Source organism: Lacerta agilis, chromosome 2 (assembly GCF_009819535.1).
Source record: "Lacerta agilis isolate rLacAgi1 chromosome 2, rLacAgi1.pri, whole genome shotgun sequence".
Classification (NCBI taxonomy): domain Eukaryota; kingdom Metazoa; phylum Chordata; class Lepidosauria; order Squamata; family Lacertidae; genus Lacerta; species Lacerta agilis.
This window is the reverse complement of record NC_046313.1, coordinates 21,370,519-21,481,353: the sequence shown is the minus strand read 5'-3', so window position 1 is coordinate 21,481,353 and position 110,835 is coordinate 21,370,519. Positions and strand designations below refer to the sequence as shown.

Genomic DNA, 110,835 nt, shown 5'->3' with positions numbered 1-110,835 from the left:
ATTTTAATTTTTACCTAAATACCTGCTCAGATGTTTTGGGCTCATGCACATGAAAAAGAATGAGGAAAGCTATTATTATCTTCCCTGACTCCCACATAAGTAGCTTTGTGAGACTATTTGTACACTCCTTCTCTTACTTCTCCTAAAATATTCTTCAATGTCTTTCTGTTGTTTCTCCATGTATTATCCATAGCCAAAGACTGCTGATTGGAGGTCTCAGAACTGCTGAGCCGCCACCACCAAGGAGTCATGCCTGTTGCAGCTTTCAGTTGTGACAACTGCTACAGTCATCTGTGGCTAAAGTCGCCTCTTAGTCCCATCTTTCTAGCAAGGAGAGAGCCGCCACTGGTCACTCACCATGCAAGTACCAAATCACTTGCACTTAACTATCCAAGTCTAGCCAATGTTGTGCCCTCCAGATGTTGGTCAACTCCCATCATCCCTGACCATTGACTATACCCATTGTCACATAATTGATGGCCACATAATTGGCTACCCCTGATCTAGGGAGAAAGAAAGAATTAGGCTGAGGCAGAACCAATTTCTTCCTTCAACTCAGCTCCTGGTCTCCATCTCTCAGCACATGCTACTTCTTGGCATCTTCCTCTTTCCATGGAAGTACACAATACACACTCTCCAAAATGATGAAATGTACATATTTCGTATACTTAAGCAGTGCATACCAAGTCCTGTAATTAAGCATGTATCCATTTTCATGGGAGATTCTGGTTGCAATCACTTGAAAGACCTGGAGTAACCTTATGTATCTTGAGATGCCATTTACAAGCTCTGCAACGTTAGAAAGGCAAAAGAAGAATGGAGATTCTGTTGGTCTTCTCTGAAACCACCATGGAAAAATGCTGTTCTAAAGAGAATATGTTAATATACATAGATTAAATGTGTAAAGTGGATGTGTGAATATAAATATATGGTTAGCAAGTATAGATTAAGTATGTAAGTATGTAAAGTAAAGGTGAAAATAAAATCAGAAATGGTTGTAAGAGATGAAGATTTTTAGAAATGCAATGAAACAAATTAAAAATTAAGGAAGTCGAGCCGTGGTGGAGGGAGGTCACGGGGTGGGCAAGGTGTCTTGTTTTAGTTTGTATATGTCGCATATGTGTCTCTGTGTGTATTTGTGGTATCTGTATGTCTTTGTCCATGTATTTTTTCCCTCAATAAAACAAACAAACAAACAAAACAAAATGATGAAATTGTCACAAATGCTTCCTTGAATTTCCTGGGCACACATGCAGGATTCTCTGTTTATACTTTCTGTTAAGGAACATGGGGCTAGAAACCAATATATTTTCATAAATGTCGATACACAGGCTTCTAACCACTTCATCCCAGGAATTAAGGCTTCCTAAAGCAGGGGTCAGCAACCTTTTTCAGCCGTGGGCCAGTCCACCATCCCTCAGACCATGTGGTGGGCCGGACTATATTTTGAAAAAAAATATGAATGAGTTCCTATGCCCCACAAATAACCCAGAGATGCATTTTAAATAAAAGCACACATTCTACTCATGTAAAAACACCAGGCAGGCCCCACAAATAACCCAGAGATGCATTTTAAATAAAAGCACACATTCTCCTCGTGTAAAAATACGCTGATTCCCGGACCGTCTGTGGGCCAGATTTAGAAGGCGATTGGGCTGGATCCGGCCCATGGGCCTTAGGTTGCCTACCCCTATCCTAAAGGAACCCTATCAGTCACAATAAACTGAATCAGAGCACGCACCCTGCTGAAACAAATCAAAAGGCAAGTTTTGCAGGAGTAAAATTAGGATAACTTCTCAGCAGCCCATGATCATAAGCTTACAGTGATATCCCTGCACTCTGCAATTTGGGGGTGAAAGGAAAAGGAAAAAAAAAAACGCCACCCATACCTTCCACCTAGCAAAGGTTGGAAATCAAATCCGTGCATATGGCTGAGCCAAATAGCACTCCTAAGTCCTAAATTATCCAAGGCAGCTTCCATAATCTTTATGAAGGGAAATATTAAGTCTTCAAAGAAAGAAGGAATTTAAACAATCTCTGGTTCAAAGAAAATTGCCACATGCCGACAAACATTAAGAATGATAATATTTTCCTAAAACCCCTTTAAATCATTCTGCGGCTTCTCTGCATTTCCTTTCCCATTGCCTCTTATTGAATGCACACCCAGTAGGTGGAGGGAGCAGCAAGGCAACGGCAAATGAGGGGGGGACGGGGACTGCTCTATTTTCCTTTAGCACTTTTAGAGAGTGCGTATGTTACGGCTTCGACCCCATTTCCCAATGTACACTTTTCCCCCATCTGAGTGCTATTCACTCATTAGTGATTACACTAGAATCTGAAGAGAAAAGCAAGAAATCGCCTTTCTGGTCAATTACTCCTGCCTCCCCTGACATGATATTTGACTTTAAAGGGCGGCGGGGAAATCTTCTTGTCACTTCATGACTCTTCACACATTATAAGTAAAAGTTTAGAGGGAGCAACTTGACCTTTCTGCAGGGATGGAGGAAGAGGGTGAGGTGGGGGCGGATCAGCTGTAGGGTGGCTGAGAGGGAGGAGGCAGGCAGACTCCTTGGAGGCCCTGCAGAGCGCCCTGCCCCGGCTGGCCCCGCCCTCATGGGCAGCTGGCTCCGCCCCTGGGTGCAGGGCACATGCGCCGCCCCAGGCTCCCAATTGGCTTGCTCTGCCGCTGCCCATACAGGCTATGTGGATGTGACCCATACCCTCCAAGTGTCCCGATTTTCAAGGGGCAGTCCTGGAATTATGAAAGCCATCCCGGCTTCTGATTTGATCCCGTAATGTCCCTATTTCCCTCACCAGTGCTGCCACCATTGAGCTCAGGGAGGAAGATGAGCCAGCGCTTGTCTCGGGCAATGGCGGTGGTGGCTCCAAGGCTGCTTCTGCTGGCCTTCTCCCTTGGGCACCTCATATTGGCTTCTGGAGAGCAAGTGAGGAGGAAGAGGAGGAGGAGAGGCTGCAGCTGTTGAGGCCCACCCAGCTCCATGTAACTTTTCCTCCATGAATTTGTCTTATCCTTTCTTAAAGTCATCCAGCTAGGTGGCCATCATTATATATTCCACGAAGATTAAGCAAAAAACCAACATTAGAGGTTGCAGGCCACTGATTGGGGTATTCCCTTGTCCATCTCTGCAGAGGTTGCCAATGGGAACTGGAAAGGCCTTCTGCCCTAACTTCCTAGACGTTGCCAGCGAATGTGCTGAGGCAAAACGGAGACTTAGAATCAAGTTGATTGTGAGGGGACGGAAAATGGAGGCAATATGATGCTATGTGGAAACACAAACTGGGAACTATATTATATCACCCTTAGTTGAGGCGAGTTATGCCCCATACCCAGTGCTTTTTTCTAAAAAAAATATGTTTAGGGGTACTCTCATTTTCGTACTCATATTGAAATACTACCCCTCAGTGAGGCCAAACTTAGATTCACAAAATGTTAAGGGGTATGTGTACCCCTGCGTGCCCTCAGAAAAAAGCACTGCCCATATCCCATTCTCTGTTTGCGCACCAAATAGCACCCGAAGTTCCTGGGCTACTAACACACTCCTCTCAAATGCAGGGGTTCTGGCTGGTAATCGCTTTAAGGCAGTGCATAGCAATGGTCCTGTTTGGGGACATTTGACAGGAAACCCCTGAAGCCTGATTACACCTTCTCTTCAAGCTTTTCTACCGTGTTGAAGCTTCTGTTTGACAAAGAAGAAGAAGAAGAGTTTGGATTTGATATCCCGCTTTTCACTACCCGAAGGAGTCTCAAAGCGGCTAACATTCTCCTTTCCCTTCTTCCCCCACAACAAACACTCTGTGAGGTGAGTGGGGCTGAGAGACTTCAAAGAAATGTGACTAGCCCAAGGTCACCCAGCAGCTGCATGTGGAGGAGCGGAGACACGAACCCGGTTCCCCAGATTATGAGTCTACCGCTCTTAACCACTACACCACACTGGCTGAAGCAGACCGTTTGCTTCCAAACTGATGATATCTCCTTCACAACATCTCCTTTAGATTTTAGCACATCCTATAAGGATGTGCTGGTCAGTGAGAAGAAGGAGGAGTCCCCCATCCATTCACAATGCCTTTGCCCCTTTGAATTTGGCTGGCAACATCCTCTCCTCTTTTTGCTGAGTAGGCAAGAGCTACACGCTGAAAGGCATACAGTTATAAAAACCACGGCAGCGTTTCGTTGTACACCGTTCAGGCACGATCCTGCTAAAAGAAGCTTCCCAATCCATCAGAGGAATTCTCCCAGCCGCAGCTGCAGACGCTTTCAAAGACAGAAAGCCCAGCTCCAGCCGTCCATCTGCACCCAATTTCGCAGTCCGAAAAAGGGGGCTCAGCTACCTTAGTGAGAGAATATACGGCATTAAAGTGATGAAGAACAGAAGTGGTTCAGCAAAGATCAAAAAACCTACGTCGCTCTACCCTGACCCTTTTAAACATGGAGCATATTAAAGCAACCACATCAAAACAATGCAGAGATGATTAAGTTCAAGGTTAATGACAGAACAGTTTCGTTCTGAACTTTGTCCTTTTATTTATTTTTGTTTGTTTAAGGGGCAGCAGGGATTTATGGAAGAAAAAAGGCAAACACCTGCCCTTAATAAACACAGGCATTATACACTCTTGCCTCCCCGACACCCCACCTTCAAACCCGGGCCCACCACAATTTGTGGGTTGATATCATGGCTATCTTAAAATAACATTGATTTGCTGGTCATGGCAAAGGGGACGAGGACAAGAACTGGGAGATTGCTCTCACAGGGAAACAGAGGCGCAGTGCGGCTGTTCCAGAGCTTATTTCGTGATGTGTATTGACTAAACAGCAGCCAATATGATGATAGAGCGGGTGAGCATAAGCAATCTCTGGGGGTGAGGAAACCTCAACTTCCTGCCACCTTCATATGCTGACCCCTTTCAGGCATTCATAGGACTGTGGAAGAGGCACAGGAGCCCATGGATCAGCTCCAACTTTGCTCACTCCATCCCCACCGTCCCATAATGCCTTGCTTTTTCCAGGCAGAGGTTCGCACTTAAAAGCTCTGTCCGAGAATGTGTTAGGTTTTTTTGTTTGCCCCAGAACTACCCCCGCAAAACCCACTCTTTAGTGCTCTATCAGAGCAAATGTCAATTGCCGTGCACTACACTTTAAATAAAGCCAGGGCTTTTGTTTTCAGCCACAACTCACCAGAAGTCCGTTATGGCACCTCTCAGATGGGCACCATTGCCATTATAAGGGAACAAGGGTACATGTTCATGGTACATTCCAGCCCCTATTTTTCTGGAAAAAATAGTACTGAATAAAGCTGTTTCTGTTTGAGTTTTTCTGAAGATTCTGCTTCTGAGAAAGGCAGCCCTGCTGTGCAGCATCACACAGACTGTCTAATTCAACGTTTGCCAACCTGGCACCCTCAGAATGTCCGTGCTGCCTAATTATTATTATTATTATTATTATTATTATTATTATTATTATTATTAATAATACCCCGTCCATCTGTCTGGGTTTCCCCAGCCATTCTGGGCGGCTCCCAACAAAATATTAAAAACACGATAAAACATAAAACATTAAAAACTTCCCTAAACAGGGTTGCCTTCAGATGTCCTCTAAAAGTCAGATAGTTGTTTATTTCTTTGACATCTGATGGGAGGGCATTTCACAGGGCAGGCACCACCACTGAGAAGTCCCTCTGCCTGGTTCCCTGTAATCTCACTTCTCGCAGTGAGGGAACCGCCAGAAGGCCCTCGGAGCTGGACCTCAGTGTCCGGGCTGAATGATGGGGGTGGAGACGCTCCTTCAGGTATACAGGCCTGAGGCCATTTAGGAGTTTAAAGGTCAGCACCAACAGTTTGAGGCTTATGGGAGTTGCAGCACAAAACACCTTGAGGGTACCAGGCTCGTGAAAACTGATGTGATTTGTACCCTTTTACATCATTCAGCAGATGTACGCAAATCATATTCTCCCAGATGATATTTTCATAATGATTTCCTTAACTTTGAAATGGCTAAACTGCAATTCAGGCCAATGGAAAGCTAAATCCACAGACAGGAAACCAATAATCTAATATCAACCAATGCTGAGACTTGGATATAGTAACCGAAGAACAGGCTGCCGCTGCAAAGTTTCTCATCGCCTCCCACCTGCTGATAAAAACCATCATCTAGAAGACTGTCATTTCTGACTGTGATAGGCATTTGTGGAATTCCACACTGAAGATTTCTCTGTACTAAAAGCAGCGTAAGCACCGAACATCCAAGTTGCTTTCATCCTGCATTTCTCACTGGAATAGAGCTGAGCTTAGTGAAGTTTTGGCCGGCAAATATAGCACTCATTATCAGCTGTAACGCTGCTGTATGTTCTGTGTAAAGGGAAAGAAGGTTTTCTCAGAATAATGGCATGTACTTATGTTTTGCAACAATCAGTTCCCAGATACAAAAGCCTATTGGGAGGAAGATTCCTGGGATGTCTTGGACACCTGCCTAGAGGCAAAAGTCATGGAGCGGCAACTGAAAACGTTGAAGCAATTGTTGACATTCTCAACTGAGATTGCGCAATGGATAATGAACTTCGTGCCTGTGCATGAATGAAGGGTTCTGGAAGGTGCAGGCTAATGTACAATGAAGGATAAGAACAACTCAAACCAATAAGTACAAAATACATTTTAGTGAGCTGCATCAAGCTGAATTCCAGTGATGATTGAAGCAGAAAAGTTGTTCTTAGGGCGAACAGAACAACATTGTTCGACTTCTGTTTTCTATTCATGAAGGAGCTACCACTTCCAAGAAAACCATCTACGGTGGCAGCTGACCCAGGTTAGCAAGGCAACAACTAAGTACAGTGAGAATTGTGCTCCATATGGACACAGTCATTTGGACACATACCCACTGTAACCACCATATGCCAACTAATCTCAAGCCACCTATCAAACTATATATGGTTGACATCTACCTGTCTTGAGAGGCAATGGAGTGTGCCTCCAGGGGTGAAGTCAAACTGCTGCATTAGCAACACCAAAGTGTCCTCTCTGGGGCACAAGCCCGGGCAGTGTGTATGGAGGTCCTGGGATGCCCAGACGTCAAGACCCCCTTCTCAGCTTCGCTAATGTCCCAAAGGAAAGCAGAGCAATAGATTTGGCACCAGCTTGACTGCAGGAGTTGTCAGAATGAGGCATACTAGGTACCACCCAACTGTCTTAAGGACTCCACTCTGGATTTCTGTAGGGTTCACTCCTTAGCCTTTTCTTCTCCTGAAGGTATCCTGCAAGACAGCCCAATCTTCCCCTTACTTCCAGTTACATCGTATGCAGGGGTGGAGCAAGGAGGGGGCATTGGGGGCGGAGCACCCTGTGTTCCATCCTGGAGGGGGGGTGACACTCGGCGCCACCCCCCGCGACTCCCAATCCGCCACCCGGCACCCCTTCTGTGAGGCAGCTACTCGCGCGTCAACTTGTAAGGCTGCAGCGCGTGAGCAGCAGCACAGATGGGTGGGGCTGCCAGGCACAAGCAGCCGCCACTCGGTCGGGCTGAGGCATCCCATCCATGAGGCGGCTGCTCACACAACAATTCACAAGGCTGCCGGGCGCAAGCAGCCACACGGAAGGGCTTCCGCAGCCCGTCCATGCAGCAGCTGCTCGCGCCCGGCATCCCGGACGGACTGCGCTCTGTAGCGCACATGCGCTACATCATGACGCTATGAAACAGCACTGCGCCCCCCTGGGGGTGCCCCCGCGTTTGCCACTCTGGGCGGCAAAGCAACTCCGTACACTACTGATCATGTGCAGAAGCTGCCGTCTTGACCGTTGGACCCACTAATTGGTCTCGACCGCCTAATCCACCGGAGCCTCTCTTCACATGCAAGGGAAGTCTCTAACTCACCGAGGGCTTGAGACCCATCAGCTCCCCGTCGCCTGGTTTAGCTGACCAGTCAAAGCCATTCCTGGGGTGTGGCTGCTGTCATATGCTGACAGCTCGTAGGAGCCACAGGTGAGAGCTGAGTACAGGACAAACTACCCCAGAAGGAGCACAATGCAACCCCGCAACAGAGGTACTGATGCAGGCTAATAAACTGTTCTTTTGTTAAGAGCGGTGGAGTGGGTGGGGTGGGGGGCATAACTGGGCGTTCCACTTCATTTTTAAAGCTAGACACTCAAGAATCCCTTGCTCACCCAATGGCACTCAATTCTTGCCCCCAATTCTTGCCTTGTTCTTGGTTGCCATTTTGGCCTTTGTGAATTTCTGAAGAAAGTGTTCCAAAGGTGGGGAGCCCATTGGGCTGGATTCAACACCTGTGCTTACAGAAGCCAGTGCAGCCGGGCCCGCTGGTGCAATGCAGCTTCCCCTCCCCCTTTCCTTCGCCTGTGTCCTCTCCCGATTCGCAATTTAGGGGGGGGCAGTCAGGAGAACCCCCCCAAGCAATATGCAGCAGGGAGGGGAGGAGAGATTGTTCCATCGGTCAAGCCGAAAGGATTGCACTGATGGAATGTTCACAACAGCACCACATTAAATTCCCTCCGAGAACGGTTCTTTACCTGCTCTCACGATTCAGACTTGGCAGTGTGTAGAGGTCACAGCCAAGGTGCTGCTCTCTGATATGCCACAAAGGAGGCAACAGAGAAAGCAGGAGGTGGAGAGTTGCTGGTTTTGCAAAGCCACAAAAGGGGATTTTTTTTTTTTAGCATTTGCGGTAATAAAGCCAAATAGTTTTGGAGTCGTTTCATTTTATTTATGACAGTTACGAATTGCTGCTTCCCATAAACTATCTCAAAGCAACTTCACAGTGAAAACGTCAACAGTGAAAACAATGAAGAACAATGCTCTATAGAAGAACAGTTCCATATATACAGGCAATTGAAAACAATTTCATATATTAAAACAATTACAAATCCAATATAGATGCATATCAGGATAAAGATAAAGAACTTGCTGAGATAATAAGAGAAAGTATTCAGGGTGAACTTTATAGATCATTATATACTGATTATTGCAAGGCTTTTATATGCTTAAGCTTAGAATAATACCTGTAAAACAAATAAACTAGATATAATTAGGAAAATATGGGAGCAGTTAAACCTGATGAACAACTATGTTAAATAATAGAAAAACTATCAAAAGGAACTAGATAAATGGAGTTTATGTAAAGAGAAAATTAAGAATATCTATCAGAGTGGATTATTTACTGCACAGAACTGTTTCAGAAATTTTAATATAGTAGAGTTCTGTAAGTATGAGTAACAATAACTTTCTAATTTAATAGCTTCATATACATTTGTTTTTCTAACAAAATAGTATTGTAAGGCTATCTTGTTTTATTTTCATATTTTTTTGCAACAAAGTAAATTTTTAAAAAATTAATGGTAGGAGGCAATGTTGATTAGATCAGGCCTAGAACACTGTAGGAAACTAGTTCATACAACGGATGTAAATGATGTAAAAATTTCCCCAGCATCTGACCCGTATCAGGAAGCTTCATTCTGGAAGGGCAGCCCCATGTAGAATGCATTGTGATAGGAAAGTCTCAGGATGGCAGTGACTGGATAGCTGGATTTGTGAATTTCCCAAGGTGTTGGGGGGCAGTCCTAACCTACATTGTGGGGGTGTTATAAGGATAAAAACAGTGGCCTGAGCTCATTGGGAGGAAGAATAGGAAGAATGGAGTACAAATGTAACACCAAAATGGAAGCACCTCATAGATCAGGCATGGCCAAACTTGGCCCTCCAGCTGTTTTGGGACTACAACTTCCATCATCCCTAGCAGGTGCAGTGGTCAGGGATGGTGGGAACTGTAGTCCCAAAACAGCTGGAGGGCCAAGTTTGTCCACGCCTGTCATAGATGAAAGGCTAAATGAGTCAAGGACTAGTGTGACTACACTTTCTGTAAATCTCAGGGCCTTAATTATCTCAGTCTCGTATCTGAATTAAGTTTCAATTATCTTGGAGTCAAGTCTGCAGTTCTGGCATCTGAACAGAAGCAGGTCTTTAGTATACGGATAATGACATGTCACCCAATATTTTTGCACCCAGTGGCCTCCCGTTGAGCAAGAATTGGGTTATGATGGAACTCTGTAAAACCCCATAGGGAAATTCCTAAGAAAAATATCAGCAATCATAATCAGTGCTCTCTGGGGGCCTTTTTTTTTTGCCAAGATCAAAGTGAATTTCTGTTGTATAGTACTATAAACACCTTTCCGGTTCTTTCACCATGGCAACAGCACCTTGTGTACAATAGGAAGGGAGCAGCCTTTGACACACTTGCCTAGCGTGATGGTGTAATTGTAAGCAGGTAACAAGCAGTAGCTGTTTGCTGAACTTGGAACTTGGAAAATAAATAAATCTCCCAGAAATTATTAGTTCCCAGGGCTCTACTCACATGATGCGTTTTCAGTAGATCACTTCCCATTCCAGCACCTATCCAGCCTTCATGATTTGCATGGTGAGATCCTGTCATCATGCTTGCATAGTCCAGGACAGAACTATGTGAGGTTATCCCTCACATCTGATTTAAAAGGGACACATTTCTCCAGAAGCAAATGACACTTCCATAGCAACTGAGTGCCAGTTTTGCATTTGTACAATTGCGCAAAAACACATCCAAAACCTTGTTCTCTATTTTTTCTTAATTAAGTGGCAGTGGCAGGGAATGTAAAGTCAGGGCAGATGATTGTTATGGGAGCCTGATTTTAGCAAAAATAAACATCTAGTGCAATACTAGAAAAGGGAAATAGGGCAATGTAACGTGCGTGCTATCCCATTAGAAATGCATTGGGCAAAATCAAACGGGACCCATAACTACTTGCACCAATTATGAGATGTGTCTTAGCCGCAATACAGTCATGCCCAAACACACAGTTGTTGGTTTTTTTAAAAAAACGATGGGTTCTGATCTACAGCAAGGTCATGTTCCAAGCAACAGTAACACTTGGGGGGGGGGGTGGAATCCAATAAATGAAAATGACAACATCATAGAGATGCTAGAGAAAGAATTGAATCCACATAAAGAAATAGAAAAAGAAGGTGCATGTGTTGTTGTTGTTGTTGTTGCTGCTGCTGCTGCTGCTGCTGCTGCTGCTGCTGCTGCTGCTGTTGTTAATTTATACCCCACCCATCTGGCTGGGTTTCCCCCAGCCACTCTGGGTGGCTCCCAACAAAATATTAAAAATACAATAAATCATCAAACATTAAAAAAACTTCCCTAAACAGGACTGCCTTCAGATATCTTCTAAAAGTCAGGTAGTTGTTTATTTCCTTGCCATCTGATGGGAGGGCGTTCCACAGGGCGGGCGCCACTACCAAGAAGGCCCTCTGCCTGGTTTCCCTGTAACTTCGCTTCTTGCAGTGAGGGAACCAGCAGATGGCCCTCGGAGCTGGACCTCAGTGGGATGGCATGATGCACGTTGAGGTTAAAAGCAAGTACCAGAATGGAATAGCATGAAAACTAATGCCTCTAGATCAGTGATGGGAACCTGTTGTTGGACCTCAACTCGCATCAGCTCCAGCCAGCATGACCGATGGTTGGGGTGAGGGGTGTTGTAGCCTAAACCACACCTGGAGGACCACATAGCTTCCCCATCCTGGTCCTCAACAGAAGCTGGTGTTTTTGGACACATTGTTTAAATATTATAAGGTGATAATGAGACTATGTTGCAGTAAAATAGGATTCTCCCAGCCCTTACTTCTCTATTGGAAATGACAGTGGTGCATGGGGGGTCAGTCCCACATAGATGAAATAGATTATGGTTACCAGATGTCCCCGTTTCCTGGGGACAGTTCCCGGATTTACAAATCTGTCCCCAGATTTCATTTAATGTCCCCGGATTTATATTTTAAGTGTTGTAGATTTATTAGTAGGGAATGAATGTTGTGTGATTGGTTCAACCGCACAAGACAAATCATATGGGGACTCCCGGCGAGGCAAAATGGTAGGCGCCTTGGCAGTGAGCAGCTCCTGAAGCCAGCCAGAGCCAACTGCGCTACCAGGCTGGCTCTGAGCTGCTGAGACTGCAGCTGCCACTGCCACTGCCAAGGGGGAACCAGGGACGCCCAGCTCATCAACAGGGGGAACCGCTGAACCCCCATGACCCAAATCAAGCTGGGAACAAGACCGCCCAGCCACCTGGCTGACTGCTCAGCGGCACTCCGGGGCCAGGAAAACCCCAGAGCCAAAGCAGGGAGAAGGAGGAGAGGAGAGGGAAGAGAAAGAAAGAAGGAGGAGGAAAGAAGAGGGGAGCCCTGATCTTGCCACACCACTGCCGCCGCCACCACTAAGGAGGAGAGGTAGGAGAGCACCGGGAGGGCAAGGTGGCCGAGCCCAGGCCCAACCTGAGCCTATCCACGGCAGCTAGCGCTCCAGAGGAAGGCTGGAGGTCCGTTCTTAACCTGAGGTACCACTTTAGCTAATGGGGCCTCCCGCAGCTGCCGCACCGCCACCGCACAATTTCTGTTCTCATCCTGAAGTAAAGTTCTTAACCCATGGTACTACTTCCGGGTTAACGGAGTCTGTAATCTGAAGTGTTTGTAACCCGAGGTGTTTGTAACCCGAGGTACCACTGTACACACTTTATTTCCTGGCTTTTACTGTGGAGCTGCGCTACAGGCTAAGATGACACAGAGGGAGCATTTCAGAGGTAGTTAGCAATATCTGAAGCCTGGCAGGAATGCCAGATTGCAATTCTGTCATCAAGGGAGGGGGGGAGTAGGCTGTCCTTTGGCTCCACTGCCTTTTCTTGCCAAAGATGAAGGAGGGAAGTTTAATCATCCAATCTCCATCGTGATTCCTGTAGGTCACACACGGAGACAAAGTCAGACGCTATAGTATGTAACAACCTTATCTCTTCCGCAATAAAAGAGCAAAGCACAGGCAGTTCTGTGTTTGTGTACGTGTGTAATGCCATTTTGGAGCCGGGGGGGGGGGGGGAAACAACTCACCAGCGAAGGGTGGTATTCTCCACACAGCAGCATTGGTAAACAGGATGCAATCAGATAAAGAAATTACAGTAAAAAATATTACCTCATCTCCAAAGCTTAGAAATGCCTCCCCCTTTTGCGCTCTCTCTCTCTCTCTCTCTCTCTCTCTCTCTCTCTCTCTCTCTTTTAATCTTTGAGAAAGATAATGAAAGAGGAAGCTTGAAACCACATTTCCATTGATGTTCGAATACACAACTGCTGGATTTAAGAACTGGAGAAGATCAAAGAGAATGGTTTTCATCCCGATAAAATTATACCAGTTCTAGTACAGGGTGACGGGCTCATTTATGAACTCTGTGAGGCAAATAGTTTCCCCACACCCACCCAACTGTCTCACTTTCCTTTTGCTGAAAATTTGGGGGGGGGGGGGAGAGGCAGGGGAAAATGCCTGGAATTCCAAAGGATTAACGAGGATTTCTAAAAGTGTTATAATAGATAAGTAGTAATAGCATGTCGTAGGACACCCATCCTGCAGAAGCTGGTCATACTTAGAATTAGTAGGCCAACTAAGTTTTTACTCAGAGTAGACTCATTGAAGTTATTGTGCACAATTGGGTTTCTTTCAAGAAAATGAGCATAAAATTTCACTGCCAGTCATGGCTCCTATAAATAATAATTAGTAACCTGGGGCATGATCCGAAGGTTCACGGTGTAGCATCCTTGACAGCCCCTCTCCCTGTTGAGCTTGCTGTGATTTGAGATCTCTTGAGGAAGCCTTCCTTGCCAACGGCTCTTCCCAGTGGCACCTCACTTCCCCTAGGAGCTTGGGTGGCATTCAGCATTAAGACACCAGCTGATGGCCTCTCTTTTCTGTCGGGCTTTTTCTGTCATCCCAGTTTCTGATCCCGGAACGTCCCACTTCTCCTTAGGACATCCCTATTTTCATTGGAGAAATTTGGAGGATATGGAATTATGTGACCCCCCCCCCCCAAGTCAAGGAGATGAGTAACTATACAACCCTTAGAACACACCTGAAGGCAACCCTGTATAGAGATGGTTTTTAATGTTTAATGTTTTGTTAGTTTTTTTATATATATGTTGGAAGCCACTCAGAGTGGCAGGGGCAACCAGTCCGATGGTGGGGTATAAAAATTATTATTATTATTATTATTATTATTATTATTATTATTATTTAGGGCATCCCTATTTTCATTGGAGAAATGTTGGAGGATATGCGATGTTGTGGGGAACAATGGTTGTCCCATACTTTCCAGTGCATTTCCTCCTCTCCCTATCTAAAAAAAAGTCTGGTTTTAAGGGGAGGTGGGTTCGTTCTGCAAGAGCACCAAATCGACTGGTATGCGATTGGATTCCTGTGACGCGGATAATTTGCATGCCACGCCTTTATATATAGAAGCGCCCAGAATGTCACCCTGCTTTAACTTTCCCCTAGCAGGAGCCTAGTCACACCTAATGAAGTAGAAGCAATAAAGTACCACAACTATGATGGGATGCCATTTTCAGCGGTTGTCATCGTACTATGGACAAAAGGAATGTAGCAAAGCTGGGTGTAAGACTTTTACTTTGATCACACAGTAAGAAGAGAGGAGAAGCCTAATTACATCCATTCCAGGATGTCACATTTTTATGTCTTTTTATTATTGGGTTGAGGCATAGCTGTGTGAAAACAGCATGCACAATCTTTTTAATATATATAAACAGAACCTTCTGGTGATTATTAGCAGCTTACTTTCTTCGTACTCCTTCTCGGTGTTCCAGAGTGGAGGAGAAATGATTTATCTAATACTAACATCACGCCATGTTCCTCCAGCCACATTCTGCCTTACAACTCTCTTGATTTGTTGTTAGAACTTTAAACAGAATTCCCCCCCTCCCCTTCCAGCTTCACTCATGCCAAGTGGAATATGCCTCAAAGGGCACAGGATTGGTTGAGCTACTAACCCAAATTATTTTAGTTAGAGTTTCCTTTCTTGGCAAAATGCCCTGCATGGTGTCATCTAGACTTGACTGTGCATTAGGAACAATGTTGTCCTGGTCTCTTACAAACTGTACTGTCTCTGAGTCAATTGCACCAGTTTAAAAGAATGATTATCAAAGTCGCATGGCAATACACTTACCCGCTGAATGCAGATGCCATCATTATTAATTGGTAGCAGGGATGCTGTGGACAAATCATCTGAGGGTTTGTTGTAGGAATGGGTGGAAACTGGCTACAGATGTTTTCCTGTGCCCTAGAACAGTTTGTCATGGAACAGACAAGATGGGTGGCAAACCTAGACTTGATCTTAGGTGGAGCCCAGGACATGGTGTGATATGTAATTATTGTTGAACCAAATTGAGAGCAGTAACCATAGTGCTACTGAATTAAATATCCATGTAAATGACCAGTTTCCAAGAAAATCCAGCATGGTCACATTTCACTTCAGAAGAGGAAATTTCTCCCTCTCCCCCCCCCCCCCAAAATGGATTGGTAAGAAGGAAGTTGAAAGGCACAGCCAAGAGGGGCTGATCACTCCAAAATGCTTGAGATTTGTTGAAAAACATCGTCTCGGAAACTCAACAAGATTGTATGCCACAGATCAGAAAAGATACTACCAGGTCCAAAAAGATGCCGTTGTGATTAATCAGCAGAGTCAAGGAAGCTATTAGTGGCAAGAAGGCTTCCTTTAAAAAATAAAAGTCTTGACCAAATGAGGAGGACAAAAAGGAACACAAACTTTGTAAAAGAAATGCAAGCAGACAGCAAGGAACGCTAAAAATAATAATTTGAGGAACACATTGCTGAAACCATAAAGGTGGACAACAACAAAAATATCTGAATACATCAGTAGCAGGAAACCCACTAGAGAGGCAGGTGGACCATTGGATGACAGCAGAGTCATAGATGGGCTACAGGAGGGTGAGGAGATTGCAGAGAAGCTGAACAAATTATTTGCATCTGTCTTCACAGAAGAAGATATAGAGCAGATCCCGGTGCCTGAAGTAATTTCTGCCGGCTAGATGTCTGAGGAACTGAGGCAAACAGAGGTGATGAGAGATGATGTTCTAGGCCCAATAGACAAAATAAAAGCTGACAGATCGCCCAATATTGGCATCCACCTGATAGTTCACAAAGAACTCAGATGTGAATTTGCTGATCTTCTAACAAAAAAAATGCCACTTGTCCCTCCAATAACTGAGGCCACAATCTTTTTACACCACCAGCCAGTTTACATTTTGTAGACCTCATGGACTTTGTCCCTGCTTCCAATTCTTTTTTCCCCTCAGCAAAGGCACTACAGTGGTACCTCTGGTTACGAACTTAATTAGTTCCGGAGGTCCGTTCTTAAGCTGAAACCGTTCTTATCCTGAGGCGTGCTTTTGCAAAGTTGGGGCAAAGTTCGCAACCAGGAGCAGCTACTTCCGGGTTAGCAGAGCTCGTAACCTGGAGCATTCGTAACCAGAAGCGTTCATAACCAGAGGTATCACTGTAGTCCTAACAAGACACCCCAGTGTGCATCTGAGGGTAACACGTAAGAATCCAAATATTCCTCTGGTCACACCAAGCTAAAAGGGCATTTGAAAATATCTGTGACATACTGCACAAGGGTTCGTGGTCCCTTTGTTCCAAGCACAGGTGGTAAAGTAGGGCTTCTTTATTCTCTCTCCGCTGCCCTTCCCCTGCCAATTGTGGGTGCTTTCAGTCAGTGGTATTTCTCCTGGAACAAAGCCCGCCCAACCGAAGACTTCAGAAAGAAGTTTCCTTGGGAGCAAGGAAGAAGAAAAATTGTGCTGCTTTATTGTCAACTGTGCTTCTAGCTGTGTCTGGGGGACACTTCCCTAAGATCTCGAGCCTTCATTAGGGTTTGCTGCCTTGAGAAAAAGAGCAAGAACTAGGCTTCATCTTACAATGATTAATGGAGCTCTAGGAGACAGTCATACTCAGCTCTGAAGGATTCATTACCCACAATGGAAGGAACATCAAAGTGACATTCCTGAGACAGGCTTGAGAGTCTCCACACACACACACACACACACACACACACAAAAAAAAAAACCTTGCACATTTTTAGAGTTAGCCTTTCCTGGTCCAAGAACTTCAGAAGGACTAGCTGCCCTAGAAAGAGAAAGAGGGCAGATGAAATGTATACATTACCGGTACTATATCAGAGCACAGGGTTCTGTGTTTCATTTTCCCTCTGTCCTTTCGTCTGATGAGGATCAGGGTTCTGGATTAGTAGTGGGGGAAGGATGGTTGATCCTGTAATATTGTTGGGGTTGGCAGTTGGCAGAGGCAACTCAATGTGCACTGAGCATGTGCACAATGCTGCTGACTGTCGTGGACAAAACTGGAAGGAGGAATACTATGGATTTTTCTGGGGGGGGGGGGGGATGTCATGGTTGGTTGGCTGGCTGAAGAGGAATCCCAAAGAGGATTTGCAAGTCCAAATTGCATATATAAACAGCAAGAGAGTCAGATCACTTATATAAGGTTTCAAAGGGGGAAACTAACTTTCCCATAGGTAGGCAATGTTCAGAAAGCCACCATCCTTTTCAGCTACTGACTTGCTGGCTTAAATGTCAGAGCAAACACCATAGTCTTAAACTCACAATAATACTTATGGAGCAGCTGAAGTTTCTAATTTGAAAGCAAGTGTGTTTTAACTTCATAGAGTATTTATTGATGACTTCCAAAAATATGGCTTGGAAGAAGGTAGACGATATATATACCATTTCATAAATACTGTTAAAATCATTTGTGATCATCTGTAGCATTTAATAACCAGCAAAGTGTTAACAACCATCCTCATTGATTTGGATTAATTTCCAAGTAGCCTATCTTAATGCATATTTACTTGGAAGTAAGTGTTTCATATTGAAATGCAAACCAAACCAAATTTCGCCCCCATTCAAAGAAATGAGATACAGAAATTAATAAGCTACATGCGTCAATGTGTGGTTCATTAACACACCTCTTTATGATAGCTTTTCAGATGAAATGAGACCGAAAGAGAATCTCCAATGCATTCCATAACAACCCACAAAGTATGCTTTGCTGTGAGAAGAAGCAACAACTAATGCTATTCATTGTTTGTCACAAAGCATTGTTTTAGCTTCCCACACACTTGCTCCTTATTAATAGTGTTTCAGAACATTGATTTGAGAGGAATCGAACAAGCCCATCTGCTCCACAGCCGCCCTGCGCTTCAACGTGGTTTCCAAGCAGACTCCACTGAAATGAATGAGAATAGCAGGATGTGGTAGACTGAACTCCAGCATTTTCCTCTTCTGATGGAAGGGAGCAGCTTCATTGGAAACTTGAGGCAAAAAATGGAAAATGGTGTAAGCAAAAATGGTGCATTCAATGTAGCACTAAGTCACTCATTCCCTCAGGGCTAGGATTCATGCTTGTGGGGGGGGGGGGAACTTTCCCACTTCTCCTCTCCTTGCACTCCTCCCTCAAATCTGTTCTTTCTCCAACCTTCCAGAGCAGATTTTGGAAGGGCTCAGGGCACACTCAGGGGGGAGGACAGAGGATTTGTCCCATTGCACATGTGTAAGCATTAGATGCCTCCCTATATCTAGGTAAAGGACCCCTGGACAGTTAAGTCCAGTCAAAGGCGAGTATGGGGTGTGGTGCTCATCTCCGCTTTCAGGCTGAGGTAGCCAGCGTTTGTCCACAGACAGCTTTCTGGGTCATGTGGCCAGCATGACTAAACCAATTCTGGCACAACAGGACACCGTGACAAGTGCCAGAGTGCATAGCAACACCGTTTACCTTCCCGCCACAGCAGTACCTATTTATCTACTTGCACTGGTGTACTTTTGAACTGCTAGGTTGGCAGAAGCTGGGACAGAGCAACGGGAGCTCACCCTGTTGCACGGATTCGAACCACCGACCTTCCGATCAGCAGGCCCAAGAGGCTCAACGGACGTGCCATCTGTGTCTTCCCTGTATCTAGGCATTGGTATTCATTGGTATCAGCCAGGAAGTGAATAGGAGCTCAAATAAGCCCAGAGAAGTGATGCCAGTTCCTTCTTCAAATAAGCCCAGAGTTCCTTCTTCAAATAAGCCCAGAGAAGTGATGCCAGTTCCCAGGCGATCAGCAGTAAGGTCCAGCTCAGGGCACTGTAGAAGCTGCATGGCTGAAACTGACAGTTTGGTAATGTTTGAATTGGAGGATCACATGAGTGGGGCTAATGCAAAATGTCATTCTCTGTGGGGGCAGGTAACCTTGATGCGGAAAGGAGCCAGATTATCCATCTCTCCTACACAGTTATTCCATGCAGATGGTACTGAAGAACCATGAAACTGGTAGGCCATGAAGAAGCCACTCCTGCACTGAAGCAGTAATGAAAGGGTTGGGTCTTGTATCTGGGACTGGGAACTTGTGGCCCCTCCATAAGTTGTTGGACATCAACTCCATCAGCCCTGGCCATCATGGCCAAGAGCCAAGGGTGATGGGAGTCATCATCCAACAACATCTGAAGGACCACAGATTCCCCAACTATGCCTTAGACAATAGTTGGACTATGGGGAATGTGGTGCAGGAAGGATGTCATGTTGCAAGAAGATGATAGGGAAAGTTGTAAAAATGTCAGGTTGCCCTGATTCTAACAGGATATAAATACTGAACAAGCCATAAAAACAAAGACATGCAGTAGATAAGAAGCACTGGGCAATACTTGCTTAAAGAATGGTTTTATTAAATCACAGCGAGTCATTCAAACAGCACATTCCTCAAGAGCAGAAAAGGGAAGCTGGTGTTCTACAGGCTGGATCTGACAAACAAAGTTATTTGATCTGGTACATGTAGGCATCACTCTACCAATATTTTAATCAAGAGGTGTTAAAAATGATTGTCCATAGTTTCACTCATAAGAAAGGGGTGGTGGCTTCAAAACTTGTCTGTGGAAGAGGGAGTTTCCCACATTTTGAAGTTATATTACCATTAGGTATGGTTGACTTTACTGAAGACAATAACCAAGTCTCCAAACTGCGTTGCAAAACACGCCTCTCGCATCCAGACCCATCATCTGGAGAATAGGGAAGACAGAAAGTCAGTTATCTTTTCTCTCCATTAGAATACTTAAAAGTAAAAATAATCAGACTATTTGAAATTGAAATGCTCACCGAGGTCACTTGGATGATGTTGTGGTGCATTCTAGCAACTCAACTGGCGACGAGACTGAGTGATAGGCGTGGCTTCCACAAACTAACCAACCGCATCGCAGGTAGCTCAGTTCTGGAACAGGACAGGTGGGTGTCCTGCCTCCCACCCCCACCCCCAAAATAAATCCTGGCTATGTCCATGGCCTTCTGCATGAAAAGCCGATTCTCTACCACTAAGCTATGGCCTTTCCCAATGTTTCGGATTCCTTCTTAAAACGAAAACAATACGACACTTTTCAGAACAGCAACAAGACAGTAAGAAAGTAGAATATTATTGTCTGGTAGGTAGAGGCGCTACATACATAAAACATTGCTCTGGCCAAACATGTTGCATCCATTGCCACGAATTCAACAGTTATGTACACTCTCTGGGCTGGATTCAGCTAAATAGTTGTGCTAGCAGGAACTTACGCATTGAGTCCCACTAGGGCAGCAGAGCTTTCTTTCCTCCCCACATGCTCCCCAAAATTGGCTGTTGTTCAGGAGAACTCCCAGAACAACACACAGGGCAGGAGAGGATCTCATTCTGTCTAGTATGTAGAAATGCTTGCACTAAAAGTGTGACACAGTATTATTCTCGCTGTGCCTTTTACCCAGTAACTAGGAGTACTTCTAACTGCTTTGAACACTGTGAAGGCAAACTAGATTTGACACTAAACACATAGTTAGGCAGCTATCAATTTTTTATTTTTAAAAAAGCATGTGTATGCTGATTTTCATTGGGACTGTGGAGAGGGGAAGATTAACCCCTTCCTCTCCTGCTGAGGTGCCAACAACCCCTCTCTGCTGCTATTAACCCTGGGGTGGGAATTTCCCCTTGGTGCCAGTAAGGCCATCTTCTTCTAGGATAGCTGAAGTATTTGTGGGGTGTGGGTGTGGGTGTGACTTCACTGGGACCACAGGTAAACCTCCATGTGAGGGGTAACATATCTGTTATTATTTTTAGCTTTCCAAAAAAACAACTACTGATAAGCTTCCAAACGACACATTCAGCATCACGTCAAGTTTGACCCTTAGAAGGCAGGGAAGTTTTACATCACTTGCAAGCTGGGCTGCACAATTGATTATTAAGGCGTCATGTCCTTCTCAGGAAGTATGTCATGGTCATTTCATTTTATTGGAGGGAAGAAGCAGGGTGGCTGAAAAGAAACAGGGGACCAATAGTGGAAAGGAAATGAAAATCTGCTGCAAGACAAAAACCGCGGTGCCTCCATCTCTCGCCCCATTCCATGCCTGACCACCTCTATATCAAACACATTCCAGCCATGCTTGTTTGATGCTGCGAAGGAGGCCAGCTTAATAATTAATTGCAGGAAGGCTTTGCAGAGATTAACCACCGGGACGCTTGAAGTACAATAGGGGCTCCAAAAGCAGGGCAACGTCTTAATGCCTTCATAGAAGCCATCTCCAAAATGGGTCTCTGCACTGCATAAAACAGCGCCATGCCCTCCAAAAGACATTACAGCCCTTCCTATTGACTGGTGGGCTTCTCCAAGGTCAGTTGCTGCGGTCTTCATATGATCACCTAGGTAAGTTTTAATGAGGCAGTTAACATAAATGCATTCATAAACCACGTGTGAAATACTTGGAGAAAGTTCCACATAATTTTTTTAGTAATTTACATGGCACTTTCCCGAAGCACTTCATGTGTGATTTATGAATGTATTAGCTGCCTCATTAAAGGTTATCTAGGTGACACACAGATTAAAAAACAATACACACGGGGCATTTTCTCCATCTCCTCCCTCCACACCATCCCTAAATCTACTCTGAAAGGTTTGGGGGAACCCCCCCAGAACAGATATAGGGCTCCGCTGCACAAAGAGGTGTCCTTGCATTGATGTATAGATCATGTTGCTTACAACCCACTGGAATAGCAAAATCTTAGACAACCCAACATAAGAACAGGCAAATCATTTCACCCAGAGAAAGAGCTAAACACTGCCACAAGACTAAAAAGCAAAACCACTCAGCCTCGTATCATCCTCCCCACATCCCTGTAGGTCAGTATCATGATCCAGCTATTGCAGATTGGGAGGTGGGTTATGTGTTTTAGTTTGCTTAAAGTCACACAGTAAGTTAATGGCTGAAGCAAAAGCTGAACCACAGACTTTGAGCCCACAGTGCATGCTCTTCTCTACCAATCTGCTATATATATGTGGGTTGTTGTTTTTTTTGCAGAGGAGGCCTCTGGTTGAGTAGGTTGTCTTTACCGTTGAGCCTGACGGACAGTGACAATTGTCCCCAACAAAAATAATTACACTAGCTGATTAACAAGGTAGTGTTGGTGGTAACACAAAAAAACCTGGCACTGTTACGCAAAGCAAGCACGTCTAGCGTGATAAAAAACAAACAAACATAATCTCAATTTCAGACAGAATTTAATTGCCTGGTAGATTGTAACTCAACAGTTTTAACACTGGCATTTCCAATAGATTTCATCGCTTAAATCTAACCCTCCAATGGCTTTACAACTGGTTCGAGCAAAAGGTAGGAAGACTAATAGGCAGGTGCTGATGTGGTTGAGCTCCACATCGGACTTAACCCCAGTCTTCCCTCATCATTACAAATGCCACTGGAATCCAGGATTGCGAGGCTTCCAGAAGTGGGTTTAGAGGTCTCCTTCTTTTCCTAGACCCACTTGGACCAGAATCTGTGCTTACAAGAGTTCAATGAAAACCTGGAATGGATGTTTGTGAAGGCCTGCCCAGGCCTACCTAGAGGCTTCTACCTCAAAAAGTCACCAGGAACAGCTGTATGTGGGTACCTCAGTAGGTTGGTAACCATAGGCACAGGAGCAGCATCTGTAGCCTTGAAACAACCCTGTACCAATGGGATTGGATCTTGTCAAACACCTCTCTACCATCTGGATTACTCCAAGGAAGGCAATCTGTAGCCTGCCACAGAAATTCAGGTGTTTTGACAGACACAATGATAAAACCTTCAGCATACACCAGGTCCTATTCCAACTTGTAAATTAACTTGGACTCTGGTTTTTCCCCAAAAGTCTGCTTGGTTTTTGGAACATCAAGACAATATTGTCATATTAATTCTCAGGCTGAGCATTTGGGTTCTGCTCATTGTCAATTCATGATGATGCAGAGTTTTGTTTACATGTCTCCTAAACAGGGCCGTCTTACCCACAGGTGCTAGGGGTGTGGGGCATCCAGGCACCGGGCTCTCAGGGGCACCAGGCTGAGAGTCCAGGGCCTGAGAGTTGAGTCTGGAGAGGAGCCCACCCATTGGTTGGAGCGCCACGGCAAACTCTTCTGCTGCGGGCGGCTCTGCGCCGCAAGTTCGGGGGCAACCGAGCCAGCGAGACGCTGAGGCGGCCGGCCGGCTCCACCCTCCTGTGCGCCTGGGACTGGGCAACCTGGAGGGGGCGCCGGGCGGATCTTTGCACCCTGGCGCGGCATATGCTTAAGATAGCCCTGCTCCTAAACTTTGGTGCTTACAAGATGGCAACCCTAACCATAACGAGGGTTTGTATCCCAGAGATTCTGGTTTCTCCCTCTGAGGTTTCCTTTTCTCGTGTTCCTCTAAGTGAGCCACCCATCACCCTGGCTCTTCCTCTGGCACAGTCAGTGCCGGATTTACGTATAAGCTAAACAAGCTACAGCTTAGGGTCCCACTCTCTTGGGGCCCCAAAAAAATATTAAAGGGAAAAAAACTGGATGTACATCTCCAAAATATACGATAAAAAAACAAATAAAATAAAACCTACATACAGCAACAGTGTTTTGTGTTGTGTAGGCTCCTATGATGTAAGCAATGGGCCCCGCCTGCTAGCCAGCTCCCTAAAACATCACATATAAAGGGCCCCATTACCTTCAATAGCTTAGAGCCTCATCAAACCTAAATCCGGCCCTGGGCACAGTCAAATTGCAGATGAGCCCCTTGGCTCAGATTCCTGGTCAAACAGCTCAAAATAATGTGGAGTCGAGGTACAAAGCAAGAGGGATGATTAGGTCAACCATTAAAAAGGGCCATTTGCTGTTATGAAGTGCCATGCCATTTGGTCCTCCTGAAAAGAGAAGGCAAGAGAGAGAGAGAGAGAGAGAGAGAGAGAGAGAGAGAGAGAGAGCGCACTGTTGTACAAAAAGAAAATAACAGATCTGGGATGGGAGTCCAAAGCCAGGGAAGCCTCAGAATGAAAAGAGGAAATAAAGTTTCAGAAAAGCTACACATTGAAGCAATTTTGAGAAAGGCATTTAGAAGCAAAAACTCAACAGTTAGCTTAAAATCAAAATCTGATGTTGTGTTGGGGGAGGGGGAGAGTTTCAGCTTTAAACCCTGCATTTTCAAGTGAGGGTCAGCGCTAGATTTAAGGAGGGCCAGAAGCTTTTGAAAGTCAAACTCCAGACCCCCAAAGAGGGAAAACAGCATGAATTAGGACTAGAACAGTAGGCAGCGAGATGAGTTGGGGCATGAGCGCTACAAGCGAAACTATGTCAGCTCTGCGTCGATTAAAATAGTTTCTGGGAACTCCTTGGCCTTACTTAGAAAGTGGGTTTTGTTTCACTAAAATCCCAAATTGCTCCAAAATGAAGGCTGGGAGTTCTAACAATCTGGTATCAAGTTGCAAGCAAGTTACTATCATGCATGTGGCAAAAAAACACCCCTTTCATCTTCTGGGAAGCAAAAGAGCCGAGGCTGACTCCTCTCACTATAACATCAGACGGCATTAAGCAGAGTGAACACTGCCAAAGTAAATATGCCAATATTTATCTATATACAAACACAATAGACAACTCCCCCTTCCCTCCACTCCCAAAGACAGAAAATTAGTTGTTTGTCTTTCTCTCTACATTTCCCCCCCCCCGCTGATCTTCCCAGTCTCTTCAAATATCACAAAAAGCACAGAGAAGAGAAATGTCATCTGTCTCCCAAATGACTATGGCTGATAGATATAAATGGCAGTAGGCTTGTGGGGAAAGGGACTGGTCTTCTCTTGTAACTCCTTGGGCGAGCTGGCTTTACTCACAGAAATTTTGTAGTCAGTATGAGGACAAGTCCAACTACAGAACATTATGCCTGAGTGCCAAACTAAATCATGGCAGTTGTTATTTCCTTAACAACATATACTGTACCAGCGCACGACGCGGAAGTAAAACCCATTGAATCCAATAAGTAGCATGTTGACTTAGCTTGAGTAAGGAAGGGTTCGAAATTCACTTCGGCTGGTGCTACAAACAGGGTGGCTGCACATGCTTCAGTTTTCATGCATAAACTCCACAGATCTAGCATGTTCACTGCAACATGTGAAGCAGGTGTATGCCTCAAATTTGCCGTGTGGACAAGTTTCAAGAGCCCTGGGCCAGTTGTGGTGTACATGGCTGCAAGGGGCTTGGATCTAGAGTCCACATAGGCAGAAATCCATTCAGGGGAGGAGTTTGGTCTTTAAAATTTCAGCACCGTGAAAGGCCCAGTCCGGGAAGGGGATGTGCTCACGCTGTTGGAGTCTGAACGCGAGGCCCGGCGGTTGCGCTGAGCTGTAGCCAAGTTGGGTCAAAACTATCCCGTGTGATGTGTTTGTACAAGCCTGGTCGAAGAGTGATGAGCTATCCTCAATCCTTCCAATAAACTTCCTTTGCCCTCCACCACTTAAAAAAAAAAAAAATCAGCAGTGCCCTGTGAGAAGCCAAAATTCGGTGCCCCTGCCTCTCGCGCCTCCCGTTATGCTCAATTCACTACGCCATAGTTGAGACACCCTGTGGCACCTCCTAGGCTTGGTGCCCAGAGAGGAGGAACTGGTCACACTGCCCTAAATCTGCCTCTGATTGGCTGCCAGGGCATTTCTTCAGGAGTGTGGGGGGGGGGCATTGTTTGCCAGTTCCTCCTTCCCACTGCAGCCCCTGAAAAGCTGCTCTGGAGGGTTTGGCGCAGCATAGGTGACAATGTGAGTAGCTGCAGTGGGGAGAAGGATCAGCAAAAATGAATGCCCTCTCCCTTTCTATCAGAGTCCAGCCCAGTCAGATTTGCAGAGAGCACCATCAGGGACCCTTCGGAGCAGTGCCGGATTTACGTATAAGCTAAACAAGCTATAGCTTAGGACTCCACTCTCTTGGGGGCCTCCCCAAAAAAGTAAAGGGGGGGAACTGGATGTACATTTCCAAAATATAAGATAAAAAACAAATAAAATAAAACCTACATACAACAACAGTGTTTGGTGTTTTGTAGGCTCCTATGATGTAAGTAATGGGCCCCGCCTGCTAGTCTGCTCCCTAAAATATCACAGGTTTGCTCATTTCTATATATAGGGTGCCTACATTCTGCATTGACTGGTTATTTTGTTATGTGCAAATGGCTTTAGATACCTATTAGGTCCATAAATTAAAAAGTAAAGTACCCCTGACAGTTAAGTCCAGTCGTGGATGACTCTGGGGTTGCGGTGCTCATCTTGCTGTAATGGCCGAGGGAGCCGGCGTTTGTCCACAGACAGTTTTTCTGGGTCATGTGGCCAGCATGACTAAGCCGCTTCTGGTGAAACCAGAGCAGCACACGGAAACACCGCTTACCTTCCCACCGGAGCGGTACCTACGTTTACGTTCCCACTGGAGCGGTACCTATTTATCTACTTGCACTTTGATGTGCTTTCGAACTGCTAGGTTGGCAGGAGCTGGGACTGAGCAACAAGAGCTTACCCTGTCATGGGGATTCGAACCGTCGACCTTCCAATCGGCAAGCCCTAAGCTCAGTGGTTTAGACCACAGCACCACCCACGTCCCCTAGGTCCATAAATTACCATATAGCATATATTCAACACACAAAAACAGCGACAATTTGTTGTTGACAAAGGACAGGTGGACATATAAAGGGCCCCATTACCTTCAGTAGCTTAGGGCCTCATCAAACCAAAATCTGGCCCTGCTTAAGAGCCTCGTGTCACAGCTAAGCCATCCAAGTTACACCTTGACTAGCCTCCTGCACCATAGCTGAACCCCTTTCTCAACCACACTCACCTTCTTTATCCCTGATCCCCCACGAGGTTGCACGGAGCTTAGCGAGACATCCAGAGCCAATAGCTGAGAGCACACCGCCAAGCAGCCTGAGGGCTTCACTACAGGGGTCTTTTAGGGTGGAAGGAGAAGTCAGACAACGACTGGATGTGCACCAGAGACTATTACTGAGATTGTGTCTGGGACAGTGTTTGCTAGGAAAACCCAGAGATATCTTTCCCCTTCTCTTGTGCCCCTGGTTTAGACACAAAATCTAAGGTTTGCCAAGGGAAAATCGTGGCACTGCAGGGTAATGGTTTCCCTGCAGTGCCCTCTATGATTTCTGGACAAATATTATGAGGAAACTCATTGCCTTCAAGCCACCTGATATAGCAAGCGGATGCAACCACCTATATGCAAATCTGCTCACCTGCATTGCCATTTCAAGCAACAAGCTGCAGCATAGCTGCCGTCAAGTAAATTTACCCACAGGTAAGCACCTGGCAAGCAGCATGACTACTCATAATTCTCCCCCACCCCAAGATTTATGACTCCTCCTCCACTCCTTGCACACCAACATGGAAAACATACAAAGAGAAGGACAAGAAGAAATGAAGAAGACAATTGGTAACGTTCTAAGCAAACCCAAGTGTCACAAGCAACACAAACTGCACAAAGGGGACGCAGGGCGTATTTTTACGAAAACGTTTGTGCTAACAGCCAATGAATCCCCACTGAACAAATCTACTGAACCCAAAGTTATAATCAGTTTCTGTTATTCGTTTCAAACCACAATGACTTTCAATTACAAAGAATACCCCTCAGTTGAAATCCATGTACAAGCAACAGCAGATAATCAGGGTTTGGCCGCAGATAATCTACATTCTATAGAGACTGTGTTTTATAGGTATTGTTCTGAAACGCTTCATCTCCTTGGTTTAAAAAAAAAATTTTTTTTTACGAGTGGAAGGCAGTAATTGAAACATGTGCTGATTTAACATACTTTAGATCAGAACTGAAGGTGGGCTTTTTCCCCCTTGCTGCAGAAATTATTTGGCCTTGAACCATACAGACCTTGCTAGCTATTCTGCAATTGAAAAGATTCTTTTGTCAGTACTTTTTAAAATAATTACTATAAAGCACTTCAAGTAGAATTCTGATTGTCGTCTATTCCTGATTTCATGCTTTCACCATGTTTTTGTTCAAGGATGAATCTTTTATGAAATGTCTGTTTTAGGTTACGCCCTCATGAACCTTATTATTTTGCCAAAAGATGGGGGGGGGAGAGAGAGAAACCCATTGTGGGCAGAAAGTTATTCTTTAAGCTTTCTCATTAGTCCAACTAAATTCATCAGAGTAACGGAGCTATTCATGGAAAAAGAGGTGTCAATTTTCATTATAACTCCAAGGCCATCAATAGATCGAGTTTCAATGCACATGATCTTCTGCTAGAAGTATCTGTAATATATAGGGGGGGGAATCTAAGCAAGTAAGCCCTTGTTTACTTGTATGACTTTGTTCACAGCTGTTTGTGTCCAATAGCCTTCACTGTGCTGTAGATGGACTGGAGACAAAGCCATTTACATCAGGGGTAACAAACATGGAAGCTCACCAGATGTTTCTGGACTACAACTCCCATCATCCTTGGCCAATGGCCATGCTGGTTGAGGCTGATGGGAGTAGGAGTCCAATAACATCAGGACGGCCACAGGTTCCCAGTGCTGGAATAAATCAAAATCTCGGTTGGGGAGGGCCTCATGTGCGTGCTCTAGTGGCATAACATTGAACTAAGGAAGCTTGATTGTAATTTTCTTTCAGAGTGTAGAGTGGCTGGAAAAATCCAGCCAGATGTGCGGGGTATAAATTAATAATAATAATAATAATAATAATAATAATCCTTCCCAAGGAAAACCCACTCCTTAGCTCTAAATCAGAACAAATAGCTATCCATGGAAAACCCAAATTGCCATTCACTCCGATTGAGCACTAAAGAGAGGTTTTCCTTTGGGGGAAGCAGTGAGACAAAGGGAAGTGTGGATGTACACCCACCAGAAGTTCGGCAATAAGGCTGCCTGTCTAATCTCAGTTGGAAATGCCACCAGCTTGGGGCCACTGCACTCAATGCATGGTTTCTAGTAGTTGCGAGACATGGATCTGAACCATGGGGAATCACCAACAGGGAATCTCACAAAAAATCTCAGTGACTGGATCAGGATAAATGGGATCTGGTGCTCCTTAAGATATCCTGCTCGTGTTGTTATTTCTAGGTTCTTAAACCTCCCATAGGAATCTTAGACATAAAAATCACAGTTGGTAGGCTCCTAGGATAAGATTACTAGATGTCCCCGGATTTACACATCAGGCCCCATACAAAATCCATTGAAGTTGAAAAGTGTCCCTGGATTCATGGAAAAAAAATCTGGTAACCTTATCCTAGGACCCTTCTAATGCTGGGTTGTACCACTTTAGTTTGCGGGTGGAAAAACATATGTTTCAGTGTTCAGAGATATATATTACATATCTATATTTCCCTGCACATATTTGACTAAGAGCACATCAGGGAGATGGTTCTAGGCTAGGCTTGTCATGGGTACATATTAGTTTTGTATGCTGTAGAGAGCATCTATTTATTTATTTATTAAATTTATACCCTGCCTTTTCTCCAGGGAGCTCAAACTGGCATGTGTGGTTTTTCCTCTCCCCATTTATTTATTTATTTTATAAGCATTTTATTAGATTTTCCAATAATAAAAGTAGAAATAGAAAAAACAGCATTGCTCAGTATACATTACAATACACATTATACATAGAAAAGAAAAGAAAAAAGAAAAAGGAAAAGGGAAAAAAAGAAAAATATCTCATCTATATCTAATCTTATTTTATATCCTATAAAGGACCTCCTCCACCCTTTCTTCAGCGTTCCATTCTAATATACTGTAGTAACTTTGTAACTATTACCTTACATTCACCTTAAATCTTCCTAATCTAGCAATATTAACATCTCCTCATAAGCTTATCATAATAAACATAATTTCGAAGCTCATTACCATTACTAATCAATGACCATTATATCAAAACAAGTCATCTTTATCTTATCTCTATAAGCTTAATTCCATAATCTATCTTCTTACTTTAATACAAAATCTTAATTTCTTCTTTACTATTTTACTCTAACAATCCACTGCTATAGCCTCTTATAATGTCTGATTTCACTTAAATATCTAACTTTTCACGTTGTTTCAAATAGTCTTTAAATTTCTTCCAATCCTCTTGCACCTTCTCCTCCCTCTGGTCACGGAGCTTCGCGGTCAGTTCAGCAAGTTCCATAAAGTCTATCAGTTTCATTTGCCAGTCTTCAACTGTAGGTAGCTCTTCACCTTTCCACATTTTTGCAATCAGAATTCTAGCTGCTGTTGTGGCATACATAAAGAAAACTTTATCTTTCCTGGGTATCTCATGGTTGGTTATGCCCAAAAGAAAGGCCTCTGGTTTCTTAGAAAAGGTGTACTTAAACACTCTTTTAAGCTCATTATAAATTTTCTCCCAGAAGTCCTTTACTCTCGGGCACGTCCACCACATGTGATAGAAGGTACCTTCTACTTTCTTACATTTCCAACATTCATTACTCATACCATGATACATTTTAGCAAGTTTTACTGGAGTTAAATACCATCTATATATCATTTCCTCTCCCCATTTAATCCACACAACAAGCCTGAGAGGTAGGTTAGGCTGAGAGGCAATGACTGACCCAAGGTCACCCAATGAGCTTCATGGCCAAGTGAAGATTTTAACTCTGTTCTCCCAGGTTCTAGTCCAACAATTTCACCACACTACATATTCTCAGGTTGTCTCTAAGCAGGCTGCAATAATCCCTGAGTTCTGTTATTACCATTGTACACAAATAGCTCCCCTTTCACAATATCCCAGTGGCACACTTAATTAACCCCATAAATAAGGAAATGGAAGCACAGGCTCCGAGGAAGAGCGCGCGCACACACACACACACACACCACCATCACTACCTCCTGCATTGTACAGTGTGATGTACAACTCACAAAAGTCAACTCACACACAAGCATATTTTAATCTACTGAAACAAAACAGTGTTGACTATGTATGGTGATTTACCTTCTCATATTTTGTTCAAGAAAACAAAACCTTCAATCCTACATTGTTCATAAAACTGAAAATTCCTTAGAACTGTCTCCCGAAAAAGTGTAAGATGGGTCAAGGATTTTTAAAGAGCTTTTAACAGCTTGGTTCCATGCTCTGCTACGCAGCGTGATGAATGCCCATGACAGGACTATTAGAAAACAGTTCACTCCCTTTTTCAAAGGCATTCATAGATTTCAGAGGGAAGACAGAAGCCCAAGACATTTTGGTGCCTGAGATGGAAAATCCAAGTAGGAGCATCCCATATACTCTATTGATATACCTGCCAACATTTCTCCATTGAAAATAGGGACGTCCTATTACATAATAATAATAATAATAATAATAATAATAATAATAATAATAATAATTTATACCCCATCCATCTGACTGGGCTGCCCCCAACTACTCTGGGTGGTTTCCAACATACATAAAAACATCATAAAACATTAAATATTCCAAAAAAAAAACCACTTCCCTATACATGGCTGACTTCAGATGTCTTCTAAAGGTTGTATAGTTACTTATCTCCTTGGCTTGAGGGTCGCATAACTCCATACCCTCCAGCATTTCTCCAATGAAAATAGGGACGTCCTAAGGAAAAGCGGGGCATTCTGGGATCAAATCAGAAACCGGGATGGCTTTTGCAAATCCAGGACTGTCCCTGGAAAATAGAGACACTTGGAGGGTCTGTAATTAACAGGGGACACAGTGCACCTAAAAGATCTCCTAGGAATGGCACTTTCAAAAAAGCAGCTTGCACAACTCCCATTTACTTCAATGGTGTTTGTATAAGATTATCTAGTAGCTTCTGCCCCCTGCGTCAGAACTGGTCTTTCTGCAGAAGCAGCTTACTAAATATGGTGGAGTTGCTATGCTATCTTCCCAGCATATGGGCCGCTGTTAATTACCAGGAGGGGGAAAGGGATAGGCTAAGTGGTAGGAGATCAGCACAGTGTAAACTAATACAAATGCAAGCCTCCAACATCTCGAGTCCCCAAATTGGGGTGCACATTTTCCTGTCCGTGCTCCCATGCGAGTCACTTGACTTGCACAAAATCCCAGACCCCAAAAGAAACACTGGGGGGGGAGGCATGCTCGCATGGCACCCCCCCAAATGTGTGTTTTGGGTTGCCACGCGAAAAGCATTTCTCGGCGTGAAGTGGCACGGGATCGTGGCACCAAAAACGGCTGCCAAGCTCTCGTGCGAGAAAACGGGATGTTCCTTTTCTCGTGACACTTGCGTGGTATGCAAATGGTCCTGCTGGGGCGTTTGCATTGCGCAGACCTCCCCACCGTCTTGGTGCTCTCCTCCCAGTAAGCAACAATGACCCACCTGCTGGGTAGTTGGTGCAGCGGCTCTGCCTCACCCAGCAAGCTACTTCTACCTCTCAGTATCCCAAACCCATCACCTCAGCTGGCCAAAGCACCCTTGCCTTGGTGAGGTAAAGTTGCCTTCAGGCCCTAACAAGATGGCTCCCATTTGCTAGACAAAAACTGGGCACATACAGAGGCCTTCTCTTCATGTCTAATGTCGCAAGGGCCTATGTGAAGGATTCACATCAACCAGATGGGGGAAGGGGAAACTTTTATGAAAAGAAGAATAAAAAAGCAGCATCTGCCTGGCTTCCTAAGGTCATTTCAGAATCTGTTTGATCTCACCATGGTATTTATTATCACTGGCTATTTGTTAAGGGTTTGTGGTGTCCTCACGGAGAGGCAAAGCAGCTTAAAAGGCAGCAAAGCTTCCTTGAAGAAAGCCTTGGAGGGGTGGGGAGGGGAGGGAGCAGAGGCTGTTGTGAAGGCAACCTCCATTGACAGCCATTTACCCAGAGTCATAAACCTGGAGAGTTTCAGGCCACACCAAACAGTGCGTCAGAAGGTCAAAACAAAATAAAAAATTCCTTCCAGTAGCACCTTATGAGACCAACTAAGTTTGTTCTTAGTATGAGCTTTTGTGTGCATGCACACTTCTTAAGATACACTGAAACAGAAGTCACCAGATCCTCTGTTTCAGTGTATCTGAAGAAGTGTGCATGCACACGAAAGCTCATACCAAGAACAAACTTAGTTGGTCTCTAAGGTGCTACTGGAAAGAATTTTTTATTTTGTTTTGACTATGGCAGACCAACACGGCTACCCACCTGTAACTGCGTCAGAAGGTGTTACTCTGGGTAATCCACTTGCAGAGGTGTGGCCAGCAAATTCTTGATTCTTGTCAGTCCTAAGTCACATTCACACTGTATATCAAAAGCACTATGGCATATTTCAGCGCCCTTGGCTACCCCCAAAGAATTCTGGCAGTTGTAGTTTGTTAAAGGTGGTTAGAATTGTTAGGAGAACCCCTATCCTCACAGAGCTACAGTTTCCAGAGTTCCTTGAGTAGAAAGATTGACTAAGAATTCCCCACAGGTTCCCCATCCCTCCTCTAGAAGTGCCTTTCTTATGAGATTTGCAAGTTTGTTGCTCACACATGCATGTTTCTCATCCGCTGACTGTGATGTCAAGTCATACATATGTGTGAATGCCAAAGATCAGTTAGCAGAAGTTTCATATCATCTGAGGCCAACTCTCACACACAGAGGGACCGATTTGCACTCAAAATTGAGGGGGCCCATTGCGTGTGGCGTCATGCGCATGTTGCAACAGATATTGGCAGGCCCCGAACACACTTTGGCCCCATAGAGTTGACTTTCCTGTACACACAATACTTTTCAGTTAAGGCAGCTTACACATTTAGCTGAGGAATGACCCAAGTATTGATTAACCTTCTTGCCAGAGGTTTGTGAAGTAGTCCTGAGCTTGGGTAGGAATTATTCAGAGTGAGACTTTCAAGAGTGTCAGTGTCCTTGGGGAAACTGAGGAAGAGCTTCCTGTGTTTGTTGCGGAATATTGAGGAGGTAAACCTCCATAATGAAAAGTGCTACCAAAATGTTCTACATCTACCTAATAACCTACATTTATAGGAATTAGCTCATGTAATGTGCTTTTCCCAATGCATTTTCGTATTAGTGTCTATTTGCGTTTTTTGTTTCCTGTCCTATACAGTATGAGCAAGGACTTGTGAGAGCTTCACAACTGGAGAGGGCCAGACCCGACAGGGTGATAAATAATCATAAACATTGTTTGAAGTTTTGGAATTTATCTGAACTGAAGTCAAGGCACACATGGCTAAAATAATTCATTCAAAACAAATAAAAAATACCAAGACGGGGGGGGGGGGAGTAGCAGCTGGGAAGAAGAGCATGATTTTAAGAGGTTTCGAAATAGTAAGATAGCTCCTCGCTTTGTTTGCGTGTCCCCATCATTTTGAGGCAAGCAATTTTTTTTTTTTTTTTAAAGAAATGCAGTAGCCTCTGAATGGTTTTTGCTGAAATGTTTCGTTGTTGGGTGATGGTGGTAGATTCAGGAGGGCACCATGAGGAGAATAAGAATGATTGCTGACTAAGCATGGCAAATGACTTGAACAAACCACTATGGCCCAGCACAGATACAATGATATTGGCAGTTGGGGGAGCCATATGATATCTCCTCACACTTCCTCTCGCACATCCATCTTTGGTGTTGATATCATGGCTTGTTTAAACCACAATTTTCTGGTTTCATATCCTGGTTAGTAAGCATGTATTAAACGACAAACAAACCACGCTATCGGTGTCAGAGGCAGGGAGGATGGGGCAATGAGGGAGCAGGCCTCATTTTTTAGTCAATAAACTATGGTTTATCAGTCCATCAGCATTATGACCGAACTGCCCCTAAATACTCAGCACGCTATGAAAAACTCTGCTTCGTAAAACGCCTGAGAACCATTTTTAGATGATCCCTTAACATACTAATTAATAAAAAGTGTCAGATCTGACTTTTCTCATGTTTATGCCAATATAAAGTCAGATTCGGTTGGAATTTTTCACTTTTCCTCCAGAATAGCACTCTTGTCACCTTTATTATTAGAGGTTTTTAATGTGAAACTTGGCTGGGAACCCAACCCTCTCATTAAAAAGAGGAAAAGGAAAAGAAAGCGAACTGCACAGGCACAACTGCATATTTTGCATTCTCTCTTTCCACCCCACCCCCCATTCTTTTTAATATGCTGCACATTTTTTATGTGAATACTGGTTATTATTAATGTTCCACCCAGTACTGTGGAAACATAAAGCAATTGCAGATTGGTGCTTGATAGCTTTACAACAGCACCTCACATTAGATTCCTCAGAAGTGAGGCTGCAGTTGTGGAAGGGGCAAGAAGAACAGTAGCCCAGTGGCAGAGTCAGGTCCCAGGTTCGATTTCCATCATCTCCAGGAAGGGATAAGGAAGACTATTCCAGCATGAAACCCTGGAAAGTCACTGCCATTGCAGATAATTCGAAGCCAGGTGGGCCAATAGTCTGATTCCGTAGAAGGCAGATTAACACATTCCCTTTTGTTTAATTAAAGATTTTCTTGATTTACAAAAGTGTGCGCAATGTCTCTCTCTTTTTCTCCCATGTAACATTTTTACAAATCAGTTTTGGTTGTTGAGACATTAGGGAGAGAAGGGGGAAAGAAGTGGGTGGGATGGGGGAATGGGTGAGGTGGGGTGAAGATGTTTCTATTTTCCTTAATATATGTAGGGTTTGGTGTCAGCATTGTTTGTGTAGGTTCTCTGTTGTTTGCTTGTGCTTCTTTGGCGGTGAGAGAGGTCGGGATTGGCGTAGGGTGTGATTGTTCATTTGTGGTTGGCTGTGGTGATCTTTGATAACCTGAAACTGACACAGGGACATTCCCTTTTTAAACGAACGATTGTGACTAGATACATCACAAATGTTAGTTCAAAAAATACAGGCTACCCCCCCTTTGGGGGGTCATATTTTCACATTTTTTTCCATTGATTTTTCAGGTGTTTATCCTGGCTGTCAAATAACCCCTCAAGGTGGTTAACAACAGATTGTTACACTATAGAGTGATTTTAAAAAATAATAATCATTTATTAAGCTTATTTGTCACTTTTTTCTTTTTCAAAATATGACTCAAAGCATCTTACAAAAATAAATAATGTGTGTGTTAAAACAAAGGAACAAAAAGACCCCCCCCCCAAAAAAAATTAAAACTTTAATGCAAACATACTATTTGAAAAGTAAATTTTCTGCTGAAAGGAAAAGAAGCGTTGAGGCCTTTTTATTAAAGGAAGGTAAGAGGCGTGGTGGCAAGGCGGGGGTAGCCTAAACTCTTTCCCAACTCCCTCCCTCTGTGTGATGCATGCAAAATTGCAGAATGGAACGAGTAAGTGTAGCAGTTCAAAGCAGTTTTTTAATTGATGCTGATCCAGGAATCCCTTACTCACTCATTAGCACAAGTGAAATTAATGTGCCTGCTAGCATGAGTAAGCCCTACCCATATTCGCCAAAGGTTGCAAGATCAAGCCCCAGGGCCGCTAAATGACTAGGGTTAATCAAAACAAGTAGGTTTGTTTTAATTAAGTTTGCAAGGATCCAGCCTTACTGGCACAACGTTACCTTTTTTCCGGGTACCGAAATAGCAGGACAGTGTCAACAGACTGGATATGATTCAGGGAATGGAAATAAAAACGATGAAAGGTATGGGCTGATTTATGAGGAAAGATTAAAAAGAAAAAGAGCTGCGTGTATTTAGTTTGGCTAAGTGACATATGATGGTGGATGGTGGATATGAACCGAATGTGGAATCCGAAGGGTGTAAACTCCAAAGGAGAGGAATTATACACCATGGTTCAAAGAGGATGAAAGAAACAGGAACATGACGAAATGACAAAGGACTTTTGTGACTAGTACATAAGCAGGCAAAAAGAAGAAGAAGAAGAGGGGGGAAAGGCTGATGTTTGCTTCCATTTGTGTGTAGAAAACACACAACATAGAGTACCTCACGGAAACATTACAAACAAGGCAAAGGAGGGCAGGCGTTGGGGGCTGCAATGATAAGAAATAAATAAAAACAGGTTTTGAAGTTTTGTATTGAGCGATTAAACAAATTACAGGAAGCGGGGCGGGAGGAAGAGTTGTCGACATATACAAATAATCTCTCTGCAGCAAAAAAAAAAAAAAAGGCTTGGAGAACAAAAAACTGCTGAGCAAGAAAGAAAGTTTGTTAGCAGGGCTGCTGTGAAAGTGGTTCAGTACATATGGGCACACCTGTAGGGCCCCAGTTCCTCAGTGCCTTCATCCCTCATGGTCCCTACCAACTCTTTGATTCTATGATCTAAAGGAAGGGCCATCACTCAAGTGGTAGAGAATCTGCTTTGATGCAGAAGACCCCGGGTTCAATGTCTGCCATCTCCAGGCAGGTCTCTTAACATCCCGAAACCCTGGAAGCCTGCAGCCGGTCTGTGTAGACAGTACAGAGCTGGATCAGCCAGTGGTCTAGCTCAGTATAAGGCAGCTTCCTATGTCCCTATGCTTAGCGTTGGTGAGCCCAGTTAAGCAGGAGTCAAAATGCCACCGATAGCAGGTTGTTTTCCTCTCTGTTCCTTGAAGAGTCATTTCTGAAAGGAAGGGAGTATTAATAAGAGAATAATGCCACGATACGAGGCACTCTACTTTCACAAAACAAAAACCATATGTTGATTTAACATGAGAAGTATGTAAATACAAAGTCTGTGCTGATATAGAGCACATGTTGTTAGTCATGAAGCAACTATTTAAAATTCCACAGCTAGATCATTAATTTCACAGGATCCTTTATAGAAGACAACAGAGGGTGAATAACAAGTATGGGATTGGAAAGAGAAAGAAATAGTGTTTTTGGTGCGTTTTTATGGACAGTCCTTTGTGATCCCGGCCTTTTGAGTCAGCCTGACTTTGCCTCTGCACCAATTAAAGGACAGGTCCTATTGCTTTGAAGTCAGGAAGTTGCCCCCAAAACCTCCTCTCTGCAGCTAAACAATCCTGTACCCTTGGAGCAAGTCCCTTTGACGTCACCGGCTGTTTTTCAGTTAAACAAAAACTGTGCAGCTTTCAGGAGACAGAAGCACACGGCCACATACGCTGTGTAGTTTGGCCTTCGCTTGTATGCCATTTTGCATGAGTCCGGGTCAATAATTTAAAAAGATGTTGATGTGGCAAATTACGAATAGATGGAAATCTCACAGAACGTCGTTGGGGTAGGTTTGGCACAGGAAGTCTATATAACTTTCTTCGGGCAATTACTCAAATTCGTGAAGTTTTAAGGGTGTTGAGGGGCCGGGTGGGCACACAAACCCTACTGCCACCCTCTCTGGACCTGCCTCTTCCTCTCAGACATTGAGCCTGAAGTTCTGAAGATGGCTTCCATACTTGTTCAACCGAGGACTCTATTGGGATCCCAATTCCTGATCACACGATGGCTTCTAAGTGTGTTCAGTTGAATGCACATGGAAGCCCCCATCAGTCCCCAACATGTGAAGGCCTGAGAGGAGCCAGCATGCCTAGGGAAAGTGGGGGCAAGCTTTCCTCAGTCCCTTCATCCAATGCCAGTTCCGTTTTTGAAATGGAAGAGAGAAGAGAACAGTAGTCCAGAAATGAGGATGGGTGCGAGCAACTCCCTCGGTAGAAAGAGATGCTACTCTTTTTACTGGCCCTGCTCCTCTGTCTTGAACAGTAGCCAGGCACGGAAACATTAAGTAAACGAAGTGACTTCCAGCCATATTTTAGATGTTTTGCCAGGAATCTTAGTTGAATGTCAAATGGCTGGTTGTATGGAGCGTGACAGACAAGGCACCTAGAAATTAGTAAACTGCTCTCGGAGATTATTGTAGCAGAGCATGGTATAAATCCTAAAGAACAAGTAACAATACTCTCACCAACTGATGTGGAAACGTGAAGAACTTGATTTAAGATTGAAATAATAAGAAACTGATAAAAACAGAAATTGAGAGATAATCACAACCCACAGCTTGTATTCTTCTGGCCCCCATGATTATTTTTCATTTTGTATGGCTGCTATTTTTAGAATACTCCACTTCGAAGAGCACAATATATAGCTGTGGGGAGAGAGACATTGGTTGAGTTTTCAGATTAGGAGAGGGGCTGATGACAACAGTGATATGTCTAAAAACAGTTCCTATAGAGCCTACTGCAGCACCAAATCCAGCTATGGTAACCAGATCTTGCCGCATAATAATAGTAGTAGTAGTAGTAGTAGTAGTAGTAGTAGTAGTAGTAGTAATAATAATAATAATAATAATACCGCACCCATTTGGCTGGGAATCTGACTTGTCAAACAGCCATCCTTTCATGGGAGATACACCCACCCACACCCACCCACTTGTACAAAAACGTTCAGCATTCATGCAAATTTATTGTAATCACTTTGTATTCAACCTATGCCATTCAACCGCTACTTACATTTTCCTAAAGCTGCTTCATTAATACTAATGACAGAAATTTTTGTTTCTTCAGGAATTTACACCTTGTAGTGGGGACTCCACATCGCAGTTGCTGCACTCCAACCTAGATGCATTACCTAGCTTTGCCTTCGCAGTACAACCCATATCTACAAAGGGGAATTATTCAAACAATTAATACAACCAGAGGTCCCAAACCACGTAACTTTGCCTCAGTTGGAGAGATGGCCCCTCCCTGAATCGTAACCTGAATTAGACACCATTGACACAATAAATGAGGATGGGGGGGGGGTCTTGAGTGGTGTTTCTGTGCCACCGTGGGCAGCCATATGAGAAGATGGAGGATAGTGGCTGACCCAGGCAGCAGATGCTGGAAGATGAGGAAGAGGTGATGAGGTGTTGAAGAGAGTTACGTGTGCCACACCGCCAACCCTGTGGCCCTTAAGTTGCCCTAATGACCTTGGGTGATGAGAACATGGTCCTGTTGCCCCGTGTGGAAGGAAGATTCACTGATCATCTTGGGCAGCTTCTTTACATGGAACAGTTGTCCAGGAGGGGACCATATTGTCCTCCTCCTCCTCCTCCTCCTCCTCCTCCTCCTCCTCCGGCAACCACATATATCAGACGGGCCTTGGCTTTACCCCTTCCTATGGTTCCCATTTCACATCCTTCTGCCCTTACTGCTGATTCCAGGGTACCCCCTTCTCGCTTGCCCTTGGTACTGTCAGAGTTATATATTTTGTAAGTTCTCAATTTGGGGGACGCCCACCTTTTGCAAGGAGATGCAAATTCATGGAATGCATGCAGAGGGCCTTCTCAGTAGTGGCGCCCGCCCTGTGGAACGCCCTCCTATCAGATGTCAAGGAAATAAACAACTATCTGACTTTCAGAAGACATCTGAAGGCAACCCTGTATCAGAAAAATTTTAACATCTAATTTCTAACAATTTTTAATGTGCTGTAAGCTGCCCAGAGTGGCTACGGAAACCCAAGCAGATGGGCAGGGTGTTTGTTGTTGTTGTTGTTCAGTTGTTCAGCCGTGTCCGACTCTTCGTGACCTCATGGACCAGAGCACGCCAGGCACGCCTATCCTTCACTGCCTCTCGTAGTTTGGCCAAACTCATGTTAGTAGCTTCGAGAACACTGTCCAACCATCTCATCCTCTGTCGTCCCCTTCTCCTCGTGCCCTCCATCTTTCCCAACAATGGGCAGGGTATAAATAATAAAATTGTTATTGTGATTCTGATTGTTATTGTGATTCTGATTGTTATTGTGATTTATTTGTCCATCTCTCTCCCCCCCCCCCACTTTTCTGTATTAGGCACAAGATTCCTCATCATTGATCAGGTCTGGTTTTAGCATATTCCTTAGCGAAAGGGGGGAAAGTGACATTCAAACCATCCTGGATTTTTTTCTTCCAAGTTGTCTGACAAATGCTAACATTTTCATGCACTGAGCATGCTCAGATACCAAGTAGAATTTGCAAAATCCAGGTGTATGCGCCCAAATTGTGCATGCACTCACACACACAAGGCAGACAGTCTGTTGAAGATGTCGCCAACAAGGTCATTCTGTCCTCTAAGCTCATCAAGTAGAATGTATTCAGAATTTTAAACAGAGTATCTCCTCACAAGGGATAGGCTCTTTCCACAGTAACGATCAACAAAAAGCAGAAAGCCTAAACTTTAATAACTCTGAATGGGAAGCAACTCAAATCACATCCAGAACAGGGAAGGGGAGGAGGGAATCTCCGAGTCTATTAAAACATCATTTTCTCCTCTTGATTGATATTTAAAGGGATCAGAAGCAAGAATTCAAGGCAGCATCTAGAATCAGCCAGCCTGCTAGCTTAATATTTTAGAGCACCTGTGTTTCTCATCAAATGTGCGACCAAAAAGGACTGGTTAAAGGGGCTTTGATCTGACTTTAAATACCTCCAAACATCAGTAGCTGGAGGCATTTTAATCTGATTTTACTGGAGCTGGGCTGGCGTTAAGAGAAACAGAATGTAAAATTAAGTTCACATTTTCCCATCAATCCTTGAAGTTTCTAATGCACCCCTGACCCCAGAGGTAGGGGTGGCAAAGAGGGATATCCTCAGGTGGTTCACACATGGGTGACAGTGAGAATACAGCATCTTGGGAACACACAGCTGTCCACTGGCTTATTGGGTGCAGTAAGAGCTTTTTAAAGTTAATGTGCACATGCTGTCTTTCATGTTGTATCCCACCCCCTTGCACTTAATTGCTTTATAAAGCAATTACCCAGAAAATTAGCCTTTCAAATATATACTAGCAATTCTTTCGGTAATGGAATTCAAAAACACCGGAACGTTCACACATGCGATAACACTGATACCAGATGTACTGGTTTCGTCTAGTAAAAATTGTGAGTGTTCCTTGATTCTGAGATGGGCAAACTGTAGCAACCTACATATTAAGGTTGTTGACATCCGTATGCCTCGAGAGACAATGGAGTGTGCCTCCAGGGGGGGAGTCAAACTTGCTGCATTAGCAGTCCCAAAGTGAGCTCCCCGGGTCACTAGGGCTGGGTGATATTTGGCCTTCAACAATGCGATATGTCACCAGCTAAACAGTGCGATATACGGATATATCACGATGTCTGAAATAAGGATGGAACTATGTAGAGGCATTGGCTGGTTTCACGGTTTCCCCCGCATTGTGATTTTTGCATAGCGCATACTCTCTCTCTCTCTCTCTCTCTCTCTCTCTCTCACACACACACACACACACACACACACCATGATTGCCAGGTCAAAAATTATGAAACCGATATCATGATATGGATTCTGCATATGGTATACATGATTATCATCTTCCAAAGCAGTTACTCTACTCCGAACTTAAAAATGGTAAGCGTAATGCTGGTGGTCAACAAAAGAGGTTCAAAGACTCCCTCAAGGCAAATCTTTAAAAAAAGTAGTATAAACACTGACAACTGGGAAACACTAGCCTGCGAGCGCTCCAACTGGAGAACAGCCTTTACCAAAGGTGTCATGGGTTTTGAGGATGCTTAAACTCAGGACGAGAGGGAGAAACGTGCTAAGAAGAAGGCACTCTTGGCAAACCTTCACCGTGATCGACTCCCGCCACAAACCTAGGTCCCCACTGTGGAAGGACGTGTGAATCCAGAACTGGCCTCCACAGTCACTTACGGACTCACTTTTAAAACCTTGTTTATTGAAGACAATTTTACTCAGCTAAGACTGATCACCAAAAAAGAAGAAGACAACTCTCTGGGAGAAAGGAAGTTATGATGGGGGGAAGCAATGAGTTCCCTTGGGTGTCTTGCAAAAGCGGGTACAAGAAATAAGACGAATAGAGTGAGGAGGGGGAAAGTTGCCAAACACGGCTGAAGAGTCTTCTTTTTTAAAGCCTCAGATTTGTCAAAGGAAAGAGGAGAGGGAGGGGATATCCAGTGCTACCAGAGGGATTTTCATTTTCTTACACTGAGCGGTGTGTGCGAAAACTGTATGTGAGGTTCCTAAGTGCCCCTTTGGGAAGTGGGTCCCTAACCTGAATGGGCAGTGATGCATTTCATTTAGGGTTGGGACTGGTGAGTCTCCACTGCTTGGGGGCTCGAGGAGACAACCTGGTCTTCCAAAGGACAGTGTGGGTCATTCCATTGGAACTGGGTAGGAAGGAATACTTTGAAATGCTCCAGAGGTCCCATGCCTGCTGGGGGTAAGGAGGACATCTTTTGCCCATGCCAACGAGAGGAAATCTCGTGCAAGCTTGCAACCGATTTGTGACCGCTCTTGCACCAACTCACCTTCTTAGACCAAATGGGGACATTAAGAATCAGGGTTCTCAAAATAACAGGGGCTCTAGGGGGAGGGGAGGGGGAGACGTGCTCTCTTGGCAACATGCAAAGAAAGCTAGCTCCGTTGCAGCCATTCAGACATCTTCAACATGAGATCTTGAAGAGGATTGCTGAGATTTTTTATGCTGACTTAAAAAAAAAAAAATGGGGACAGTGCAGACCCTCCAATTGTCCCTATTTTCCAGGGACAGTCCTGGTTTTACAGAAGCCATCCCAGTTTCTGATTTGATCCCGGAATGTCCTGCTTTGCCTTAGGACGTCCCTATTTTCATCGGAGAAGTAATAAAGACTATTCATTCATTCATCCATCGGAGAAATGTTGGAGGGTGTGGACTTACCCAACCCCCAAGCCACCTGAAGGCAGCTCTGTATAGGGAAGTTTTTAACATGTTTAATGTTTTAATGTTTCAGGTTGTATTATATTTTTATATGTGTTGGAAGCAACCCAGATGGGTGGGGTATAAATAGTAAAATTACTACTACTACTGAATATAGGACATTCCTATTTTCCTCAGATAAATGTTGGAGGGTACGAAAGTGTCTCATCTCTGTTTCACATCCTAAAAAAAAAAAAAGGTTTTACCCTGCCTTTCCTTTGGATTTCCTCTGCTTTTGAACATGATAAAAAGAGACAAGAGAATAAGATAAAGTCCATAGATAGGAATCAATCAAGTCTGGAAATGTTGCAGCAGAGGAAGGCCTTCGCTTTTTCTCTTGTCTTTCGGGATCCTGTGAAAGGCAAGGAAACTGTTTTTAATATACAAGAGTTCAAACAGTGAAGCTCCGTAGCCAACAGTCACGCCATAAACTCTAAACTTTACATGAAAACTCTCTGATCTCTTTGAACTCTCCACCCCCCCCCACCCCCAACCCACTCCATTTGGCAGAGAATTCCAGTGTTTAGACTTTTTTTGTGGGGAGATTTTCAGGCAGGATCATAAGGAGGGTTTAATATATTTTTAAAACACTCTCCTGCCTTCAAAAACCACTAATGCCCACTCAGAAACATCAAGGCGTTACTTTGAAGTGCCTTCTGGCTATAACCCTCTTACACTCTTTGCTTGCTAGGTAATCAAATAATTTAATGTAGACCTGGTAGTATAATATTGGACAGTTGTGAGGTTTTTTTATTTAAAAAAAATTAATTAATTAACAAAAAAAGTCGTTGATTGCAAATATGCAAAGCAATCGCTGTCCCTAAAAAATACATGACAAGTCACTTGGCTTCCTTTTGGGAATCTGTCACACGCAGCGAAAGTCTCTCTGTTGTTCCTTGCTTGCTCCCAGCAAATGCCTGATATATTAACACCCAGGTAGTAAACAAAGCTCTGTTCACCCCATCCCACGGCACAGGGCTAGCCCGAGACATTTCGTTCACTGAGGCAAGTCAAGATGGGTATCCACTCCTCTTCGATGTACAAAAGCTGACCAGACTGGCAACAGAGGCCACGTCCACCCCGTAGAATTGAAGCACTCTTTAAACAGTCATGGCTTTCTACCAAAGAATCCTGGGAGTCGTTGTTTGTTAAGGGTGGTAAGAGCTGTTAGGGTGACCCCTATTTCCCCCCCAGAGCTGGAATTCCCAGAGTGGTTTAATAGTCAATCCTTCTTTCCAAGGAACTGTGGGAATGGTAGCTCTGTGTGGGGGAATAGGGGCCTCCTAACAAACTCTCAGCACTCTTAACAAACTACAGTTCCCAGCATTCTTCTGGGGAAACCATGAGTATTAAAGTGGCTTAGAGTTCTTTCAATGTACGATGCAGACGTGGCCTTAGCGTGCTATGCAGGCACTGGGACTACATTTTGGTACCATGGAAACACTGTCCTGCCACACACACAACATTTAAGAAATGGGAGTCATGAGCCCCCAAAATGTGTGGAATATAACTCACCAGTCTCATGGCAACTTAAAAACTAAGGGTTTCTCCAGTCACTACTTTGCAGGAGGGATTCAAGCACGTGCCAGTTAAAATGGATTAAAGGGCTTTGTCACCCTACTGCAACGTATTCACTTTTTAAAAAATGGTCTGTTTGCTGTTTAGAAAGTGATCAGGAAATGCACTGATAATTGCAGGATGAACAAATTAGAATGGATGCTGAATTAAGACTGGATATAATCTAACTTCCTCATCAGCTTGGTGCAAACAAATAATCATGAATGCTCAATGAAGAAGTCATCTGCAGGGGCCCCAAGCCTACAATCCTAACCCCCCCCCTTACCTGGGCACAATTCCCTTTCCATTCACCACGACTTACTTCTGCATAGACATGTTTAGGATTGTACTGTTACAGGTGTGCTGTGGCATAAGCCCTTGTGCAGCAGAGTCCAGTTTGTAAGGTGCATGCAGCGGGCTCTCTGGTCCGCAGAAGCTTGTGCCACAATGAATCTGCCGGCTTCAAGTTGTTACAAAGTTCTCTGTTGTCTTTGCTCCCAAAGACTAAGAGAACTACCCCTTCTGGAATTTGTCTCATAAATCACCTGCCCGCCATCTGTATAGGGTTGGTTCCCTATGCATGTCACTCTCCACGGACCAAGCAGGCAAACCAACGAACCCACAAAGATTCTCCACAGGTAAAGATGACCCTGATGTTGCTGGGAGAATGAACGTGACACACGGTTAAGCCTGCAAAGTGTCTGCTGGTGCGATTTGAAGGAACACAAGTGCAGAAGTATGAAATGAAAGTGTTCCGACCAGGACCGGATTTAGGTCTGATGAGGCCCTAAGCTACTGAAGGTAATGGGGCCCTTTATATGTCCACCTGTCCTTTGTCAACAACAAATTGTCACTGTTTTTTGTGTTGAATATATGCTATATGGTAATTTATGGACCTAACAGTTATCTAAAGCCATTTGCTTTGAGCAAACCAGTGATATTTTAGGGAGCAAGCTAGCAGGCACAAACACAACACAACACCAAACACTGTTGCTGTATGTAGGTTTTATTTTATTTGTTTTTTATCTTATATTTTGGAAATGTACATCCAGGGTTTTTTTCCTTTAATTTTTTTTTGGGGGGGGGCCAAGAGAGTGGGACCCTAAGCTATAGCTTGTTAAATCCGGCACTGGTTCTGACTGCAGATGAGATGGCTACTGTACCCTTTGCCTGTGCATTGTGAGCAAATGTGCGTCTCAAAGAGTGAGCTGTAGAATTCAGAAGCATCCGAAGCTCCTGCAGAGCCCAAGACAAATGTAGGAAGCTAGAAATCCCAAAGGGTCTTTTGTGTGTGTGTGTGTGTGTGTAAAACTGTCAAATTTTATCAACTCAAAGCACTGAACTACAGAATGTAAAAGTTAATGGTACGTGCTGCCTAAAAATATATACAGAGGATAAAGAGAAAAGGGGGGGTTGTCTGAGGAGGCCAGTGGAAATTATTCCAAACTATTAAGGCTAGGGAAAACCAATGTTTCATGGAAGGATTTCACCCTGGAACATTTTTGTGGATCCCAGAGAGCAGCCCCTCCAAGTTTCCCTATTCTCCGGGGACAGCCCTAGATTTACAAGAAGCCACCCTGCTTTCTGATTTGATCCCAGATTGTCCCTCTTTTCCTTAGGATGTCCCTATTTTCATCGGAGAAATGTTGGATGGTATGGAATTATGCAACCCCCAAGCCAGGTTATTATACAACCTTTAGAAGACATCCGAAGGCAGCTCTGTATAGGAAAGGTTGTTTTTTTTAAAAAAAAATGTTTAATGTTTTCTTATGTTTTTATATATGTTGGAAACTGCTCAGAGTAGCTGGGGCAACCCAGTCAGATGGGTGCGGTATAAATAATAAAATCGTTGTTGTTGTTGTTGTTGAATAGAACGTCCCTATTTTCATCAGAGAAATGTTGGAGAGCCAGTGTGGTGTAGTGGTTAAGAGTGGTAGACTCCTAATCTGGGGAACCGGGTTCGTGTCTCCGCTCCTCCACATGCAGCTGCTGGGTGACCTTGGGCTAGTCACACTTCTTTGAAGTCTCTCAGCCCCACTCACCTCACAGAGTGTTTGTTGTGGGGGAGGAAGGGAAAGGAGAGTGTTAGCCACTTTGAGACTCCTTCGGGTATTGATAAAGCGGGATATCAAATCCAAACTCTTCTTCTTCTTCTTCTTGGAGGGTATGAGTCAAATAGGTATTCTAGCCTGGGCTTCATATGCAGGCAAAAAGCAACCGTTCAAACCATTCATTGTGAAATGAAAGCAAGAATACATATGCTCCCCAGCTAATTAAATTAAAGTTTGCTATAAATTGGTTGAAATCCAAAAGCCACAGCAGGGCAACACCTTTATTAGGACCAGCCAAAATGTTGCAACGTTAGTTAGTCCTATTAAAAGTATGACTGCACTGTGGCTTTTGGGTTTTTTTCCAGCAGATCAAGACGACGACCTGCTATTTTTGGTAACGTTTACCCTTGAAAGTGCATTGGTATTCCTATCCCATCCCACCTCGGGAAAGAAACATTTGCAGCACAACTCTGCACACGTCTGCTCAAAATTAAGTCCCGTTGAGATAAATAGCGATTGCTCCCAAGGTGGTGGGGAGGCTATAGGATTGCAGCAGCCCAGCAGTTAACCCCTCATCAACACCACTGGGGATTGGAGGAGGCACTGGAGATTTCCCTCTGCCAAATTGTGCCAGGTGGCTCTGCCACCATGGAGAACCCTGGGGCTGCCGAAGAGGGCAAGATGACCTGAGAGTCTCTATGCAGTTCTGTACCTGGACCATGCCTGTACTTTTCCATTCAGCCCCAAATACCCTGTGGCTTCAGTTCCTTTGATCTGGGAAACCACTCCTCTCAGGAAGCAGGCCCTTTGAAGGTTCATTCTCCGAGAACCTTAGGTCACATTGGCCGGAGTTGCCATATGTGTCCTCTTTTCCCAGGACACATCCAAAAGTAGAAGCCGATAAATGTGTCCTCTTTTTTTTCCCTCTCTCTCTTGAAAATATGGCAACCCTACGAAGCATTCTTATACCACTTTAACTGGCATGGCTCCCCCCTCTGTTTTCTGTGCCTCTTTGCTGCCTTCTGTTCTCATGAGGGAACAAAAATGGAGGAGGCCTCAAAGACATACAGAACGCCATTCGTTGTTCAATACATTTCAAATATTAAAAGCCCTTCCTCTGATTCAGTGCTTAAGAAGGCAAAGCAAAGCGATCCTCCGCACCTCGGCACGTTTACTCTCAGTAAATGCGAGACTACCTGAACATGCTGGCACTTTTCCATACCCACAATGTGGTCAATACAAAATGAAATGAAATGCTTAAGGCGTATTTTGGAAAATAATAATAATAATAATAATAATAATAATAATAATAATACTCTATTATTTATATGCCACCCATCTGGCAGGGTTACCCCAGCCACTGTGGGCGGCTTCCAACAAATTTAAACACAATAAGTCAACATTAAAAACTTTCCTAGACACAGCTGCCTTCAGATGTCTTCTAAAAGTCAGATAGTTGTTTATTTCCTTGACATCTGATGGGAGGCCGTTCCACAGGGAACTGCCTGGTCCCCTGTAACCTCACATCTCGCGATGAGGGAACCGCCAGAAGGCCCTCGGAGCTGGATATCAGTGTCCGGGCTAAATGATGGGGGTGGAGACGCTCCTTTAAAAAGTACAAACTCCTTTTAAAACTTACTTTTCTGTAAGTGACCTATGTTTGCCAGTAGCAAGATATTCCACACATATTTAAATGGGTGAATATGACAGGCGCAAAATTTTGTGGGTCATCCATCCTTTTGGCGTGGCAGGGTCCGTACTCAAGAAACAAATTGCAACAAGGTAGAAGCTTGGTTTTTAAAAAGAAAATCTGTGCACACATTCTATGAATGGTCTCTTATTAAAAGTGCTGGGGTTGGGGACTTCAGCCAGTATTTGTCAATATGAAGACTGATGAAATCGGTCGACTTCTAGACAAAGTTTCCATTGGTATGCCTTCTTTCTTTCCGGGTGCTTTATTTTCTTTGCTGTCATATTTTCTCACTGATGCAAGTGTGAGAGTTAGAACTTTTTTTGATTGTTTGTTTAATGAAAGCTCAAGTTCTCAGCGTTCTAACAGTGCTTGAAAGAACAGCTCGAAATTGCTTCAGGAACCACTTTCAGGAACCCCTGAATCATTCTGGTCAGGTCAATCTGCATCCGAGTGCAGGATCAGAGTGCAGGATCAGGACCGGCACTTCTGAAATAGTCAAGGTGGTGCCATTCTTTGAAAGCGACATATTAAGGTGATATTTAATGATCACCACATCCGACTTACAATCAAAACAGGAGTTTTTTTCCACTTCTCATTCATTTTTAAAGGACTATTCAAACACCCTTTTATCTCCACTAAACAGCCTGCCATGTATTTGAAGACATTTTATTTTTTTGTTTCTACAGACATCCAGGGGGGCAAAAAGAGAGGAAAGAAGAAGAAAAGAAGAAGAAGAAGAGAGAGAGGCGAGTATTTTCAGAATAGTGATATATAAAGATGCAAAAAGCAAATGACTTCAAACTGACTCAGACACATTCATCTTCCCAAGAAGAATTAGACTCAGTGTGATTCATTTTAATAGCAGAAGAAGAAATAATACTACCGTGCAGTCTAAGTTCCTAACCTTTGATGGTAGAATAGGGAGGAAAAAAATAACTTTCTTCCCCCATGTTGCTGAAGTCTGCCTACCCATCTGTTATGTCCAGCTCATCAATTAAGGTGAACCCGTGAACTTGAGAAGGTGTTTAATAAAGACAGCAATCCATTTAAATGTGTGGAACCGCCTGCAGCTTTATTTTAACTGAGAATTCAGTTCTTAGCCCTGTGTACTCGGCGTGAAGTTTTTCTCATGTTAGAAATGAAGTCTCCTCTCACATGCAAAATAATTCCAGATGCACTGTTACTACCTGGGCAAAAGCAGAAGAGGGAGAGGGCAGAGGAAGGACTAGATGCCGTTTTTGGATGGCACAAAGGAAAGAAAGCACACGTTTCTAACAAGGGGTGTAAAAAGGGTGCTGCAATGGTTGGCAAGTCACAGATAAGAGAGGTCTTAGGTGTCAGGTAGCAAGAAGATGGGCACTATAGTGAAGCAGAGGTTTTCACCAGGTATAAATCACCATCTGAAGAGATGTGACTGGTCACAAAATTAAATTCCTGAATCATAAGATGAGAAGGATGCAGAAACTGAATACAAGGTGTGTTGTGTGTGTTTTAATATCCAAGTCTTTTCACAGAATGCAGAAACAATGGCTGGGAGCATTTGGAAGCCTAGTGATCTAATACTGTATGCTGCTGGGACAAGCCCTATTGAACGGAATAGGATATAGGTACTCTCTAGACCGGTGTTTCCCAAACTCGGGTCTCCGGCTGTTTTTGGACTACAACTCCCACCATCCCTAGCTATCAGGATCTGTGGTCAAGGATGATGGGAATTGTAATCCAAAAGCTGCTGAAGACCCAAGTTTGTGAAAAACTGCCTAGGACCATGTCTGGAAGTAACCAAAAACCCTCTACAGTAAGACGATCTGTGGCTCTCTGGATTTTACCATTAATGCACATTGTGAGAACGTCAGAAGCTCCTCTTAACTTCAGAAGTCACACTGTTCAGTGGGGACTGTAAGGTAAGTGTTGTTTAGCTTCTTACTGAAGTGGGACACCAGGTCTATATACCTTTTTGACAAGGCCACTTTTGTGTTAATGAGCATTAATGGGGCTGAGTGACTCAAGAGAGCCACCATTTTTCTTCCAGCACTGCCTCAAACCTTGCCCTGAAGACCTCTTATATGATGTGATACACGTTGATTTAATCTATGCCTAGGGTCTAGTAGTTATTTCTGCTCTGACAGTTACCCACACGGACTTTACAAGGCTTAATTTGCTGTGACTCAAGTCTGCCAAAAAATTGCATGTTTCGTCCTAGTCCCTCTGCTTTCAGATACATAGGAGGTGATTGTAGATAGTTACGTTAGCTACTATTAGTAAGATAATATCAAAACATTTAAACTGAGAGGAAACAGAACCCTGCATATGCTCAAAGACACTCTCTTCTTTGCCCGAAAGCAATACGAGCCATGTTTTCCTGGCATCCAGGGTATCAAGGCTAAATTAAGGTTCACTGTAAAACCGCTTGAGATTTCAACTTTCATTACTTCAACTTTTCAAACTTAAAATGTTTTAAATTCCCAAAATTGCCTGGATTCCTGTGGTCTGAGATTCAGTGATCTTAGGACAGCTGTCTAAAGATGATAACTTACTTAAGATTTCTTCACTCCCAGTTAATTAAACCACCACTCAATTCAACCCCTTGCATTTTCCTTTTAGTCTCCCTTCCCTCCCCCTTCCCACGCAACAAAGTTCTTAAAATGAAACTCCTAGGAATGTATTTCTTTGGATTCAGGATGGTTTGGGTGGTTGAAACTTGCTCTAATAAGCCCCCCCCCCACAAAAGACCCTTAGATTAAAAGATTAAAAAACCAGAACAAAAAAAGGGGGGAAGATTATATTAATTTGAAAAATATAAAAATTTTAATAAAGGCTACATCTCTTAATTACAATAATTATTGTACCAAGTAATTTTTTTCTTTAAATGAAACTCTTTATAATGCATAATTTACAGTATAAGTAGAACAAATGTCATGGCAAAAGTCATAAAGTACAAGGACTTGTAGTAAAAAGGCATAAAATATATTATACATAAACCCCTTTACACAAAGAAGGGAAGAGTTTGGACCCTGAACACAGGGCGTAACATGGCATATTAACACCATGTAGGCACAGGTACTGTACTGATTGAAGTGTTTTTCTTAAAAACACACACTAGAGATAGTGTATTAATAGCGTTTTCGCATCACATTCTTTCCTACAGTATATACAGACGTATTGTACAAAAGAAATGTAACATTGGCATACAATGTACCAATTAAAAACAAAACACAATACAAATAAAATGTGTTTTTCGGGTGGGAAGGTGGGGCTTTTTTAAAATTGCCACAATACACACAATCAAAATTAGAGAATGTGTTTGATAGTTTGAACGACGACACACCCAAAGCGAGAGACTCTGTTGCCCTTATGTAGCTCAGTGGAATCTTTTATTATGGGGAGCCGTAATTTCATCATCTAGAAAGTTGGAAGCAAGCCACACAGGATTGAACAGGGCACCAGATCATAGCTTCCATTTGCTGTAATGGGATGGGATGGGGCGCCATACGTTTTGACGGTTTGGCCTATTAAATATAGTTTACCATACAGAAAAGTACCACTACCAAAAATGTGACTACATTTTTTTCAAATAAATAAATAAAAAAGCATCACTGATTTTGTTGAAAAACATTCTATTCAGGGTTTCCGAAACTTAGGTCTCCAGCTGTTTTTGGACTACAACTCCCATCATCCCTAGCTAGCAGGAGCTGTGGTCAGGGATGATGGGAACTGTAGTCCAAAAACAGCTGGAGACTGTTTTGTGTATGATCTGGCTAAACTGGTGTTTATGTGAACTGGATGGTTTCATGTACCGCTTTTCATAAAACTGGACTATATGAACCATTTGGGTCTGCATTAACTTCATAATTCTGCACTTGGGGACTTGCTATAGGATGCTTTGCTGAAGACACTGGAAGCAATGCAATGCATTGCATACTGCAATGCTACAAAAATACAGGCAACTGTATATTCTTACCACAGAAACTGACTGACAAGACCCATATATTGTTATTATCCCCTGTAGCTGTTATATTTATCCCATGAGAACACTGCTAGGTCTGGTGCAGAGCCAACATTCTCAATGGTTAGGGGATCACGAACACCTATGGGCTTGTGTATTCATTCTTCGTCCTCTCCTGCAGTGAATATTCCCCAAGCTCACCAAGGTGCAGCATTCCTTTGGACCATCATTAATGGTAGACATGGTGGGCTTCAAACCAAACTTTGCAACCATGATTGGAAGCAGGCTTGAGCAAACTTTGCTAAACATAACCACAGCTAGCATTACCAACAGGGCAGATATAACCCTGCACTGTGGTTACGTGGGTGGCGCTGTGGTCTAAACCACTGAGCCTCTTGGGCTTGCCGATCAGAAGGTCGGCGGTTCAAATCCCCGCAACGGGATGAGCTCCCGTTGCTCTGCCCCAGCTTCTGCCAACCTAGAAGTTCGAAAGCATACCAGCGCAAGTAGATAAATAGGTACCACTGCGGCGGGAAGGTAAACAGCATTTCTGTGCGCTCTGGTTTCCGTCAGTGTTTCACTGCGCCAGAAGCAGTTTAGTCATGCTGGCCACATGACTCGGAAAGCTGTCTGCAGATGAGCGCCACACCCCATAGTTGCCTTTGACTGGAGACTTCACCGTCCAGGGGTCCTTTACCTTTACCGTGGTTATACCCAAAAGAGGATTCATGGGGAAAGGGAGCAGGATGAAGAATGTAACAATCTATGGGGTGATTCTGATCTCCTAACCACTGATAGGCAACAGAGTATTGTACATCTGAACCAGACCTAACAAACAGAGCAGCATTGATTCAAAATCTACCAATTTTTAGAAGAGTAAATGTGTAAGACAATGTTCCCTCTTCCTCCCCTTTTCCTCCAAGAAAAAAACACCTGGAGGAATCATGCTGGACAGAACATGATTCCAGCTTGTTTTCTAAGGTGGCAGAAATGAATTCAATTTTCTTTTCTTCTTAATAAAAGACACAATTCTAATGATTTAGATAGTGGAAACCAAGTAAATAATAAAATATAAAACCACCCCTTTTTTCCATATCACATCTTCTCTTCTCTCCATTGTTTAAAGCAGCATGTCCATAAACTGGACTTAAGGGAAAAAACCAGACTGTTCAATAAATATCAATAAGGATTACTGTAAGGTAAGCTATACACAGTTTCTCTTAGTCCATAAGGTTTAGGATCCCCAGGAAGCCATATATTATATATGGAAGTCTTTCAAAACGTGGTCTGCATCTTCAATAACCCAGAGTGGTCATGTTTTCAATAAATAGTTCGGGGTTGTTAACATCCTTGCACCCAGCTCAACAGACACCTTTAAAAAAAAAAAAATGTAAGGCTGATTTGGCAAAGTCTTCATAGACCTTGGTTTGTCTGTGTTGCTTTTTCTTCATTGGTTCCAACCTTCCTTCAAAAGCTTTGTTTGGTGGTTTTGTCCAAAAGCCAGCGTCTTTTAGCTTATGTCTCCTTAAAACAGACTCACACAGACAATGCCAGCCAGTCAATCTATCAGTCAATCCTCTCCACTTTCCCAAGGACTCTTCCTTCGTACATTGGCAGAACAGTGTCGTCGTTCCAGATTTCTTCAAAAACTGCACCGCAGTCAAACTCTTTGCTTGCCTTCTTGAAGTAATACCTGGAATCAAAAAGATTGACAGATGCAAAATAAATGAAGAGCATTTTGGAATTGCTGTTTTTGAAAGTGTCTGTAGCAAGCATCCACCCAGCATTCCATATCCAGAATGTCATAGGAGCCCAACACCCCTTGCCCAAACACCAAACTGTTATGTTTCCATGGGTAGCCATGGCAGAATTGGGACAAAGAACACCGAACATAACGTTAGAAAACCCTGCTGGATCAGGCCGATGGCCCATCTAAGTCCAGCATCCTGTTCTCACAGTGGCCAACCAGGTTCCACAAACAGATTGAAAGCAACCTGCTGGATCAAACCAAAGATGAAGTTCAGCAGCCATAATCTGCTGCCTCCCAATTGCTTCCAGCATCCTCTTGCAAGGCAGGAGATCAACAGAACACCCAACTGGCCCGAGCAACTAATATTCAACAGCACACTGCCTCTGAATTTGGCTACCACCATTGATCAACCCTCACTCTGTGAATTCCACACACCCCAGCCCCTTTTATAAAGGCATCTAAGGAAAGTGGCCATTAGCTCATCTTGTGATCAAATTGTGATCCATTTGCCACAGGCTGGCACTACCCAACTGCTTCTTTCCTGACTACATCAATATGATCCTCAACGCACACTTCCCCAAAAGCCTTGGTGCATCTTATAATGTTGTTAACTCTCATGCACCACCTTAAGTTACCCATATGATTCACCCTAAAGGCACACATTACGGTTGCAAAAGAGATGCTACTGAAAAACAGCCTGGGCATGGCAAGTGAACCTTGCCCTGGTTGTCATCTAAGGACACATGGATTTCCATCATCACCGTGTGAAACTCCATAGTCCCATTTCATGCTGCTGACTGTTGCTGAAGTGGTGCATGTCTTGAAATGTGGTGGTGGAGACCCACATGGCAAGTTATGCTACATCTAAGAGAGGAGGATTGTGACAGGCCCCATTGGTATGCAGATTTGGCTTAGCTTGCAGAACGTAACTTTTATCTATGGTTTGGGGGTAGGAAATGGGAGCTTGTGACCCTCCAGATATTGTTGGGGTACAACTGCCATAATCTCTGACTATTGGCTGGGGCTGATGGGAACTGGAGTCTAGTTGCCTGCCTCTGGTTTAGGGACAGGAGGGGAGACACACACACACACACACACAGAGAGAGAGAGAGAGAGAGAGAGAGAGAGAGAGAGAGAGAGAGAGACTTCAGACTGGACCTCAACATTGCAATTGAGCCCAAGCTGTTTTGAGGGAGATGTGCTGACAGAGAAATTATCGCAACTCAGAATTCTGCTTTATGTTCCTGTCATAAGATATACAGATGCTGGACTGGAAGGAGTTTGTGTCTTTACAGAAGTCGCTGGGACTATTTCAAGCAGACTTTTTGAAAAACCCTACTGTCATTCTCTGTGTCAAAGTTTTGCAATAGGCCACTTTAAAATGACACTGCATTACCAGAACCCTTGCTATATTGGTATTATTATTATTATTATTATTATTATTATTATTATTATTATTATTTCAGCAATCCCTCACAGAATGCATTATTTAGTTATATACCTTTGCTTTTAAAAGTTTTATTTATCTGTGGATAAGAAACAGGCTTTGGGATTTCTGCTGTGTTTTATTGTGTTAATTTTATGTACAGAAAACCTGCGAACTTATGTGCATTTCACTTGTGTGCGTGCATTCAGCTTTACGCACTTGGCAGAAATGTTTAAAAAATTAAAAAGGGGGCAGAAAGGGGGTGGGTGTCCCATCCAGGAAAAAAAGACTTTGGAAATCCCACCTGCCATTGTACCCAAAGCGTTTTGACTATACATAATTACGGCTTTAGGTGTGATCCCCAGAACGTAACCCTCTTGTAAATCGTGGGCACAACTTGTGCGTAATGTGATTAAGTGCTCTATAAATCTTTGTGTACAAGCAGATGGGAAAGAGGAGTCAGTGGACTGAAGCCCTGAAATGGGAGGTAAATCTGCTTTACTGGAAGCGCAAGTTCAATTCTGACCACAACGAGGTGATTGCAGCACCATGGTTCTCAAATATCAGGAAATGTCTGGCTTACCCCCTCAGTTTATATCAACACCCACAATCTTGTCTTTTATCATTTGCGAGACCAGCACCACTGATTTTGCTCAACCACATATATTTTGACAAAGCAGTCTCCATGAGAACTGCCCCCCAAACCAAGCTAAGTTTCCATAGCTCAAAGATCTACACGATTTAGACTGGACATATCACATTCTGGACATATAAATGCAACTTAAGAGGAAAGCTCTTGGAAAAACAAAAGGACAAAAAAAGCAAATTGAATGTACCACTTAATATATTTTTTTTTGAAAGAGGATGCACCTTTGGGACAGTTCTTTAAACCACTTACAGATATTGGCAGCAGGAAGGCAAAGTTTCTCCCTGGCCAAGCATCTGATTTAAGGAAATTAAAATCCAAAACAAAACCCATTATTTCCAATTTAGCCATATGACTAAACCTTATAGAGCACCGCTCCTACAATTTTGAGACTAAAGTGGATTTTGAAGAAGAAAGGAAGAGAGAAAAGTTGCACATTGTAAAACTGGGAATATTTCATTTGTTTTTTCTTTTTTCTTTTTTTTAGTAAAAGCTCCAAACTGCTGACACATTCCAAAGAAGAACATCCAAAAACAGAACATCGCTTTTTTTTTTTTTTAAAAAAAAAAAGGACAGAGATTGCTACATCTCTGCTTAGATATTTCCGAGTGGCCCCCTGCGTAATGAGCAATCTTGGCTTAGATTGCAATATTTGACACAGAAAGGTCAAGCAGGAGTGTCTCGCTTTCCCTTTCTTCAGGCTTGGGATCGTTAGATCTCGAAGCCAGTGCTCATGCAGACAAAAAATAAATAAAAAAATAGCGCCCCTTCCCCTCTTGTGTCAAATAGTAAGGACCCCTCTATTATCCTGAATTAGACCGTTCAGCTTCTTGATTAAAGGTTCCTTTTATCCCCCCCCCCTTCCAGCATTCTTCCTTCTCAGGCTGCTTAATTGCATATGCACAAAATGAAGGCCTTCCATTCAGTGGGTTAGCATTTCGGGAGCCTGCTTGTCTACTACCACACACACACACACACACACACACAACCCTCCTTGCACCCAGGCTGATCTCTTGCCCTCTTCCAAGGAACTCTCTCTTGCCATGCAGTCACCAGCAAGGAAATATTCTTATCAGATCAGCCTTAAGGGGAAAACACCAACCAAGCACCACCCAAGTTTTAAAGTAACTAAGTATATTCAAAGGAAAGGCAGCTTAGTCACATTTTTAAAAATAAAATATTTTTTAAAATGTGACTAAGCTGCCTTTCCTTTGAATATACTTGTTGTTGTTGAACGACTGAACAACAACAACAAGTATATTCAAAGGAAAGGCAGCTTAGTCACATTTTAAAAAATATTTTATTTTTTAAAAAGTATCCCCTCAACTATGAATTTCCTCTTATAAAGCAAGTTTCTTTGGCTAGGAATCTACTAGAGCACCCGGTTTTTGCTTTGATATTTAAGACCTCTGAACATACCAACAAGAGACTGGTTTATCTGACAAGAGGTTTTATTTATCTGACTTTGATTAGGGAGGTAACAAGATGGCTCTCTTAATCAAGTTAGAAAAGGAAAACTGTTCAGTCATAGCGCTTTTTTCTTTTTTCTTTTTGGTCACTTTCAGATGAACCCATGGATGTAACAAAATCCATTTACTAGAGGCCAAAATTCTCCCACCGCCCAGCCTTCCTTTTGCTGATCCAAAACCAAAATACAATGAAACTTCCTTCTAGAATCCCTCAAGCTAGCAGGCCAGAGAGGAAAAATGAGGAGTTGGGGGGGGGGGCTTTGAATGAGGCACAAAAGGACTTTCACTCCGTTTTATCTCCTCCTTTCCAAGAGGATAAACAGCTGTAGCAATAACTTCCCCCTTGATCTTAAAACTCTGGCAGCGTTGACAAAATTCTTTGTTTGAACGCCACATTTTTATTTTCTTGAAAGAAAGAAAGAAAAAAGGAGGGGGGAGCTCCACACTCTGACCTTTTCCATAACTACAACCTTATTTCTCACAGAGAAGTGCAAAAGGGGGGGGGTTGGTGGGGGAGAATGCAAACTAATATCTCTCTCCCCCCCCCACACACAACCTCTTAAAACACATCAGGAGGTCCTTATTTGCTTGTGGAGGGGGGTGCTCTCCATTGAAACACTTTTAAAAAAAATGTGGCACGGTTTGCTTTCTTTCTCTCCCCCTCTTCTGCTGCATGTCGTCGTCCCCCCTCCCCGCTTTTTCTACATCTGGCACCCATACAGTCTACAAGGCTTGGAGTTACTGCTCTTTTTCTGAACTACTGCCATGTTACCCAACACTACACACACACACACACACACATATACACAGAGAGAGAGGGACTGTGTGTTTATAAGTGGTAAGGGCATGCCTCTGATATTGTGTGTCTGTGCGTGTGTGTGTGTTGAGAGAGAAACTCCAAAACTATTAAATCACCTCCTAATATTTTTCCTAAAAACAATAAACAAAAGCACATACCCACCCCTGAGTTCACGCCGCCTCAGCTGAAGAGTACCCCAGCAGAAACCCAAGGTACCTATGTTGCAAACTGACTCGTTCAATAAAGAATTTTGAGTGTCAACCATTTATGCATGCCTTTGTGTGTTAAAAATGAAAGGCACAGGCTTCAAAGACATGCTTATTAAGTGTGCCTTGGAACAAAATCAATGCCAGATGTGACCAGAGCAACCAAGCCAATCCTTCCCCTCAGCAATCCCTGCAACTCTGGGCAGTATATATGGCCCTGTTCCTTGAAGGTCACCTGCAGCTTCACTCTTCGTCCTCCCCTCCCTGCAACCCCCCCCCCAAATAATAATAATCAAAGCATGGATCAAAATGATTCCCTGAGGGAGTAACACATTCAGGTAATTAGTTTCACCTTGGATCTGTACAAGATTCCCCTCATCTATCTATCTATCTATCTATCTATCTATCTATCCATCCATCCATCTCCCCTCTGGTCTTTGGCCTGAGCTCCTTTTGTACACATTGCACAAGAAATAAAAACCCCATTGTTATCTGTCACTTTAAAATGCTCTAACCACAGTTACAGCATGATCCTATAGCAGGGGTGGGCAACCTAAGGCCCATGGGCCACAAGCAGCCCATGGGGGTCGTTTATCCGGCACCCGAGCCACCCCCGAACCAAGCCACCCACTCCTTAACACATTTTCTACCCTTAACATATACTTCGAAGCTTCAAAGCACATACATTTCAGTAATCCTTGAGTGTCAGGCAGGCGCGAAATATGGCACCCAGACTTTCTGAGGTGCTTACAAATGGAGAATCTTTAGGTGCAAAATGCGCCTGGTGCCCTGCTAATTTCAAACCCTGGATTGGGGGGGGGGAGAGAAGCCCCGTTTAGCTACCAGCAGCCCTTGAGCCAACATCCACTAACACACTGGGTTTCTGGGCCTATGTTTGCTATGTACAAGAGATGCAGGTCCTATGCTTTCCTCTATGCTCATCGTAAAAATATATTAAGGCAATTTACAAAAAGCCTACACTCAGTTTGGTGGTGGGGAGCGTGGATCCATTCCGTAAAACTAGCACCAGTGGAATAGACATCACAGTGAAAAAAGGGCCTATGTTCATTGAGGTCTACAATCCAGTTTACCACCAAACATGAGAGCTCTGCTTGATCAGCTCAATGTACCATCTAGGCCAGGGGTAGTCAACCTTTTTATACCTGCCGCCCACCAATGCATCTTTCTTGATGTTAAAATTTCCTTACCGCCCACCAGTGCTCGATGGAAGGAGGATTCAGCTTGTGCCATAGAACCCCCTACCGCCCACCTAGAATCCTGAAATGCCCACTAGTGGGCAGTAGGGACCAGGTTGACAACCCCTGATCCAGGCCATCATTCTGCTCTCACGGTAGCCAACCAGATGCCTGTAGGAAGCCCACAAGCAGGGCCTGAGTGAAGCAGCATTCTCTCCACCTGTGATTCCCAATGCTACCAGGAACCCAAAATGCACAATTACTTCTCCTTGGTGTGTTCAGCCACCACTTCATAGAATTGTAGAGTTGGAAGCACTGGCGGAGGAAGAGGAGTGCGGGGGGAGTGTACCACCCCCAGCAACACGATCCTGGAGGGGTGCCATCGTGGCTGCCCCTCCTGCCTGTGGGTGGCGTGCCACGCCCTGGGGACACACGCCAACACCGCCCCGCCTGCTCTCCACCCCCCCGGTGCCGGAGCATGAAGCTCTGCCACTGGTTGGAAGGGACCCTGAGGATCATCTGGTCCAATCCCCTGCCAATGCAAGAATATGCAGCTGTCCCTTATGGGGACTGAACCTGCAACCTTGGCATTATCAGCACCACGCTCAAACCAATTGAGCTATGCATACATTTGCACAACAGCTGTCCATACAGGGAAACCTGTCATTTTCAGGCTGAGGAACCAAGGAAGAAAAGCACTGGCAGCTCAAACCACATGGATGCTGCCTGCCACATGCTGGTTGCCCCTTGGAGAGTTTTAGTTCGCATTCCCATCAGCAAACACACCACTTTGGTAGCATATGTGCTGCCCCGTAGGGATGGACTTTATATGCTGTAATTTCACACATTTATATTCTGCTTTCCATCTGGTATGGGCACCAGATTCAAAGCGATTCAGAGTGATTTCAAAAAAACACAACCCAGAGTGATAACCAACAAATGGCTATAGAAGCCAGATAAAAAACATCAGAGTAAAGCTACAATGTGCTAAAATCCTGGAGGAATAAAAAGAAAAAAGCAGGGCAAAAGGATAAAGACTGAGTTGGTTGCCAGGCAGCCTCCCTAGAACACACATTCCTCAGGCAGTGCAGCATAACAGCAAAAGGGCCTTATCCTGGATTGCTTCCTGCCTCTCGTCTGGTGGCAGAAGGACAGCCTCCAATGAGGACCTTAATACATAGGCAGGGCGTGTCTTCATAACACAGAAAACACATCAAGGCAGGGGTGGCTCTCCAAATGCTGCTGGACTCCACCCCTATTACCCCTGACCATTGGGCTTGCTGGCTGGGGCTGATGGTTGGTGAGGGTCCAACAATGTCTGGAGTGGCACAAGATCCCCTACTCCTGCTTTAAAGCAGTAAGCTTCCCAGAGGAACCAATGGCACGTTGCGAGCTTTTGGCAAAAACTCAGGTGCACCAGGGCAATTGTGTGTGGAGAAGACACAGAGGATCAGGAGGTTAAGAGTAACAAAGGGCAGGGAGGAAAACAATAGTTATGAGGGTAATTATATGGTCCTGCGGTAGAATGAATCCACAGCTTCCAATCTGGGTCATAAGCCCCTTCACTGATGCTCATACAGACATTCATACCTTGGCTAATGTGAGAAGTGGGTATAACGTGAGCATTGGGTTTGCCTGACTAAGGGACATTTGGCAACACAAATTCCAAATGCACATAGAATCATACAATAGAACTATAGAGGTATCCCAAGGGTCATCTAGTCCAATCCCTTGCAATGCAGGAATATCAGCTTAAGGCACATTCACACATTAGGTATTTACACAGAAAGTGGCAACAGAGAAAACGTGAACTGCATGTCCGATTGATCCTATGTACTGTCCAGGAGATGGATATGTATAGCTCAGGATCTGAAATCTTCACTCAATACTACAATATTGATTTCATAGCATCTAGTTTGCAGTACCTTCTGTGAAACCTACACCTCTCCTCACACACTTTGTGCCCGATACCTTCAGCAAATAGTGTAGCAAGTACAATAAATCAAAGTGACTTATTTCTTTTCACAAATAAGGGGTTTATCATTTTAGTCTGTTTCCATGGGCAAGCAGGACTTTGATTTAAGGTTTAGTTGCTTACACAGCCTTGTGCAAAACAAACCCCAGAATCAACTAACCAAAGGAAGAACACACTTCAGACGCTATCACCTCCCTTGCAAATAGAGACACATAGCTGTGATCTTGTAGGAAGCACTTACATGCGCAATAAACATTACTACCCCTCAGCAGCTGATTACTCTGAAGCTGATTATTTACATTTTGCAAACTGCAAAGTGGGAATAATTAGCTACAGAGCAATCGATTGCAGGGAAATCAAATTACTTGTTAAAAACAAAACAAGAAGCACTTCTAAAGCAGCAGCAATAGCCAGGGAATGAACTCAGAATGAATGAATACCTATTACGCAAGACTGTGGCTCATCCACTTGTGAAAGGAAACTGCGCTAGCAACATCGTTATATAGTCTATCCACCCGGTGAGGCCTAGTCTGGTTGCTGGAGCAACCAATCCACCTCTTAACTACTATTGGTTTGGTGGGTAAATACAAAGAGGACAGCAGAAACGCAGACAGACTAGTGAACAAAGTTGCAGCCAACCATCAAAAGGGTGCAGCAAAAGCCTTTCCTTGTGGGAGGATGCTTAGAAATATCTCTTTGGTTATTTTGGCACACGGTCTCTGCAAACACAAGGGAAGAAGAAGAAGAAGAAAGAAACCACAAATATGCTTACCTATAATTTCCCTTCTTGCTCAGCTGCTCTTTAAAGTGCCCAAGTGTCAGGCTCTGGGCCTTTAACATCCTCCTATAGGGAATTTCCTCTCCACAGAAAAAATAAGTGACAACCAACTCACTAGGCTGGGAAGAGTGAGCAACAGGGAGTTTCTTTGGTTCTTTGTGACTGAAACATAAAAGAAGGGAGGAAAGAAATAGACATTGTTTAGAAAGCATTTATGCCATAGTCAGAGAGCACAACTTCATGAGGAGCATATATAGTCAGCTAACCACCTATAGCAACTGGATAGTAAAATAAATGCATAACCTTGATATCTGTTAGTACACCAAACTCTGAAAGGCTCCATGCCCGAATGGGGTTTGCATTTAAACACAGAGCATTTAAGCCAAGGGGCAAGACCAGAATACTTTGTATGGAGTTTTGAACCCGGAAATGCACAAGCTTAACTGCCAACCTGAAACCCATGTAAAAATCTCAAACTAGCCACTGAACATATTTTGTGGCCTAAAGATTTACAGTTGGGGTTGTAGAACCTGTGGCCAATAGTGGATGGCAGCGCGGGGGGGGGGGGGGGGCTGGCACTCGCCTAACCTGCTGTTGCCCATGTAGCCGTTGCATACAGCGATGGAGAGGGAGCAAGGCAGAAGTAAGGTTGGTGTAGTGCAAACGCACCAGTGGAACTAACCTGGTGCTCACACCAGTGCTTTTGCGCCTTGCCAACCCCCCCCCCCCCTCTGTTCCAATATGCAGCAACAACAGAGGCAACCAGAGGTTGCCCCACCCCACCTTCTGATATTGTCTGTCATCCTCCATACACCGATACCCATCTGCTGCAACCATCATGGCCAATGGGCAGGGATAATGAGAAATGTGGTCCAGAAATATCCGGAGGCCCACAGGTGTCTCATCCCTGCTTTATAGGCTCGAGTCAATTTAGTCCACAGGGCAACGCTCCTTGCAGCACGATGTTAGTCTCATTACCACCTCTAATTTGTTGTTAATGTGTTGCATGAGCTTAGGCAGGTCAAGTGTTCCTTTATCAGCCTAAAAGCAACAACAACACTGCTGTCCATTTCCAAACACCAATAGAATGGGGGGAAGTTGAGCACTGGAACTTTAGCCCTCCCCATGTATGCAATGGTTCAGTTCAACTACATGGATGGAGTCTGGCTGAGGTGCTTTCTAGCCACTTCTCAGCCAGGTTCCCTTTGCCATAGACAACTAGAGTGTTTGTTCCTTTGGAGAGCTTAGCTGAATTATTGAGCTCTCAGGACTGTGTAAGACTTCTTAGGAACTAAACTGTATACAGGTGAATTCTGAGAAAAGATAGCCCTTGAGGAAGCTTTCCACTATGGTTCCCAGCACTCTGTAACCTTCTCAGAAGGAGTTGTTGTTGTTGCTATTTAAATTTGGCAGTTTTATCAAGCCCAAGGCAACCCAAAGCAATTTACAACCAAACATGCAGGCAATGAACCCCACATAGATACATTAGAGCCAAAAAGAGAGAGAAATACATTAAAAACATCTTGCCCACTTCTAAAAGGCAACAGATAGTTAAAGACCAAAGGCCTGCCTGTAGAGGAAAAAAAATTTTTTTTGCCTGGCACCTAAAGATATGCAATGGTGCCCTCCGGACATCTTATGAAGGGGGCACAACAACAAGGGGCCAAATCATATGGGGAAAGGTAGTCTTTGATGTATTGTGGATGAAGAATTAAACTCAGTCAGAACCAACTAAGAAACTGCAGTGTTATTCCTCATGGATTGCTGAATGTCTTAATGTAAGTTGCCTGTAAAGCTTCTGTATTTTTCCATGCTGAATTTCTGGACTTTCTTTCAGCAGTGGTTAGATTTTTAAGCCTTCATCTGTGTGTTTTGAACCGCATTTTACCAATTTGTTGCATTTTATCAATGATCTCCTTGTTTTTAATGCAACAGGCTAACATGGTTATCCCTCTGGAAATCAACTAACTTGATTTCCAAGCCTCTACAACCATGTGAAATACAATCTTGTCTATTTTACACCCACAGGCCCCAGAAGAGCCTTTTTGGTGGTGGCTCCACATCTGTGGAATGACCTCCCAACTTTATATTGTTTTAGACAGCAGATAAGAACTCACTCTTTCTGTCAAGCTTTTAGAGGTGGAATGGTTAAGCCGTTTTATGATGCTGTCAATTAAGTTATACATGGGCATTTTTAAAATCTTTTTGCTTATTATTTTTTATATTGTCTTATATTTTGTAAGTTGCCCTGTGATATGTGTGTGTGTGTGTGTGTGTGAAGGATAGTATAGTAATCTCTTACTAAATAAATAAAATAAATCCAAAGCTTCGCATGAGCAGATGTTTCCAATTCACTTCCGTGTCAAGGCAAACACCATACTTTCTTCTACACTGATGTGAATTAGCTGCTTATTACGTGCACCAACACATGCATATTAAAAACTGCTGCGTCCAGGTAAGAGATCTGCATGTTGCACCAGATTCTGTGATGCAGTTACAGTCAAGCAGATTTCTGGAGCCTTGATGTTGTGGAGCCAATGGCAGGAACAGCAGACAGCCAACCTCTCCTCACACCTTGGGACTCCTGAGGAAGAGCAATCCTCTTAAGGAATAACAAAACAACTCAGTTACTCAGCAGAATAGCAACCCGCTTGGAATGCCATGCAGGCAACTTCTGAGGCAACATTGACTTGGCATGTCAAAAGGTCACAAAGTGTTACTCCACAGTAATTTACTCTTCCTAATTTGTTCCAAGTCTTTGTAGAGTGGCTTCAGGAAGAGGGAAAAAAAAGCTACTCGCACAGACAGCTGGTGGACTTAAGGTCAACCAATTAAAAATGAAAGGCTACAGTCAGGTGGCTTAGCCTGGACTTCAAACATTGCTCATTGCTTAAGATGAAGAGCGTAAGAAAGAAAACTTTAATTATTTAGACTGTAGCAGATTTCTCGTTAAAAAGAACTATCCTGTAATTAGACTAATCCAATCTTTGTCCACTTTACAGGAATGCAAGCTTAAAAAATAAATAAATCAGAAGACAAGATTTGAAAAATAATAATAATGTTTTGTTCTTTTTTTCACCCCATCAAAAGAGGAAAGACCAAGCTTTAGTTGTCACGGAAAGATTACATTTTCAAAGCACCACCCCACTGATAAAACACAAGTTTCGAAAGGTAATGAATGATATCCAAAGCTAGATGTTGCATATGGCAACACTCACTCTTCCGCCGCTACGCTTGCATTGCAGAAAGGACTGTTTCCTCCTGGTACAGAAGTCAAGTGGTTGCGATCCCTGGGCTGACTCGAAGCTGAACATCTAAAGGTTGGAAAGCGGGGAGGGGGAGCAGAGAAAGGGAAGAACGATTAAGGGTGTCATAATCCCACCAGTATATCTAATATCCAGGGCAGACAGTTAAAAGTATGCCTGTGTTTTCCAGTGAAAGACAGCAAGGCTCTTTGGCCAAGTAACCGGATTCACTTCCACAAGACGTTTAAGAAAAACAAACAAGGGCAGAGTTCAATATTCCAATTGCTTATGACAAGAACAGGAGATTATAATTTCTAAGGCAATGTTCCGTTTAATGGCTGGGCCTTGTGCGGTTTTGCACCACCAGACCTTCACATCACCTGGAGTGCCATAAACTTCCACTAGGATGAAGACAGCCAAACTAAAATGGCATTAACTTGCAAGGCGATTTACAAATCAAGCTTATTGGTTTTTTGGGGTTTTTTTTTTTACAGCTATTAAAAAGTTTTGTTTCTTCTCCATCTTAAAAAAAAAAAGGTTTTGTGAAACTCAAACTGGACTGGAAAGAGCCTTCCTAATGACAAAGGAGTTAAGGTCGGGGAGGGGGCAAAGAGGTGGCCACTGTGCTTCAGCCCCAAGTCACCCCTCCAAGATGGCTAAATGAACCACATGAACTGGCATCACGTCCATCTTTCATTCTCAGGACTGACCACCAGACACAAGCCTGCAAGAACATAGCCCAATTGGCTTTATTTTCTTGCCACAAACCATCAGCTAGCTGATAAGGATGTGAAAACATTCCACTTCTGAAGATAATGTTTACATGTTTTGCACCTATGTTACAGTAAGGGCAGTAAAGAGGCACCCCAGCACCCAACCTGTAGGAAGCTTACCGTTGTTTTTGTGGCTTGGACACTTCCGCTAGCCTGCGGCAAGCTTCCTCCAGCTGGGCCAGAGTGTTAGGCGGCGTCAGCGGGGGCATGGCGGGATCCTGGACGAACGGGTGGGCGGGTTGTGCGCCACGCGGGTGGCTGCTGCTCCCCCAGAGGTGGTGACGGGCCGGGCGCTCGCCAGGCATGCCCCTGGTGGACTCCGAATTGTAGGCCTTCTTTGTGCTTTGTGTGCTGCAGAGAAAAAGACAGGGGAGAGGGAAGGAACAAGGTTATAAAAGCTGGAAAATATGAGTTTAATAGCAGCTTCTGTTCTGTGCACTCACTCTCCCCCCCCCAAAAAAAAAGAAAGAAAGAAAAGAAAAAGTCTGTCATAACATGAAAAGGGGCTCTTGCCAAAAACATGACATTTTTGTGGTTTTTCTGGTTCCGCAGAACAGCTTTCATATTAAACCGTAGGAGCAAAAGAGCTCCATTTGTTTTTAGTGATTGTAAAAATAGACAGCTGTGTAATAGATAAATATTTACCGGGAGCAAGAGTGTTGCAGACAGCTTATATTTACCTATGGGGTTTGTGCTTAGATTGTCTTTCACTCTCCAGCATCCACTGCCAGACATTCTGAGAGCGGTCCGCCTCCCCTCCAGGTAGCTGGATTCCTGGCGGTATGGAGAGCCCTCCTCCTTCCCCACCTGGCAGGATGATGCCATCTGGTAGCTTACAGTTCCTTTTGGGTAGTGTCCCGGTTCGGCTGAGGCTTCAGTGAGAGAGAAAGGAGAAGAGCACTTAAGATTGCTGCTTGTTTGTCGTTCTGCTAGCTTATGCCAGAGACACACAGCACCACAGCTCTCCTCCTCTCCCCCGTAATCCCCAGCTCTTTGCGATTTCATAAACTACAAACAGCTACCCATCGTTTACAGAGCATGGTGTGAGTCACAGCACTATAGCCAAGTTTTGGATACCTGCCCTCCCCATGCTCAACCACCAGAGGAAACTTACCCAAACGGCTCTAGCTGAGCCATAGGGAGGTCCACCCCCTTGGAGTGCCCCTTGCACTTTGAGTAGCAATAATAGTCACTGCCCCCGGCGGCACATAAACACTGGACTCGCTGGGCAGCTTCCGCTTCTATCTGCTCTTTTGTCTTGGGAATGGTGTGGTGGTGGATGTAGTGGTGGTGAACGTGGTTGGTGGTCTGCTTTGTGATAAATCCTTTGCCGACGAGGGCGCAGGCTGTGGGGATCGAGGCTGTGCCCGGCGCAAGAAGCAACTTGCCCCCAGGGAGGCGGTCCGGAGAGCGTGCGCGAGGGCTGTGCCGGCCCATGCCAGGCGACTGGCACCCCGGGGTCTTCAGCACTCGGGAGAGGTGGTCGTCTAGGATTGCCTGAGGGTCATCCTCGTAGCTGCCGGAGGGCAAGAGAGCAAGGGGGTGCTGCGGGTGCTGATTGGCCCCAACCTCTCGGCCAGGCTGTGCGCCCACAGGTACGTCAGATCCCTCCTTCTCTTCATCCTTCAAGGGCAAAACACGGAGGGCAATCAATCAATCAATCAATCCATCTGCAGGGCTGAATAAGGGCTGTTGATAAACTGCTCCAGACATTATGCATTTCTGCATTAACAGCCTGAAGAGGACAGACCTACAAGGGGGGGTAGGGTGGGGGGAGTCGGGTCTGTTATTGTCTTTTAAATACCAAGAGGCACATAGTGAAAAAAAAACGGGAAGGCAGAGGGGGAGGGGGAATCATTCGCATTTTGGGGTTTTAAAGGCATGAGAGAATCGACAGCTTGCCCCTAAGTATAGAAGAGGAACGAAGCCCCCGTGGTCTTGCCATCTCTTAACATCCCACTTCGAACCCCCCGCCTCTGATAACCCCTCCTTCCTTCCCTCCCTCCCTCCCTCTCTCCACCCTCCTAGCCAAGGGAGGCTGCCGCCCAGCAGGCGTCCGCCCCTGAAAGGGTTAATCCACCTACCTCTGTGATTTGCTGCAGCCTCTCTTCCAAGCAGTCCATGGTCTCTTGCTCCCGCTTGAGCTTCTCCAGCCGAGAGATGAGCTCGGCTGCGAAGGTGGCCGGTTCCACGGGGGTCATTTCCTTAGGAAGGCGGTGGGTTCGCTACACAGAGCGGGGACAAAAACAGCGAGCCATGTTTAGCAGGCGGCGGAAGCCGAGGCAGCTCAGCCCATGCGGCATTCCTGGCCCCGTTCAGCTGGTTGCGTCTCCATGTTTGGATGAAAAGAAGTCCGCAACCAGGCATGGTCTGCTCTGGATTTTTATGAGCTGTTGCTGCGGCCTCATGGAGTGACATTCTCCCCAATAGCGCTTGCCTTCGGCAGGAGCAGTTGGTCGCACTCCGAGGAACCCTGCTTGTTCTCTCTGTAGTACAACCAGCCCATCAGTAACTACTCTGAAGTAGAAAATCTTCAAAGACTGTTGTCAAACATCAAATGAAAAACTCTGAGGTGGGAGGGAGAGACTTTAACTCAAGGAATAAAAGTGGAGTATAAACAGAAAGGAGTTGGAAATTAAAAAAAATATATAATAAGATGTTTGGGGGGGAGAAAGGGAAGGGAACTGGGGGGGGGGGAGAAAGAGAAGTCAAACGGTTGCAGATCAGAGAAGTGCTGGTAATTTATTTCCTGGCTACACACTGGGCACCTTTGAGGTAGTGTTGTCTCAACAGTGTCCTAGATCTCCCTCTCTCTCTCTCTTTCTCTCTCACTCCCCCCCCCCCTCTCCATGCCCTCCATCTCTTTGTACAGAAAATGAAGGAAGCTGCTGCAGGCAAGCAGTGATACACTGCTGAGCGTGGCTGCCTCAAGCAGATCTATCAAGGGAAAAGGGAACATCTCCAAATCAAGTGTAGAATATAAAAAAGCAGGCGAGAGAATCTCTGCCAAAAGAAGCTAGGAAAGACCCCCACCCACCCACAATCGCTGTTTTCATCTCATCTCCCCACAAGTACTCCCCTCCATTTCTTTTTGCCTTTACCCTTAAATTCTGCAGGCACACAAACACACATTTTATTTTATTTTTATTTTTTAAAGCAGAAAGCTGAACTGCCAACTCTTTCACATACTACCCATGAGATGAGGAGGGGCCTCTCTCTCTCTCTCTCTCTCTCTCTCTCTCTCTCTCTCTCCTGCTACCACTTAGCTTCAGAAATGATGTGAGGGTAGAAAAAGGCCACTCTGCTGGAAATTGTCACTCTTACACAAGCTGGCTCTATTCAGTTCCCTGATCAAAGCACTGCCTTACAGAGAAAGTCGATTTGCACGCCCCAGGACAAAATAATCTAATTTACAAGCGGAGGCTATAGAACTTTCTTTATGGAAGGGATAGGGAAATATAATAAATAAATAAAGAGGGGGCACACATACACAAAACATCTCTGTACATCTCAAATTATCTATCTGCCTACCTACCTACCTATCTACTAATGTTTTCTCTACTACATAAGAAGAGGAATTTGGTTACACAAATCATGAGACAAGATAGGTTAGCACTTGTCTGTGTAAACAGTTTTGCAGAGAAATGCCTCACTGGAAGAATCACACCAGCATCTCCCTCAAATCTTCTGTACTTTAAAGGAGAGGGCAAGTCAACCTTCCAAAATATATAGAACCAGATTAGCTGCTTTCCTTGAAAACCAAGAGGCAGGAAAAACACCGGTTTATTTATTTATTTATTATTTCTGAAGGCACATATTTGGTACAAATATCCTCTTTCCTTTGCAGAAGCTGGGGTGTCTATTTCCTGCCAAGAAGTTGTAAGTGGTGGTAGAAATCCTGGCTCTGCTCAAACAAATAGCAGAACTCCCAGTGACTTCAATGAACACAGGATTTCTCCTGGTGCGTTTCTCTTACTTTGACGTCCTGGAGCAGACCAGAAAAGGCAAAGCATGATTTTTTTTAAAGAAAGAAAGAAAGAAAGGGAGGGGGGAAGCAGCTGTGGAAGTTAGGGGAGAGATTTAAGAAGGGTCTCCCCCTCCCATTTCCCTCCTAGCCATCCATTCATGTGGTTTAAAATGGGTAGGAGGGCAGACACTTCATATCAGTTCTTCAGAGCTAATCAACATGGTACAAACAGTACCAGAAGGCAAGTCCATATTCATTGTCCTCAAAAAAGGGGGGGGGGCAGTGTTTGGGAGAAGGAAGAGGAGGGGGAGTTCTACCCAGAATTCATCTTTCCAATGGTGGTTGGGAACATGGAGCCCAGTGTGAAAAGAGAACACGGGGCAGGGGAAAGTATGTCAAATTGGAAAAGGAGTCATACAGGAAAATGGAAACAAGAAAGAACATATGTGACAACATAAGAAGACTGCAAAAGCAGGACCTGAGTGCAAGACCACCCTCCTCACTTGGGATTCAGAGGCCTACTGTTTGGCAGGTGCATCTATAACAGTGACACTTCGGACATTATAGGACTTCAGCACCCAACGTTTCTGTCTGGGTTTACTACTGGATTGAGGGTGGTGCGGGTGGTCCCCCCCCACAGGGCGCAGAGATGGGACACAAATGAAATCATCATCATCCTATACTTATAAGGGTAGCTACTCAATACTTGTGAAAATAAGGAATATTTAGGAGGGGCGCCCAATTTTGTCCTCTCAGGGCATCTTATTATCAAAGTCCGCCCCTGGCCACAGGCTTGCCCATACCTACTCTAGAAGCTCACAGGGCAGAATATGAAGGAAATAGCCATGTAACCTTTTGGACTGCCCACTGCCCTTACCATATGGTACTCAGAGTGCCATGGATACGGGTTTTTCGTAGCCAGCAAAAAGGAAACATTGAGGGAGAAGAGGCAGACGGAAAACTTTCAGGTTTAAACCTAGAAAGAATTTCTCGTGCACCAGGAATGAAACTCTGGAAGTAACATTTTTAGGAAGCTTATCTAAACATGTTGGATAGCTGCTGGTGTATCTTGTTTAGCTATGGAAGGAAGGAAGGAAGGAAGGAAGGAAGGAAGGAAGGAAGGAAGGAAGGAAGGAAGGAATAGGAAGGAATGCAGGAATGCTTGGATCTGTCTTCCACCATCTTGTACATTCCTTCCTCTTCTTTTCTTTTAGGCTGATGCTACTTTGCATTCTAACCAAGCCAAACCAAACACCACCCAACGGACCAGCATTCCATCTCTCTCCTATACTGAAGCAAACAACAAGGAATGGCTCAAAAAGGCATCAAGGCTAAATTCATCTAGAGATTGCATAGCCTTATCAAAGTGCCATGACTGGACAAAGTAGCTCAGATATGAACAGAGATTGGCTTCAATCCCTACTGCCGCCGCCACACTACCAAGGAAGCTTAATGACCTAGCCTATCTTGCCTCTGAGAGGTTTTTATGTCCATAGAGCACAAAGAGCAAAAAGGCTGGAGAGGAAACAGAGCCCCCATGAAAGAGGATGTGTGTTGCATGCAGAACAACCTCCATCTCAAGTGTAAAAAGAAAAACAGTAAGTATCAGATAGTCGGGTGATAAGAAAGACTGTTGGCCTGAAACCCTGAAGAGCTGCTGCCAATCAGAGTAGACAAAACTAGGCTGGATGGACAAACAGGGCCGTTTCCTATGTCCCCCTATGCTGGTTGGAAGAAGTGTGGAACTCCATCGCTACTGCCTCCAGTGAAGAGGAGTCCAGTTGCCCCAGGTAAGTTAAACACCATTCATAGGATTCAGGCAGTGAGGCTGCTCTGCCATTTCTAGGAAACACAAACCCCTGTGTTGCAAAATGTGGCAATCTACAAAAATGCAAACACAACACGCTGGCTAATAACTGTTAGTAAATATATAATCGGTATGATGTCATTCAAAATATATGAACAAACCACTTCACAACAATATATATATATCGTACAACACATCTCACAAAATATACAAGTAACTGCAACTTGTTATATGTATCAGAGTCAAGCAAAGATTCAAACAACCAATGAATAGCAAGGAACGCCAAACCGTCTCTCAAAGGAAGACGTCTCACAAAAGTCTCAAAGGAAGACGTCTCTCCGAAGTCTCAAAAGGACAGTGCATCCGGAATAGTTCAACTGTTTCGGAATAAAGTCTTCATCAGCGAATAATTATCAATGAAATATACATACAGAACTGGTTAAGAACTTAATTTGTTCTGGAGGTCCGTCCTTAACCTGAGGTACCACTTTAGCTAATGGGGCCTCCCGCTGCTGCTGTGCCACTGCCACACGATTTCTGTTCTCATCCTGAAGCAAAGTTCTTAACTCGAGGTACTATTTCTGGGTTAGCGGAGTCTGTAACCTGAAGCATCTGTAACCCGAGGTACCGCTGTACTAGTGAAGATCATACTAGTGGGTCAGTGCTCACTGGATAATGAAGCTGAGGATGAAGTGATCTTTGTTTGACTCTGATACATATAACAAGTTGCAGTTACTTGTATATTTTGTGAGGTGTGTTGTATTTATATGTGTATATATATATATATATATATATATATATATATATATATATATATTGTTTTGAAGTGTCTTATTAGTATATTTTGAATGACATCATTTGTATATTTACTAACAGATTATATATTTACTAACAGTTATTAGCCAGCGTGTTGCGTTTGCATTTTTGTAGACTGCCATTTCTAGGGGCTTCTCTCTTCCCAGTTTTGCTTAGCACACTTTTAGGGCAAGTAAGTCTTGAAGGGTTCTCTCTATCGCCTGAACAAACTCAAGTACTTACTGGAAAGTGAGGTAGAGAAACTTGACCGTTGGCCTTGACGCTCCGATGCATTTCCCGCTGGAGTTGCTTTTTGCTCCCGAGTCTGTATGGAGGGATTCCATCACTAGAAGTGAAGGGATACAAGTTGTTATTTTTCAAACAAGGTACTCAGCTAAGATGCAACGAAACAAACACGGAAGCATCTCCCGCTGCTGCTCAACAACAACATAAAGGGTGTTTAAATAGGACTGGCTCAAACTCCAGCCCTGAAGCACGACCTCCTTCGCTCATTTAAGAAAACAGAATTTGACAGCCCTACTTCAGAGCTTCTCATAGGTGGTTGTAGAACAGAGAGGCAGGTTGATGGGCTGAATATTTGACCAATCTGCTGTCTTTTGCCCACAGGCCTACACAACCTTGGAGCTGGGCCTTCCACAGTCAAACTTCGCTGAAAAATATTTATTCTTTTATTTACTTTAATAGTTTATATATACTGCTCATCAACTGAGTAATATTTGAGTGGTTCACATAATATTATGTTTTTATATATGTTGGAAGTCGCCTGACAACAAACAACAACAACAATTCTTATATTCTGCCTTTCCTCTTGGAAGGAGCCTAGATTGGCTAACAACACATCGTACAGATAAAATCAGAATGATGGCATGATATTTCTTCATTCCAGTAGAAACAGATACATATTAAAACGTTAGAAACCACGGACAAATTACATCCTCCGTAACCAGCAATGTATATTATTCTGAGTTTAGAATGAGTAGCCAGCAAACGCCAGAATAAACAGGAAGGTCTTTAGCGAGCATCAAAAGCTCATCACGGTTGGCATCCACCTCATTTTAGAGAAGAGGAAGTTCCCTAAACCAAGCGCCAACACAGAAAAGGCCCTCCATTGGGTTGTCACACCCTGTGCCTCAACTAGCAGGAGCACCACCAAAAAAAGCCTGCTCCAATGATCTTAGCAAATGAGCAGGTCTATACAAAAAGCAAGTGTTTCTTCAGAAATCCTGGCCCCAAGTTGTATAGAGCTTATGCCTAAAGAAATCTCTATGTACAAAAACAACCCTGCAGGGCAAAATGACAAGATGTTCTACTTCCTAACTTCTGAAATCTGGTTACTACTCCTCCCCCTCTTCATAATTTCTTTACTGAGTTTGCTCATTTCAGTGCCTGTATATGCATGCAAATTAGGATACAAATAGGAATAAAAAGGAATATTGCAAACTGGAATATGGCTTTGTCTGCCAGCATACCACATCTAACTGAGGCCTTGTACATATGGCATGCTGAAAACACGAAGAACAGCTGCTGTTCGGTAGAGGGATATGGCTTTTGTCCCTAGTCCTTTTGTAATATGGAAGGCAGGAATTGTGGAAATTTCCAGTGGTGGGATCTATAAGTCTCAATGTGGGCTGAACCTGTGAATGTGAACAGCCTGTGTTTCCCCCCTCTGCATTTGTTTGTGTACGTGTAACTTAGGATGAAGACATGCAACATTTCAGAGCAGTAGGGCCACTCTGTAAGTTCCTCACTGCATTGAGCCCGAATGAATGTTTCTGCTCCAGGATCAATCTCAGGCTTATGGTTTGGTGTAGTTCTGCAGATCTGAAGCACAAGCTGGCTATGCCTGGGTCTGACTGGCTGGCTCTTCATGAAGACTGCAACATGCCACTTGGCACAATCAATGAGAGACAGATGACTAAGCCAGCATTCTCTTCCTAGACTTCACTTCAGTTGCAAAGCTAGGCTTGCTCCATGTCTGAGGGACATCCTTGGAAGCTCTCTTTTCACCCACTGCATGCCTTCACTGTGACCTTCATGGCTCTAGCCCAGGGATGGGGAACCAGTGGCCTTCCAGATGTTGTTAAGACTCCAACTTCCATCAGTTCCAGACAGCTGGCCAATAGTCAGGGATGGTGGGAGGGGGGCTCCTTCAACATCATCTAGAGAGTCACTGGTCTCCCCAACTTTGCTCTGTCATTTAAGAAGGAAAGCCTCTATAATATATGGGTGTCTTTAAACGCCTGTGTGTGCACCTAGGAACCCTGATCAATCAGGGAACCCAGACATACACACACAACTTTTTAAAATGTGTGCATATTACCCAAATTTTGAGTATGCTGCTGTGATAGGGATATTGCCTGCTTTTGTGCATGCATTGCTGTTAGCCTAATTCCAAAGGATGAGCCACGACTGCCTTTCTCTATAATCTTTATTGTAGAGCCTATTATTCCATAAGTCCTTGAGACTACATACTACATGAGTGTTAGTATAAATGAGAGCTGCCATACGTAAATTAGGGCTGTCGTCCAGAATGCCATTTGGGCGAAATTTTTTGAAAATCAGTTAAAATGACTGGGAAAATGCATATGGGAACTGTTGATTTGGGGGGGGGGGATTTCCTAAGGACTAGCTTAAAAACTTCATTTTTGGGGGGGGGATTTCACTTCTTGAAATATGGTAACCCTAGATAGGTGCTTTCTTTAAGGGTGTTCCAACACACAAACATTTTTAAGCTCAGTCAATAGAGCATGAGATTCTTAATCTCAGGGTCGTGGGTTCGAGCCCCACATTGGGCGAAAGATTCCTCCGTTGCAGAGGGTTGGACTAGATGACCCTCATAGTCCCTTCCAACTCTGTAATTCTATGATTCTATGAATAGTATGTCCTGCTGAACACAATCACACAGTGCACTGGTTGTCAGCCAAATTTTTGTTGTTGTTAGACTTGAGCTCCCATCAGTTCTCACCTAGCAAGGTCAATAGCTAAGGATGATGGGACTCATAGCCTAGGATCATCTAGAGGGCCATAGGTTCTCCATTCTCCAGCAAAGCTTTCCATGCATGTCCAGTCACATTTCAATGCACTTTCCATGTGCAGTAGGCTGCGCCATTCACATACTGACAACTGCACACGAGCAATGGATGTCCTGGACACCTGAACCACAAAATGGGCCAACGCATGCCATAGCTGCAGAAAACACAACCAGGGATACATGGAGCGCAGACAAGGGCTTTCCAGATGGCACACGTATTACACAGATCAGGCCTAATATTTGTGAATAGATCTGTTTTGTCTGACAATGAGAAAGAGGCTTGCTGTGAAGGCATCCTTTATTTACTACAGAGCTTCAGATAAAAGCATTTGCCAGAATTTGCACCGGCCCTGCAGAACAACACCAGCTCCAAACAAACAGGATGCTCAGTTTCCCAAACAGTTAACAGCCCCTGCATCACCCCACAGTCCATTGTGGGGAACCAATAAATAAATATTTCTAGACAGGGATGTGATCCACCTCTCCAATTTTCTACTGCAGATAGTAATAACTGATCAGTCACTAGGGGTTTCCTCTAGATAGCTTTATCTAGGCTGACTAGATAGCTCAAGCAATTTGTTTCTTCAATTCAGCCTTAACAGTCATCAATGGACAATTTCAAATTTGCATTCATTTAAATAATTCTGGCACCCCTGCTCCCCGGAAGAGGCAACAACCTTTTCACGTACACAGAGCATTTCCTCCCAACAGATGTGTAAATATGAATGGCTCTGTGGACGAATACTGGACGTTGTACCAAACAGCTATAAAGCAAATACATGCTGGGTTATATGGAAGCTGCACAGTCCATCCAAATCAGCAATTGTGGGTTTGCTGGGTGAAAGAACAAAACCAACCCCCAAGTCATTGCTCATTCGCCCACTTCCACATGGGCATGAGGTTTGTTCACCAAATTATTGTGGGCTGTGGAGCTTTTAAATGTGGCATTTCATTCGGAACTCTCAAAATTCTTTCTGAAGATTCACATCTGGTGAAAATAGTTTCAATGGGAGAGTGGACGTCTGTTCCTTTCGGCCTCCCCCAAAGCAAAATAAAATAAAATAAATCTGAATAAAGTAATTCCATGGGGCTACTTCTTGAGTGACTGGAATCTTCAGCTGGTGTGGAATGGAACAACCTGCTTCCTGACTGGGTGGGTGAGGTGCTCATGGAACATTACAATTCCAACATTTGCATTGGCTACATGTTGTTTTCTGGAAGCAATTTAAGTGTCAGCTTTAATCTATAGAGGCCAGAATTCTTAAGAGTACAAAAGAGGCTGCTTCCACACATAAGAAGTTCCAACTACAAGCACCCCCTTAGCAGTGCCATCTGGACAGCAAAGGTGTGGAGACTTGCCATGGCCAGCGGCTAAACATCTTTCTAAAGCATTATGCATTGTTTGTGTTCAATCTTGGCTGGTGTTCCCTGTGGTCAGTGCAGCATTTTTAACATTTGTGCAATTTCATCTGCCTCCACCTTCCAAGAAATGGAGGAAACAAGGATGGCACCCAAACAGTTTGCGCTAACCATAGTTGGGAGCTTCCAAATGTAAGACAGGCAAACCACAGTTTACAGTTACTTGTCTGCTTCCCCAAATCTGCAGTTTGCCAAGTAAGCTGTAACCTTAGACAGCGAACACAATTGTGGTTTTCAAGCCAGCTTCAAACCGCACTTTGTGAACAGGCAATGGCATCATTTTGAAATTGCTCCACGGCTTTCTCCACTGATGTTGATGAAGCTGTAGAGCAATGGTGAGAAATCTCCACCCCAATTAGGCCCTGCAAGGCCATTTTCCCCAAACCATGAGCAACAGCCCCACACCAGATGCCATATGTAACATCAGGTATGGACATAGCAACGAAGAAGAGCTAGCAGACACCAGGATTTGGCTGTACTGCGGAAGTCCTGGTGGAGAAATCGCTTTGCGGTGTCTCAAGGGGAGAGATTCAAACATGAAACAAGTAAATAAATAGCCATAATGGGGAATGCAGGAAATTAACCAACCCCTGCTGAAAGCAGGGCTTGAGGTCACTGATCAGCTCCACTTGGGTCAACCTGGATCTTCCTTTGCAGCATAGCTTGATCTCAAGCCATGTTGCAAAGGATAAATGGGTTACCTGGAATCATGGTGACATCAAGTGATGGATAGGTGGGCAACCCTGCCCACTGTGGGTGGGAAAATCCAGAATCTGGCCCATCACCTGGAGAAGGTTATCCAGGTTGTAGAACAACTTTCCCCAACCTTGCCTCCCCTGACGCTGCTACAACGCAGCCTCTGTGATCCCCAGGCAGCATGGCCAAAGGTCAAGGACGATGAGGGTTGTAGTTCAACAGTATCTATGGGCACATGGTTAGAAAAGATTGCTGTAGAGGAATGCTCACATTCTGGTTTCAAGAGCTGAGGTGTGTGCTTCTAAGCAAGGCTGGTAAGAAAAAATGTGCATTTTAAGATGGTGTGTTCCTATTTGGATTCTCTAGCAGTGATGCATGGGTTTGTGAAAAAGCCAGCCTCTTAAAGTGAAGAGGCTGACCCTGAAATGCATGGCTTATGTCTGCTGCTGGAGTAGGTACAGGCTCCCTTCTTTGCTAATGCTGAACTTTGGTGTGGTTTGCTTAGACTCTAAGCCAGAGGCAGTCAACATGGCATCCTCCAGATGTTGTTGGATCACAACTCCCATCATCTCTGGCCTTTGGCCACAGTAGTTGAGGCTGCTGGGAGTTGTAATCCAACACCCTCTGGAGGACCCCATACTGATTACTCCTGCTCCAAGTCTTGGAGTCAAACAGAGCTTGACCTTTGTAGGACTGCAATGGGAGGAAGCCCCAGTGAACTCCATAGAGCTTACTTCTGAGCAGACAAGTAAAACATCACACTATTAGGATTTTTCTCATCAACTTGGACTGGAATTACTTGGCATACAGCAAAAATACATATGCAACATTTGGACAGACGAAACAGCATGTCGCAAAAACAATTTGCATGGCTTGTTCAAGTAAAAGACAGCTGCACCATCAACCAGGAGGAAGTTTGTTCTCCCTTCCCAGTTTGCTACATTTGTTCTTTAGGTTCTGCCAAGAAAGCTGCTGGACAACCAAGAGAGAAACATCGCGCAAACACCTCTTATGTCTTCACTTAAGCTCCAGTGGATGCAGAAATGAAATGCCAGCCATAAATCTAAAACGGGCTAGGATCCCGTTCCAAGTATCCCAAGGGGGGAGGAGATGCAAAGTTTACCTCTTTGAAGGCAAAAGCATCCTAGCAGTTTTTGGACACTGAGAGTGTTTCTGCATCCAGGGAGGGAGGACAGCATAGAACTATCAAGTGGATTGAATGTGGCAACGCCATCAAGGCAGAGGCGGGTCTTACCAAATGCACGCTGTTTAGATGTGATTGCATACCCCCAAAGCTTCAGTCAAGAATGACCCATGGTCCATATTAACATAGTTTCACACAGAGGCAGATCTCTTTGCCAGAAAGAAGTTGCCTTCTAAAGGAGCAAGAGGTGACAAACCTGTGGCCCGTCGAGATGCTGCTGAACTCCCATCTCCCAACAGCCCCCAGCCAACATGGCCAATGACTGGGGATGATGGGAGTTGCAGGCCAGCAACATCTGGCGGCCACCGCAGGTTCCTCACTCCTGCACTACAGCCTGACAGAGGAATAGTGGACAAGGGATGAATGAGAGCCACTTGTAGGTATAGGACTGGGTAGTCATAGCAGTGTGGCAGCACAAGCAAAGTCAAATAATGAGCAGTGCATGGGGATCCATAGAAAATCATGCGGCTTGCCTGTATCAGGTCCCGTGTTTAGTCCTTTGCAACTCCATTTAAATGTTCTCAGGCAGCAGCTCTGAAGCCATGAAGAGCTGCTGCCAGTCTGGGCTTCGCTCTGTATAAAGCAGGCGTAGGCAAACTCGGCCCTCCAGATGTTTTGGGACAACAACTCCCATCATCCCTAGCTAATAGGACCAGTGGTCAGGGATGATGGGGGTTGTAGTCCCAAAACATCTGGAGGGCCGAGTTTGCTAATGCCTGGTATAAAGCATCATATGTCCAGTGGTTACTAAATGCTACCTGGTGGGGTAGAATGGTGAGCCAGGGAGAACATGGAAACGTAATGCATTCCCTTCAACTAACAGCCTTTTTTCTATGTGACGCTTTATTATATAGATTCTGAATATAGAAACACCAAAAGCTTGACATGCCATAGTTGGGCATTTTCTTACTTGGCTTTATTTTGTCTCATTTAGGGAGCATCTTGCTTGCGATAAGGAAAAGTCCTCCAAATGGAAACTTACCAATACACATTCACTACGAGTCCACCATGACGCACAGCGGCAGTCTAAGTGTCCATGTGACACTCCTCTCCCATTCATTGAGGCCTCCCCGATTAGCCCGAATGTTTTGAGTGTTCCCTAACGCCACAATTTGGGTAAATGAGGGTGTCCTCTTAATTGGCTCACTCAAACAAGCAGCTATCTTGGTTGCGGGGGGTGGGGTGAGATGGGAGATGTTAATTACAATTAAATAGAAAGGGCTGGTGAATCTCATTTTAAAAAGAAGGGTGGCGTTACTGAACAGCCCTGAGAAACAGAACTGGGAATCGTTAACGAGGGCTTGAAACAAGCTTCCTAAACTCCGGTCCTTGGGTATTCAAAATAAAAGGGCATTGAAGGAAAATAAGAATCCATAATGCATTAAATACAGACAAGACGGGCAGCTGGTGCTTGAATTTCAAGTCCAACAAGGGTAGCCAAGAAGATCAAGTGAGGTTACAAGGGAGAGAATTCTTGACTTTTATTTTTGGCTCAAGCCCTATTTCAGCCAAAGGTTCACAGGGTGGGCTTAGCCAAGTTTCTGCCTGCCTGCCTGCCTCTCTGCCATCTAAAAAAAATGGGAACAATAGCGGCTGCACCTCATAAGGTAGCTGCAAGATCACAGAAAAAGAGAATGTGCAAAGCATCTTTACAAGCTGAGTCAGAATGGCACAGAAGTGTTGGGCCTGAATGAGCGAGGTCCTGCTCAGCCATGGAGCTCATCTGGGTAAGTCTCAATTTTTCAGGATAAAATATATTGTAGGAGTTGGTGTGAGGCTAAAATAGCATCACCTCATAGATACCATGCTAGTTCCTTAGAAGAGTAGCGGAACCCAGATCTGATACAGAAAGAACATATCTAAGGGCTGTTGCCAAGCAAGTTATACTCAAGACTAGACCCATTGAAATTAGCAAACCTAAGGTAGTTATGTTTGTTAATTTCAGTGGGCCTGCTCAGCGTAGGAGCAACATCGGGCACAACTCTAAGACAATAACAAAAACCAAAGGTCACTCACTGAATGCATCTCAACAAAACTGAAAACATTTTAAAGTGTTTTAGAATAAAATGCTATCCAAAACCGGTGCACAATTAATACTGCCTAAAAAGAAAAAAGGGGGGAATACAACTTCTGATGTCCATGTTAATCTAACCCCCCTCCCTTCTCCAGAAGTACAATATTTGTGCTAGATTTCCTGGTGTGCATGTGTTTTAAATCCAACTCTGGACTGAAGAACAGCATAGTTTTAGGCACTGAATAGCACAGTTTAATTATAAACATTTTAGCTAACCAGTCTGGTACTAAGCCAATCTGTTTCTGGGGAAACACTAGTTTTGAAGTCTTCTTTCCAGTCAGCTGCCATTTAAGCTGAGCCAATTATCTTAGCCTTTTGACTTAGATGTGCCTGACCTAACCTGAATGTAGTTTCACTGCTTCTTTTGAAATATCAGACTCCGTGCGCATATGCATTCACTCCCATCTTCATTTGGCAATGGCTCTGAAACGGAGCCTCTGATCTTGCCAACATCAAAAGCCTGGTTTGTAAGATAAGGTAATATTTGAAGTTTGCTCAGCAGTATTCCCCTGTGTCCAAAGTAAATCCATAAATAAGATATAACCAAATAATAAAAAGTCCCCCTTTCGTCTCTCCCTCCCTCCCTCACCCCTTCCCTCCAATCAAGAAATGGAAATGTGAATTTGCCTGGGTGCTTTGTGGCTAACACCAAAAAGGGGCAGATTAAACTAAAACGCAACATTGATCCTTTGGGTTAAATGTAAGTTCAGGAAAAGGGGGGGAGGATTGTGTGCTGTTTTCTTTGCTGGGAATGCCACCTGGGGGCCGCCATGAAAACAAGAGACCAGATCATACCGGCTTTTCTGATGTCTGTGGGTTCTGTTGTCTGATTTGTACTCCACCAAAGCCATTGCACACGCACACACAAAGCAGAGTGGTGCATTGCTGCACGAATTTGTTGGCACGGAAGCTACAGGAAAAGTGCCACAAAGCCAATGCCCCTGAATCATCAAAGGTGGCAAATGAACCACAACAGCAGCTGATTTCAGTTTTCTCCCAACATCGCTCCCCTCAAAAAGAAAAGAAGAAGAAGGCGGCTTGAGCGGGAACACATCACCCTCCCCGCTTTTCTCCCTTTTGCTCAAGTTTCTCTTTCATGCACCCATGGCAGGGAAGGAAATTCAAACACAAAAACAACTTGGCACACGTGCTAGTGTTACCGCAGCTTGCAACAGCTGTTGAAGCCTATCAGCATGCTCTGCTTCCAGGAGTTTACAACACTGAGCCACAGAGCTGGAAAAAGTGTGTGTCCCAGTTTCCTCCTCCTTCTCTCTCTCTCTCTCTCTCTCTCTCTCTCTCTCTCACACACACACACACACACACTCCTAAGTCCTTTGGAGACAACACCACAGGAAATTTGAACCTTTCCAAAGGCTTCTAGAGGGTTGGGGAGGGGGAGTTTGGGATCAGTTTTCAGCAGGAACCGGTTAAATGCCTTGAGCTTTTGCAGGTTGCTCTCTAAAGCCATATAACCATTCTGGGCCCTATTGAAATCCAGGTTGCCTCCCCCCCTCCGACCTCACCACCCCCCACCACCACCTCCGCAACACCCCCCCCCCCAATCCCGTATCTTGAAGCTCCCAGCAGTTTAATCAGGCAAGCTTCCCTTGCTCCTCACAGCCTGTACTGGCTATTGTTGTGGCAGGAAAAAACAGCCAGGCTCCATTCATGCCCGGCTTTATGGGGAGCTCCTATTCACTTGTTCAAGTAAATTTCAAAGCAGCCTGCTACCCTCTTATCCCCTCTAAGCTCCCCTAGACTAACAATAGGCTGAAAGCGATTCAGTTAAGCCTTTCATCCAGCATGCACTTTATTTCTCACTCAGTGCTCTCATCTGTAGAAGGCCCCACAATTGGCATTGCTGTGAAGAGAGGGTATAATCCTAGCCCTGCTCGTCCCAAGTGACCCAACACTGGTCCAGAAATGACTAACCCAGTGAATGCTCTGTTGACACACTGAGCACATATACAAACCGCAGCCCAGCTGGCAAAGAGAAATAAAATAGTGATGCAGCTTTTTAAGAAAATGTAAGGTCGATGTTGTTCAACGAGAAAGCGGGGTAAGGCAGGAATGGGTTTCTTCTTCTTCCATAAAACCATTAAGAGAGAGAGAGAAAAGTACTGCACACATACTAGAAGGAGGGTGGATAACCAAGTCTGTGCTGTTTTATATCTAGGGACTTTTTTATTTTAAAAAGTGCATATTCTTCCCCTGCCACCGAAAGGATTACAAGGAATTGAGACGCATTTCCTTCCACCTTCAAGGTTTCCAAACCACCATGGGTACACTAACAGTACAATCCTGTTACTCACAAGTTAAGTCCTACTGTTTTGGGTTGGAATTGCTTCTAGATATGTGCATGCATGGGAAGCCCAACTAAGCATTTCAAGTTAATACCTTGGGAGTGTGTGTGTTTGTGTGCATATGTATATCAACGCTAAGTTAAAACCAGGCTACTTTGCACTCCCCAACCACAACCTGCCTCCAAAAAGCGTTCTTTCCACTCCAAAAAGCGTTCTTTCCACTGGAAATAAAAAAATATGCTCCCCTATCCTCACAGCACTTTGGGATATTAAGCAATGAAGTCCAGTCTCTGAACCCAGCAGCAGGAAGAGGAATGCAACATGAAGTAGAGGTGGGAGAGAGAAACCATTGACAATGTACATAGTTGCCCTTGTACATAGTTTTATGGCTAAAGCAGATTACAACAGAAAACTTCTTCCCATTTCCTTCGCCGTAGAAGACCAAATTTTTTACAGCACATATCATTCCTCCCATCCTTCTCCCAGAGACTAAGGAATAATTGCCATCACATTCCAAACAGCCTCCGCCCTCTTACAGAAGGAAAGTCAGTCAGGTTCAGCCCAAGAAGGCTGTTGACTCTTTGGGTCAATAGAGCATTGCTCCTAAGTTCAGCAGTTAACCTCAGAAAGCACCGCCTAGAGGAAGCAATTTCTTTTTTTATGACTGTTAATTAGATAATAAGAGTACACCTAGTCCTAAAAAAAACAAGGGCTGGGGCAAAATTGTGGATATGGGGATACATCCCATGGGTAAGAGGCTGGATTTCTAGTCCTACTGGGAGAACAAGGTTGTTCACCTGATAGTTGGGTGAGAATACCTGCAAAGTGATGGAAATGAGAGAGTCATTTCCTACCATTGCATCAAAGGCATGCACACTGTGCTCAAACCATACTCCTAGTTTATGGCAATATGGTGGTTAAAGAGTCCATCACAAATATAACTGGGTAGCAGAATTTTAAACAGAAAATTAAAGCAGAGATCATGGTCAAGTAGGATTCTTTTAAGAACCAGCAGTTTTTCAAAAAATCCAACCAAGGGAAATACTTACACGCTACTGTCCGTCATAGACATGGAGTCATCAGTCAGAGCATCACTAGATATTTCGCTATCATTTGCACTGGTGGCAGGAGCAAAGACATAGCCAGAGTTCACATGGTAAGGGTTAACAGGATCGTTCCTCTTAAAGGACCTAGAGACAATCAAAAAGTGAAAGCTCAGTTACTCTTCTATGAATTCAGGAAATATGCACATAAAAAGCCAAAGAGTTATGAGCTAGTTATATATGTGCACACAAGACTAACTAAATGACTAATATTCTCATTGCTTGGAAGTAACTCAGTCAATTTCAATGGGCCGCTTATAAATAAGAAGTGTTCAGGATCACGGCCTTCATTTTCCACCCACCACAAACAGCTGGCTAACCAGCATGTGATCTGCCAGAAGTATCTGTAATATATAGGAGAATTAAACCCATGCTACTAAATCCTTGTTTACCTGTGTAGGTGTGTGTTCACAGCATACCCATTTGTGTCTAATAGCTTTCATTGTGCTGTAGATGGAATGGAAGCAAAGCAAGTTGTTTGTGTACATTGGGGTGGCAAACATGGGGACTCTCCAGATGTTGATGGACTACAACTCCCATCATCCATGGCCATTGGCCATGCTGGCTGGGGCTGACGGGAGTTGAAGAACAGCAACATTTGGGAACCAAAGGTTCCCCATTCATGATCTACAAAGTCACTGAGTATTTTAAAGCCATCAGCAGTCATAAAGTTTTAAAATGGTGGATTCATGCAATCCCTTGTTATGGCACCACACAAAAAAGTATGTTTTCTCCTGTTGTTCCACCAAAGAGAAGAGGCAGTATACATCCTCCATCACTATTTTATCCTCAGAACAACCCTATGAAGCAGGTTAGACCAGGCTTCCTCAACCTCGGCCCTCCAGATGTTTTTGGCCTACAACTCCCATGATCCCTAGCTAGCAGGACCAATGGTCAGGGATGATGGGAATTGTAGTCTCAAAACATTTGGAGGGCCGAGGTTGAGGAAGCCTGGGTTAGATTGAGGGATCACAGAAGTGAAGAGTTTGAAGGGATGCTGAAGATCATCTGGTCCAACAAAGGAATATGTATTTGGGTTTAAGACACATTGGTGTGGGAAAGTAGGAGTTGAGACTTAGACCCAAGCCTCCTTGCTTTTAGTCCAATACACCACACTAGTGTTAGCTTTTTTGCCATCATCCTATGGCAAGACTCACAAGGAAGGCAATATTGTGAACAGATCCAGCTTGTCTCGGACACTCCCACATAACAAACTGAGATTTAGAAACAACTACCCAAGTCTCCATGTGATAGAGAGAAAACTGTCCTGCCAAAACACTCCAGCCATCAACACATTTACAGTTTTCACAATTCTACACGTGCCTATCAAAAAGTAAATGAGTTCAAAGCATGCTGACTCACAGTTAAGTAGGAATAAGATTGGAGCCTTAGTGATCATGTGGGGCATTTCAGGAACATTTTGACAAGTTCCTTTCTAGGTTTGTTCTACTCCCTAACATTTCCAATTGGGCTGGGATCTCCTCACAGAAACACTCAACTCCTCTTAAACCCAAATACATGTGCATTGTTATTCTTGGTCCATCTGCTGCAAGGATTGGAGAAATGTGGTCCTCCACAAGCTGCCGGACTACAGTTCCCATTATCCTTGACCATTAGCTATGCATGCTGGGGCTAATGGGAGTGGGAATCTAAGATCTACAGAAAAGGGCAATACAATATTTTAGATAAGTGAGCTAGGGCCAGGTAGTTGAGAACAGCAGCTGAATGCCCTGAAACTGAATCTTTACCATGCACTCATCAGGTGGCCTTAAAAGCATATTTTCTGTCTTTCTCTCTTTCCTCTCTCTCTCTCTCTCTCTCCCTCCCTGTGCCCCAAATCTGTGCCAGCATTACAAGACAGTTGTAATGGCTAGAGCAGGCATAGGCAAACTCTGCCCTCCAGATGATTTGGACTACAACTCCCATCATCCCTGACCACTGGTCCTGTTAGCTAGGGATGGTGGGAGTTGTAGTCCCAAATCATCTGGAAGGCAGAGTCCGCTAGAGCAAAGTTTCCCAAATTTGGGTCTCCAGCTGTTTTTGGACTACAACTCCCATCATTCCTAGCTAGCAGAAACAGGGGTGATGGGAACTGTGTTCCAAAAGCAGCTGGAGACCCAAGTTTGGGAAACTCTGAGCTAGGGTGAAGTGCTTAAGAAAAAAGTGGTAAATATTATTAAGTGCCCGCAATATTTTCATGTCATTTTCAGCTCTGGATTCAAAAGGTCCCCAAGCATGTCAAATTAACAAATATAACTTCTACAGAGGGTCTTATCTCAAAATGGTTCAATTGGCATCTTATTTCAGAGGATACTGCAAAAAAGAAGTGTGGCCCTACAGAGAGCACTGCATTGGTAAAGCGATAATAAGTGGAGAGCAATCTTTTCTGATCCAAATCACAGAGGGGAGTAAATTTCAGTTTTGTATTCCCACCAAGGGGTCATTATATAGGACCAACAAGGCAGCAACATACTGAACAATTTATTGGGCAGCCTTTGCCAACCTGGTATCTTCCAGATGTTTTGGACTACAACTCCCATCAGCCATCACAACCTTGGTGCCTGAGGAAGAAAGGAGCAAGGAGTCCCAAACATCTGGAGGGCATCAGTTTGGCAAAGGGAGACCAATAGGGATGTACACCTGTGTTTTATATTCTGCACCCTAATCACCATGGACTATTAAAGACTAAATTAGGGATTGACAAAACATTTACGGGATTGTGATCACTGCTCTCAGCCAAACGTTTAAAGAAGGCCTTGTTTATACAGACAGCACCACCTTTAAACACACAGAATCCAAATGCCTGGAATCCAGACTAAGTTTGCCAGATGTTCCTCATTTCAAGCCATCACCCCTTACTCCAGATGCCTGCTCTACAGAACATTAAAAAGGGACACCCCTTATTCAACCACTTCCATAACATTCCACAGAAGAGACATCACAGAGGCAGACCACATCCCTCATTCTGAAGAAATTCAGTTTGGCAACCCCGATCAACTCAGGCTCCCATGGCCCGCTGTTTGTTCAATTCTAAGACAGTCACTTGCTTAAAATTGGAGTCACTTGTGAGCAACTTGGGAGGTGGAGGGAGGGAGGGGGAAAGGGGAAGTCTTTCTTTAAGGCCGAAACATAAGAGAGAAACTTTTATTTTTTAAAAAAACAAACCAACCACCAAGCCACTTGCAATGAGATCGGAGGAGGCATCAGGCCTGAGTTAAGTGAGCAGCCTGGTAGTCTTAATGAAAAGCAGCACTTCCCCTAGTAGTAGTATTCTGGTCCCTTTGTTTCCATTTGCCCCGGTTACCCACTTTCGACCTCTTCAGTAGTAGTCTTCACTCAGTTCTCTCACAAACAAGTCCTCCCACCCTCCCCTTAACTCCCCTCCTGCTGCGTTGCATTCCTCCATTTCACTGGCAAGGGGAAAACATGAGCCCTTGCGAAGGCTTAAGCAAAGAAAGGGGCTTGGGAAGGGGAGAGAGAGAGAGAGAGAGAGATGGAGGGAGACAGACAGACAGCCCTCTTCAAGTTATGACGGCAAACAGCATGACTGAAGTTCTAGGCCTCCACATCTCAAGCTGACCTTTGCAGGAGGCCTCGCTGCAAAAGACTCAGGTATTTAAGCGCAGCTGGGAACACATTCTTTCCCAAAGCACACAAAGATATTTCAGTGGGAAGATCAAGACATTCAAAAGATGAAGGAAGGGAGCGGGGAAGAGAAAAGAAAGAAAGAACAGGAGATAACCAAAGAGTGACAGAAGACGGTGGGGGGGGGGGGGAAGAGTCAGATCCTTCAGATCTTCAAGACAGATCAACCCCACATGTTTCCATGTTGAAAGTTACTCTGCAAAGGGGGGGCGGGGGTGGAGAAAGCAAGTGGAAGCAGGATCCAAATGTTGTAGCCTACCTTTAAAAAACAAAAAAACTTATCTATGTTTTTAAAGTTCCCGTGACATTCTTAAGGCAGCTATTTTTTAAATATGTTTTTTGGTCTTTCAAGGAAGGGGGGGGAGAGGATAAAGGCTTTACTTTTTATTACTGTCCTTGAAACAGCTTCATGTCCTGCTTTAACAAAACGCAGGCCCATTAGGGCTTATTGTTGTAAGGTATCTGGTTGCAAGATGCTCACCATCTGTAGAGAACCAAGCCTGCTCCTTAAGTGGATCTTACAGACCTTCCTTTTAAAGTGCATGTCGTGCTGCTACGGCCTTATAATCGTGCCGCCCGTTAGTTTATGTTTACATGTCATCCCTATGGGAAGGTTAAGGGGAAGCTCTTCCATACTGTAAGGCAGCCACTTAAGAGAGAGAGAGAGAGAGAGAGAGAGAGAGAGAGAGAGAGAGAGAGAGAGAGAGATCTCCAAAATCTTGGAAGAGCTCAACTTCCCAAGCTATGCCGAACTTTGGGAAAAGTCCTGCTCCAAAGTTCAATGGATCCATAAATCACCTTAAACTAGTCAGCAGAAACTCAAAGCACAAGAAATTACCAAGACGTTTAGCTAGCAAAATGCCATTCCCCCACCCCTCAGAACTTATACAATCATATAATTAAACAATAAATTTCTTTTTATTTTTTAAAAAAATCACAGTTTGCCCAGTTAAAACAGATCTGTACAGAAAATCCCCACATACATTAAGTAAACCAATTAGGGATGTTTTCATAGCCACTTTTTTTTTTAAAGAAAGATCTTGACCACACTACAAACTTAATTGTAGCCAGATGCTATCAAGCTGCCTTAAAGGAGTTTTAATTCCTGTGTGAAGCAGAGTCTCCAGTGTAAATTTCTACATGGGCTCTCTTTTTTTCCTCTTTCAAAAAAGTGCCTCCACAGGACACAATACTGAAAAGTGTTTTCCACAATCACGTAGCAGTTCCCCTTCAGCTTCAAGGAGAATGTCTCAAGTTTCTCAAACTACCACCACTTATACTGATAAAAGTGGTACTTGTTTGTCACTCCCTGTACTGTGTTGGGGAGCAGGCCTGTGTCATAGACAAAGCACACAGAACTTATCTTTCCAGGTGTCTTTTGTGGGTATCCCTGCAAAAAAACAACAACACAACACCACCCTGACCAGCACAGCTGTTTTCTCCTCTGTGATTAGCCTCTAGCCTTACAAGAACCCTCAGACCTTGGTTTTCAACCAAAGTAATGGAAAGTCTATACAGGGAGCCTTGTAAATTAGGGAGCTAAGCTTTGCTGCACTGCAGTTGGCAATCCACAGGCGTTCAGGTGGGTTATCCAAGGTATATGAAGAAAGCTCTGGATTGCTGTCACTGCTGTTGAGAAAACATTGTGTGAATCTGCAGCCACATTGTCTGGCACATGGTTTTTGGTCAGAAATATTGTGTTTATAGTTTTCAGGGGAAGCAAATATGTAGCTTACATCACACTACTTTGCCAAAAAAAAAAACCAACAACAACAACCCCCAAACAACACCCTGATTGCTTGGTGTGTGCAAGCACACAAACATGTGCACATTTGTCTTTCTCCCCTCCCGGCTTAATTTTATTATGATAACTGAAGCCAGTTTGGTTCCAACACCTTCCCCCCACAAATAAGTGCCAATCTGCAAAAGTGGGCCATCTGCTAGCTATAGCCCCATGTGGTGGGAAGGCCAGCTTCACTAACTTTACAAGAGAAAACTTAACAGTTAGCAGAGAGAGGCTACCTTATTGGCTGCTATGATATATGAGTATGCCATAAGAGGGCAGTTTTGTGCACATTAACTTTTGTGTGATACATTCAGAATCCAATGTAAACAAAACTTTTTTTTCAATTTCACTTTTGTTGCACTGAACTGCCTAAAGTGGAATAGCTTCAAGGAAGCAATTAATACACAAAGCAGCCCCGAGAGAGAGGGAAAGACACCTAAACCAAGTCTGAAGTGTTTATTTTGACTCGGGGAAATCCCAAATTCATAAAAAAAATATACCTTATAACACATACAGTATGAAGGATGTGATTGAGGTAAAGAAGGCGTGTTTGCCAAATCTAACCTAGGAGCGGAAAACAGCCAGGGGGAGGGAGACAAATAGCCTTCACACTCCTCCATAAAGCTTACATGCTAAAACAACTTCCAATTAATTTTTTTTAAAGTATGGTTACGTACAGGTCCGGAAAGATGAAGACACATTGCAGACACCAGCCAAGGGGAAAGGGGAGTCACCTGTCAACTGCTAGCAGACTAGACAAATAACAGTAACTCATCCACAAGCTGAGAAAACTGCTGGACTTTAATATCTTTCAGACAGGAGGAGAAGCAATGTCTGGTGACCACTGGCTTGGGGGGGAAAGGCTTCTCAGCTAGTTCCCTTTAGTTAACAACAATGAGATTCTAGTCCAGAAATTGCTAAAAGCAGCACCTCTAACTGGCAAATGACTTGGCAGCCTTTACTGAGACCATGCCTACCATCCCCTATGACAGTGTTTTTCAACCTTTTTTGGGCAAAGGCACACTTGTTTCATGAAAAAAATCACGAGGCACACCACCATTAGAAAATGTTAAAAAATTTAACTCTGTGCCTATATTGACTATATGTAAAGTAATTCTCTTGAATAGGAATCAAATAAACACAATTTTTCCCACGGCACACCAGGCAACATCTCGTGGCACACTAGTGTGCCACGGAACAGTGGTTGAAAAACACTGCCCTATGAGATATTATTCCCATTTCATAGCTGAGGAACTGAGTCTGAAACCTACCGACTTGCCAAAGACCACACAAGGTGTCCATGGCAGGCAGCAGTGGAACTGGAACCCGGGTTCAAGCCCAGCTCTCAGTTCAGTTACATACAAGAATAAAAAAAAAAAAAAAAAAACCCCAAGAAACAACTTCTTGCCTTTTTGGAGAACAGCACAGCACAAAGTACATATCTGCTTAAAAGGAAGGTTTTCAGCATAAAATCATAGGATTGTAGAGTTGGAAGGGACCCTGAGGATCCTCTAGTCCAACCCCCTACAATGCAGTCGCCCCATACAGGGATCGAACTTGCAACCTTGGCATTATCAGCACCGTGCTTTAACCAACTGAGCTATCCAGCTCCATCAATATATTCCTAATCAAAAGCATGCATTAGATGGGTGGGCTGAAGGTTCAAATGAAGTTTGCTCACCTGAACAGAAAGTTACCTGCTTGGTGTTTTTCAGAGTGGCACTGACATTAATAGCTCCATGCCTTCTGCCACCTCAGTGTCAACAGAGGTTAGACATGCAAAAGCCTTCTACAATGTTATCTGAACTTGGGGAGAGTGTTCTGTGTGTGCAGGGGTGTGTGTGTGTGTATATATGTGTGTGTGTGTCTATACACACACCAAAAAAAACATACACATGCATACACACATATAAACACTGTTTGATCTGGGCAACAGCAAATATGGTTGTCAGGCTCATGCAACTGGTGCAGTTCAGAGATTGTGAAAGAAAATTGGCTTGCTAGGGCTTCAAACTTGGAAACTTGCCTTTACCACAGAAAGATACTGGGGAAACAGAGGCTTGAGCAAGCATATACCTCCACAGAGATTAAAACAAACAGGTAACACACACTGATGCCATTTGCACAGCCAAGAACTAGAAGAAGCCCCTCGCCTATCTGGAGCCCCTCCAGATTTGCCCTGGTGTGAGTGAAAGCCAAATTAGAACCAGCTGCCTTTCCAACCCTATCGCTGGAAAAGACCATAAACACTGCTGTAAGCTAGAAACACAACAGATGCAATTCAGGAACCCTCCTCTTAGAGGCAGGCCATAGTTGAAACAAGCTGAAAACAGAAGAGATGCCTGAAGCCCTTTGATGTCCCATGAATCACAGAAACACTCACAAAAATTCCTGTAAACCAGATGTCAAATACTTACCAGACTGAGAAAGAAACTCCCAAAGCAAGACAGAATACACAGAACAGAGGGGAGAGGGAGAGAGCAGGTCCTTCTGCTCTATAGATCCTTGTTCAACCAATTCCCATTTATGAAGGGGAAAGGGAGGGGAGAAAGAGAATAAGGTGTCAGAAGATTATACCACTCTGTCACGATTAAGATAGAGAAAGAATACGCTGGTGTTGCCATGTTGTGAGGAACTAGTCTTGCCCACTTTCATCAGCCTATGCCACCAAAGAAGGGTCTCTCATCACTCTCCTGGGGTACTGAATTGGGAATAGGACCACCTTTTAATGCAGCTTGAATTCCATTAACTAGGAAGGGCTGTAAGTCAATGGTAGAGTGCATGCTAAAAGGCCTAGGTTCATCTCCAGGTCAGGCTAGGAAAGGTTCCTGGCTGAAACTCTGAAGAGCCACTGTCAGTCACTGAGTGTAGACAGTTCTGAGCTTGAGAAACCAAAGGTCCAACTCAGTTCATATATACCTGGAGCGCACACCTCTTTTACTCAATGGTTGGAATTCTGTCCCTAACAATAATGTCCCATACCTGAAGCCATCTCATTGGCCAAACAGATTTCCTTTGGCTTAAAGACACACTAGCAAGCCATACAAGCTATTCTCCAAGAATACATGTGTTTTATGTCTCCTTGTAAGTTACAAAGTTCAGTCACACGGGCTGCCACAGTAATAATATGGATTTTCTCGTTCCATCATCACATAATTGCTTCCCATTTTCTATATGTAATCCGCATATTTCGACACTAGCTGGGGATGAAGCTGGCAAACTAGTATTTCATTACTCATTCACATGCCTAGATGGTGCTCTTCCCAGCTCCTCTTAATGTGGTTTAAAGTGGTAACAATTAACGCATGTCTCAAAGAACAAGAGTCGCTTTGAAGTTCTTTTTTGATGTCTAAGAGAGCTTTAGGAACTGGTGGGTCTTAAGAACCACAATGTACTGCTTTCTTTATTATGGAGAAATACAGCCCTCCCCCCTCAAGCCAGAAATAAATGCCAAGTTGTTAAGGTTCATTAAAAAAAAAAAAAGTATCTTTGCCAAAATCTACTCCAAAGGACAAGCATATGCACATATACCCACTTTGCAAGATTTGTTTAAAGGAGCAACAGACTCTCAAAAAGTCATTCAAAGGAAGTTATCTTACCTGAACCCATTCTCCACAGTTTCTGTAGCTCGGACGCTTGCTGTAGCCCTCAATGCCTTACTGGATAGCCCTAGCACGGATGGCAAAAGTTTGTTCTTAAAGTCTGCACAGCTCCATTCCTCTTCTTCATTCAAGGTAGGGAGATAGCCACAGTCAACTTTTAAGCTCCCCAGTCCATTGCTGTTAATGTAAGCAGGATTTTCTCCCCCACTCCTTACATATTCGAGGTATATATCAGAAGTTAAAAACATCTGGTAAGCATTTTCCTCCATCACTGTCTGAATCTCAGTCTGTGCCTGATCAAACATTATAGAATCGATCTGCTGCTTCTTGATATTATCCCTTATGTAGGTCTTAGTGGCAGGCTTGAGCTGTTTGGAGACAATGCTGTTGTTCTCAATGTACCGTTTGTATATAGCTTTGGCTACTCGTAAAGTTTTGGTATCCTTAAGGTCCATCTGCCTGAAGCCATTGCAGGCAAACCAGAAGTCCAAAGTATCCACACATTTTTCTCTTTCCAGGAAGGTCCGGAAGAGATAGGCACCATCTTGATCCGCCAGTAAGGAATGCAAGGATTTGGTCCATCGTGCTAGAGGAGAGTCCGGGAATGCGCTGCCTTCTGGCTCCCCAAGGCCATCTTCATTCCTCCTTGGTGTGGAAGAAACTGACATGGCCTTGAAGCTTTGGTTTTTCATGGCAAACAAAGTGGCAGCCAGGTGGCATGGTGTCTCTCCTTCTTCCCCTGGTACAGGGGGGCGTGGGGCATCTTCTCTGAAGCTGCTGCTGGGGTCTGGGAGGTGAGTCAGTAACGCTGCACTGCTCATGGTTCCGGGAGTCCCTTCTGGCAGGACTTTTTCTTTTTAAGTTCCTCAGTAATCTGTATGTGTGTTGTCTCTCTCCCGCTCTCTTTTCTTTCTCAAGTCAGCAGGGGATTCTTCAGAGTCTTCTCTCTTGAAGGGGGAAAAAAAGGAAAAGAAAGAGGGGGGGAAGTATTGATCTAATCAAAACCAGATCCACCCAACATCAAAGTCAAAAAGTAAACAGGCTTTTCAACTCTTCACATTAAAATAAAGAGGCAACCGCAGCTATCTGCAGTGCTAATCAAAAGTATCAGATACGCTTTTCAAAGAGGAAGATTGAACTCTGGGCACACTTTTAACTTTGGTGTGGAGGGAGCAAAAAGAGTGGGGGCGGTGGCAGAAACAAAAATGAAGTCTTAATTATTGCATTGCCCTATAAAATCAAAACACGCAAAAGAAAAGAAAAGAAACCCCCCTGTGAACTTTTCCCTCCTACTAATGATAACATCTGAGAAGTCCCAGGAACAATACTGGATCCCTTGTGTTGTTAAACCTATTTTGTGTGCAAGCACACACACACACAAATCCTTCAAAATTTTGCCTCCCTCTCTTTCTTCGGTAGATAACTCAAACCAAAGAACAAAACGTGCTTTCCTCAGCATCTGGTTTCCATTTCTCTGCCCCCCCTCCCCCAAAACCCTTCAACTCCTTAAACATTTAGATTATGATCACCAGAAACCCTTCTAAGCACAATGCTGGATGCTCCTCTGAAAAAAAAACAAAAAAAAACAAATGGCATATTGAGAAAGTGTTTAAAAGAAAATTGGGGGGGGGAGAGACACACACACACACAATCTTGACCACAGTAGTGTTTTAGTTTAAAAACTAGGTCTGTCTGACTCATTTCTGATCAGTTGCCTACAGCCTTCAAAGGCATCCCATGGACTTGCTTAAGTTATACCATTCACATGTTAAAGACATCCACATGTTAAAAAAACTTCCAACCACTTGGAAGAAAAGGATTCCAATTCTCACTCCCCACCATCTCCCTTGCTCTGGTTGTCATGCACTTTTCTTCTCAAACTTAGCCAGTTTCCACCATTAAAGATGGACTAATAAGATCTTGAGAAGTTTTGTGGCTTCTTCCAAACATCCATCCTTAGTTCACTCCGGAGAAAAGGGGCTTGCAAAGACTTCGACCAGTTTCTTTAAACACACACACACACACAACCAACCAACATCCAATTTTTAAAAAGTTGGTTTACGAAGTTATGTGAAGAGTTCAGAAGATGTCATAAGATACTCATAAGATGTCATTTCTCCACACCACCACCTCACGACAGGGGTGGAGATTTTAAACGCCTGCTTGCCTTTAAAACAAACAAATACAAACTACTGTCAAGAAAGTATTTCCCCCTCTTTCCTGTAATGTACCTGAACGCGTGCAGAAATTCCAAGCCCGGCTGTTATATTCTCCAGCTCCCCCCATCAAAGAGAGTGAGCGAGTAAGAGGGCGACTGGTAGGGGGGAAGATTTAAAAGAAGACATTGTAGTCCACCGAGCTGCTAAAATGCAACCCTTAAGAGGGGGTTAAAAATAAAGGTTTTTTTTTAGTAACCCTCCAGAAATGGCGACTGACTGGAGGGAAGGGGGGGAAAGGCCGAGAGATCTCAGGAACCGAGAAGAGGAATTGGGAGGGTGAAGGTGGGGAGGGGGGGGGAGAGAAAGAGAGAAAGCCACAGAGAAGTCTTAAGCCAGTTGCTTTCTCCGAGCCCTGTGCAGCAACTGACCCCTAAGTAAGCCCGCAGCGCCTCTTTGGAGTTCGCGGGGGGTGCCGAGAGAAGTGGGAGGGGTGTAAAGGAAGAGTGGGGGGAGAGGGAGAAGAGGCAGGGAGTCCTCGCATCCTCGCTGCATCCCTACCTCCCCGCACATAAAGAAATGCACATCCTTCATCTCGACCTCCCTTCCCAATCTGAAAAGTCCAAATCTGAAAATGGACCCTTCTTTCCCCCACCACCACCACCCACGCACACACCTTACCGGGATATCTGCAGTTGGGGTGCGTTGGTTGGAGGTGGGTAAAGGGGGGGCGGCTTGTCCTGTGCAAGACCCCACTCCTTCCCCAGATCTCTCCCGTCTCTCGAACACACAAACACAACACACACACACCTCTGCCGTTTATTATTGTTCGCGTACAAACCCTCGACTATCGCCTCACCAAGCCCTGCCTGCTCGTAACTAACGCATAAATAGCTTTCCTTAACAACTTCAAAGCTCAAGCCAAGAGGACATCAAAGCGATCGGGAGAAAGCTGGCGCGGGGGGGGGGGGCGGCGGAAGAGAAACAGGCAAGCAGGCAGCTGGGGAAACGCGTACATTCTTGTGCAACTTACCATTGATCCAGTAGTTTTTAGTGGGTCTTTTTTTCTTCTCTCTTCTCCTTCTCTTTTTCTTTTCCCGCCCCCTCCGTAAACGGGCGCTCGGTACTTCTTTTAAATAAAAAAAACCCACCTCCCTTAGCCTTCCCACCTCCCCTTCTCTCTCTCTCTCTCCCTTTACAGAATGGAGAAAAGTAATCCGCAGCGTTGCGCCGATTCCCCCTATATTTTCATCACCCGCCTCTTCTCATGCTTCATAATAGCATCTGAGAGTTTAAAAGGGGGGGGGTGCGGGGAGAGCGAGAGCGAGCGAGCAGGACATTGCACGCGAAACGTATCAGCGGAGAGAGGGAGAGAGTTTCAGCATGATCCTCTCCCTTCCTTCACGCCCCGCTTCTTCTTTAAGCCGAAAGGAAAAGGGAGGGGGGGGGAGAAATAAATAAATATATATATATCAAAAGACCTGATCCCTCCCCCACTTCTCCTGACCCCCCACCCGCCCCCCTTCTTTCAACTCAGGTCCTGTTTCAAGCAGTCATTCCATGCACCAAATGTCCTCCGGGCTATTCCAACAAACACTGAGCTGTGGGTTTAACTGTGCACATCAAAGTGAACAACCGAGAGAACGGTCCTGTAAGGGAGATAAGCGTCTTTTTTCCGGCAACACCTTCCGCCTTAAAATAAAATAAAATATATATGTGTGTGCGTGTCTCTGTGTGTGTGTGCATCTGTAAAGGTATGCGGTTCTTACTATCGGAAGATCAACCGGCATTACGTACTGGCATTGCTCGGCAGCTACAGGGACTAATTATTCCCCCCACACTTTGGATGGTTTTTCTTTCTTTCTTTTTTATTTTACTCTGAAGCTCTTAGATTTATTTTATTATTATTATTATTGCTTCTTGAGTTGCTACCAAGTTGCCAGGACCTTATCAAAGGGAAACAATCTCTAGCCAACTCCCCCAGGCTTTGGAACGTCAGAAGTAAGTGATCCTGCCGCCCCAATCGTATTATCCCTGCAATTCTCTCAGTGCTGCAGGAACCTTAAAGGGACAGGCAACATTCCCGCCTCCCGGTTCTGCCAGCTACACTCCCTTGCCTTTAACCCGTTCGTTGCTCAATCAACTTAGCCCTTTCTTCACAAACTATCCTCCCCACCCCCCCCACCCCACACCTCCAATACACCGCCCCTCCTTCACCCCATGAGATAACTATCAATTGCTGTTTGAACTCTCTTCCTTTTATTTTCCCATACAATGCAGAGCAACTGCTGTATTGCTCTTTTGGAGAGGTGGCGGGCGGGAGAGGAGGGAGGATGGAATGATCAACTTTAGTAGTGCAAGGACTCTGAAATCATTTTGCGGTAGAGTCCCCCACCCCACCCCACTCCCGCGCGCTTCCCCCCCCCCCACTGCCTTTTCTTCTTCTTTAAAGTTTCATGTTAGAAGAATATTGGCCTTTTCCTTTTCCTTTCTTTTTATGTATTCTGCATCTTAACTAAACAATATCTGATTGTAATATTACTGGCACACCAACAAAACTCTGTCCCCCCCCCCATATGTTAAATATTAAACAGACACGGAATGCTTTAGAAAAGACTTTAGACAAAAGGTTCTAATTAGAGATTGGATCTGGCGTGCAGGTTTCGGGCCAATCCACCTCCCTTCCCCCCACTGCACTCAGTCCCCTTATGAAGTCTGGGTCTGTTGTCTTTTAGAGCTTTTTCGTTTTTTTTATTTTATTTTACGGGCAGCCTTAGAACACGGAAATCCAAAACCTCTGAACTTTATGGAAGTTCCAGTGCCATAATGCATCTGAACTCAGCGGTTCCAGTCTGTTTTTCCTCTTCGTTTAATTTACTCCTTTATGCGCGCACAGAGGTGCGGGAGGGCGCGGGAGCGTGAACACACACACACACACACACTTCTTGTCTTCATCTATTCTACGTGCTTATTTTTAAGGGATTTAATTTTTTTATTACATTTACAAAACAAGCAAGACTAATAAGCATGAATAAAACTTGGCCACTGGGGTATTCTCTTCCCACCCCCTTCAATAGTAGAAAGATGGTCTTTAATCACATTACTATAATTAGTTTTTATCATACAGCCCAGAGACCCAGCCCATTGTGCTAGGAGCTGTACAAAAACATGGGGAACCACAGGACCTTTTTTTCTCTCTCTAAGGGAAGGTACTATAAAGAATATATGTAGGTGGCTTGCAGCCTGATCCTCAGTCCCACAACAGCCATGGAATTACTTCCAAGTAAATGTGCCTGGATTATTATGCCACAAGGCAATAAAATGAAAACTATGCACACATTTTTTGGAAGGAAGTCCGGCTGGACAAAGTGGGCCTTTTGTGCATCTTTGATAATTACTTAGGATAATTCTCATCAAATGCAAGGTACTTTCTCCCAACTCCCCACCACTACCAACCTTCTTCATTTGGTGTTGTTCATTTGCATACAAAGAATTAGCAACAGGATTTTCAAAGGCAGAACACTTCTTAGAGTGCCTTGAAAGATTAAGGCCCTAGTTGCACTCAATACTCTATGGTCACATCTACATCATACATTTAAATGCAGCACGTTGTTTCTCCCAGGGAATTTTGGAAGCTTTGGTTTGTAAAGGGTGCTGGGAACTGTAGGTCTGTGAGGGAGCAGCCTACAGCTCCCAGGATTCCTTGGGGGAAGCCTTAAATGTACAATGTGAATGTGTGTCTCATGGCTCTTTGAACATGGAGCACTGATTCACCTTTCCGTCTCATTGCCACTATATGGGCATCAACCTCGTTCTGTGGGGTCTACCACTGTGGCCTATGCTACCGGTAGCAGTTTAGAAGGCAAGAGGAAACCCAGAAGCATTACCCAGGCATCATGGCTGGTTCCATCCCTTGGATCCCCATTGGCTGGGCAGAGAAGGCAAGGCAGGATGCCTAGGAGACAGTATTAACCAGGCTATTCCCCTGTTGTGGGGGTTTTGAGCATACTTGTGAAGTGTCACCAGATCTAAACAGCAACAACAACCCTGTGTCCCAACTATTAAAAAAGGTAAAGGGACCCCTGACCATTAGGTCCAGTCGTGTCCGACTCTGGGGTTGCGGCGCTCATCTCACGTTAATGGCCGAGGGAGCCGGCGTACAGCTTCCGGGTCATGTTGCCAGCATGACAAAGCCACTTCTGGCGAACCAGAGCAGCGCACGTTTACCTTCCCGCCGGAGCGCTACCTATTTATCTACTTTCAAACTGCTAGGTTGGCAGGAGCTGGGACCGAGCAACGGGAGCTCACCCCATCATGGGGATTTGAACCGCCAACCTTCTGATCAGCAAGCCCTAGGCTCTGTGGTTTAATCCACAGCGGCACCCGCGTCCCTAAAGGTAAAGGGACCCCTGACCATTAGGTCCAGTCGTGTCCGACTCTGGGGTTGCAGCGCTCATCTCGCGTTAGTGGCCGAAGGAGCTGGTGTACAGCTTCCGGGTCATGTGGCCAGCATGACTAAGCTGTTTCTGGCGAACCAGAGCAGTGCACGGAAACGCCATTTACCTTCCCGCCGGAGCGGTACCTATTTATCTACTTGCACTTTGACGTGCTTTTGAACTGCTAGGTGGGCAGGAGCTGGGACCAAGCAACGGGAGTTCCCCCCCCGTCACGGGGATTCGAACCGCCGACCTTCTGATGCATACCCTGCAACATTTCTCTGATGAAAATAGGGATGCCCTAATTAATAATGATAATGATAATAATGATGTAACAATAATTTTATTATTTATAGCCCCTTCCCATCTGACTGGGCAGCCCCAGCCACTCTGGGTGGCTGCCAACATTTATAAAAAAGATAATAAAACATTAAACATTAAAAACCGTCTCTGTATAGTACAGGGTTGCCTTCAAATGTCTTCTAAAGGTTGTATAGTTACTTATCTCCTTGGCTTCAGGGTCACATATCCTCCAACATTTCTCCAATGAAAATAGGGATGTGCTAAGGAAAAGCGGGACATTCTGGGATCAAATCAGAAACCGGGATGGCTTCTGTAAATCTGGGACTGTACCTGGAAAATAGGGACAATTTACATAGAAATATGATAAAAAATCTAGGGGACCCAGGTGGCGCTGTGGGTTAAACCACAGAGTCTAGGGCTTGCTGATCAGAAGGTCAGCCGTTCGAATCCCTGCCACGGGGTGAGCTCCCGTTGCTCGGTCCCAGCTCCTGCCCACCTAGCAGTTCGAAAGCACATCAAAGTGCAAGTAGATAAATAGGGACCGCTCCAGTGGGAAGGTAAACGGCGTTTCCGTGCGCTGCTCTGGTTCACCAGAAGCGGCTTTGTCATGCTGGCCACATGACCCGGAAGCTGTCTGCGGACAAACGCCGGCTCCCTTGGCCTATAGAGCGAGATGAGCGCCGCAACCACAGAGTCGGACACGACTGGACCTGATGGTCAGGGGTCCCCTTTACCTTTATGATAAAAAATAGAAGAAATAAGTAACTGTTCGGTAAAAGTGTATTTAACAGGTAACGTACAATGAGGATGTTTGGAAGTCTTTTTTAAAACCTCAACTGCTTTTTCTTCTTTATTTTGTGTATGTATTGTTTTCTTTTCTCTCTCCCCCCCCCCCAATAAATTGTAGTGTCATATGTATTGTGAGGTATACAAAGTATCTTTGCTTCAGTTGCCATCATTTTCTTTTTTGGTACAAACAAAAACAGAGAGTGTTGTATAAATGTATGTTTTTAAAAATAATACAGATTGAATTTTAAAGAAGGGGGGGAATAAAAATAAATAAATGAGCTTATGTGTGTCTGAGTGACCTAAATGGCCGTAGTCTTACTAAGACCAAAGGCATCCCCTTAAGAGCACCCCTCCTACAGGCTAATGCAAGAACAACTCCATCAATGTATCACGTGGCTCAGATTCGGTTACCTTTTTTGTGAATGCAATTTATGTTAAGTCCCTTGGAAATACACTAAGAACGCGTGCAGCCTATAATTAGCCCTGCAGACCAACTTCTTTTAATTACAAACATTCATTTATTTTGCTATTGGATGCATTTCATGCAGCGACCCGCAACGCAAGCAGCAATGGTGTAGAATGGCTCAACCAGGCCACTGTCGCAGCTCCTGGCCAGATACAAATGCTGACTGGTCAATAAAGACAAGTGCAGAGCGTTTTAGAATCCTAAAAATATAGGGGCGAGAGATTTCTTCTGGAATACTTAAAAAAAATTAATCGTATTTCCTTACTATGCATTAACTTGGGCCAATGATGCAAACTTGAATAAAATATTGGGGGGACCCAGGTAAGCCCCACCCTGCATAATCGATCACATGAATAAAATATTGCATAATCGATCACATCATTCAGCGTGCACACACCATTTGAACGGCAATGCCCATCAACTGGGGGGCAGCCCCCTCAAATACTTTATGGGGGGGGCAAAAGGTACCTCAGCCCCTAGAAGTTGGCTTGGGCCAAATCCTGACTCGGTTTTAAATAAAATTCAAAGAATTTTACTAACTTGAGGTTGATTTCAATCATAGAAATGGTAAAACAGATTTACACATGTGGAGGCTGGGAGTGGGACATCTGAAGGCTGGCGACAATGTCAGAGGTGTCTGGCTCCCAGAACTGGCTGTCTTTGGAGTAAATGACAGGGATGGGGAGGGTGTCTTCACATTCCCAGACCAGGACTCGCAGATAAGAGAAAGCCCCTGTCATAGCTGTTCTCCCAAGATCTGGAGGCAAGGGGAAGGAGACTTCTGTTTACACAGCGCCCCGTTCCCAATCCGATTCGATTGTGGGAAGACTTGCATTCAGGTACACGCATGCCTAGAGCACTGCAGCCATACTCCACCCCTTCGCCTGCCGCGGAAGGAAAGGTGCCGCGCGCTGCCTCCCAAACGGCAGCGTGCGTGCCAAACGCAAGCACCTCCCGCCGCCCCATCGAGGGAACCCCACAGATCACCGCGTTTGGCAACTCGGCCGCTCTCTCGCGCCCCAAGCCGCGCCGATGGGTGTCGGCCAGGCACCTCCCATTGGCCCTTAAGCCAGCTCTTACTACCCAGCCGGGATCCTCTGATTGGACAGTCAGGTGGCGGGGAGGCGGCGGCGGACGCACATGCTTACGATTGATACATTAGCAGAGCGCGCGGAGGAGGTGCAGCCCCGCGCTCTCCCTTTATTAATGAATGCTCCGCTCGGCTCTCAGGTGGGCGGGCACATCGGCCATTGTCACAGCGGATGGGCGGGGCTTGAGCGGGGTTGATACTATAGCTTCAACAGGACGCCCGCCTTCGCTCAGGCGAGCTTCAAAAACGCAGGAGGCGCCACGAGGCTCTCTGCAAAGCGAGGGGGGATGGGGGCGCATCCCTTTGAAAATGAAGAATATGGAAGCGGAAATGAACCAAATTTTTCTGGCTTAGCAGCGCTGCGTGCAAAACTTGCCCCGATGCGGAGCTACACCACATTTCCATTCCACTTAAAAACAGTCGCATAGGAATAGGATAACGCGCAGGAGGGTCATTTTTAAAAGCCCTTTCAAAGTACGAAGTAAAGTACTACTTGGATGCTTCATCGTGAAGGGGGCATGCGCACACTTCGTAGGCAACATTTTTCCAGTTCCTTACATAAGTTAAAACGAATAGCTTGACGGAGGGGGACTGGAGTGCAACCGACTATTAATTGCATGTGAGCAAAGTTCCCTGGCTGCACAGAGGGTTGGCTTGGCTTGGCTGCATCCACAGGAGCATGCCACTTAGTTGTGATCAGCCACAAGGGTGGGGGGGTAGCCAACATGGTGCCCTCCAGATGTTTTGGACTGCAACCTCTGTCAGCCCCAGCCAGCTGGGCCAATGGCCAAGGATAATGGGAGTCTGCATCATCTCAAAAGCACAACTGGAAATTGTCTACCCTGATCTCCACCCCCATCATTCAGCCCGGACACGGAGATCCATTTCCAAGGGCCTTCTGGTGGTTCCCTCACTGCGAGAAGTGAAGTTACAGGGAACCAGGCAGAGGGCCTTCTTGGCAGTGGTGCCCTTTCTGTGGAATGCCCTCCTATCAGATGTCAAGGAGATAAAGAACTACACAGTTTTTAGAAGTCATCTGAAGGCAGCCCTGTATTCGGAAGTTTTGAATGTTTTATTATGTTTTTATATGTGTTGGAAGCTGCCTAGAGTGGCTGGGGCAACCCAGACAGATGGGTGGGGTATATATATTATCATCATTATTATTATCATCATCACTACTACTACTACTACTTGCTAGTGTGCTGAACTGGTGTTCAGTTACAGGTGGGTAGCCGTGTTGGTCTGCCATAGTCAAAACAAAATCGAAAATTCTTTCTAGTAGCACCTTAGAGACCAACTGAGTTTGTTCCTGGTGTTCAGTTTTTCAGTAACATCAGTTGGGCTTGGTAGCATGTTTTTATTGTAACCTGTGCTGGGATTTATTTGTTAACCTCTGGAGAACCACGATCCACAGGACTCATGTCACTTCAGCACTGCATAGTCTACACAGGTTTTCTAATTTAAAGGTTCCACTTTGGATTTCTATAATCCTAAACAGGCTATGCACAAGGATCGGCCTGGATAGCTCAGTTGGTTAGAGTGTGGTGCTGATAATGCCAAGGTTGCAGGTTTGATCCCTGTAAGGGATGGTTGCATTACAGGGGGTTGGACTAGACTAGAGGATCCTCAGGACAGGATCCCTTCCAACTCTACGATTCTATGACCTATGATCCACATGTCTTCCTCTGCATGACTGCAATTGTTAAGGTTGACTGAAGGTACCACAGTTATGGTATTATTCATGCATGCAAACTATGTGACAAGAGCATTTGCATAGGCCTGCTTAGTGGCTGCTCCACAACTGGACCTCCCTCCCTGCAGAAGCCCTGCAAGACACAAAAGCACTCCAAGGGAAGCCTCACACATCTTTCCAAGTAAGTTTCCTTCTCATTTGCCAGTGTGGTGTAGACTGTGTAAACACAAAGCCTTTGAAATGCACAGGGGTCATTTCCCCCCCACAGGACACTTTTTGTGCTATAGTAGATCCGTTGTGGTCTGTGGGAGAGTTTAACAGTGAAGATGACTGCTATGGGTGGAGATGAAACAAAACAACGGATTGAGCTGAAAAGGGTAAACACAACAGCGGCATCCAAGATCCTTCATAGGGACCATTTTGTGATGCTGTCTCTGCGTAACCTCTTCCCGTCTTTGCCAGTTTGGAGCAACATCAACTCTTACCAACAAAACCATACAATAATTTGTAACGCTTGGGGCATGTGCATTGCTAAAAGCTAGGCTGATGGACTAGATAAGGAAATGCAGGAACAAGTAGCCCTTTCATGCTTTCCTTCATGCTTGAAAGTCAAGAGTTTCCTAAATTTCATCATCTCTGTAATTACATGTAGATGCCCTTGTTGTTAGGCCTAGAGGGAAGCCGATGGACACACGTAGCTTGTACACGCAGCATGGAAGTTGGATATTTTTGAATTTCCATCCGATTCTCCAGTCTGCCAATGGAAATGAATTCCCACATTGAGCAGATGGCAAAATTAACAATTCATATTTTGCTTCTTTGCCTGTCACCTGTTCATTAAGGCAGCGAAAGTGATACAAGGCAACAACTCAAAACCTAAAACTGACCCAAATAACCTCGCCCCAGTCTTCCGATGGTACACCCTTCAGTTTACTGTTGCCGTTACACACGACGTACACACACGTCTTACGTCTGAGTTTTTGCTTATCATCAAAAAGCAATAGTTTTGGGGCGCTTACTGTCCAAAAAGCAGTCTGAAAGTAAAGTAGAATCAAAGAAGGAAAAGATTCCAAAATGATTCCAGAAGCCAATGCAGAAAAAAAAATACGCAAGGAACTTTTGGGTGAAGTCAGACTTATAAAAAGAGAGCACACAGCATGTTCCTCTGCAGTGGGATAAGACCGGTTTCCTTCCCAGTTTGCTACTGACATGACTGATAAGCATATCAGTGAATTAACACACTGATTTTACCACCTCTGCTCACCACCCTCTAACTAAAAAATTAAACATGAATGCTCTATCTTCTCTTTCATTCCCATATAAATTAGAGAAGAAACTATTTTTATAATGCATATCTGCACGGGGGATTGTGGGGTGTTTCCGATGATATGATAGGAATCATAAAATTGTAAAGTTGGAAGGGACCACGAGGGTAATCTGGTCCAACCCCCTTGCAATGCAGATGAATCTTTTGCCCAACGTGGGGCTCGAACCCACATCCCTGAGATTAAGAGTTTCATGTTGTACTGGCTACATAGGAAGCTGCTTTCTACTGAGACGAAACTATTGGTGCATTCAGCTCTTGGGCTGGCCCTTCTGTTGGCAGCCACGGCTGTTCACTTCATCGAATCTGACCCTCTTTGAAAAAAGTTTGGACACCACTGTTGTAAACACTGGCTGGCAGTGCCTCTCCAGGATTTGAGACAGGGATCTTCCTTAACCCTAATTGCTGCTGCCTGAGTGCTGGAATAAAGACCTCCTCCATGCTGCGAAGCCACTTGGCCTAGGGGCAGGGCCCAGACTCACCCTGAACAGCTAAAAAAGGCCCCTGGGAGGCCGGAGGGACATTGCTGGAACAACTCTTGGTATGCAACAGCTGGCTAAAATGTTTTTTAAAATGTTTTAAATGGCACTAATTTTGGTTCTTCTGTCTTGTTTTTTGTTGGGTTGGTGTTGATTAAATGTTATTTGGAGCTGGTGGTTATTTTAATTTGGGTATAACTGTAAACTGTTGTGGTTGTTGTTATTGATTTCTATTGATTTATTGGTTTGTTTGTTTGTTTGTTGCTTGTATAGGATGTTTTGATTTTTAATGTTTGGTGTTTTGTTGTGTGTGTGTGTGTGTTTTTATATGTTGTAAGCCACACAGAGTGATATGGGAAACCCAGCCAGATAGGCGAGATATAAATTAAAATGAAAAAACAAACAAACAACAACAACAACAACAACTGGAGAAGCCATGGATTGAACCCAGAAATCTTCTATATGCAAAGAGGATGCTTCCAGAGTGGCCCCACTGCTCTAAAACACTATACAGTGGTATCTCTACTTACGTTCACCTCTGGTTACGTATCTTTCAGGATACCGGTATGTACACAGCAAACCCGGAAGTATTTTTCCGGGTTTCGCTGAGCAAAAGCACTCTACCGCGGCGCGCACATGCACATAAGTGGTCCCTCCAGTTGCGGAAGCCTTGGAATCTGACTGGAGGTCTAGAACAGATCCCGTTGGCAACCGGAGGTACCACTGCATCTGCCTTCACCCTTTAAAGTTCAAGTGAGCTTATGCTCAGTGCTACAATGGAAGTCAAGGGAGAATCCCTTTAAAATGTCCCAAGCATAACAAGACACTGCTGTACAGCTCCTTTTCATTTCAGTGGACTTTTGCAGGCGGCATTCTCTCAAGATGGCACCCAGTTATGAGAGAGGTTCATAAGGGAGGGAGTGGGACACACACACACAGAGAGAGAGCCATTTAGCACAGCCCTAATCTTGTGAATTGCAGAATATCACCTGGGGTATCCCCCATTTGGCTTGCAAACAAGCCACTAGCAAATCAGCAAGTCAGTATCGCAGCTAGTTTAAAAGAACATCTTATCATCTTTACCCTGGATAAATGCATGACATCACCGAAGCACCACGAAGGTGCTCTGCAACCTCTTTACTGCAAGGTGAATGTGATGCCGGAAAGTACCTGCCAGAAGTATAAATTGCAGTGGCTCCGAGAGAAGTCAAGATTTCACCCAGAATTGAAAACCTGCTATTCAGGCATGGCAACTAACTGACACCGTATACGCTGTCACACGCAATGCAAGTTGTAGCGTTCTCACCAGTGGTCACGTTGATAACAAGATCAAAGGCTTGCAACTACTTCAGCTGAAGTGATGGAACAGGTTTGATCAAAATGAAAGGAAAGCCCTGTATATAGAACACCATGAGAGGCTTGGAGCCCACATGTGAGTTAATACCTTTGAAGTTATTCTTGTTTTAATTGTAAATTGCTTCATAGATGCATTAAACTCCTCTCAGTAGTGTTCATACGTATATGTGGATTTTATAATAAGTCAGAAAGTATGTGACAAGCCACAAAGTGAAATTAATTACAGCTCCCAGATGAGTCAATATGGCACTTTTATCAGATCAAGGAAGTGGAGGACAGAGGAAAGCAAACCTTAATAGTACAGGTATGATCTTCAGTTACCACCCTTCCATCTCTCCAGTGGATGACAATTGCTCCCCTTCATTGCTTTAGACTACACATATGCACTCAGTAAGAGCTCTTATACCTCTAGCCAGAATTATCTGTATACAAAGTTGAGGACTGCCTTCTTGAATAATTAAATGGGCTTATATTTGATATATTAGGATTGCCATTTTTCATCGGTCTCTGCTCCTGTACTTTTAACGGTAGCTTGAGCCACTCATAGTAGCAGTTGGTAATGCTTGTTCCAGGGGTAGGGAAATTCTGGCCCACCAAGGGGGTCTTATTTAGCCCACAAGGCCATAGCCGGCAAACCACGCCCAGCTGTCAATCAGCTGGTGTCAATTGTGACATGGGCTGGTGTGTGCCAATTCTGCCTGGGCTGCAGGTGCCTATTCCCAGCACTGAGCCGTATTCTCCATGTTCTGAAAAATATCAGCGGTGGGTTTCTTCAGGGTAAAGAAAGTAAAGGGACGCCTGACAATTAAGTCTAGTCGCGAACGACTCTGTTTTTTCTGGTCACTTCATAATCGTTAATACATATGCCTACCAAAAGGACACCGTCCTATACTTCCTAAAGGTGGGGGGTGGGGACAGCGAAGGGGGAAATTTGATCCCCCCCACTGTGTTTATCATGTTGCTATACTTATGAGGAATGAAAAAGTTATCCAGGAGAAATATCCTTGAAATATTGTGTGGCTTGACCACAGCCTAACCCTTCTGGAAAAAGTCTCACTAAATTCAGTGCAATTCCAAGTATACATCTGCAATCCCATTTTACACACGTTGATTCACTTCCTACACTAACATCTCAAATGGCACTGCATGTTTGCATTCTCCTCTGAGCAGAATGTGCCCAAGGGCACATTCACACAAACGGCCTCTGCGCATCTCCCCACCCCCAACCTCTGATTCCCATACACATGGCTAGGAACTCATCTGGATGGTCTTAAGGAAATATTCTGATCTGCTTAACAGTCACAAAAATACTGCATCAGGCCAAGCAGTTGCAGTAGCCTGTTTGCCACAGCCAGTGCACAGCCAGCTCAGCTAGGGGGAAAAGGTGTGTTGAATCCAGGAGTGAGGATGTAGATGGGGCTGGAAGAAGGAAGCTGGAAAGGAGATGGACTGGCCAGCAGGAGATTCCTTCCTCTTTCCTGCCTGAGTCAGGCATATAGATCAGTAGCACGAGGGAGCTGCAAGTATGAGCTCTGACAGCAGGGGTGAGATAAGCAGGGAGGAGAGAATTTCCTGTGCAGGGAACTTCTTTTCCTTCCCAGTCTTCTCCTTACAGCCACCCCCTTTGCTCTCAGCTTCCTTTCCTTCCCATATGTAGGTTTTGCATTTCCTTCCTTTGTACTTGGAGGAAAAATATGGGCCGTTCCTGCCATTTTTTAAAAAAACAGTCAATATTTTTAAAAACAAAAGGGGGAGAGGAGATTTCATGCTACACAATGGCACGTGGTTACGTTTCACAGTAATTTAGTTGTGATTTAAATGCCTATCATTTTACTTGCTCACGCTCCTTTTAAGTACCCTTGGGTTTGAGCTGATTTCCATCAGGGAAGTCACCAGACAAGATGGCGCAATTTCATTTCCATGCAAGCAGGCAAGCCAGGCATAGGCAACCTTCGGCCCTCCAGATGTTTCGGCCTACAACTCCCATGATCCCTAGCTAACAGTGGTCAGGGATGATGGGAACTGTAGTCTAAAACATCTGGAGGGCCGAAGGTTGCCTAT

The 110,835-nt window shown here is 44.4% G+C and overlaps 1 protein-coding gene across 2 annotated transcripts; it reads right to left on the bottom strand.

Annotated features, from left to right (window-relative positions):
• Positions 1-53,658: 53,658 nt before the first annotated feature.
• On the bottom strand, positions 53,659-98,146 carry AXIN2 (axin 2). Of its 2 annotated transcripts, none has more exons than XM_033138893.1 (11): positions 97,872-98,146; positions 94,680-95,629; positions 85,596-85,736; positions 74,042-74,144; positions 69,314-69,454; positions 68,344-68,852; positions 67,910-68,101; positions 67,350-67,580; positions 66,430-66,525; positions 63,206-63,373; positions 53,659-54,659 (listed from the first exon to the last, which is right to left on the bottom strand). In XM_033138893.1, the coding sequence occupies exons 2-11, from the start codon at positions 95,501-95,503 to the stop codon at positions 54,533-54,535; spliced, it is 2,532 nt and encodes an 843-aa protein (XP_032994784.1). In that variant the 5' UTR covers positions 95,504-95,629; positions 97,872-98,146; the 3' UTR covers positions 53,659-54,532. The 2 variants fall into 2 exon arrangements, with proteins under 2 accessions (XP_032994784.1, XP_032994785.1); XM_033138894.1 differs by lacking the exon at positions 97,872-98,146 and adding an exon at positions 96,914-97,074.
• Positions 98,147-110,835: the final 12,689 nt, after the last annotated feature.

What these genes read in the sequence shown, in the direction of transcription:
- AXIN2 (XM_033138893.1), bottom strand. Translation starts at nt 95,503, where the DNA reads ATGAGCAGTGCAGCGTTACTGACTCACCTCCCAGACCCCAGCAGCAGC. An exon ending in TTTCTCTACCTCACTTTCCA is followed by an intron (nt 69,455 to 74,041) that starts GTAAGTACTTGA and finishes CGCTCTGTGTAG; the next exon opens with CGAACCCACCGCCTTCCTAA. An exon ending in GCAAGCGTAGCGGCGGAAGA is followed by an intron (nt 63,374 to 66,429) that starts GTGAGTGTTGCC and finishes TTTATGTTTCAG; the next exon opens with TCACAAAGAACCAAAGAAAC.